Here is a 100,982-nt window from a genome sequence, read left to right as displayed (position 1 = left end):
TTTGTATGCTGCAAGTTACATCAAGGTATCTTACCTATACCTTGTTTAGCACTTTCTTTATGAGTCTTTTGTTTTTTTTTTCTTGTAATCCATGTCTTTGAATCTATGTCCGCTTTTTTCAATTCTTTGGATTAAGGACCCTTCCTGTAATTCACAGCAAATGAGCAAACTGCTATGCCTACATGGAACCCCACTGAAGGTAATAGGGCTCCCTGTGGACACAGCAATCTGCGCACTCACTGTCAATGGCAGGATCAAGGCCCAATTTAATATTAATACTTTGCACTTAAATAGCACCTTTTAGCTAACCCAGTGTGATTGTGGGTGGGGCAGAGAGATGAATGTGTCAATGCCTAAACACACAGCATATTGGGAAGTTCTTTCTGATTTGTGGGGGAGGGCGAGAGGGACAGATGTTGACTGATCTTCTTTTGATTTTTTTTTAATATTTGCAAGAGAATTGTACACTGTTTGGTCCCATTTCATTAAGTGAAAATGAGGACAGACCTAGGTAAGTGGTATTTATTTAGTGACTACTGCAACATAATTATCTTGAAGGAAGGCAGAAGTCTTTTTTTGTATTCATCCAAAACCATCACTCCAGACGTTTCCTATTTTTGCTTCCACCAGCCCTCCTATCCCTGTTTCCCTAAACTCTAGGATCAAGCTGGCGCCACAATGAGGGGTAATAGCCAGAGTTTCTCTGAGGCATCCTTCCTGTGCAGACCAGGTGCAGGCAAAATGCTTCAAGCAGCACTAGGTGTACTGAGCTGTATAGTGCTCTATAGGCCTGCTCCTGAAAGCTGCAGCATGATCTCCTGTGTTTGCTGCCAAATGCTTGAGGGATGGGGGAGGCCAGGCCACACCTCGTCGTGGCTATGAACTATCACAGCCTAGCCCATTCTCATTTGTGGATCTGCTTAAAAAAAGGAGTCTCCTTGTTCACCCCCAGCTGTGGCCCCATATGGATGAAGCCAGTTTTGTTGGTAGACTGAGGATCTGATTCTCATATATAGTAGTCCTCTTTGCGCTGCTCTGGCAGAGTAAAGGAGTCTTAAAGAGGGCACAAATGCAAGGAGACCTTAGTGTATATGAGAATCAGGCCCTGTGTCTATAATCTGTCCTGAGGGTGATTTCATTGGTAACGCTATATATGGCCTGGTATGAATGGCTGTGCTTCAGCCTCCAAAGTAAAGAGAAATGGTTCTGTCTCAAACTGGGAATCCCATTCTAATTCAAATGGGAAGTATCTTGAGGGCACTGAACGTATTTGGTGCTTCAAGTTTCAGTGTTTGTCAGAAATAACGAATGAAATAAAAATTGCAAAAGTTTATTTATTACAAAGTAAACATGTTTTTGCTCCATTTTCAGGTTACACTGAAAGGTAGAACCTATGAGAGGTCAGTGCCACAGCCTGAGGCAACTGGTTTATGCAGAATGATAGGGGTAGGAATTGCCACCAGTTTCAGCTTTGTGGCTAACCGGACATCCTAAGGGCTTTATGAGGTTCAGCTAATCACTGTTTGTCTGGAGTTTTCAAATACTGTAATGTCCCATGCCCTGCCTTATGCCTTGGAACAAGTTCCATAATGTTGAACAGTGTCATTGACCTGCCTCATGAAGTCAGGAGAACTGAGACCGCTTATGTCAGCATTTATACCTGTGAAAAGTGAGTGTAAAACACAGCCATGCCAATGTGGTAGTATTTTGCACTCACAAATGTAAGTGGCTACACAAGAGACAAAGCAGTGGAGGATTGGGTCATGTTCATAAAATGAGATTAATTTTTTTTTTTAAGTTCCTAGGTGTTGCTTTATTCCCACTCCTCATTCCAGGCATTCATATAGAACAGCTTCACGTTGCAGTTTCCACACTACAAAGTCTCAATTGCTTCATGAGGCCTCTGAAAGTTGAAGTGAATGTGTGAAATTAGTAAGGCAAATTCATCATTCATATAACTCTGTTGACTTCACTGAAGTTATACCAGGGTTAAATTAGGTCCTGTGTTTTTTTCAGGGGATGCAGGGCAATCTTTTCGCTTGTTGTATATGTTATTCTGAATGGATGTAAACTAATAGCATAGTAATTTTACAAATAACCTAAACTCCCCGCACTCCCCCCTGCCCACCTACAAAGAATGTAGAAAAGAGTGGCCCCATTTCATATGACAACAATAGTCTAAGTATGAATACAGGTGTCTTTAGTGACATAAAGACCCTGTAACTTTGCAGGAACCACACATTGCTGATGCACATGGCTCAAAAGTAATTATCAAGTAACCTATACTCTTTAGAGAACGTAATCCTGCAGTACAGTTACAGAGCACAGTAGTTCCTATGTAATCACAAAAACAACGAGGAGTCTGGTGGCACCTTAAAGACTAACGGATTTATTTGGGCATAAGCTTTCGTGAGTAAAAAACCCATTTCTTCAGATGCATGGAGTGAAAATTACAGATGCAGGCATAAATATACTGACACACGAAGAGATTCCCTTCTCTTCATGTGTCTGTATATTTGTGCCTGCATCTGTAATTTACACTCCATGCATCTGAAGACGTGGGTTTTTTACCCATGAAAGCTTATGCCCAAATAAATCTGTTCGTCTTTAAGGTGCCACCGGACTCCTCATTGTTTTTGTGGATACAGACTAACATGGCTACCCCTCTTGATACTTGATATGTAATCATAGTGCCACTATCTAGTGACTTTTGTAGAAACTACTTACTGAGTGCAGAAGGGGGAAATTCCATCTGTCTTTTCCCCATCTTGTTCACAACACTTTCTTTTGAACTCTAACCAAATTCCAGTGTAAGCCATATATATATGGCTAATAGTTAAGGGCAGTTAAATGATATTTTAACTTATCCTGCTGACATTTATCACATTAAAGTTGGTATATTGATGGTTTGTGTGAGATCAGAATTGGCTGACTGCTGAAAAAAGAAAAGAAGCATAAAAACAAACTAGAAAGCTTGATAATGGACCCTCTCCTTCTGAAAGAGCCATGTTGAATATCTCTTGGCCATTCTGTTGCACTCCATCCTTTTTCTGAAAAAGGGGTCAATGTTTGGCAGCTTAATCAGTCTGAATGGGTGCATGATGATGACGACTTGTTTGCCTGAAAGATTGACTGTTCCCCTGAAACAGCTTTTTCCGGATTTCCCTCTTAAAGGGCTCATCATTTTCTACCTGGAGAAATGGCCCTGCACTTGCTTTCCTAACAGCAATCTCCCAGTGACCAGATAGATTGTTACAAAACATACATTCCTTATGGGTGCCTGAATTAAGGATTTACTGCCCACCTCACCTACTTTAAGGTGGTAATCTAGAACTAAATCAATCTATCTACTTTTTCCTCTCCATGGTCCTCTTCTGTTTTTGTTTTTAAATTATCCATGGGAACAGCAGTCAAAAGCCAAATTGCAGAGAGCCACATTCTGCTCTTATTTAATCCAAATTTACAGCAACGTAACTTCACCGAGTTACTCAGGCTTCACGCTTGCGTAAACGAGAGGAAAGTTTGTCCCTAACGTAAATCTATCAACTGGAATTGGCTGGTCGTAACTTAGTTCTGATCCTTTGGGGCAGGCAAGCAAGTGCTAGGTCTTGACAGGTGACTGTGTGCTAAATAATGGCTAGAAGACGGGTACAAACTAAAAAGTTACCTTTTGTTTTATTGTGCTAAAATGGCATTGTATGAATTAAAACATTTCTCATCTTACTCCCCTAGGAGATTGTATACTTGGGGACATAGCCTGGAGTAGTTATACTTATTCTGCACTAGCTCCCTGTGTATATTCTCTTATTCTGCACTGAAGAGTGCCTTTGAGCAGTTTAGCTTAAAAGGCATTCAGTGCAGAATGAGAGCATCCACACAGAGAGCTATTGTGGAGTAGCTGTTGTGCTCCAAATTCACAACCTAGCTTATTTTGCAATAGTTTCCCTGTGTAGACAAGCCCTAAGCTTTCTCTATATATTGCCCTAAGGTAATATATATGTATCCTCTCCAGTAGCCTAAGAGCACAGGCTTCCCTAAGGCACCTTTTTCTATTATTCGTTACTCACTCCCAGGGCTAATGGTTTGTTACAGGATTCACAGTTGTCAGGTGGTTTTGGTTAAAGCTGATAATGTGAAAAAAAGCAGAAGAGAAAGCAATCACCTCTCTCTCTCCTACTTTGTTGATGCTGGTGAACTAAACATCATTTATCAGTAGAGGGGATTTAAATTTAATTAAATAGCTTTTAACAGTTTTTATTGCAAAAGAAGATTAGTTTGATTAAAATAACAGGACCAGGACACTTGGATGGAGATACATACATATGTGGCCAAACTGTGACTGTGTAAATGACCGTGAGAAAGGACTAGCCCTGCTGGTAAGTGTGGTGTTTCTGCAAACTCTTTCCAGTGCAAGCTGGGAGCAGGTGTTTCTGTTCATTTTTGGATTGGCAAGAGGAAAGACTTAACATCTGAAGTACTTTCAGTGGGAACAAGTATCTCTGTTTTCTCGGACACTGAAATGGTTATGTTTAGGTGTCAGATTAATGGGAAGAGTTTGATGTAAGGCATGTCTTCAACATATTATTTTCTGGACAAGTTCATTTGGAAAAGGGGCTTCTGTAACTTCTACTGACCAGATAACTCTATTTTTATAATTATTACATATCTTCAGTGTACATTAAAGACCAGAAATTCAGAGGCATTATGCAAACTGAGAGCACCTTTTTTTAAATAGCAACATGAGTTCAGTATGTTCAGTTAAAATATAAATAGGAATTTCTACAGGCAAATGTTCCCCTCATCAAATATCTATGGCACCAACAGCCACTTGGCAGCTGTTTCTCCTAAGTATCAACTGACAATTAAAAAGACAAAGTATTTTTAGAATCAATTTAAAAATTGCTTTCCTTCCAACATACAGTTTATAATAACCCCTGAAACTGGAATTTTTTCTTCCTCATGAGTGAGCACTATTTTGTTTTCAAAGAGTGCTAACTATATTTTGGTTACTTTTTTATTATTGAAGGGAAAAGATACAAGCAGTATTACCTGGATTTTACAAAGCAAAGAATAATAATAAAGAATTCTGAGCCTATCAACCTTCACAGTATTTCTTCTTTTCACGCTGTGATGGTATTGCCACATCTGGCAAGCACTGTGTATAAGTTTCAGCTTCCCATAGGTCAGTTCAACAAACAATAGCTAAAGGACATAGGGAGTGGGTCCCATCCATTTTAGTGCAACGTTTGTCTCCTTTTAACATGCATCCTGTGAAGAATCTTGAAGAATCAGGGAAGGACCAGGTTCAGTTTGAAGCAGACAATATAATAATACTTCTTTAACAGTTTTCATCAAGAGTTGGTCTCAAAGTGTCTTACAAAAATGAGCAAGTATTTATCTGCATTTTTAGTAGTTAGAAAAACCTCATAGACAAAGAAGTGAAGTGATTTGCCCAAGACCACACACTGTCAGTAACAGATTAGAACACAAATCTTTCTACTCCTATTCCTCTGCTCTGATCACTAAACTGCGGTGTAGATGCAAGTACACATCTCTGCAAAATGCTCTGGTATTCTCTGTGAGCAGTACCGCCTGAATTTTGCACAGATTTCCTACTGCACTTTAAAACTGTGCTCTGCTGCCACCATGACAAGTGACTGTAATGCTATTTCAGAAAGCCAGCGGCCTGGCAGCATCCCAGAGACCCAGTGACTACCCAGAGAAAATAACTCAAATTGTTATTTCTGACCTACTGTTGTCCTTTAATCTTATTTAGCCAAACACTTACTGAGAGCTGTGATTCTCCTTTCTCTATCCCCCGTTCCCCCTTTTGGAGAACTGGCTTGTCCTAAATCGATCTTCCTTTGACTGGAGACGGTTGGGAGGAAAGAGTGTAGAAGTAAGATCAATTTATGCCAAATTGTTCCAGTGTTTGTTTTGATGTCAAATGGTTTAAAGGCCCCTTAATTAATTAGCTGTCTACACTCAGGTTTTCTGGTAATACTTCCCACTCTTTCTACCACGAGTCCAGCATTGTCGGTGGTAACTTGGGCAGGAGTGCTAGTGTTTTAAGCACCATGTTGTCTAATGCGGCTCAGAGCAGGTCTACATCACACAGGTGGCCAGCAGCTGCCAACACCCTATCTGCACTTGCACTCCTGCAGTTCCTAACACCTGTGACAGCTGAGCCTGTTGTAGCAATGGCTGGAAATTTTAGCAAAAATGTCCTGTGGCAGACAAGGCCATGGTGTCACAGAACCTTCTTCTATTCATGGTGATGACAGTTACTTTAAGTGTGCAACTTGTAAAGCAACATATTACTTGTTTATTTGCAGATAACCACATTTTCCATTGATAGAGTAAATATAATAGAACAGTTATCATTTGCAATGCACTGTATCTGTAAATGGGTGGCCTTCTTCAGTGGCTAAATGTTCGTGTGTACACACAACTATTCTGCATAAGAGAAGTTTAGGTATTTCCCCATCCCTCACTACATTGTCCTATTTTCTCAGTCTCAATACAGACTCCAACTTTGTCATGCCATTCTCTTGCATAGCCCACAAACATGGGGATGACTAAAATGGTAATGTACAGTACCCATTTCCCCACACGCAGTGAGAAGGAATGCCAATATGGATTTCACCACAGGAAAGTAATCAAAGATGCTCTTGATTTCCATAACGTAATAATTTTATTTATACTCGGTCCAGAATTTTCTGCTGTGTACAATCGGCTACAAGCTGTACATTACCTGGTTATAGTCCCAGTGGAAACTCCCACTACTGTTTTGTAAGGGAAAAAGGAAATCCAGAGCAGAAATGTATAATAAACATGATCAGGAACATCTTGCAATTGTAAATAAGATCTTATTCTGTTTATTTTGGCATCTTTTTACAAATGTGTTGCTTTCAGGTGTAAATATCCCAAACCATGATCTTGTTCAAAGTTCTGAGATTTTTATTGTTAAATGTAACACTTTGTTTAATGGTTGTAATAATTATTTGTATAGATATGAACATTAAAGTATTTTATTAAAAAAATTAAAATGACTGTTTGTGTACTGTGTTCTTTTTGGATGATGTTTAGAGTGTATCAAGCTTCTAGAAAAACCAAAGTTGTAAATTAATTTTTCTTAAACAATATTTTAAAAAAAATAAACATTTGAAGCTCAGGAAATTCCAGAGGAGATTTTTAGAGACACTCTCACTTGTAAAAACAACGAGGAGTCCGGTGGCACCTTAAATACTAAGATTTATTTGGGCATAAGCTTTCGTGGGTAAAAACCCTGCTTCTTCAGACGCATAGACTCACTTGTAGCAAACCCATGGATTTTCTCAACTGTTCTTCAGTGAGAAAGCACCAAAATGAGACACTACATTTCTCATCTGCTCTTCCACTTCTGTTCGGTTTCCTGGCAGTAGCAGTAGCCATACCTTTGTGACTGAGGTTTCAAGGCCCTCCAACAATAGTGTGCAATGAGATGGAGCAGCTTTTGCTTGCTACTGCTGCAAACACAGCTGCTGAAGTTGTGGAGAAAATCTGCCTGCTACAAGCACCTTTCACACAAAGGACCTCAGTTGATTGGAGATAAAATATATTTGATAGACGTTTGGTTCCTAAATTTATCTGAGCTGGATTGGAATGTTGGCAGCAAACAGAGCTTTCCATTCTGATTGTAGAATCCTGCCCACAAAATCCTCATTGAATCGTACAAATCAGAGATGGAAAAGATCAATGGATATCCTTGTTTATTTCCCACCCTTAGGGTCAGGGTGGGATTGTTTCCTAGGATGTGTATGCTTGTGCTTTGATTAATTTAGTTTTAAGTGTCCCAAGCAATGGGGCTTCTCTCTTACCCTAGGAGATTATTCCCTTCCTCTCCTTCGTATATCTCACTCTCAGGAAGTTTTCCTTAATATTCAGCCTTGATAATTAAGTTTTCTTTGATTATTACATCCCTTTCTAGTTACATAAACTCTTCTCTCCTGCTGGTAACTGCTCCCTCTGTTCCATTGGTTGGTGTACATAGTCTTTTCTCTGAGTTCTGCTGGATGATCTGATTGCTTTTTCTACATATGGATAATGTAAGTTTCGTTTCAAAGTCCAGCCTGTATCCTGTAGAGCTTTATTGCACTTCTCAGGTGGCTCACATCAGTCTGCCCTAGCACTCCTTGACTGAGGTTCTACCATGCAATGCCTGGTTACATCTTAATGTTTAATGCACAAACTCCAAACAAATTATAAACTCAGAAGAACAGAGGCCCCGCAAGAAGTAGGGGAATTAAAGTACCCCCTACACCCACTAGGTAGTAGCTTCTCTCAACTGCTTTCTGTTTGTACTTTAAGTCTATGTGTAAATTCAACAGAGAGAAAATAAAGGACTGCGGATAGTTTAAAAGAGGGGAGGATGACAAAAGGGAAACACCTATTGGGTAGATTACCTAGGATGGGCGTGACAAGGGAGATTTAGGCTAGGTGTCCTGCTGTCTAGTGGACTTCACATCTCTAAGTTAGGTGCCCAGCTTTGCCCAATAATGCAGGGACCGCTATAGATGCCCAAGAACGGGAGCTACAAAAGCCAGCAAGCTGAATGGGAGCTGGTAGGAAGAAGTGAGTTAGGTGCCTAAACCATGTCAGCCCTTTCTTGCACCCCAAAAAAAAAAAAAAAAAAAAGCGCCAAGGGGATGGTGGGGCTGTGCCACCCTTTGCCCCAGGCAGTGGAGCACTCACCCAGGAGGTGGAAAACCTCGGGTCCAATAGTCTGTCTAATTTGGAGCAGGGAATTGAACCTTCCCTGCGTCTGTCCTAACCAGTGGCTTCTGGGGTGGGGCTTTCAAGCACTGCTGTTGAAACAGTTCCACAATGTATGCAAGAGTTAGTCATGGATGCAGAGAAGGGTCCTGGAATGTGGGGCTCTAAGGAGCATGTCCTACACCCCACTGGACTACGGCATAATAGTCTCCAGCCCAATGGTGGCCTTTGTGTGGGGTGGGCATGCTCTGAACACATGTACTAGTGTTGGCCCAGGAGATTAGGTGGGGCAGGGCTAGTGTGTGAAGCCCACTGAGTGAGTAGCTGAGCAGTTTAGCCTCATCAGGACTTGGGCATCTTTGCACAAGTGCACCAGCAGCCATTTAGGTGCCATGGGGCCATCCCCAGCAGTGTATGTGCCTAGGGCCATTAGGCATCTCCAGATTTAGGCATTAGCTGAGCAGATGTTTTGAATAGCTAAATGTTGTACCTTAGCAACTAGGCACCTAAATCCCTTTGTGAAGCTAGCCCCTCAGTTGTCCATGGGTGCCAGTATACGATGGTTCTTTATTGGACATTTACAATATTAGTGCTCAGCTTGATTTAAAAACCACAAATATTGCCATGTCTGTCCCTTCCCTTAGGAGACTAGTCCATCCCCCTGCTACCGCCGGTGGGTGAGTGGCTTTTCCTCATATTCATGCCCTTCCTTCGAGCTAGCTCTCTCCCACACTCTGCTGTGTAATTCCTCTTCCTCCATTGTGGTTATACCCTTCACATTTGCACAGTAGGCTCATGTGCCCCTTTATTTGTCATTTAGCCAAACTAAATGGGTAGTGCTTTTAATGTTTCGGTCTGTGTCAGTCCCTCCAGCTGTTGCTCTGAAACCCACTGTCCCCCTTCTCCAAGTTGGCACTAGCTGTCTGGTAACAGGGTGCCCAGCAGGGAATGCAATTGGCCCCATGTGCTTGTGCCAGAGCCACAGAATATAAATATATATTTATACACACAAGAGCAAGGCTACCCATTCTCTAAGCACAGGCTGTGACTGCAAGGGTGAGATGACAGCCCTACAATAGCTGGAATGGGGGAAGCAGGGTGATGGGAGCGAGGAAAAGGACAACAGTCCTAATCTTCCTCATCCTAGCAGTTGTTTTGAAGTTACACTCAGTGTAGGGCTTATGCTTAGCTGAGCTGGATCAGTATGACCTGAGCCCAGTGAGCCTCAAAAGGAAGCTGCTCTCTGCCATCAGAAAGAACTGCTCTCTCCCCCTGTGCTCTCAGCAGCTGGCTGTTCACCTCGAGGGTGGAGCTAGACTATGAGAAGTTGACAGCAGGACCACCAAGTGTCCCCATGCATCCAGCTCTGTCATGCCTCCCAGCACTCACAGAGGTATTGGCCGCTGTGTAGTTGTAGCCACGTTGCACCCAGGATATTAGAGGGACAAGGAGGGTGAGGTAATAGCTTTTATTGGACCAACTTCTGGTGGTGAGTTCCTTATTACATCAAAGTAGAGGGGTGTTCAGATACTGCTTAAGGTAGCACCATAGAGACATAGGCAGGGCTACATCTAATGCTGTTTGCATGAACTTTGTACATGTAAAAGCTCACCCTTAATATGGGATCTTACTGTAAAAAAAAAAAAAAAATTTAAATCCCTCTTAGGTACCTTCCTGAACCTGTTTCTCTCTCATTCATATTAGTCTCTTTGCAGCTTTGCACAGCAGATTCTGGACTGAGTCATTTATTCTAAACAAAGAACATATGGTGAGAGCTGTTGGGAGATTTTGTAACAGATGTGGATTATTCACAGTCCAACAGTGCCAGCAGTGAAATAAACTGACTGGCGAACAGTTGAGGGGTTGCAGTTTCCTTTCCCACAGTTTCTCCAAAACATTAGGCCAACCTTTTCAAAAGGGGTCACTGATTTTGGGTACCTGACTTGAGAAACCTTCAACCCAAGTTTCTACTCTTAAATACGCCCACTGCCAGCAGTGTGGTTGTACAGGTATGGGTAAGGGCAGAATTGGGTCTGCACAACTTTTATCGGTTCTAATGCAGAAGACAAGAAGAACCCAGCTTGAAGTCAGAGGCCTGGAAATTCCTTTATTTGTAGTCTTAACAAATTTCAAGCAATCAATAGGACATCTTCCAGGAGCGAGACACTTTTCAGAGCACAGCTTCACCGTAGACTTTTTCCCCAAAGTAAATGCTAGTGGCCCAGGGCCTCTGTGTAATAGTTACCATAGAATCAAACATCCACACACACGCTGCTTTTTGACAATTCAACAATATTCCAATAGCAACTTTTTAAAAAAGTTACAGGAGGCCTCAGGTAATCGATACTATTTTTAAATTCAAAATTAGCAACATTTCACACCTTGTTCTTGTTTTTAATGATGTAGCAATTCTGGCAACAGTGAAAATGCAGAAGCCATTAACAAAAATCCAAAATCTATTTTGTGGCTGCAGCAGGGCTGAGGGGAAACAGCGTTTGGTTCAGAATTTTATCACACGGACATTTCGCTCCTGCGGTGGGAGCCTTCTTTGCTAGCTTTCAGTCCACAGCAAAGGATTGGTTGTAAATTCAGAAGCCCTGAAAGACCAAGGTTCATAAGTAGCTTCTTCGCTATGGGCCTGACCCTGCTGAAGCTACTGAAGTCAATAGCAAAATCGCCACTAGTATGCACAGGACAGTGCCCTGATGCATGACTGCACTACGCTGTAATTCCACAGCTCCCTTTTCTAAACACCCACTCAGGGAGTGGACAGCAAAGGGAGGGCTCTAATGAAGAGTTGCTGTGTTAGGGTCACGGGATGTCATTTCAGATGCAAGAGGGGAGCTACCATTGAACTGATCTCCAGACAAGACCCAACCACGAACTTTTCCTCCACCGAAAAGCACAGGGAGGGAGGCCAAGGAGGAGCAAACATATCGGCATCTGGGGCTGCCAGGACATGGGTAGTAGGAGCCCACCACTGTCGAGCACCATCTCCTAGGACTGTTGCTTTTTCAGGTGGAACAATTCATTCAGCCCATTGCTTTTCACCGGCCTGAGGTTCTTCCAGCTGCAGGATGAAGTAGCTCAAGTTTAAGGCTGGGGCTACAGATTTGAGCCTGGTCTTTGTTTGCTACCTGTAGCCTCAGCAGGCACTCCTCAGGCTGGCACAAGGTGAGAGCTAACACCTTCCCAGTGCTGGTTGCAGGGGCCCGTGGATGTGGTCAGATGTGGAGAGTGCTGACAGTAGTGGCCCGTGGAATGCAGGGAATGTTTATTACAGCAACCTCCTATTTGCTGGTGTGGGATCTATCTGCTCTTCCCTCTCCACCTGGCTGGGGTGTCGGTGCTGTTTGTACAACAACAGGTTCATTCTCCCCAGACAATGCTGGCTGCCGGTTCTGCTCCTTCCACTGAGCAGAATGAAGAACACCATCCCCACCCCACCTCCTGTCACTCAGAACACAGGGATCTTGTCTCTGCGCACAGAATCCAAGTCATCATCCAGCGTTAACAGAACCTAAAACGAGAGGGAGAGATCAGCACACAGCTCCTGCGCGCGACATAGCTTTAACTGCCAGCTGCTTGGCATGAGATGGGAGAGCTCAGTCCACTTCCTAGCCGTGACACAGGTGCCCCCCGCACAAAAAACCCATCTGAATGGGCACTGGCTGGCCCCTCGTCAGGTGCCTCAGCAAAGAGGCTGGGGCCAAAATGGGCTGTGGAGACTGAACTCTCCTCTCCCCTTGAGAGAGATGATCCCCAGAGCAACGCGGCGTGGTGGGAGCTTGTTGTGCTTCTCCCCAGCCTGCACTTGCTCTGTGGCTGCTGACTAGAGGGCTTCTCTGCTCAGGACAGAGCCCAACACCTTTCACCAGCACTAAAGTCGTAGGAAAGCAAATGCCACCAGGGCAGCACTAGGCACCGCACAGCTGGGTAGGAAACAAAACTGGCTGCACCTCCTGACTATGCGCTTCAGGAGGGGCAGGGGAGAGGCAGCAGGGGGACAAGGGCTCAACCTCACCTCTCCACTGCCTCTCTCCCTCCCCCAGCCCAAGGACAGTTTGTTCTCCCACCCCCAGGGGCACCCCCTTGGCATTACACAGCAAGGTCAGAAAGGGCAGCAAGCTTAGTCCAGTTGGCTAATACAACTTACCTGCCACTTTTAGTTAGGGAATCCCAGGAGTGGCTAAAGCTCCATACTAGGGGCTTCACTGGGGGTCCAGTGGGGTCCCCAGCAGGGCGCTAGTGTGACAGCTGAGAAAGAGGGAGTCTCAGATGGGGTGGGGGGAGAGAAGAGAGGAACAAGGGCAATGTCCCCCCGCCCCATTATGGCTGCATCAGCCACAATCCTCAAGGAGACTCCAGGCAAGGAAGTAATTAAAAGAATGGAAGGGGGTGGAGTGGTGGAAAATGAGCCAACCCAATCACAGCAGGAGACACAGCTGTTGAACTCAGAGTTGGAGCATCCCCTTGCAGGGGCAGTCTCAGGAGCAGAGCAGGTGGAAAGGCAAGTCAAGGATGGGGTTGATGCTCCCCAGAAGCAGGCTGTATGAATAGGGGTCAGGACGTAGCACAACACCACCAGGTGCCAGGGGGCTGCCAGCACGGCCAAGGCTACATATGTGCCCCAGCTAGAGTGAAACAGAAGAAAGATGGGGAGTGGTGGAGGAATAGAGTGAGGGATGAAGAACAACAGCAGGAGAGAGAGGTGGAAGGAGAATGAGCAGGAGATGGAGTGAGAGAGAAGCTCACCAAGAAGGAGAAGAACAAGGCAGCTGCTGAGAGGAAGTGCCAGACGTCATGGTCATCAAAGAAGCCCAGCAGGATGCATGGGCGATTCTTCTCTCGGGATTCCGCCGGGGTCTCCTAGGGAGAGAGAGCAGAGGGCTGAGGAGGAGCAGGCTCCCATATCTTCTCTCTCACACAGAGTGGGGACAGACACTTGGATGGCACGTTACTGGCATCGCCCATCCGAACATTTCACAAAACTCCCCCAGCTTAACCCTTCGGTACCATGTGGGATGTCAGACCAAAGAGCTGCACCGGGGAGAAGCATCTGTTTAGTAAGAGCGAGTGGGCAGAGAACGTGAAGGGGAGAGAGTGAAGCGGTAGCATGAGGAGACAGAGAGGGGCTAGAACACTGGACTTGGAGTCTGGAGACATGGGTTCTTCTCCCAGATTCATAGCTTCCAAGGGCAGAAGGCACCGTGGTGACCATCTAGTCTGACCCCTGGTATAAAACAGGCCATAGACCTTCCCCAGTAATTCTGGTCAAGTTACAACTTATCTTCCAGAGATAGAGAAGCCACCGAACCCCAGGTAACTTGTTCCAATGGTAGTGACCCTCACTGTTAAAAATGTGCACCCAAGATCTAGTCTCAATTTCTCCACTTCAGCTTTCAGACACCCAGCTGTGCCACTGACCTGCCCCGTGACCTTCAGCCTCTGTTTCCCCTCCCACTCAGTCTCCCTTCTTTATACAGTACAAGCTGTTTTATCCGGCACTTCACCAACCAGAAAGCTCTATAAACCGGCATTTCTGATCTTCATTGAAAGTCCGGTTTATAGTCTGGTTGGCATGGGGCTGGCAGGCGGCTGAGGCGGGGGAGGGGGTGCGGAGCACAGGCTCTGGGAGGGAGTTTGGGTGTGGAATGAGGCTTGGGGCACAGGACGCCGGATCCAGGGGCCACTCACCTCAGGCAGCTCCCCGGCAAGCGGTGACCTGTCCCGGCTGCTCCTAAGTGGAGGTGCAGCAGGCAGCTCTGCACGCTGCCTCCACCAGCAGGCTCTGCCCCTGCTGTGGCTCCTGGCCAATGGGAGCTGCAGAGCCAGCGCTTGGGGCAGGGGCAGCGTGCAGAGCCGCAGCCAGGACAGGTTGCCACTTGCGGGGAGTCGCCTGAGGTGATAGTCCCCTGGATCCAGCACCCCGAGCCACCTCCCGTGCCCCAATCCCCTGCCCTGAGCCCCCTCCCACACCCAAGCTCCTTCCCTCTTAGTTAACCAGCATTTTCCCACTTACCGGCACTCCCCATTCCCCCAACATGCTGGATAAAACAGCTTTTACTGTATTGTGAGCACTTTAAAGCAAGGATGGTTTCTTAAACTGTTTGTGTACAGTGCCTAGCTCAATGGAGCCCTGATCTCAATGGAGCCCTGGGGCCACTAGGTGCTAGTGGAATACAAACAAAAACAACAAAACTAGAACTTGATAGTTTCATCTCAGTGATACTCATGAATAAAATCCATCCCCACTCTCTGCCCTCCTGTGGCTGCTATAAACAAAACTGCAAACAAATTCAAACCTCTGCCTACCTCAGACTGCCCAAGCCTTCTAACACCAGACATGCCCTTGGAATTAACCAAAACGATGACCTACTTGGGGGCAGAACCTGATCTGAAAACACGCCCCCATCTATCGACATTTGCTCATTCTTGCAACAAATCTCTACAGACTCAACTCCTGGATTCCAGACACCTTTAGCTTATAGGTGCACAAAAAGTCTAACAGTGACTATGATTCCCCACCTATCAATCTTTATCCCTTGACCCTGTCACCACTGAAAACGGCAGTTCAAACTTTCTATTTCAACGAGATCTTCCATGTGCAGGCAACACCATCACGGTCTCAATACTGGGAGCACTACAGCGGCACAGGGATCCGGGTCTATGAGATTTTTAACATTATGCAGGTAAGAGATATATACAATGACTTACAAGCATTCAGAGAAATTTCTGCCCTCTGTGGTTACCAACCCAAAAAAGGCGTCCTGCTCCATAGTGCAGCTCTCTACTATCCTTTTTTCTAAGCTACTTGACCTACTAAAGAAAGTATCCATCTCTAGCCCCTCATGGCAAACTGAACCTAACAAACTTTGGAGAAACAAGCTGGGTAAGATAATATCTTACTGGACCAACTTCTGTTGGTGAGAGAGAAGCTCTTGAGTCACACACAGGTCTTCTTCAGGTCTGGGAATAGGGTTGCCAATTTTGGACTATTCCTGGAGGTTTCATCACAAGACATAATCTATAACGAAACATTCATCTTTAATTCCTGGAGACTCCCAGACAATCCTGGAGGGTTGACCACTCTATGACTGGGGAAGAAACTCTCAGAGTCACAGCTAAATGCAAGGTGGAACAGATTGTTTAGCAAAAGTAGTTAGCACATATTGTAAGAGACCATTCCAGACAACCTGGTCTGCTAGCACCTCTGCACTTGGAGGACAAAAAAGGGGGGTTAGTGGGTTACAGATTGTTGTAATAAGCTGTAAATCCAGAGTCTCTGTTCAGTCCCTGATTTTTGCTGTCTAGCAGAGGAATGAATTTAAGCTCCCAGGCACGTCTTTTGAAAACATTTTAGTAAAAGACAAAAACACCGTCACCTGTGGGTGAACACTTTTCACAGAGCGATCACTCCATATCTCACCTCTCAGTCCTCATCCTCATCCTCAAGGAAACCTGCACAACACAAAAGACGAGCCTGGGAGCTTAAATTCATACCTCTGCTAGACACTAAAAATCATGGGCTTTGTCTCCACTACCACTTTTGTCAGCAAAACTTCGGTCAGTCAGGTGTGAAAAAAACCACTCCCCTGACCAACATAAGTTACACTGACAAAAGCACTGGTGTGGACAGCGCTATGTCTGTGGGAAACACTCACCCACCAACACAGCTACCGCCGCTTATTGGGGGTGGTTAAATTATGCTGGCTGGAGGAGAGCTCTCTCCCATTGGCATAGAGCGGCTACCCAGGAGACCTTACAGCGGGGCAGCTGCAGTGGTACAGCGGTGCTGCTGTAAGGTCCTGAGTGTAGACACAGCCATAGTCTTAATAATGACACTCGACTGATGGGTCATTGCAACAATCTGTAACCCACTAATCCCTCCTTTTGTCCTATGTCTACAGGGTTGTTAACGGGCCACTTCACCTTGAATGGTCCCTTAGTTTAGCAGAAGACATTTGTGCACTTTCTATCTGCTCAATCTTGCATTTAGCTGTGACACACTGAGTACCTTTCCCAGACCTGAAGAAGAGCTCTGTGTAAGCTGAAAAGCTTGTCTCTCTCACCAATGGAAGTTGGTCCAATACAAGAAGTTATCTCGCGCATCTGGTCTCACTAATATCCTGGGACTGACACGGCTACATCACCACTGCATACAAGCTAACTTCTTTATCAGCTGCTCTGTGCTTCCTCCACACCAAAATCTTAAATAAATATTCTGTATGAACACTGGTGTTCAGGGATAAAGAATTCTGCATGGTAAGCATTCAGTGCATAGGAGAATCTAGAAAGACACTAGAAAGACAAAAACCCTCCCCCATTATACAAACAGAAGCAGGAGAAAAGAAATTACCCTCCAAATAAACAGCCACCTGGAGTAATTCTAGATCTGTGAGCTTCTACAAGAGCTCATGTTACAGACCTACCAAGGTATAGCTATATTTTCTTTCTCCACCAACAGCCAGTACTCTTTCTGGATCACTTTCACACCACCCTCTCAATTCACGTTAATGTAATAAGGAACACACGGGATCAACAGTGTGGTACGTGATGCCCTTGGCTATTCCTGCGCTAGTGCAGTTATTTTTGGCTCATGTCTGTAATAGTCCCCATCCTTCCAATACATTGAAGGAGTTTGCCCTTTCTTTGCCATGTACGGTTATTAACGATCCAGATGCCTTTTTCTAAAACATTTTTTTGCAGGATAAAAAAGGGATATTCAGAAGTATGGACTGCGGAAGGAAAAGGGAGCAGAAATGATGGAGGAAGAGAGGGAGGGAGAGAGATGGGGCTCAAGACAGATAAATGTGTGACCTTTACCTCCCAGCTGCTGAGGTTTTGGAAGAAGAAGTAAAGGGCTGCAGCCCAAACCGCGGCCGTGGCCACAATGCAGAACAGTGGGATGGGCAGGAGCTTCTCAGAGCTGCGGAGCTGCAACGATCAAAAGGAACAAGGCCTCAAAAATCAGCCCAGGGAGGCAACAATGTCCTTTCCAAGAACCATCCAGCTGTACCCACAATCACAGCAAAGGGCACAGTCCCGGCACACCCCTGAAAACAGGAGGGTGTAGTCAGTAGCACAGGGCATCCATTATTCTCAATTTTGGATCAGAAAATCATCTGCCTCTTCAACTTTCTGAAAGCTCTGGCTTCATTTATTGCCCCTTTTAGGAGAATCTAAGGCCCGATCTGCACTCTGCAAAGAGACATAACAAGCAGCGTCTGGCAGGCTTGCAATGCTACACAAAGCCCTGCATCCTCTTGCCGACGCCAGCCCAGGAGTTTTACAAGCTCGGTTTGAGACACCCAAGATGGGCTGTCTGCGACGGCTCCTCGGCAGGGCAATCACAAGTGTTGCAGCTATAACAGCTCAACCTATCCTCCGAATACATCCCTAAGTGCAGGGCACCCTGTGTGGAAAGTACCCAGAAACCCCTGCTCCCAGCAACAGTGCTACCTAGGGGATAGGTGCTCTGGAGTCCCAGAATGCACTGGTGCCCTCATAGTGTAAAGTGGACTGATGTATGGCTGCCCCACATGGTTTCTGTAAAATAGCTGATCATGTGTCGCTGATGGGCTTCCCCCAAGCCCCTAACACCAAGGCCCCCCATGCTGCAGAATTAGCAAGTCCCCAGCGGGAGTGGACACTGCAGAGGAGCAGCTAGGGGTGCAGACATTGGGCAGCCAGCTCCCCTTCACACTGCACTGCAGGAGTAGTGGAGACACAAGGAACTGCTGCACGAAAGGCCTTCGTTCCCCCAACGGGAAGGCAGAGGAAATAAGGGCTGATAAGGGCAAGCTGCCTCCTTTACCTTCATGATGATGTAAAAGGCCAGATACAGCAGTAGGTTACAGATAAAGATCCCCAGCATGTAGGAGGCAAAGTCCCTTGGCCGATACACCAGTCCAAAGACAGCACTGAGAGAAGGGAGGGACAGAGACAGACACATTAACCAACTTCTTCACCCATACTGGGGAGGGAGACTCCAGAATGTGTCAATCACACACTGTTCCTGCTATCACAGGACACTTGACGGACACCAGTTTGGCCTCACAGCCCTCTGGGGTGGCAGGTAAATACTCTATGTCCTATTTTACAAATGAGAAACTAAGGCGGGGTGGGGGAAAGTGATTTGCCACAGGGAGCCAGTGGAAGAGCTAAGAACAGAACCCAGGAGTCCTAGCCCGCCCTCTCCCCACCCCCACGCAGCCAACTCATATATCACACTCCTGCCCTCACTTCTGTGGTTTCCGATCTTATTTGACACTATTTTGTCTTTTCTACTCAGTATTCAGAACCTGTGAGTGGGCGGGTGAGAGGCTGAGAGGAAATAACTAGAGCGCCCCCTGCTGCCCCTCTTATTGGCTTGCAGGATCTCCTTTCTCCCAGGCCCTACTGGGCAGCAGGGGATATCTGACAGTTGGATCCACTTCAGAGTGAGCTTGAAATCTCTAGTCAGTTTTAAATGAAGGCGTTCAAGTAGTTTCAGGGCCTACACCTGACCCAGAGCCCCTGCCAACTTCTTGTCTTTTGCAGTCACATCTCCCTGTGGCATGCTGCTGTTTGGAAGATCCAATCCACACAAACAACAGAGCACACAGACTATCTGTTAAAATTACACTGGACGTTGACTAGGAGCATAAGCTAGGAGCTGCATTCCAGCTGAGAAGTTTACATTCTGACAGCCTATATTCCTCCCTTGTTTTTCAGTTGAATTTGGGATTCTTCGCTCCCTTTCCTGGGTGGTTGTGCTGTGGTTGTGGACTGTTAAGCAGCCAGAGGTGGCTTCATTTCAGCAATAAAAGGCCAGATTTTTAGCCATGTGTTCGTCTCTTCTGAACCACTCCAGGGGCACAACATTCCTGGAAAGCTGCCTTAAAGCAGCAGCACCCTCCATATAGTGAAATCCACAGCTATGGCAAAGCTACACCAGCTGTTCCTGCCCTACCCCTGGTGCAGGGGAGTGGCTGGAACAAAATGCGTTTTGGTGATCCTGGCTGTTGGAGGAAATTAAGACAGGATAGAAAATGAAGAATTCTGCTGGTGGTGGATTTAAGGAGGCACAATACAATTACCCAAACTAGGTTTTAACAAGGAATTTTCTTGGGGAAAGGCACCAAGGAAACTTTAACAAGAGGCCAGGATTTTGATTTTACATCTCATCCAAGAACTGGCCCCTCTAGCAACGTGGTCTAACAGCATGGCAGGGCACTGGACAAGTCCTGACTCAGGGTGCATCTACACAGCACAAGCAGTTCAGGGGCTAGCAAGCTTGAATCCAGTTAGCATGGGTGACAACAGCAGTGACAACTGCACAGTGAGGTCTAGCGAGCCGAGTACGTACCCTGGGCCTTGTATTACCTACGCTGAACCCTGTGCTGCACCGTCTCCACTGCTGTTCTTAGCCACACTCGCTGGATTCAAGCTCGCTTGGGTAGGCTACCCCATGAACAGCGGGCCCTACCAGAGGGGACGGACAAGTGCCACCTACAAAACCACCAACACTGCACTCTGCAACAGCTCCGTTTTGCTGGAGGTCTCCCACGTACATATTGAGCAGGCCTGACCCATTTTAGCTTCTCAGCTCTAACAGGATCATGCCCCTGGTTTCAGCTCTGTAAAGCCTGGAACTCACCTCCACTTTAGGGTTGCTGAAATCCAGCAGAAGGATCTGAAAGACTCCCACACAAAGACCACTACATTTCTACCCCCATTCCAGCCACCTACAACAATCAATGCTGAAACATGCGCACACCCCACTACTACTTACAAGGACCAGTTGACCAGGTTTCCAACAATAAGCAGCACCATTCTGTCCTGGGGAGAAGGCACAATAATCACAGCTGATGAATGTTCAGTCTTCACCAATGCTATACAAAACGTGGCGAGGAGTGCAGGCAGAGAAGTTTGTTACGGCAGTTCAAGAGACTCTCACAGATTTAAAATTTGCCTCTCACAAATGCATGAATGCGTGAGTGTCAGATCCTTTTTTTTTGGTGAACATTTGTGCTAGGAAAACAAATCGCTCCAATTTTATGGATTTTAAAGGGATATTGTGGAGTGGAAATCTAATCTGTTCCAAAAAAGGAGTTCCAAGATGTTTCCGGTAATGCACCAGCCCCTGAATCTCCTGGTCAGTTTTTGTGATTTTACAAATAGTATTTTTCCTATTTCTTAATAATAAATAATAATAATAATCTCACACACAGAAAGGAACTGACTACACAAGGGAAACAGGGAAAACGATTAAGCACAAAGCGCTGTCAAACACATAAGAGAATTCCCCCTTCTCCCCAACCTTTTCAGTTCCAGTGAGCTCAGGTAGTTCTTGTAACTAACTATAGCAATTATAACGGGTGAAAAACTTTGCAGGCTTTTTAAGGGGAAGATGCCCCTTTGAGCCTAGACCTGCTGTCATCACATTCAACTTGTTCTGGTGTTGTAGGTCTGAATTTTTCTTCCTAATTAACAGTGTTTTCTTAAGATCCCCGTGGTCGTACACTGCTTGGGAAATTCAGTCTGTCATGTCCCAGGAGAAGTAAAAGAAGCCTCTTTTAAAAAAGAAACAGACGGGGTGTGTGGAGCCTAGCTGCTTGAAAATTCAGTCACCCAGGACAGCCAGGAACGGCTCGGCCCATAAGGCACACGAGGCGCCAGGCTGGAGTCAGTGCTGAACAGCCTCTGACAAGAAGTGAGTTTAAGGGACTTGGGTAACAACCACATCTTGGTTTTGTCTGCAAAACCCCGTCAGCCCCAGGGCGAAGCAGAAACAACAGCAGCTGTAGGTCTGCAGCTAAAGCAACAACCAGGGTAAGGCTGTAGGACAGCAACTGTTGGGAATGCAGTGCTGACCTCCCTATGCTAACAGCTTCTGAATCATCGATGTTTTTAAAAATATCCCCCTTCCTTGACCAATTCACCTCAAACTCCCCACAAAAGCATCCTGCGGCCTAAGACAAAGAGCGTGGAATTCCAGACCAAGGACAGAAGCTTTATTTTGTTGGAGAGGGTTTTCAAAAAAAAAGATTTCTTTGTCCACTCATTTGAAGAGCCACATGTGCTGCCTACACACGCTCTGCACAGCTTTAACCACTCCCTAGCCGGCAACTGAGTAACTGCCAAGGATGGGCTGGGGCTTGGGAAACCACCTACCATGTACATTGGCCGGCTGCACTGCTGGATACAGTCCGTGTACAGCACCATCGCCACCCGGCGGAAAATCCCAAAGTCTGCTGGAGATAAGAGGACAGGAAAGCCAATGTATCCAGCCGAGTAGCCCTGACAGGGCAGTGAGGCAGTATCGCTACCCAGGGAGCAGGGTGACACTAACTGAGGAGGGCATGCAAGTGGGGAGCCAAACCCACCAAGCCGGATTGCTTTGCCTTCCCTTTGGGAAGCAAATCATAAGTGCAGCAGCTCGTGATTCACAGTGCAGGGGGGTGTCAATGTGACAAGGGGACACTGGAATACAGACAGCTGTCAGCTGAATGGCATTTGGCCATGCAGAGTTTCAACACCCACCTATCACCCATTGGCATTGTCCGAGAGTCCCCCTAACATGTACCTGGCATATTCTGTGGCTGATCCTCAGAGGGAGGCAGGAGCATGTGCTGAGGCATGGGGAAAGGCCAAGCAGTCTCCACACTTCCCTTCTCTAAGGAATTTTCACCTAGGGAGATATTCATCCGGTCCCACCCACAGAGAAAACAGCTGCAGGGTGTTGAAGGGGCTGGAATCCTCCCCTCAGGCTGGAGGACAGCTCCTCCTCCAGCCCCTGAAACTACTGCACTGCCCCGACTGGAGGGTTTGTGGCGGACAGTTCCACATTCTCATAGGCCCATCCCCTTCAGAGACACGTGTGGAACTGCTGGAGTCCAGAGCACCAAGATTGGAGCCCTGCTGCATGCCTGCTCCGACCGCAGGCCCCTGTTCCACTGCAGAAAGATGTGGTTCTGCTGCCGTGTGCACTTCCTGCCACTGATTTCACCCACTCACACTCTGCCACTGATTTCACTCCTAAAGAACCCACACAGCAGGCTAAAGGAACATATGTTCCCCGTCCATTTGCTCCATTGCTGCTCACTCAATCCAAACAGGGAAGAAAGGGAGCTGCTGGTTACCTGTGTCAGGGACATCTGAGACCAAGGGCAGCAGAAGAAAAAGGAGAAAGAGGTTTGTGAGTGGAGCGCAACAGCTGTGTGGGGCCTGCACATCTAGGTAGGAGAGCAGATGCCTCTCTGAGTGCTGGGTGGTTTGACCGCTACAGGAATACTGTAGTGCACCCAGGTACAGCACCACCTTTGGGCGCCACATAACAGAGAGAAACACTCTGGGCAGAGAGTCCCTGTGACAGCATGCTTAGGAGCCCTGTAGCTGGAGTGCCACAAAGTGGGTCACTGTGCTGGGCTCTCCCAGTGCCAGGCAGCAGAGGTGTCAGAACAGGAAGACAGCGTTCGAAGAGTGGCATACCCCCGGGCCTGGCGCACAGGCGCTAGCAGGAAGACTGACTTTGCAGAGGTGGCATAGGCTGCCGGGGTTAATAATTCTTGTGCCCCAATTCAGGGTGGGGAGCGAGAGGCACGTGAGCGCCAGGGGCAAAAAGCCCATTTCTCCTCAGCCACCAGGCTTACCTATTTTGAAGCGGCCCATGTAGTAGATCTGGGTGCTGAGAGCCAGCGAGGCCACGACGTGGATGACTGAGAAGATGACCCAAAACCACACATCATTCTTTCCGAACACCTGGGAGCAAAACAGAAAAAATGGTGGGTTCTCAGGCTCTGCCGCCCATCGTTCAGCCCCCAAAGCCTCCCCCAGCTATCAGAAACACTTGCCAAACACAGACTCTGCGAAAGGGTAGGGCCAAAACGTTCAACCTCAGGTCAGATTCCTAAATCCGTATTTAGGTACCTAAATAAATGTGAGCTGGTTCTCCAGAGGTGCTGAGCACCCACAAGCCCAACCTGAATAAAAGGGAGCTGCACCCACCTTATAGTAGCTCCATCTAGGTTGCATTTCCCTAGTTTGTTTATGAGAAGGTCATGCGAGGCAGTATCAAAAGCCTCACTAAAGTGAAGCTATACCAGGTCTACTGCTTCCCCCCTATCCACAAGGCTTGTTACCCTGTCAAAGAAAGCTATCCGGTTGGTCTGACACGGTTTGTTCTTGACAAATCCATGCCCGACTGTTACTTATCACCTCATTATCTTCTAGGTGTTTGCAAACTGATTGCTTAATTATTTACTCTATTGTCTTTCCGGGTATAGAAGTTAAGCTGACTGCTCCGTAATTCCCCAGGTTGTCCTTATTTCCCTTTTTATAGATTGGCAAAGGGAAAATATAGTGCCAATTGTCTGGAATCTCTCCTGTCTTCCATGACTTCTCAAAGATAAAATGAGAGCCAAGGCCCTGCGGTATTGGTCACGCTCACCCAGGGGCCATCAGACTTTGCAGGCTGGGAGCTACCCAATGCTACCCTATGCTCCCCGCCCCCTGTACTTTTTCTCCATTGGGTCAGTGCTTTTCCTTCCTGGAGAGCAGGGTGGGTAGGAGAGAGCCATACCACTCCAAGGACAGCCAGGCAAATGACCACGGCAAAGGAGGCGTAAGCAGAGTAAGCACTGGCGTTGATGTCAGGGTGGCGGGTCTGGTACAGCTTGAGCATGCAGAGTCCTGCAATCATGTACATGAAGGAGGTGTCTGTGAAAGGAAGAGAACAGAGAGAATGAAGACAGGGTTTTTCCCTACTCACTGCCCAGGGGACTGGGATGGCTTTTCAGAGTGTGTCTGTAAATCAGGGCTGAGCCCACGGGCCAGACCCTTGGCTGGTAGGTATAGCTCCCTAGACATATGCCAATTTGCTCCGGCCATTCTCCAATTTGCACTGTGAGCTCCCTGAGTGCTGTGAAGCAATGCAGAATGAGACTTAAGTGCTTGGAATATGCCAGCACAACACAGGGCCACATGGGATTATTGCTGGGAACAGGTGAGCTGACCTACAAGGAGACAGTTTCCAGCCTGATGGGGCTGAGGTCCACATGTTAGATACATGGGCCATTGAATCTTCTCGGGGGGGAATCAGGAGCTGTCAGGGCCTCAGAGGCAAACAATTTAGGCCTTGTCTACGCTACCTTTGAACGCTGAGTGCCAGAATTGAGGGGAATCATGGTTCTTGCCAGCAGAGTGCTAACACAGTCACCTGGACAGTGTATCATCAACTGGAGTACAAAAAACACAACGTTCACTAACTGGTCCCTGCACACCCAACATGTGGGCAAGCTCCGAAGAGGTCTGCAGGCCTAGCATCCCGGGGGATGCCGAAGTTCCACTTGGCTGATCTGCTTCAAACCTGAACGAGTGAAATCTGAGCCCTCCTTCCCCATAAGTTTCTCTGTTGGCTGGAGTTCTCCACTTACCAAACTGGAAATTAGAGTAGTTGGGGCAGACATGGTAACAAGCACTGAGAACCCCTTCCATCATCAAAGCAATGCCCATGGCATAGAAAAGACCAAAGTGTTTGGGGATTCCATACTCCTGGAAGAGGAGGAGGGAAGAGAACACAAGGGACACAGTGTCATATCCTCACTAGTGAGAGCTTACACTCCTATGGAGCTCAAACTACAGTTTACACACACTCACATTCCAATGAAGGGTAGCCACCTTTGGGGTGTCTATGGCACACAACAGCACACTGCCATGCTACTTAGCAGTCTAAGAACCAGCTAGATGGAACTGTAGGGAGGGTTGACGGGGCAGAATGCAGCTGACCACGGGGGAATCTGTCAGTATACTGACACTGAAAAACCCCAGCCCAGATTCCCCACTCCCCTGCCCCTTGTGCGGTGATTTACATCCGGGCAAAGGGAGCACACCACGGATGTAAGGCACTATCACATCAGAAAAGTAGCATTTTACACCCGTTTTCCACAGATGTAAATGAGAACACCGGTGCACAGCAGCGGGGAATTGAGCCCCCTAGCCCTTCTGAGAAGAGATCTTTGCCAGGACCCGGTTTAGGTCTCCATTGAAAGTCCAGGAACACGGATCCCTACCATACCGGGGTACTTGTTTAGAACTGAATTGGGGGAACAGCGCCACCTACTGAAGCAGCACTGCCATTGCTGCCAGGACTTGCAGTCTGTAATGTCACCCATGCACATACTGGACAGACACAACCCCTCTTTGTTGTGAGATCTGATCAGACCAGAGCTGAGACCAGTGCTTAATTTGTAAGGAAAGAGGTGCTGGGCCTCAAGCTAATTTTTTTTTTTTTTTACATTCATAACTGAAGCAGCAAGCTCAGAGGTGCCAGGGCTGTGAACCGCAAAATCATGGAGCAGGTCCCCAAGGAATCCATTTTGAAGCCCTTGGAGGAGAGGAAAGTGATCAGGAACAGTCAACATGGATTCACCAAGGGCAAGTCATGCATGACCGACCTGACTGCCTTCTATGAGGAGATAACTGGCTCTGTGGATGAGGGGAAAGCGGTGGATGTGATATATCTTGACTTTAGCAAAGCTTTTGATACGGTCTCCCACAGTATTCTTGCCAGCAAGTTAAAGAAGCATGGGCTGGATGAATGGACTATAAGGTGGATAGGAAGCTGCCTATTTTGTCGGGCTCAACGGGTAGTGATCAACAGCTCAATGTCTAGTTGACAGCTGGTATCAAGCAGAGTGCCCCAGGGATCGGTCCTGGGGCCATTTTTGTTCAACATATTCATTAATGATCTGGATGACGGGATGATTTGCACCCTCAGCAAGTTCGCAGATGACACTAAGCTTGGGAGAGAAGTAGATACGCTGGAGGGTAGGGATAGGGTCCAGAGTGACCTAGACAAATTGGCCAAAAGAAATCTGATGAGGTTCAACAAGATCAAGTGCAGAGTCCTGCACTTAGGAAGGAAGAATCCCATGCACCGCTACAGGCTGGGGACTGACTGGCTAAGCAGAAGTTCTGCAGAAAAGGACCTGGGGATTACAGTGGATGAGAAGCTGGATATGAGTCAGCAGTGTGCCCTTGTTGCCAAGAAGGCCAACAGCATATTGGGCTGTATTAGTAGGAGCATTGCCAGGAGATCGAGGGAAGTGATTATTCCTCTCTATTTGGCACTGGTGAGGCCACACCTGGAGTATTGCATCCAATTTTGGTCCCCCCACTACAGAAGGGATGTGGACAAATTGGAGAGAGACCAGCAGAGGGCAACAAAAATTATTAGGGGGCTGGGCACATGACTTACGAGGAAAGACTGAGGGAAGTGGGGATATTTAGTCTGCAGAAGAGAAGAGGGAGGAGGGATTTGATAGCAGCCTTCAACTACCTGAAGGGGGGTTCCAAAGAGGATGGAGCTCGGCTGTTCTCAGTGGTGGTAGATAACAGAACAAGGAGCAATGGTCTCAAGTTGCAGTGGGGGAGGTCTAGGTTGATATTAGGAAACACTATTTCATTAGGAGGGTGATGAAGCACTGGAATGGGTTACCTAGGGAGATGGTGGATTCTCCATCCTTACAGGTTTCAGAGTAACAGCCGTGTTAGTCTGTATTCGAAAAAGAAAACGAGTACTTGTGGCACCTTAGAGACTAACCAATTTATTTGAGCATAAGCTTTCGTGAGCTACAGCTCACTTCATCGGATGCATGAAGTGAGCTGAAGCTCACGAAAGCTTATGCTCAAATAAATTGGTTAGTCTCTAAGGTGCCACAAGTACTCCTTTTCTTTCTCCATCCTTAGAGGTTTTTAAGGCCCGGCTTGACAAAGCCCTGGCTGGGATGATTTAGTTGGTGTTGGTCCTGCTTTGAGCATGGGGTTGGACTAGATGACTTCCTGAGGTTTCTTCCAACCCTAATATTCTATTATTCTGTGCCAAGCCTAGAGTTCCTGGGGCTCAGCCTGGGCACAAATTAAGCACTGGCTGGAAGACTAAAGGTTCCTAGATCTATGGTTAAAATAAGCTTCCTGTTCAGTGCAGCTCAAGCAGAGCCAGCCAAGTTCCTGTGGAATAAAATGGACTTGTCTCCACCTCCTTACAAAGGAGCGGAGAGGTTCGAGTCTCACCCTGTGGCTTTGTGCTCTTCTCGGGGGATGTTCTGGACTTCTAAAAAAATTTAAAAATACCCTGTGATAAACAGGAGAGGTTCTCTATCCAAAGCTGATTGCTCAGAACTCCTCAGTCCGTTTGGCAGAGCCGAGAGCAGGCTCTCATTCATGCTGCATTAATGCTCCATGGAGTGACGTGTTTCACACCTGGACGCCATGCGGTGATGGCCACATTACAAATCCAAAGCTAGGTCTTTGTCCGGGGACTATCTCTCAAGCACCCCTCCTCTCACTGCCCCCAGGGCGCTAACTAGAACAGATTCCTGCCCAACGACTCTACCCCTTTCCTTCCCTGGGGCTCACTGTCCTCCGTCCGTGCAGACCCAGCGAGGATTCCAGTCACAGGGCTCTCTCCGCTTGCTGCAGAGGCTGAGCAGGGGCACATTCCGTACCAGCGTGTAGATGTCTTTGGCTTCCAGTGAATGGCGGTGGAGAATGTCTCTGCGAAACACGATCAGCAGGAAGAGGAAGCCCAGCAGCACGTGGCCCACGTTGCTCAGGACATTGTTGAAAGCGCTGCGGGGAAGAGGAGTCCCCCCGAGAGAGAGTTAAGGGATTTGTGGGGCGAGAATACATATTTTTAAACATCCCAGAGGACATCTTCCCACACCGAAGGTGATCCACCCTGGCAGTAAATCCATTGATATTAATGCCAGAAACGCCCATTTGTGATCCCCTGGTCTGCTCCCCTGCACGACGCAGGCCACAGAACATCATCCAAATTAAACTAAGCTAAGGGTAAAGGTTTGGTTCTGCAGGGCAAAGGCTCCCACCCCACAGCAGTCAAAGGATTCAGCAGAGCTCTACAAACGGGTTGATTTTACATACTGAATATGCAGCAACACCCAGGTACAGTAGATTCAGCCTGGCTCAGTGCTGGACTCCTAACCCTCAGAGCACTTCTGCACTGCTATTTGAAATGGATCATTTCTCTGGATGAAAGGTTTGACCTGGACTCCTTCGTACAGTCGCTGTTCACATGCGTGTATGTGAAAAGGTCTGAAAAATGAACTTAGCTGCGATTTGGTGGGTTTGCCTTGGTGCCCCACCCTACATTTTCCCTGGGTCTATCTCTCAGACAACTCAGTGGAAAGCCACCCCAGCAACTGCACAGAGGGGCTCCAGTCCCATCCCTGAACGTACGGTGACCTCACACTGACTTTATAAGCTTGGCAGGTACAAAATCTTGCCTTCCCTGATCCCCTCTGAAGAGATATTAAAGAATGGCAACGCCCTTCCAGCATGCACCACCAAGAGGATGAATCTTAAGTCCAAATGAGCCAGCCGGTGAATGGATACAAAGGGTTCACTCACCTCAGAACCCCCAGAGGATGAGCACAGAGGAAGTTATAGTAGCAGATATCCTGGTTACCAGTGACGTTCACCACCTGCAGAGTGGAAGGGGAACTGGTGTTAGAGCTGGGGTGAAGTGCAGTGTGCACAAGCTGAGGAGGAGGGCAAAGTGAACCTGATCAGCATAGAATTAGCATTTCACAGCAGCATCCAACCACCACTGGCTGCAACCTAGCCTAGTGTTGTGGCCAGAAAACTGCTGTCACAATCCACTCTCAGTTAACAGACACATGTCATGGACTGAGTGTCCCTGTCACATTGAAGCCTTGAGATAGAATTCAAGGCACTTACAACACACACACACAGGCCTGGCTCTTGAAAACCCCTCTTGTCCTGCCGGACGTGTGTCTTCTTTTAAAAAAACACAGCATGAATTTTAAAGAGCCAGGGCTGTAACACAGACGTGTCTGCACCTTTCTGACCACAGGAGGGAGCTGCCCAAGGGTTTCCATCCCTTACTAGCTCAGCTTCAGCTGCCAGCCCATGCATCAGACAGGGCCTCAGGGGCCGTCTGCTGAATCCACGCTTCCAGTCTATAGCATTTACTTTCCTTTATTGTTTTTAATTTGCCTGGTTTACGTGCTCTGGGCCATATGGCAGGTAAGTTTGGACACAGGTACGGCTGTGTTCTGGATCCAGACAACAGTGTCTCAAAAATATACTTGGGGGAGCAAACCAGGACTGCTTTGCCCAATCACTGGAACAAAGAAATGGATCAGCCTCAAGACCAAGGCTCACACATGCACAAGAGATGGAGCTTTCTCAATGACTGGCCAACGAAGGTGGAACTGGCTCCTGGAAGATGTCAGGATGGTGACAATGAACCTCAGTGCAAAACACACTTTTCTCACCAATTCCACAATACCACAGAGAGAGAGAGAGAATGAGAATGGGCAGCAGGTATAATAGGCCAGAGGAGGCTAAGTCTCCCCTAAACCAAGCCCTGGCCCCACCCACACTCCACCAAGCCAGCGGGAGCTCAGCTCCGGCTGGAGGCCAGCAGGCAGCTGGGGCCAGCAGGTGACGCAGTGCTGGGGCTGGCTGGCGGCTCCTCTTGCCACCAGGAGGGAGGGGCGGGGCTGGGCAGGGCGGCGGCTTGGGGCTCCAGCAGATGGGGTGTAGGGGCGGGACTGTGGGGCTAGACTCCTCAAAGGGGAGGCTCACGTGCTGCCCATGAGAGAGAGCGCGCGAGAGAGAAAGAGCGTGCGCGCATGAGCACACGAGAACACAGAGGAACAGGGAGAGAGAGACACAGATCTGTGTGGGCACTTCATAGCATTGGGAGGCACTCAAATGTCGTGGTGAGGGCCAGCTAAGAAAATACAGTGCCTAAGTAAGGACTGATACAAAACAGGATTTGGCCCATAACAGGGATCCCCATGCCCCTCAAAACCAACCAACCAACCAACCAACCAGAGGCTCATGTTGGTGGGCCTGGAAGACTGGCTGAGTTCACCATTTGCAATGCTGACACCTGAATGTGGCATTTCAGGTGCCCCGCCAGGAGATGAATGTTCTGCCAGGAGCTCGTAGTGCATTTGAACTGGCTAGATGCAGGAAGCACCATGGGGGTCGCAAATGACAGCAGTTAGAAGCATTCAGCCCATACTCCAGACTGTGCTTGATTCTGGGGTTACTTGCATTGCCAAACCTCAGAGAGCATTAGGGGAAGAACAGCAGAGGGCCAAGCCCAGGGCAACGCCAGGGAGCACTCACCGTTTGGTATGTGATGACCAGCTGGATCACAGGCAGTGCATAGAACACAGCGATTGTGGTAATGTTCCTGCAGAGGGGGAGAGCGCGGCAGTTACCACAGTAACGCAGCCATCCACGTGCACGAAAACAGAGTCTGGGCTCTACTTATGGGTTTGCCACCCAGTTTCCCCAGCCACTCACTGTCTCTTTCCCTTTTAGGGACGTGTGGTATCTGGTGGGGAGAGCAGTGGACTGGGAGTCAGAACTCCTGGGTTCTTTCCCCAGATCTACCCCTGGCTTGCTGTGTACCCCCCATATGTAAAATGGGGATAACAATACACCTACCTCCCAGAGGAGCAGGAGGAATAACAGAGATTCCCGGGTGCAAGGCAATGGAGAGAGCCAAAGCTGTCACACTTGTATTTTCCACAGAGGCATGTAGGCAAGTGGTTGCTCTGTACCCCTTTAAAGCATTCAGGATGAAGATCCACAGTGCTCACTGAGATAGTGCCTGACCTCATGGTCCATATTCTCCCAGGGCTCTTAACCAGCCCCTTCCCCCAACCCTGCAGCTGTTCCTGGAGCTAAGGCATAACTCACCGACAGAAAGAAGTGTTTCATACCACCCCTCTCAACATCAAAGTGTGCACCACAGCCAAGAGTCACACTGTCCTCTCACCAAGCCAGCTCCTCTACTGCTGTTCAACTAATCCCCAGCCAACAGCCCTTTAAAATATATATCCATTTCAGGTCTTAGGGGCGGGCATAAATGGCCACTGGCAGAAGGTTAGGCATGTGGAGCTGCAGGGTCTGGGCCACAGTCACTTATTCCCCCAGCAAATACTTATGCTAGTAGGTGAAATTTGGTGTGATGCAATGAAGCAAAGATGAACGGTCCCATACGCAGCATGAATGTGTTCAGCAGTCCATGCATACAAATGGTCACAAGCCCTTGTGTTCACTCCTACATACATGTGCACATGCCCACGCGCACCACACTCTCCAAATGTGTATATATACATCCGAGCGACCAGTACTATAGCTGGAAGCTTAGAGTGGTTCCTAAAAAGTATGTGTGTGCCTCTAAGTGGGCCCCCAAATGAGGGATCCGGGAACTCAATTTGAGGGCCCACATCTGAAGACTGGGCCCAGATTTAGGGACCGTAGCTCATCTGTCTGTCCTCTACTTACCAGAAATAAATTTTGTACTTTTTGCTGACAATTCTCCGATCCTTCCTGGACAAGTCTGACAGATAGAGGAACATCTGCAATATAACACAATACAGGGGAGAGAAAAGGAGAATTCATGAAGGAGAAGGAAACCTTTAGAAAGCTTGAATGCATTTTGATGATCCAAGTGGATGGGTAAAGCTTGTCCTTTCCCTACAGTAACTCTTGCAATTCTCTGTGGAAGAAAGCCCAGAAGAGCCCCAAATAAAAGTCCAAAAGTTCTCTCTGGAATGAAGATGACAAAACAAAGAACTTTAAAAATTGTTATTAGTAGAATTACTTTCCAGTAAGACACCATTCAAACCAAGTTCTGTATGGAGACAGATCATGGGTCAATTTGTCCCTGCTGTAATAATGGATGTACTCACAGAGTTGCCCCAGAGATTAATTTGACCAATCGTAAATACTGGGGACAAGAAGAGAAGGCAGCTTCTAAGAGATGGTACACAGGTTCTTGATCCAAGATATCAGTCACTTGGTTCCTTGTCTTTTCTGCATCCCCTGCTGGTGTTCCCCATCCCCATTCTCTAGGGCTATGGCTCTCCTAAGGTCTCAGTATCCACCACCAGCTGCTTGCTTTCTTCCACCATCACTTCAGCCCCTTCATTTGTTTTCCAACCTTCTAGGTTGCACCATCCTCCACCAAAGCAGCATCTCTCCAATTTCCTAAACAATGCTGTTCATTTTAGCCTTTAATAGCACTGGTTTCCTATCAGTGCTCTGGGAAAACTTTCTGGGCATTGGAGGATTATTAAATACATTAATCAGATGAAGGCCATTAATCTGCCCTCGAAAGAGCAGAGTTAAAAGGAGAGATGGTGACCAGCAATAATAGCTGGAATCACAGAGCTGACCCCACCACACAGTGCTTAGCACAAGGACGCAGCACCAGGCATACCTTGGTGCGGATGACATTCTTATCGCTTTCAATTTCGGGCATGGTGTCAAAATCGCTCTCCTCCTCCACAGAGCTGTCTGTGTCGGAACCATGTGGGGGCCCACGCTCCGGGGACGATAACTGCCGGCCGCCACTGGAGCTTGACTCATCTGGAAATGAGGAAGGAAGGGTTCATGGTAAAGGGTAAATCCCTCTGTACAAAGAAACAAGGGAGCATTCACCATACCAGGAGCTTCTGATGGCGGAACGCAGCATACACAAACCAAGGAATAGGTTGGTAGATGGTTGTTGCCCTATCTGGGAATTCCCACAAAAATCTGATCTAGGATACAGGAATACTCAGCACTTCACACTCATAGTCCACCCCTCTGCTCTTCCTAGCATTTTCTCCACTCTCTCTCTCTTAGATTTCCATAATGTTTACTACCTCTAACTAGCCGGGCTCCTGTGAGATCATGAATGTGAGATGTACTAGCCAGTAAAGGCTGCAGCATTCTGTCTGGTGTTAGCAGCGGCCTCTGAGTACTGCCCTGCAGATAGAGTTTGTATGTCAAGCTTTTCTAAAAGAAGTTTTAAAACAAAAGAGAGAAGAAAATGAAATCCTCCAACGAGGAGAGAGAGTCAGACCCCGGCCCCCATGTGTTTCTTGAAGCAGATGGGAACATGAATGGTCCCATGAACAGCATCACCAGCTTGGGGACCAGCTGGACTTGCCTGTATCTTGTGTTGTGTTTGCCCAGGTTGTGTACCAGCTCTTTGCCCATGTAGGCTCAGGGCAGCAATGTGGATCAAGCATACAGATTGTGGTGGTTGAAGAGGCAGGGGAGAGTGATGTCAGCTCGCTCATTTGTTTGAGAGTCTTAAGGGGCCCTTCTAAATTTTCCAGATATTCTTAAAGACGGAAAAAAAACCTGCTTGAGCAGGGAGTCTTTCATGATGGATCTGGAGTTAGATCTGGGTCAGAATATATCCCAGAAGAAAGCCCTGACTCTACTCCACTTCCCAAACCCTCATGTTATTCCCTGCACCGGATAAGCACCTGGTTCTGACTTTCTTTCCCACCAGATATCACACACCTGCCGGCTGGAATCTGGGTACCATTTTCAGGGCTAGAGTGTGTTCTTAGTGCAGGAATGAACCAGGGTAGCAATCACATTAAGCACCCGGAGCAGGAATTAAAAATTCCACACTGCTGCTTGAAAAACAGAGCCACTCTCTTCCCCAACATCGGTTCAAAACCCTCAGGCTTCTAGGTCCCCTGGACCTGATCTACACCACCATGCAGGAGACCCAGGCCCCTGTGTCTTGATCCCAGAGCTGCAGAGCCTGGGCGTTCTCGGAGAGGGCAGCATTGCATTTGGTGAGCACTCTCCCCTCCAGGGCAACATGGGCAGGCTCAGCAGGAAGGAACTCACAGCCCAGCCCCTTGTGGCCTTGATGGTGCCAAAAATACAGGGAAAACAACCCTTGGGGAAGAGGAGCTACCTAAAGCCATGGACTGCCCCACCATCACCCCCCGCAGCCCACTCATTGCTCTGTGCACCTCCCCTTCCCCACAAGCAGTGGGGTTATGTGGCCCCAGTCTCTGGATTTTCAGGCAGCCAGTGGGACAGAGACTCCTCTGCAGACAATAAGACATCTTGGGGCCATGGCAGAGGTGGAGGCCTTCTACCAGACTGGCTCCTTCCCCCAGAAGCAGCTGTCCAGGCAGCCCAGATGCCAGGAGGTGCCAGATGCTCAGGTTCCCAAGCGTTCCGTACCGATAGCTCCGTAGCTGCTTCCCTCGGGGGTGCCAGTCGTGATGGGATGCGAGGTAGCCACAGTCCCGGATCCTGCAACGGATACAAACAAAGAGCCTTTGATCTGCTCAGACCCCATTTTAAAAAGAGAGAGAGACTTGGTAGAGGAGGCTTCCCAGTGTGAAGAGGAGCCCCAAACCCACCCTACATCCCTGTCCTGTTTACCTTAAAGCACAGGCCTCCTTCCCTGCCCACAGGACACATGACAAACCATAGCCCCCTTCTATCCCCCTGCCCTCCGCAGAGGGGGCATCATAAACCACAAACCCCTGCCCTTCATTCCACTCAGCCCCAGTCAGAAGTGCGGCAAAGCCCAGGCCCCTCCCCTGTTCCCTCCATATTCCAGCATTGCCAACTCCTGCAATTTTTGTACGAGTCTTATGAGATTTGGGGTGTTCTTAGTGGCAATCATGAATTTCTGCCTTCAGTCTCACAATGTTTTGCCCTCACCTAAAATGGCAGCTAATTCCCATGACTATCACTGGAAAAGCCACACATGCCCTCAGCCCTCCACGTTCTTTTAGCCCCGTTAGGTGAAAGCAAGGCTGCTCCCACCAAAGATGGTAATGGTCTCCCATCATTAGCACTGGGACAGCTTCCTAAGACTCAGAATCCACCCACACACACTGAGTTGAGGCAGGAGGAGCTGCCCTTCAAATAACAGCCTCATCTGACTTTGCTCTCCAGGTCTTCCTGAAACACATTATCAAAGCTGTCCAGCAAGCAAAAGGAGGGATGACCCAAGACTGCCAGTATTAGCAAGAGACAGAGGAAAACTTAAGCAAGAAAATCTGTGAGGCTTTAAATCATGAAGGAAGGAGCAGTGACAAGTACAAGCCTAGATTGTGAACTTTTTTCACCCCTCACTCATCTCTTTTGGATAATGTGTTGAGGGCAACACATTATGCAGCTGAAATGACCCAGTGAAGCCACACAGGGGCTGCAGCACCAATTTACACACAGCAAAGTCAAACTGAACGAGTCCAGTCAGTCAGTCACACCCATTCTTTGGACAACCAGTGTGCAAAGCTGATACATTTTATCCTAATGCAGAGTCACCGGGTTCTCTCCAGATACCTTTGCTAGATTTACAGGCACACGGCCTGTCTTCAGGTTGATAGGGGCGGCAAGGGGCTATTGCGCCTTGTACTGGCAAGTCTAGGTGCTGGATGTCTTCTTGAAAGCCTAGCTAGGTTTTTCTATCATAGTATATGAGGGCCTGAAACATGTCCTACAGTCATAGAGTTTAAGGCCAGGAGGAAGCATGACCACCAGATAATGTAGTGTGACCTGTATGCCACAGGCCACCGACACCACCCAGCTCCCACCCACTAAACCCAACACCTGAAATGAGACCAAAGTACCACAGAAGACTAGACTACTATGGGCCACAGGCAGAGAATAGGAGGGACTGAGGTGCACCATCACCTGAGGTGCCTGCAATGGCAGGGAAATGATCAAATAAGATATACCCAGACAACCTGGCAAGTGACCCACCCACACAGTGCAGGGGAAGGCAAAAATGTCCCTGCCAATCTGACCTGGGGGGAAATTCCATCCCGACCCCACCTAGGGGACCAGTTAGACTCTGAGCATGTGAGCAAGAAGCAGCCAGCCCAGCCCCTGAGAGAGATAGAATGCTTGGTGCCACCTCAGGGCATTGACCCATCTCCAGTCGTGGCCATCCCTAAGGCTTCAGCGGAAGAAGACTAAAAAAGCATGCTCACTTCTGGCTACTTGTTTCCATGATTTCTAACAGTGGCGGACAGAGAGAGCCAGGTCCTCCCAGGCTCTACACCATCAAAAGCTCTCCCTTTGCCTGAACCCAGTTCATTACTCTCCACTGACACACTAACTTTTGTCCATTAAGCTGTGTCTGGGAGCTGGCACTTTGCCATTTTCTCCTTTATTTTCTTATTGCTAAGGGAACATTGTCCAGCTTGGATGAATTTCTGGAATGGTCCATGCAGTGCAGACAGTATGTGCAAGACAGAATACTGCACGGTGTACATCTGTGCAGGGGTGCGTATGCATAGGCACAAGAAACCCTTCCGCTCCATGACACTTGACTGGTGCGACAAGTTATTGTAATAGCATGATTGCCAGAGTGTTAAACAGGCTGCTACAGTATTTGTCACAGGTAGGTAGGATTCGGTCCAGGATATGGCCAGGCACTGCATTTGGGGGTTGATCCCCTGTCCAGGGGCGGCGAGTTATATACACTCGGGGTGCCTGGGCTCCAGGAATATTCAGGGCCCGGGGGCCCAGCTCCACAAATGTTTGGGGCCGGGTCTCTCCCCCAGCCCCACCTGCCACCCCCCCTGCACCTCCCCTGAGCGTCCCCCGGCCCCCACTTGCTGCCCCCGCTCACCTCCCCACCCCTGCTCTGCCGGCTCCCCGCATCAACTGCTGCTGCAGGGTCCTAATGACCCCCATTCACTAATGGCAGGGCAGGCTGACCTTACCCTGCCCTTCTGCCCTAGCCCTAAGCCTCTCCAATGCCCCAAACCCCTCATCCCCCCACACCCTAATTCTCTGTCCTAGCTCTGAGCCCCCTCCCACACCCCAAACCTCTCATCCTCAGCCCCACAGCCCTCACCCCTGCACCCCCTCCCAGAGCCTGCACCCCCTCCTGCCCCCAAACTCCCTCCCAGAGCCTGAACCCCTCACCCCCTCCTACACCCCCACCCCAGCCCAGAGCCTGCACTACTCACCGCCTCCTGCACCCTCACCCCCTGCCCCAGCCCAGAGCCTGCACCCAAACTCCCTCCCAGAGCCTGAACCCTGTACCCCTCCTGCACCCTAATCCCCAGCCCAGGGCCTGCACCCCAGACCTCCTCCCCCCACCCAAACTCCCTCCGAGAGCCTTAGGCAGGTGGGGGGGTGGGTTCTGGGCACCACCAAATTTTCTACAAACCTGCCACCCCTGCCCCTGTCCATTCCTGATCTGCCACCTAGTGAGATATCTGTGCTTTCTCCACAGATGGGAACAGTTTGTCTTCATCGCTTTTTGAGCAGACATCTTTTGCGGCTCCTGATTGCTTGAGGAAGTATCTTTCTTGCACTCCCTCTTATCTGGGGCACTGAGACAGAGGCACTTTCCACTCCAGCCTCTCCTCAGTCACACGGGGTCACTCCTCTCTAAGTTTAGACTGTGTTTTGAGCTTCCCACTTTCCATGTCTAGTTGATGAAAACTGATACTGAGTGTACAAGGCAGCGAGTCTTTGTGAGAGTGGGATAGAGTGGGGCACCTCCAGGCAGGAGAGAGATAAGCAGACAGCGCTGCTGTAAATTCACCCACCTATTTCAGCCCCACTTCCTGGAGACGATGTGAGTCAGTTCTGGAGATGCCAGTTTGCTCTTTGGGGAAGTGTTTGCTTTGTTGGGTGTGGTGCACTTTGTGACAGGATAGAGCAACTGGTTCCTCCAGCTCTCTTCTCCCTCAACAAAGTCTGAGAGGGAGGAGGGGCCCAAGGATAAAGCCCAGCTCAGAAGGAAGGCAATGTAGAACACAAGGGAAAGGGGAACAAGGACACAGACAGTGTAGCAGGATATTCAAGAGATGGGGAGGAGAGAGGGGTGACAGGAGAGACAAGTAGTGTGAACAGGGACACATGGCATTCTCAGGAGGGGAGATGGATGGGCAAGGGCTATTCCAGAGGGAGGGAGAGAAAGAGGAGTAGGTGTATTCTGAATTGCAAGAGACAGGAGCAGGCAAAAGAGAATCATGGGAAATTCCAAGGGGTGGAGGCAACTGAGAGCAGGTCAGGAGGGGCTGGGTATTCTGAATGACAGGGGGCCAGAGTGGGGAACTGGATATTACAAGGGGAGCTGAGTGGGGTCAGGGCATTCCAGACGGAGGGAGGGAGGGGTAGGAATACTTAACATTTATTTAGCATTTTAAAGTGTTCACAGCCCTGAGAGGCACAAGGGAACCTAGATGGGGAAATGCACAGAGGGCTGAAGCGACTTGCCTGAAGCCGCGCAGTGAGTCAGTTGAAGAGCCAGGCTGAGAACTTGGGACCTCCAGCCTCCCACTCCTGTGTTCATTCCTCTAGACTATGCTGCAGAGGGGAGCAACATGGGGGAAAGGGGAGCAGAAAAGGGGTGTGGGGAGGCTGAGCAGGGGTAGGGGAGTGGCAATGGTAGAGGGGCAGGTAGTGCTGGGCATTTGAGGTGAGGTGAAGTGGAGTAACAGGAGGGGCAAGTCATCCAGGGTGGAGGAGAAAACCTATGGATGAGAGAACAGAGAAAGGCAGTTCCCATAATAGGGGGGAGAGAGAGAGCGCACGAGCGCACACGCGCACCAAATGGCTGAGGGCATGTCTGATCGCAGTCTTTTATCCAGCTGATCCTCTCTCCCAGGGAGCCCAGTCTCAAACCTCCACCTTTAGGCTAAGGGCAGCTTCTGTAGCCCATGGTCTTGCTGGAAACATCCGGAGCAGCATTGGTCTTTCCTCTCCTGTACAAAGGTGGTTGTGCATCAGATGCTCTGAGCATCTCCGTCCTCTGGAACAGATAATCGGTCTCCAGAAATCTGGCTCCAGCACAGGGAGCACAAGGAAATATTGCCCCAGGCTTCACCTTCTTGGAAGATGCCCCTTTACCCTGCTGAGGTCCTGGCTTCTTGTGCTCAGAAAAAGTTCCCTTCTGCAACCATCTGGATATCCCCTCCCAGGCCCTAGAAAGATTCCATTCTGCCTCCCTGAATTCCACCTGGATATGGGCACTTTTATTCTCGACTCCTGGTTCTAGTGACTTATAATGAGTCCCCCCATATGTTCTACCATATTGCAGCAGAAGCTACCCCCGCCACAGAACTGAGCTTTAGAACCCAAGTTCTCATTTACCACATTATATTTCCCGCCCTCATGGTTGTGAAGAGAAAACCTTCCAAACAGGACCAGAGTTAAAACGATGCCGCATGCAGTCAGCCATCAGCCTGAACTGTTAGCTCTGAGAAGTGAATTGCCCCCATTCATCTAAACTAAATAATTAACTCAAATCCCTAATAATGCCAATTTACATTGTTGCTTACTATTTCATTCTAGTATAAAAACTTCCAGTTACATGACTGTGCTTAGCCAGTGGTAAATATTAGAGCAGGGGAAAGTGGGGTAGCTGGTTGCTGGGGTGGGAAGCTAGGTATTCAAGCTCCTCCCACTGTCAAAATGTAATTCTTTCCCCTCCTAGGGGTGCAGATGAATGGAAGAAGATGCATTCTCCCCTATGACTAATGCTTCAACTTCCTCCTAGGCACTAAACATTCAGACATAGCCTCCCATACCTCTCCAGGAACCAGAAACCCCAACTGCCCCCTATGCTAGAGCGACCAGACCTCCTAATATTAGGGGCTTTGTCTTATATACACAACTATACCCCCCCCCATAAAAAGGGTACCGATTTTGCACACCTGCTACCTGGTCACCCTACCCTACCCTACACTCACCTGCCAAAACCACCATCTTCCCCTAATGACCTCTACGATGCAATCATGCTTTGACAACATATAAATCTGGAGCATGTTGAAATGTGGGTGCCATGTAAAGTAAACAAGACGTAATAGACGTGCTAACTGAATGAGTCATTTGCTCCTTGAGCTCTATAAACCTGACCTTTTAAAAAAAATTTGACCCAAAGTTTAGATTGGGCAGGGCACATTTCAGTCCAAAAGAAACATTCCTGAGGCTAGTATGAGCAACTGAATACACTTGTTTAGAAAGGAACAGGTGACTCAGCCAGGGAGTTATGAACGTTAATCTGCATTTTGTGCATTTTAATAATCCAAATCTGTAACACACAAATCAATAGAGAACCTGCTGACTCTAGCTTCCTTTGCTTAAAATGGGTCCGCCTCACAAGACCATCAAACAGCACTAAGTGCCCCACCCCTCCCCCGGCATCAGCCCCAGGGACGGAATGCCCTTTGTGTGTCTCATGAGAAATCAACTTCCCTTGAACTGGTTCATCCAGAGCACGGTTATATAGCTCAATAGGAGAACTCCAGCACTAAAACGCACAATTAAAAAAAAGATCCTGGGGTGAGTGGACAAGGAGAGGTTTGAAATGCACTGAAGGTAGCAGGGAAAAGCTTCTCTTTTGCATGGGCAGAGGGCGTCGCGGCATCCTCTACCCCTTGACACTGTAGCATAGTTTGTGAGAGGCTTACCATCCTCAGGACTATGTCGCCCAGCTGACGTCTTCCTCTGAATCCTGAAAACAAGCACAGACGGTACTCCTGAAAACTCAACAAACCCTCCAGATTTCTGCCACTAGGCCAGTCTTTGCAGTATCATCTCAAAAGCAAGACCGCAGCACTGCATAATGCTTTGGAAAACAAATAACTGTTCAGGGCTGGGGAATGCAAACCCCAGGCTCCTGCTATCTAGATCTCCACTTCCAGCAATGCCTAATCAGACAGATCTAATCAAGAAAAGGCTTCACTTTCCTCTGACGCATCAGCTACTGACCACAGTCAGAGGCATGACCAGTGATGCGATCTAATATGGCACACCCTACCCTCGGTCCTGTGTACTGGGAAAACCCACCTATCTGCTTTCCACAGCCCAGCTTCCCACACTCTGGAACCCACATGGCTTGCGAGGGATCTGAATCAGTGTAGTACACAGGAGGTAGGGTTCATGGAAGTTACTGGACAGGATCCAGAGAGCTCATCCTGTTTTCTGGCAGTGGCCAGCATCTGGAACTTGAGAGGAAGGTATAACCAACCCCAATGCACCTGGCCAATTGTGCAATGTTTGGCATGGGGCGGGGAGAAAGATTCCTCCTTGCTGAGCCCTTATGTCCTGGAACAGAAGAAATGCTTCGCTTGAATCACTACCCAAGCCGGCAGCTTGTGTAACTGCTGACACACCAGGGTTCCTTGTCCAGCACCACTTTACAATCATGCCCCGTGCTGCTGGGGCAACTGGCACAAGGAGTCTCACTGCTGGGAGCTCTTGTAGGGTAGCAACACCCTCCTGGCTGCCTCACTCGCCCCTGAGGGCTGCAGGGGCTGGCAGGGATGAGAGTACATGCCAGCCACTCCAAAGAGATGTAGCCCACAGCTTCTGATCCCACTGCCAGCAAGCAGCAGAAAAAGGGGAGGAAAAAGCCATCGTTGGGTTGGCTGAGGAGGGCTGCAGGAAGCTTCGGCCTTTCTCCAACCTGCAGCAGGAGGAAGCATCTGGTGCCATCTCAAAGGCAGGGCCTCTCCCCTCAGTGCAGGGCAGGAGCTCAGGGGAGTGGGGAATCAAGGCATTGCTGAGCTGTGAGAGGGCTTGGCCTGGCAATTTAACGGGTTCCTTGCCTCTCTGGTGCCCTGGAGGCCTCTGCTCTGTCCTGGTTATGTCGCGTTTCTTCTTTGCCCCACAAGAGAGTGCAGGCAGAGTAAGTACCAACCCACACACATGCAGCAGATGCCTGGTGTCTCTCTAGTGCCCTGGCACTTGCTTTCCTCTCTGCGGGCTGGGGCACAGGGTGCCAAACGCCCCCCCATTCCTCCCTCACAGAAGGGCCCACTGGGTGGCCAGGAACTCCCTTAGCCTGCTGGGCTCGGATGCCTGGCTCACTGCAGGGTGGGGCATTTCAGCCGAGAAAGAAAAAGCCACAGGCATAGCCTGAACGTAGTCATTGTCCAACTGCTTCACCCACCTGACGTAGTGCACAAAGGCGACAATCAGAGAGCCCAGGTAGAAGGAGAGGAAGCTCAGGAAGCTGAAGAGCATGGCTTGCACGTAGTCAGACTCTAGGGAAGGAGGAACGGGAGGATGGTCAGCTTATGGGAAAACAGTCCCCTCGCAGCTAGCATCCCTGCCCTGCTCACTACAGCACCTCCTGCTGGTAGAGACTGTGACTGAAATAGCTGGGGGGGGGTCTCCCAGTGCCGCAGACTGCATGAACTCCAGTCATTGCAAGTGCCACCATCCCCCTCCTAGACGGCATTTCTTCCCTGCCGGAAAAGGCTGGTGCTGGAACAGTCCCTCAGCAGATACCCCTATACCAGTCCTTGCTGTGCCTCCTGCTGGGACTGAATTAGCTGGGAGCTTCCACACAGAGTGCCCCGTACTATTCCCTACCACACCTCCTGGTAAGAGAAGCCCAGAGTGGAGCACCTTGGAGCTCCCCAGCAATACTGGACCATACCTCAGAGAGACATTAACCTTTAATAGAGGGTACAATGGTCACTTGAAGGCTCTTCGTTCGTTGTAGGTTCCAGGTGTGGTTGCCCTTTCCTGTAAGAAGCAAGGTGCACTGGATCAGAAACACATTATTTAACACTGCTGGGACTCGTTCACCTGAGAAGTAGCCCGGACCCAGCACTGTTCTTGGATGTACCCATTTCCATTTGCATGAGGCTAGAATCCTGGCACAACCGTATGGTGAACAGCCACATGTCACCATTTGTGGTGAAGCCACAGGCATGGCTGGGAAAGTCTTCCCACGGCTCTTGCTCGATCCTACATCTTGACGCTAGAAACCTGTGATGCTTCAGGTGGCTGAGCCCAAAGTGTATTTCATCACCCCCACCCCGTAAACTATGGGATTTCGCTCTCAGTCTGCGATCGGTCCACAAAGCTGCCTGTGGAACGCACGAGGAGACGTTGACACCCGTGGAGAGGCAATCAAGGGGGCTCCCTTGTTAAAGATCTCACGCTGCAAGACTTGTGCTGAATCCTTAGACAAACTTCTCCTGCCTTCCTCCAGAACGGTTGTGCAGAATGCTGGGGGGGAGGGCTGTTACAGTTGTGGGTGTGTAAATGTGTCAAATGCTTCATAATGGACAGAGCTGTGCAAACCAGAAAATACTGCAGGGAGTCGCACACCATGCTCCAGGTGGGAGAAAGCCTGGTGAACCTGAGCAGCCCATTGATGACAGTCGCACTTCTCTCACTGGGAGGAATTTTCACAGTACTTTGAGGATAAAACAAAACAAAACAAAAAACCACCTCTCCTGTTCTGGGCTGAGCTGTCAATCTCAATGGAGGCAAACGCTTCTCCACTCGAGTTTTAGCCAGTGTCATCCACTCAAGGGCTGGTTTCTGAGGCTCTCTGGACCGCCACCTGGGTGTTAGACGTATGTCTTTTCTGACTGGGGAAGCTGTAGAGGCGCTATCGGTAGATATTACTGATTTCCTAAGGGGAATTTTATTACAAACCTGGACTGCTCTTAAAGGGCTAGGTAGCAGCTGCAGCAAAGATCATATTCTCCCACCAGTGCCAGCTACCTTAGTACACAGATCTGTGCCTCAATACTAGACTGTTGCAGCACAATCTACATCTGACAACTTTCGGCAAGACCATTTGGAATCTGAAGCAAGTGCAGATTTCCATTGAATCTTGCTGAGAGCACATTACCCCAGTGCTCCATAATCTGCACTGGGAGGTTGCTTTCCAGCTGGTCCACCAGAGCCTGCACTTGTTAACCTGCCAGGCGCATTACAAAGCTCATGGGGTGGTTGTTGGGTGTTGTTTTCTTCCAGGCATTTGGGGCAGAGATGGGTTGATGGGTGCATGGAATTGGGGATTCGATGCAGAGGTTACACACACTATGGCTGGTTGGCTTTATGCCAGTTTAATAGGTGTCCTGTGGATCTGAAATATTGCACAGGGCTTAGAGCCACGGACAGGAGCTAAGAAAATGAACATAAACCTTCTTCAGGCTACAAGGGGAAGGTAGGAGTGCAACATATTTAAAATACATCTCCCCCTGCCAGGCCTGTCATCACTCCAATCAGCCACACTCTGCGCCATACACACAGAGTGTATGTCATCTCTCTGTCATATGGTCACCTTGTCCTTCCTCCTCCATGGAACACCTCCTTTCCCTCCCCTCTCCTGCTCCCACAAGGCCTGCCTCTTCTTCTCACCTACATCTTGTCAAATCCATGGCTTACCTCTATTTCCTCCTTCTCCTCTCTGGCAACACCACCTCCTCTCCCTCCCCCACCCTCACTCTTGATTACTTCAACTTTGACATAGAGATCCCTTCCAACCATTAGTCTCCTGGCCTTCATTTGATCTTTGATCCTGGGCTAACTGGCCCTCTGCCCAACAAGTCCTCTCCCTGCATCGTGTCTTCACTAAGCTCCCAGTGTGATTTCTCAGTCATTAAAATATCCTCTCTCTGGCCACCCCATCATTTCACTGAACATTGCAAGCCCCTCTCTCCCATTTCACCACCCATCCTGTTAATTCCCAACCCCAGCTCACATGCAACACCTGGTTCTTCTCTTCCTGTTCCTGGACCATTGAATACCTCTGGAGAAGGACCATGTGGACCATCTCCTCAAGTAAGGAAGATGGCTGTATTGGAGGAGGAGGGGATGAAGTTTTAACCAGCTCTGCTTGATTATCAAGCTGACACTTACTTCTGGATGGCTCACTCATTCAGACCATGGCAGCCCCCTCTTGCTCACAGAATTAACTTTCCAGTTAATTCTCCCTCTCAAAGCTCTGCACAATCCCACCATGGCCTATAACTTGTCTCCTTTTGCATTAGTCTCCCTCACACCTTCTCCTCTCCAGGGTTTTGAGACTGATGTCATTGGTATTCATTTCCTTCTCCACACTCATCTCTGTGCCTTTTTCCACACTCACCCTGTGCATGGAGTTACCACTCTCCTGTCCTGCCAGCCACTATCCTCTCATTATTCAAATCCCCGTAAAAGCCCACTTCTTCCGAGATGCCTGTAAAAAGTGCACTTATCATAACTACTGGGTAAAAGCAAGACCTAAATGTTTCCCCTCTAGTTTCCCAGTGCATTCTATTTCCTCTACTTTTCTCTTCTTCTTGGGGCACACACTGTCCTTAGTTTTGGATCTGCTACAGAGCCGAGCACACTGTTGGCATTGGCCTGCATGGGATGACTATTAGTTCATATGCATAGTATCTCTCGAAGGGCTTGCACATGCATTGACAGAGCAATGTAATTTTGGGGGGCAGGGAAGGTTCTATCACCAGCTGAAAAAAATATTTAGGGGTTTTTTTTTAAATTTCTACTTTCTTCCATGTCTACAGTGGATCAGCTTAGTAATTACCAATCACAGGAACCACTTCCTTGCTTCCAAACTGTCATCTCAACTCTTGGGGCTGGCCTGATCCTGTGTACAGATACAGCTCCTGGATCCACCCCACAAGATTTGCAAGAAGCTCTGGGTCTGCAAAGATGCATTCTACCCAGACTCCTCCTTTGGGATCTCCCATTTCCCTTTGTTTCAATGACCCTTCCTTGCAGTGGCTCCCTTTGACGTACAGCATTGCCATTCCACAGGAGGGCCACAAACAGTAACATAAGGTGTTCACCCTTCCCCACCCCTGTGGTGCACTGTGCCAGTCCCCTAGTTCATCTTACCCTTGATAGAGGAAGGCACAGAGCCCCCGCAGGCATAGTCCTCTGGCTTTATGACAAACACAACAAAGAACTGCTCGCCTGGGAAGTCCTTCTTCTGCACAGAAACAAACAAGAGAGAACCTTGTGAAAAGCGAGGGAGGACAGGGCTGCAGAGGAGGAGTCTCCTCTCCCATGCCAGTTAAAGAACTCAATGTAGTTAAATGCCTGGTCTAGATTAGAAAACTTGCACTGATCTAACTACGTCAATTAAAAGAAAAAAAAGGTGATCTACTTACACTAGTCAGTGGTTTACAACTTTTTTTCATTTGCAGGCCCCCAAAAATTTGGAGTGAAGGTGCAGATCCCTTTGGAAAGCTTAGACATAGTCTGCAGATCTCTAAGGATCCACAGACCACAGGTTGAAAATCGCTGCACTAGAGCAAACCCCTAATAAAGACACACGCTGGTTTGAGCCTCACTTGCATGTAAACTTCACTTAAATCAGTTTAGCTTCAGTGAAGCTCAAACCAGGATAAGTGTGCCTATATTAGGGGTCTGCACTAGTGTAAGTTGATCCATTTTAAATCAATTTAGTACACCGGTGTAACTTTTTGAATATAGATCTTGCCATACACTTAGCACTTTACATTTTCAAAGTCCTGTTCTAGCACCCATTAGGAGAAGCAGAGCCAAGATTAAAACACAAGAGTCCTGGTTTCCAGACCTGTGCTCAGCTCAGTCCACATTGCCTCTCTAAGCAACTGTTCAACCAGTCACAAGCAATAACATGCCACAAAGGGTACAACTATACATACCAGGTATGTTCACCTGGAGTATGAGAGTTACACTGGACTAAGGCCTGGTCTACACTACAGAGTTAGGTCGACGTAAGGCTGCTTACGTCACCTTAGTTATGTCAGTGTAAACACAACAGCTTTGTTCCCACCAATGTAAGTGCCCTACTACACCGACATAACTCCAACTCCCTGAGAGCCATAGGGCTTATGCTGATGTAGTTAGGGCAAAACAGTGTCTGCATAAAGACTGCTGGTTACTTAGATTGGCTGTTGGCTGTCATTCCTCCCAGCTCCATGCAGTTCCCTGCCTGGAGCCTGGCTGCCCCCTCCAGCTCTCCACTCCCCACTGAGAGCCCAGGGTGGGGCAGCCGGGCTCCTGGCAGGGAGCAGGGCATCAGAAGGGCCAGCCCAGCCAGGTTCCCAGCAATGAGCTGAGAGAGGAGCTGAGAGCCCAGGTACTCAGCTCCCCACACGGCCCTTCTTAAGTCGGTGGAAGCATTCCTGGGGAGGACGTGCACCACTGACAGAAGAAAGGTAGCGTGGACATGACCCACCACAGTAATTAATGCCGTGGCTGTAAGTCAACCTAATATAGGTCAACTTAAGATTGTAGTGTGCCATTACACCAGGATACTGGCACGCCTCCCATGAGTTATAAAGCAGGAAATTGAAGTGGTGAGTCAGGTGGGAGCACACAGGGACACTAGAATGAGAAGTACGTTGTAAACCAGAGAGCCGGTTAGCGTTCCTTTAAGCCTTCAGGGCAAGATTTTTCAACACTGGGGGCCTAAAGTTAGGCTGCCAGGTCTATATTAAGGCATGTAAATCACTGGCCCAACTTTCAAGCGTACTGAGCACTTGCAGACCAGTTTATTTGACTGGAAGCTGCAGGTGCTCTCCACTCTTGAAAGCCAGGCCACTGATTCAAATGCCTAAACACCAAACCTAGCAGCCTGTGATGGCTGATCATCAGGAAGGAGCTAATGAGAGCCTGTGGGATCAGTCAGCCCCACCCCGTTGCACATGTGCAAAGTGTCAAGCCTGGAGAGAAAAGAGGAAAAAATACTGCTCAACGGTGGCTAACTGGGAGAGAGACTGGGCCTCTTGAGCGAGCCCTGTGAAAGAAAGCCTGGCTGGGGCCAGAGCCTATCCAGATTACATTGATTCAAAAGGCCAGAGGGGACCATTGTGATATGACTGCCTTGAAGCTGCCTGGAAAGCAGGATCAGCTGGGACAGGGCCTAACTAGAGATTCCGAAGGAGCAGAGCCCCTTTGGGACAGATAGGCCTCGTACAGTAGCTTTGTTGTTTCTCATAACTAGTCTGGATCCCCTTTGTTTTGGGACCAGCAGAAGAGTCAGCTGGGGAAAAGACTAAAGTAGGCTTGCCAATTTTCCAATTGCAGAAAACTGAACACGCCTGCTCCACCCCCTCTGGAGGCCCCGCCCCTTCTCTGATGCCAAGCCCCGCTCGCTCCATCTCCCCTCTCTCCACTGCTCACTCTCCCCCACTCTCACTCATTTTCCCCAGGCTGAGTGAGGGCACTGGGGTGGGGCCAGAAATTAGGGGTTCGGAGTGTGGGAATGGGCTCTGGGCTGGAGAATAAGGTGTGGGAGGCAGTATGGGCTCTGAGCTTTGGGTATGGGCTCTAGGGTGGGGCCAGAAATGAGAGGTTCAGGAAGTGAGGGGGCTCTGGGCTGTGGCAGGGGTTTGGGTGTGAGTGTAGGGGGGATGAGAGCTCCAGCTGGGGGTGTGGGCTCTGGTTTGGGGTTGAGAGCTTCAGAGTGCAGGAGGGGGTGCGGGCTCTGGGAGGGAGTTTGGGTGGAGTTTGGGTGCATGAGGAGACTCAGGGCTGGGACAGAGGGTTGGGGTGTGGGAAGGGACATGGGGTGCAGGCTCCGAGAGGGAGCTCAGGGCTGAGGCAGAGGGTAGGGGTGCAGGAGGGGGTGCAGGCTCTGGGAGGGAGTTAGGGTGTGGGAGGGGGTTCTAACCTGGGGCAGGGGTTGGGGTGCAGGAGAGGACTCAGGGTGCGGGCTCTGGGTGGCAGTTACTTCAGGCAGTTCCCAAAAATGTCTGGCATTTCTCTCCAGCTCCTAGGTGGAGGGGCAGCCAGGAAGCTCTACGTACTGCCCCCGTCCTCAGGCACTGCCTCCGCAGCACTCATTGGCAGCAGCTCCTGGCCAATGAGAGCTGCAGAGCTGGTGCTCAGGGCAGGGGCAGTGCGCAGGGGCCCCATAGCCACACCTCCACCTAGGAGCCAGAGGGAAATGCCAACTACTTCAGGGAACCACATGGACCCAGGGCAGACAGGGAGCCTGCCTTAGCCCTACTGCGCTGCTGACCGGACTTTAAATGGCCCAGTCAGCAGTGACCAGAGCCTCCAGGATCCATTTTTGACTGGGCATTCCGGTTGAAAACCGGATGCCTGACAACTCTACTGTGAGGAAGGACTAGATGCCAGTCACAGTAGGAAGCAGCCCAGGGATACAGAAGAGGGTCTGAACAAACAGATCTCCTCTGCTTCATACAGGGTCCCTGGGCTGCAGCTCAGTGCAAAGGGCAGATCTGGGTTTCCCTACCTGCCCACCTAGGGTAAAGTGTGAAGACCCTGGAGACAGTGGCTGGCAGGCTCAAAAGCCTGAAGTTAGGACACATACCAGAAATTCAGCCCTTCTGTTGAGATTACCCATAAAAATAGGTCCCCTTTTTTGCAAAGCAGCATGTGACTGGCTCAAGCACATAAAATGTATTCTAGGAGTCAGTCATTTCTTAGAGAAATAAGAAGGAAATCTAGAACTTGGGAGACTTCCTTGTTCCTAAACCAGCTTTCCCACTGACCTGCTGTGTGGCTTGAGGCAAGTCACCATCTCTCTCTGAAACTGGCTCTCCATTTGTATTAAGATGTGGGCCATGCTATCCAAAAGCACAGGAACCCCTGATCTTGAGCACCAGTATCCCACAGATAAAAAGATTAAGCAGAGAGGAGGCACACAGGGTCACTGGAAATTAGCACTGACAAAATCAACATCTCACCTGTACAGTGATGGCAGCTTGCTTTGTCATGGACTGGTAAACACCATTAAACTCCACATTGTGGTCCAGATCATACACAGGACACTAAAACAAGCATAAGTAATAAAAAAAAATGGAAAAATCCAACTGCATTTTCTGAGCCAGGAGGAGCATAAACTGGCTTTCCTCGATAGGCCTGATGTGGAAAAAACTCCCATAAACCTAATAAAAATACACTCCTTTGGGCTTTCAAGTTGGCTTTGTCATCTTCCCCTCACCTCCCCACCAGGGCTTCATGAAGAGCACTGAAGGAGACCAGCCTGGAGTCCCACAGGCAGCAACCTCAGCGGCATACAGGGGCTAGCGAAGCTGTGCTGAGAATACCAGCCATGGCCAGGGCTCAAGTGGTCTCTCTCAGCAAGGACCCAGCTTCAAACAGCCAGGTCATTTACTCTGAATCTCTCAGTTGAAGGCCCCGATAAAGCAGAGGGGAGAAGACATTTGTTATAGCAATCTAAGCTGCTCTACTATGAGTCTAGGCCTGGTCCTCATTTTCCTGTTATCCCCAACCTCCTCACGACAGACCCTCTAGCTCCATGTTTCCCCTTTCTGTACCTGCCATGTGGAGTGACAGTCACACGTTTGCCCGCATTGTCGCCCTCTCAGTCATGTCATTTGAAAGGCCACTCATGAGCAGGGCTGCAGGCCAGGATTGTTGTTTCCACTTCACCACCTCCTCCCAGCTATTAGAGGCTGCTCTCAGGGTTTCAAGACTGCTTCCTTCACCTCTCCCTCCCCTATTCACTGCTCCCTCACTCTGAGTGTGCCTCTCCATCCTGCATAGCAGGGCAGGAAGGGAGAAGAAATAGGTGGCCCATACTGCTGCTTCCTGGCTCTGAGCAACAGCAAATTCCACCTGCAGGAGGCAGTCATGGCATGAATGGGAGAGGACCAGAGGGTATGAACTAGAATTCAGGAAAGATTGAGGGGGGAGATTGGGCCAGAGGAAAAGGGGAGGACAAAGGGTCAGGTAATAGAGAGAGAGGGGGAACAGTGACCAAAGAAGGTTGGGAGAGGGAGAGGGATGGCGAGAGAAAATGGGGGGAAAGAAGACACCTCATGTCATCTCTCTGTGCCTCCATTTACCCATCTGTAAAATGAAGAGAGAATGGTACTGTCCCACTTCCCAGGTAAGGAAAAGCACCTTCAGATCTTGGGATGGGAGCGTAATCATTAACTTGCTCACTACCCTCACTAACACTGGTAAAAATATCACCTGAGGAGCTACTTAGAACTCAGCAGCTAGTCCTTTCCCATTCCTTCCACAGGCCCTTCACCTCCCTTCAAGCTCCTCCTGTATTGTTACTCTGCAGTACAGGCCCCTGAGGCTTCATATCTCTACTGGTTGAAATACATCACACATGGTGATAGAGGTAGGATACCAATGCCCAGAGCCTACACTCTAGATTATCTGCCATTGAAGGCTGAGAGCCCCCTCTCTAGACTTACCACAATATCCTGGACGGAGACAACAGAACAGGGATAGACTGTTTCAGATACCACCTTGATGATGATGGAATCCACATCTGGAGGGAACTTGTACAGAAAATACTGCAGAAAAAACAGGATCAGTGCTCCCATTTGTGCATTACAGTTCAGGAGTCCCTCTGCCACTGGCTCCAGAACATCCCCAAAAGAACAGAACAGCCCCCTGTATCTAGGCTGAGAAATCAGGCATGGAAAGCTTCTGCAGTCCAACTAGTCACCTGGAGTTCAAGTGTTTGAAAGGCCTTTGTATTCCTCTCAATGGCTGGCCAAAGATACAGACTGCACCAGCCCCTCTACGCACAGAGTTTAACCCCAGATACCTCCATGGCACCAGAGTTTCAGCAGTTTCAGTTTCAACTCCTGCTCATCATAATACTCCAACATAATACAATAATGTTTTTAAAAAGGTGGGATTTTATAGTAAAGTGTTTTCAATGGCAACAATTGCCTCCAGCAGTTTCTGTACAATTTAGAATGCCATTACATAGGCAGGGGAGGGGCGGAAGCCTGTAGGCTATAATTGTGATTGCCTAACATTTTCCTCTGGTTCTGACTTAGCCACAAAAAACCAAAAAGTCAGTGATTGCTACTTTCCTCTGGCTGATTTTTGAAGTTTCAGGGAGATTGGGTTCGCCATTTCTGAGAATGATGTTAGGGTAGCTTTGCCAATGCTAACAATTTTTTCCTAATTTCTTTGAAGAACTGTAGTGCCCCCATGCTTTGGAGCTGGGATTCGAAATTTGGCTAAGGGATAGCCCTGGAGTCACAGAAGTATCTTTTTCTATCCCCATGAAAAGTCATCCAGATTTGGCCAGAGGATAAGCCTGTGAAAATTGCCAATTGCACAGGCTAAGTGCAGGGTGTTAGAGACTGGCTACTAAAATCTCCAAACATTCCAGCTGCACTGAGCATGTTTCCAGCTTTGCATTGCTTCTTGCATGACTCCAGGCAGTACACAGGCAAAGCACCAACTGCAAGATACCCTTTGCTTTTGGCTGTGGGTTTAAGTCATGCTGGCCTGTGATCCAGCAGACTATAAATTCTAATCTCAGCTCTTCCACGGATGTGTGTTAATAATTAAGTTCATTTCACAGCCCTTATATGTGAGCAAGCCCTCATACTCCTATCTTTGGAGACAGGCAAGAATCATTTCCCTCACAAAGCAGTTTTCCTGCTTCCAATTTTGAGCACAAAGCAGAACTGAACCAGAATTTTTCCAAGTTTTCCAGTTTCTGTATCCATTTTACAGACAAGAAGGGCTTACCGTGAAATGAAAATATGTCTGTGTTACAGCTGTAAATCCTAGCAAATGCCACTTGGAAAATCAGCTGAACCTGTTCCTTCAGATCTATGCAGAGTCCCTTCGTTCTGGCCAAAAACCACAAGAATCTGCAGCTACCTGCCAACAGAGCCTGAGAACCAGTTACACAGACACCCCACCTTCAGCAGGGGTGGAAAACTTTATACTCCTCTGAATGTAAAAGGGGTGGAACAGCCCCTTGGGTAATTCCCCAAGTACGGAATTAACATAGGACCAACATAGGAAGTCTCATAGCATCCTCCTGAGCAGTTCCCAGCACAGAGCTGTATGGAGTTCCTGTGTGATGCTCAGGAACTGCTTCCTATGAAGCCAGTTAGGACTTTGGTGAAGTCTCCTCCCTGTGAGCAGACTGTTTTTAGGGTATAAAGCTCACACAGCTTCCACCTTCCTATGTCTGACCTCAGAGCATTTAGCATCCTTTGCCCCTTTGTGCACTTCCCACAGTGAGTCCACCCAGGCAGGGTCCTGGGGAAGCCAGAGGGTCCGGCACACCAACTTCGCAGTCAGACATGACTCTTAGCCAGCCAGTAAAACAGAGGTTTATTAGATGACAGGAACACGGTCTAAAACAGAGCTTGTAGGTACAGAGAACAGGACTCCTCAGCCGGGTTCATTTTGGGGAGCAGTGAGCCAGACAACCACATCTGCACTTCACTTCTTGTCCCCAGACAGCTTCCAACTGACTTACTCTTCAGCCCCTCCTCTTCTGGGCTTTGTCCCTTTCCCGGGCCAGGAGGTCACCTGATTCCTTTGTTCTCCAACCCCTTTAGCTATCACCTTGCAGGGGGGAAGGGCCCAGGCCATCAGTTGCCAGGAGACAGAGTGTCGGCCATTTAGGTACACTGGCCCTTTGCTCTGCAACAAGTACACCCCCTTATCCCACCACTTAGAGGCTTAAGAAATGCATCGGGGAAACTGAGGCACCCCTACAAGTATTCAGAGGAAATATTAAGAACAGTCCCACTTCATCACAAGAGCATGCTAAAATGGGTCACTTTTTGTTGAGTGATTATCTACAAGAGCTTCCAAAATTTTCAGGAGGAAAAACTGTCTCGTAGTTCCCACTGTTCCTTTTATAGTTGCTCACCTCCTGGCTGACTGCTGCTGCATTTGATCTAAGTAAACACCTTTTAACAGCTCTTTTCCTCTGGTTGTACGAATGAGCAATGGACTTTACAACCAAGAAAAAAATAGTGAAAACAGTTAAAGGGGAAACCATTTTAATGGGAATGTAACTGAAGCGTTTCTTAACATCAGATATGAAACTTATTTACTCTAGTTGCCCTGTAATTTCTCATAGAGATTAGTTATGGCTCGTCAGACCCACACCACTCAGACACTCAGTTCAGAGCATAAGAGCAGCTATATGGGGTCAGACCAAAGGTCCATCCAGCCCAGGATCCTGTCTACCGACAGTGGCCAATGCCAGGTGCCCCAGAGGGAGTGAACCTAACAGGTAATGATCTAGTGATCTCTCTCCTGCCATCCATCTCCACCCTCTGACAAACAGAGGCTAAGGACACCATTCCTTACCCATCCTGGCTAACAGCCAGTAATGGACATAACCTCCATGAATTTATCCAGTTCTCTTTTAAACCCTGTTATAGTCCTAGCCTTGTTCTTTGAAACAATTAAAACAGTAACCTTTTCCTTATCTGCACACCTTAGTTGCATAATAAAACACCTCTCTCACTTGCAATTTTATTAAATTCCTTTCTCAGCACTTGGGAAATGGGCAGAAATTGAGCACTAAGGTCACTGAGAGCTTTTTGTTATAGTTGTATTTCCTTTTCTTGTTTGGGGTTATTCTTGCATTGCTCTAGATTGTAAAAAGAGTCTAGGTCAATTCATTCAATACTTACTTGATTTGATTTATAAAAATGGTGGTGTGCCAATTAAAAGGCACCCATCCTGTGTTGTATAAGAACATAAGAGTGGCCATACAGGGTCAGACCAATGGTGCATCTAGCCCAGTATCCTGTCTTCTGATCAGAGCCGTCGCTAGGGGACGGCGAATCGGGGTGACCACTCCGGGCCCCACGGGCTGGCACAATTGTCCAGCACTAGGTGGCAGGTGAACCTGAGTGAGTGTGTTGGGGGGGGGGGGGGAGCAAACTGGTCTGTTTGGGGAGGCACTGACTCCTCCAGGCTCCCCTACCTGCCCCGAGCACGGTTGGTCCCGGAAGTGACATCACTTCTGCCCCGGGACCCACACCCCCTAGGGACGGCCCTGCTTCTAACAATGGCCAATACCAGATGCTTCAGAGGGAATGAACAGAACAGGGCAATTGTCCAGTGATCCATCCCTTGTCGTCCAGTCCCAGTATCTGGCAGTCAAAGGTTTAGGGACACCCAGAGCATGGTTTTATCCCTGACCATCTTGTCTAATAGTCTTTGATGGATCACCTATCCTCCATAAAAACATCTAATTCTTTTTTAAACCCAGTTTTGGCCTTCACAATATCTCCTGGCATCGAGTTCCACAGGTTGACTGTGCATTGTGTGAAGAAATACTTCTTTATGTTTGTTTTAAACCTGCTGCCTATTAATTTCATCAGGTGCCCCCTAGTTCCTGTGTTATGTGAAGGGGTAAACAACACTTCCTTATTCACTTTCTCCACAGAAAGTGGAGAAACTTTCATGATTTTATACATCTCTATCATATCCCCCCAGTCGTCTCTATTCTAAGATGAACAATCCCAGTTTTTAAAAAGGTTTCAGAGGAACAGCCGTGTTAGTCTGTATTCGCAAAAAGAAAAGGAGTACTTGTGGCACCTTAGAGACTAACCAATTTATTTGAGCATGAGCTTTCGTGAGCCACAGCTCACTTCATCAGATGTGTACCGTGGAAACTGCAGCAGACTTTATATACACACAGAGAATATGAAACAATACCTCCTCCCACCCCACTGTCCTGCTGGTAATAGCTTATCTAAAGTGATCAACAGGTGGGCCATTTCCAGCACAAATCCAGGTTTTCTCACCCTCCACCCCCCCACACAAATTCACTCTCCTGCTGGTGCTAGCCCATCCAAAGTGACAACTCTTTACATAATCAAGTCACTTTGGATGGGCTAGCACCAGCAGGAGAGTGAATTTGTGTGGGGGGGTGGAGGGTGAGAAAACCTGGATTTGTGCTGGAAATGGCCCACCTGTTGATCACTTTAGATAAGCTATTACCAGCAGGACAGTGGGGTGGGAGGAGGTATTGTTTCATATTCTCTGTGTGTATATAAAGTCTGCTGCAGTTTCCACGGTACACATCTGATGAAGTGAGCTGTGGCTCACGAAAGCTCATGCTCAAATAAATTGGTTAGTCTCTAAGGTGCCACAAGTACTCCTTTTAGTTTTTAAAAAAGCTTTCTTCATATAGAAGCTGCTCCATACCTTTATTCATTTTTGTTGCCCTTCTCTGTACCTTTTCTATTTTTAATATATCTTTTTTGAGTTGGGGTGAACAGAACTGCATGCAATATTCAAGGTGTGGGCATACCATGGAATTATATAGTGCTGTATAATATTTTCTGTCTTATTATCTCTCTTTCTTAACAGCTCCTAACATTGTTCGCTTTTTTGACTGCCGATGCATATTGAACAGATGTTTTTGAGAACTATTCACAATGACTCCAAGATTTTTCTTGAGTGGTAACAGCTAATTTAGACCATATCATTTTGTATGTATAGCTGGGATTATGTTTAAATACTTTGCATTTATCAAATTTGAATTTCGTCTGCCATTTGTTGCCCAGTCACCCAATTTTTAGAGATCCCTTTGTAAAGCTTTGCAATCTACTTTGAACTTAACTATCTTGATTAATTTTGTATGGTCTCCAAACTTTGCCACCTCACTACTTGCCCCTTTTTCAGATAATTTATGAATATGTTGAACAACTCTGGTCCCAGTACAGATCCTTGAGGAACTCCACTATTTACCTCTCTCCACTGTGAAGACTGACCATTTATTCCTACCCTTTGTTTCCTATCTTTTAACCAGTTACAGAAGGATTTTACCCTTATCCCATGACTGCCTACTTTGCTTAAGAGCCTTTGATGAGGCACCTGGTCAAAGGCTTTCTGAAAGTCCAGGTACACTATATCCACTGGTTTCAGAGTAGCAGCCGTGTTAGTCTGTATCCACAAAAAGAACAGGAGTACTTGTGGCACCTGAGAGACTAACAAATTTTTGTTAGTCTCTCAGGTGCCACAAGTACTTCTGTTATATCCACTGGATCTCCCTTGTCTACACGTTTGTTGGCCCCCTCAAAGAATTCCAGTAGATTGGTAAGGCATGATTTCCCTTTACTAAAACTGTGTTGACTCTTCCCCAACAAATCGTGTTCACATAGGAGTCTGATCATTCTGTTCTTTACTATAGTTTCAACCAGTTTGCTTGGTACTGGAGTTAGACTTACGGCCTATAATTGCCATATTTGCCTTTGCATCCTTTTTTAAAAATCAGGATCACATTTGCTATCTGCAAATCATCTAGTGCAGAAGCAGATTTAAGCCATAGGGTACATACCACAGTTAGTCGTTCTAAAATTTCATATCAGAGTTCCTTCAGAACTCTGGGGTGAACCCCAACTTGTCCTGGTGACTTATTACTGTTTATCAGTGTGTTCCAAAACCTCTTCTACGGACTCTTCAATCTGGGACAGTTCCTCAGATTTGTCAACTAAAAATAATAACTCCTCTCCAGTAAAGACCGATGCAAAGAATTCATTTAGCTTCTCCACTATGGCTTTGTCTTCTTTGAGCGCTTCTTTAGCATCTTGATTGTCCAGTGGCCCCACTGATTGTTTGGCAGGCTTCCTGCTTCTGATATACTCAAACTTTTTTGCTGTTAATTTTTGTGTCTCTTGCTAGTTGCTCTTCTTTTTTGATGATTCTTTTTTGGCCTGCCTAATTATACTTTTACACTTGACTTGCTAGAGTTTATGCTCCTTTCTATTTTTCTCAGTAGCATTTGACTTCCAATGGTTAAAGGATGCATTTTTGCCCCCAACTGCCTCTTTTATTCTGTTGTTTAGCCATAGTGGCATATTTGGGGGTGTCCTCTTGCTGTATTTTTTTTAGTTGGAGTATACATATAGTGTGAGCCTATATTAGGGTGTTTTTTTAAAATGGTGTTCTGGGCATCCTGACCCTAAAGTAAAATTAACAATCTTGTATGTTATCCACTGTGACAAATGGACTGCAGTTCCATCAAAGATGGCTCAGGGCCTGATCCTAAGCCCTCTAAATTCAATGAAAAGATTCCTATGGAATTTATTGGGCTTTGTACAAGTGCCTAAGAAACTAACAGCACCATCTCCGTGTTCCTAATGGTAAATAAAAATTATATGAAAGTGTCCATAGAATAATATAAGAAGCCTGATGGCAAAAAATGGATCAATGGGGATTCCTGGAAAGAGAAGACTACTTTGACTTAATAGGAGCTACTAAACATGGCAGAAAGATAAGAAGAGGGGAATATTATAATGCGTGGCTATAAATAATAGAAAAAGGACAGACGAGGCCCAAAAGGCAGGAAAATATCACTGTATCTAAAAAAAATCCATAGTACCTAATGAGAGAGTTTCTGAGTAGAAAGAACCATATAATAGTGCCTGCCAGGATACAAACCCAAGTCATCTAAATGCAGATGTACCAGTAAGGCTATAATAGGAGCCTGCTGGTTAGGAAGAGGGTATTTGACACAGTCTTGACTGTGATGAGTGAACAGATTCCAGGATGCTGCGGTTTGGAAAGAACAGTTATCTGCAGCCAGTGGACCGATTTTCCACACCAGGGATCTGTTGGCAAGCATCTGCAGATTGGATCTTAGATTAATTGGCACTACTTCCAGGGGGTGGACTTCCCCACTCATCTTCAAAGAGAAACCCTCTGAATCCCCACATCCATAGAGGTGGCTGGTTTTCATGGCTAAAGAGAGCTGCTACAATGATCCTCAGTGCTGTGAATTAGAAAAATCTGCTTGTGCTGGCATAGGCAGCAATGGAAAACCCCAAATGGCTGCTGGCCTGGACATTCCAGATGTCAGAGGGCTGGACTGAACCAAGAGTCTGTACCTATCAGTGAGTCATGATTTCATCAATCAGAACATCACCTTCCGGCTGCAGCTGAGGTAATAGTACTTAAAGTGTTGAGGGTTGCAGCTCTGGGAAGGGATAGCTCAGTGGTTTGAGCTTTGGCCTGCTAAACCCAAGATTGTGAGTTCAATCCTTGAGGGTGCCATTTAGGGATCTGGGGCAAAAACTGGGGATTGGTCCTGCTTTGAGCAGGGGGTTGGACTAGATGACCTCCTGAGGTCCCTTGCAACCCTGATATTCTGTGATTCTATGATAAATAGTGAGCCGGGATGCTCGGGGGGAGGGGCACATTTTTAGTACCACTGGAGGGGAGGGAGGAGGCACAGACCCCTTTGTTTAGTTGCTTTCCCTGGGGAAGAGCAGCCAATCCGGGCTGCTGCAGGAAGCAGGCAGAGCTCGCCCCTGTCCCCTCAAAAACCAACATCATTCCTCACAGGAGGGAGAAAGGAGCAGGCTCCACTCCTTGTGAGCAATGGGGACAGGATGGTTCCCCTGCTCCTCCCTCTTCCTCCTGGTAACACTCAGCTTGGGAAGTGGAAGAGGGGATCCTGCTGCAGCTCACCCTCCTCTCCCAGGCCTGGCGGGGAAGAAAGAGCCCCAGGAGCTGCAGGGGGAGCAGAGACAATGGTGGGGAGGAGCAGAGACAATGGTGGGGAGGAGCAAAATTGATTGCTAGGCAGGGCTATGGGCAGACAGACACCCCTCCCCTCCCCATCACTTTTTTTTCAGACCACTCAAGCGCTGGTAGCGGTTTGAAGTCTGATGCATCCTTTGCCGCTTTGTCTGCACTAGAGAACTGACTGCATCTCAGCAAATTGTAGTAGAGTGACTGAACCAATGTAAGTTGCAACAGTGCAGAAGTCCATACTGGGCACTCTGTTCCAGCAGCACACAGCGCCATGAATCCACATCCAGTGCAGGTTGCCGGGCCTGTGGAGTGTTGCATTCATCCCACAGCAAGGTATGATGTCTGTTTGCACCAGTTCACATTTCTGGTTTGTTCAATTGCTTGAGCTGAATATCTTGTGTGAGGGTTGGCACCTGCTCCAGGAGGGGCAGAGATTATGCAGTGCTACCCCTTCACTCTACCCTACAGATGCCACAGCAATGGACTAGGTTGCATCCTGAGAGGGAAGTGGGTTTGATCCTATAGCTCTTTGCCATCTCTAACTGCTAGGATCACACTGGAACTCATTTGTGTGTGAAAAGACGCATGCAGCTGATGTCACGTAGGGCTCCTGCTTACCTGAGGCTGAGAAGGGCTGGCAGTGAAGTTAAAGGCTTTATCTGTCCTAAAAAAGATAGAAATAAATAGAGTGAAGACTTTCTAACGCTCACAGCATAAATACTCCAACACACACACAGCATCTTCAGAGAACTGCACTTCAAAGCTGCATTCATGAAGCACAGGGAGACTTTAAGGCTGCGAGCTAAGCGTTAGTGAGGGACTTACACTTCTATGTTTGTAGGAACGGTTCTTTTCAAACTAGTCCTACTTGCTTTAAGCACTGGGAGAGAGAGTCAGGCCCTTCCTGCTGGGACAGGGTAGTAGCACGGAGCTGATCTGGAACTGGAATATCTGTTCCAAGGGAAAGTCCAATATTAAAAAAAAAATCCAAATCATAATAAAAAGCTGAAATTTCACAAAGTTCCTGCAAAATGAATGGTTCAATTAAAAAAAAATCTATATTTTTTCATACTTTATTTTGAATTATTTATTTTATATTATACTATGATTTATAAAATACATTTAGAAACAGGCAGTTTGAAATGGAAAAATCAAAGTGTTCCATTCCAGTAAGGTTAACTCTGATTAACATGCTTTGATTCAGTTTTTTTTCCCCAAAACAAAAAAGGTTGTTGAAAACATATTCCTGCTGAATATTTCAAATGTGACAAATTGGCATTGTCCAATGGAAAAAGCAATGCCAAAAAACATTTCAACCAGCTCTAGTGGTGCATGGAGAAAGTGATCAGCAGGATGGGGAGTGGAGGGGATCTCAATGCTGCTTGATCAGGAGATGCTGCTGCACAGCTATGGTGTTGGTCCTCCCTAGTTACAGAATAAGGTCTCAAAGGAGTTTGCTGCACTAACTGCCTCATAGAATCAGAGAAGATTAGGGTTGGAAGAGACCTCAGGAGAGTCAGCTAGTCCCACCCCCTGCTCAAGGCAGGACCAACACCAACTATATCATCCCAGCCAGAGCTTTGTCAAGCCAGGCCTTAAAAACCTCTAAGGATGGAGATTCCACCACCTCCCGAGGTAACCCATTCCAGTGCTTCACCACCCTCCTAGTGAAATAGTGTTTCCTAATATCCAACCTAGACCTCCCCCTCTGCAACTTGAGACCACGGCTCCTTGTTCTGTCATCTGCCACCCCTGAGACCAGCCGAGCTCCATCCTCTTTGGAACCCCCCTTCAGGTAGTTGAAGGCTGCTATCAAATCCCCCCTCACTCTTCTCTCCTGCAGACTAAATAACCCCAGTTCCCTCATATTGGCATGGGGAGGATCACATTTAAGTACGTGGTGTGAGGTGTGAGTCATCCCTGAAGGAGAGCCTGATTAAGCCACATGCAGTGATGAGTCATTTTATGCTAGGCCCCAGCCAATCTACAAACCAGGAGCTGGTTTATCTCTGAGAGCAGGTATAGAAGACTCACAGGAGAAGCAGCACCTCAGTCTGCCCAACATAATTTTGTGGCTTGAAGTCTCCCCTGCCTGATTGTGATGATAAACTCCACAGGCCTTAGCCTGCTCTGACTCCAGCCTTGTTCCCAGCCCTGCTCCTGCTTTGTTCCAGACTTGCTCTTGACTCCAGCTCAGACCTCTGGCTCCGGTTCTTGGCTCAGCTGCCACTGCACTGACCACTAGACCTGACTACCACTGTTCCAGCCACTAGGCATGGCTCTCTACATCTTGGTTTCTAACAGTTTAAGCAGCCTGACCTGTCAGGCCAGTGGCCAGGATGGATTGCTTATGCCTGCAGGTGTTCCCAACAGTCAAAATTAAATCTCCAGACATGCCCTCCAGAACCAAGTGGCCAGCTACAATGGGAAAATGTCTTCCTGCACTCACAGATCCCAGTGGTGCCAGGTCCCTCCACACCATTAGCTGTGACAGCCTACAGTCTAGATTCTAAGATCCTTCTACCAAAGAGATTTGGTGGGAACCATTAGAAGTTTTGGGGGTTTCTCAATCAATGTCACTGCTGTTCCTGCTGCGCTCAGATATGTACCCCTAACAGTCCCAGCAGGCTCCTCCCCATTTGGCCTTGCATCTCCCTCCCCCTGCATCAGCCCATCTGACAGCAGTAGTGCTGAAAATAATCCTAATCTAAATTGTGCCCCCCTCTGCAGACATACACATGCAAGGGCCAAGAAATGGCCACAGATTGCATATGTGGGATTGGGGACTTCCCCCCTAACCGCAGCCTACGGAAGAAAGCAGGATAGCTAGTCCACAAACCCCTCAGATCTCAGAGCTCCATCGGGGCACAGGGCCATCTGCATAGAAGTCCTCTGGCTCTATGCCCCCTCTCTGCCAGCACAGGTTCATCGGAGCTGCTCTGCCGGGGATTCCCTCATGGAGCAGAGCCCCTGCCGGTAACTTTCCATTGGAACCATAATACCACCTCTGGCTGTCCCAGCAAGTGTCAGAGAAAGATATGCTTCCTTCCCATTGCCTATCCCATTTCCACTCAAATCCCCCCACACCTCCAGGAATCATGCTCAGGAAGGTGCAGGGAACCCTGCTACCAAAGCAACTGATCCTTTCCCACCCCACACACATTGGAAGGAGCTCCCCTCTGAGCACTGATCCCAAGGATATGTCCTGACTCCCTATGTCTTGTGAGAAATAAATGAGCGGGCTCCTGATAGAGTGCTCAGCTAGAGCACCCAGCCAGTCAGCACCTATTGCACAATGACAAACTCCAAGCTCAGTTTAAACTAAAGAAAAAATAGTGCAGAAGGTCACACAGTCAGACTGGGGATGGATTTTGGTAGAGGACAGGAGAATGTTTTGCTCAGGTTTCCACAGAAGTAAGCAGACCTCATGCTTCAGGGCCCCAGGTCATCAGTCAGGAAGGAATCCCCTACCCACACAACAGTGCATAGCTATTGAGGCGCATTATGGGCAGATTTCACCTTAGTCTGAATCAGGTGTTGGCTACCCCTAGGATGTGAAGAGAGCATAATTGAAGACACTATGCTTGTATCTACCTAGATGTGAGTGGGAGCAGTTTCCACCCTGTACGAACACACACACACTCCAATCCCACTTGCATATGTTCATAATCCTGCTTACATGAGTTGGAAGCTCTTGAGCCTCGTGACCAGCAGCTCATACTCAATATCAAACAACGCCATGGAAGCCACGTCTACAAATATGATCTGCTCAGAAGGTCCCATCTCAGGCGTGGGTTCCGAAGGGCAGAGTGTGCGGCTCACTTCCTGGTAGTTGTAGGTCCTCTGGTAACTACAGCAGCCAAAAGGGAAAAAAGCCAACAGCCACCAAATAAAATGGAACAGAAAATCACCCTCCTTCTATTCTAGCAGATTTCAGAGTAGCAGCCGTGTTAGTCTGTATTTGCAAAAAGAAAAGGAGTACTTGTGGCACCTTAGAGACTAACCAATTTATTTGAGCATTAGCTTTCGTGAATGCATCCGATGAAATGAGCTGTAGCTCACGAAAGCTTATGCTCAAATAAATTGGTTAGTCTCTAAGGTGCCACAAGTCCTCCTTTTCTTTTTATTCTAGCAGAGAGTTATTTAGACAGACCCTGGATGACCAGCAGTGGCTTCAGAACCTCAGGCTTTGCAAGGCCACTTCCCTGGAACTCCACTGAGTTTTCCCTGACGCGGCAGTGCCTTAGAGCCTGCCTCAGCAAGGAGAATTGAATGGGGATTAGCATTTGGAAGCTTAACCCCAGATTGCTACCAGTCAGTTGGAAACTAGTTTAGTGGTGGAGGCGCACCTGCCTACCCATTGTGTGCTGCAGCATCATGTGGTTGAGGTGTGCTGGAGATCTCTGGTTAGGAACAATTACAGTCCCTGAGTCGTGCAAATGCTAGTGATGGGATGCATGTACCAGTTATAGGCCCCTCCTCTCACAGTTTATCAACTGGATGCTCTGCAGGACTTGGTGGATCACAGAGGCAGGTTCACCAACCATTGCAGAAATGTTCCCTCCTGCAACTGTAGTGACTTATTCTGGGTGTCCCAGCCTACCATCTGCTCCCCTGGCTCATGAAGCCAGATACCGGAAAATCTTGACAAGAGCCAAGAATTATTTAACTACACCCCTCCAACTAGCTGTAAAACAGGTGTGGTGTGTGAATCTCACAGACTGAAATGCCTGAGGACATAGCTTGATGCTTTTGAGAAGCGTCTCCCCTGTATTTCTCAGCATGTCCTATTTTGCACAGCATTCAAGGGATGAGGGGGAGAAGAGTGTGTGCTGGTGAATAAGAAGAGGAAGTGTAGAGGCTGTCTGCCAACTGTGAGTAGCCCATAGCATGGCCAGTTGGCAGTGCTGCCAACCGGAGAGCCAGGGGCCAGGATGCTCTGCACATACACTTTGGAAACCGGGCACTGCTAAATTGAATCAATCTGTTCAATTTACCTTGCTAATGGGAAATGTCAATCATTTTGACCAAGAGAAATTCACAAGTTGGATGCCAGCAATTGTGAGACCATGGGAAACTAAAACAAGCCACCGCACCAAGTATTCCCAGATTTACAGTAAAATGGTGAGATTTAGCAACTGGGAAAGGAGGGCCTGTTACAAACTGCAAAGAGAATCTCTGTCACTTACAGGCCTCGAAAAATCAGAGGGACTTGCCATGACAGGACCCCCTTCTGCTGGCGAACTACAAACAGGATGGGATACTGCAGGTCCTCCGAGTCACTCTTCACATACACCCGCACTGCATCCACCTGGGGGGAGACAGTTGGAAAGGCAAGTGTTAGTGGAAACTATACAACATGGTGGTGGTGGGGAAGAACACTTAAGAACACTTTCACAGCAGATTTGACAAACACAAAGAAGGTACTAATGTGAGATTTCTAAAAATAGCTACAGCACTCGACCCGAGGTTGAAGAACCTGAAGTGCCATCAGATGTGGGAGTGGGCCGGTACGGGTAGGCACGGTGTACCGAAGAAGTGGCTGCCGGTACCGGCTCGTAGGCAGCCAACGTTAAAGTGGTACCACAGCGGCACTTTAACGTCACTGCCCCTTTTGCTCCCCATCGGCGGCCCTGCCGCCGCCAATGGGGGGCAAAAGGTGCAGGTGCTCCAGGGCCCAGCGATTTAAAAGGGCCCAGGGCTCCCAGCCACCACGGCAGCGGCTGGAGCCCAGGGCCCTTTAAATCGCCACCGGAGCCCCGGGTGGCGTGGGCCGGGCATCGCGGAAGGGCTGGCTGGGGGAGGCTGACCCCCCAGCCCCGCCCCTTCTGTCCGAGATCCTGCTCCTTCCGGGGGCCCAGAGCCGGCCCCTGTACCGGTAAGTCTTTTATGTTACTTTCACCCCTGAATGCTGTCCAAAATCTGAGAGGGACGGGGTGTGGAGCATGCTTTTAGAAGTCTTAAAAGAGCAACACTCAGATACTACAGAAACTCAAACCACCAAAAAAGAAAATCAGCCTTCTGCTGGTGACATCTGACTCAGATGACAAAAATGAACATGCGTCGATCTGCTCTGCTTTGGCTTGTTATCAAGCAGAACCCATCGTCAGCCTTGGATGCATGTCCTCTGGAATGGTGGTTGAAGCATGAAGGGACATATGAATCTTTAGCGCATCTGGCACGTAAATATCTTGCAACGGCGGCTACCACAGTGCCATGTGAACACCTGTTCTCACTTTCAGATGACATTGTAAACAAGAAGTGGGCAGCATTATCTCCTGCAAATTGTAACCAAACTTGTTTGTCTGAGTGATTGGCTGAAGTAGTACTGAGTGGACTTGCAGGCTCCAAAGTTTTACATTGTTTTATTTTTGAATGCAGTAATTTTTGTACATAATTCTACGTTTGTAAGTTCAACTTTCATGATAAAGAGATTGCACTACAGTACTTGTATTAGGTGAATTGAAAAATACGATTTCTTTTATTTTTTTACAGTACAAGTATTTGTAATAAAAAATAAATATAAAGTGAGCACTGTACACTTGGTATTCTGTGTTGTAATTGAAATCAATATATTTGAAAATGTAGAAAACATCCAAAATATTTAAATAAATGGTATTCTATTATTGTTTATCAGCACGATTAATCATGCAATTAATTTTTTTCATTGCTTGACAGCCCTAATATGAATTATACCCAGGTAAGTAGCAAACTATCTGAAAATTGTTTGCAGATTGTAGTTTTCCAATAAATTGATTTGTTTTGTTTTTATAGAAGGTTATGCTGAATTACCTAATATTGGTACTAAAATTAGTAGCAGAAAGTTTTTAATGAAACCAGTAAAAAATGAATTGTATATTATAAATATTGAGATTTATATATCTATACAACAACAAATATTCTTTATTATATATTTGCCAAAAAACTGTGTTATTTTACCAGGATATTTCTGTGAAAGTTAGTGCTATTTTGTCTATGTTCTCACAGGAAAAGAAGAGAGGATATATAATTTTTTTTTACATCATGAGTAAGGAAAATTATCCATCTTTTCATAAATGAAAAAATGTTTGATTAATTTTGTTAGGGAAATACAAAAAGTTTATCCAGACTATATATAAAGTATATTTACAAATGTTTATTCCAATTTAATTTTTGCTATGAAACAATGAATTGTTGGGATTTTTCTTTTGCCATACTATAAAAATACAATGTCTGATGCATAGGATATGTGATTTATAAGTCTATGTAAGATTTTTTACATAGCATACTACCTAGAATAAAATATTATCTTACGTGCTCCAAACCCGCCGAGCAGAAAATCCCAGCCATTTTTCTAAGCAAACATCTCTCTTTGCATTCAATTCTTTGTCCTCTGTCTCCCGCAGGCCCACTCATTAATCTTGAGTAAACACCTCGGACACACAGAGTGACAAGCAGCTATATGCACGAAGAGAAAGAAATAATTTACCAGAAAAAGAAAGACTGGTAATCTCTAGACAGGCATTGAGAAAGTGAGAAAAACTAGCCTATATTCAAGCAAATATATTGAATATTATAGGCTTTCATAGCCTATAAACCATATATGCACATAGTTTGAAATAACTTGCTCAGCAAGTACTCAGAATATTTTGATATACATGCATTTCTTCATTTCTTTCAAACCCCTCTATTTATCCTTTCGTCAGCACTCTCTAATATTTACTGTGAAGGTTCTTGAAACTGACGGAGGGAAGCCAACACAAATTTATCCTCCTCAAGATCCACTCGACCCAACTCCATCAGATGATCACCTGAAAAGTCAATCATGTGATGTATAGATAGCGCATGAAGCAGAAAGCGCCGTATGTACAGATCAAAAGAAGAAAGAACACACTAACGTACGAGTCTCAGCTTGGCAGAATTGCTGCACGACACTGGCATCTCCGACCTCACATTTTCCCCCAATTTTATCAGCGGTGAGATTATTTATTTATTTAAATAAGTTATGAAGGCACGGTCAGAATTTTACCAGTAGCTGGCCACCAAAATGCTGCCTTAGGAGACTGATAGCAGACTTACTCATGGAAATACTAATTTTACAAGTGCAGTTATCGTTTATCTCACCCCTGGCCTCCTGCCTGTCAATAATGAACAATTAGTGAAGGGTTAGGGTAGGATAAGGGTATTGGTGTAGCCAGATGTGTATATTTTTGTCATATTTGAATGAAAATATCTATATACTGAAAGAGAGAGAGAGAGAGAATCTTCTTTTTCCCATATCTCCTTTATTTATCAACCGATTTTGATAAAACTTGAAATGAAGTCAGTTTTTTCTTTTTTAGAGACCCCTCATATTGCGAGGCCCTAAACTGTAGCTTAGTTAGTTTATACCTTAATCCAGCAGTGCATACAGCTACGTGCCAGGCCAACTCAGCTGAGCCTCTCACGGGGCTCTGGGGAGGTCAGTTTTCAGATTGCAAAGCCAAGCACAAAGGTTTGGTCTAAATGTAACAAGATGCGGTGTGGGTAAGGGTTGATTCTATATGGAGGGACTGGAATTCTATTGCTGGCTCTACCACTGATGACCTTGTGAAACCTCTGTTGTCCTTATTTGCCACATAGGTATAAGGGGTGATTGATACTTGCTTCTCCTCGGTCAAAGGGTATTTTTTTCAAAAGAAGGTGTCAGCATAGCCTACAGCTTGAATGAGTGGTGTGTGTTCCCCTGTCATGGCTGGACAATGTAGGAGGATGAGCGACTACTGTTGCTGACAAGTAAAAGAAATGACTACTTTAGCTCCAGGGGCTGAGGTGAGTGCTGTAGTATGGAAGGCACTGGATTCAAACCTTGCTTCAAGAAGCAACCAAGCAGCATTTTGCCTGGCCCCACTGTATTCTGGCTCATGTTTGCTAGAAACCCGGTGCAAAGTTCTTTCGAGAAGCTGCATGGAATGCTGACACAAGTTAGTGGCTTCCTTTTGCAAGTCATCAGGAATGTTAGGCAATAGTGATCGAAGCTTTTGAAATAACAATTAAATATGTACCAAGCACGGCCTGTTCCTACATGGCTGAATCCTAAGGGATTTTCACCTGGACCACAACAGGCCCCTCAGCCACACTTCATCTTTCTATCCCTAAGAGCTAGACCTGTAAAAGTGCCACCCCGCCCCATAATGGCAATAGCATGCCCAATAGCAGGGCACTGAAGGACATGGAGACTGAGATAACGGCCTGCACTGTAGCAAAAGTCTTTACAGATCATGCCCAAAACAAAGGTTTACAACTGCATGTAAATGGCGGTGTGCAAGTTAAAGCGCAATTATACTTGAGAAGACTGTTGGTGCATTTATTCTTGCTTAATGACTCCAAGCTCATGTGGGTTCAGTTTACATCAACACACTTTCTCACAGCCTGTGATCTAGAAGTCAAGCTAGGCACCTTCCGCCATATCCCTCATCACTGGTAATAAAGATTCTACAGGACTGTCAACCCCTCAGCCTTCAAAATCATAAGTCAATCCTCAAAAAGTCATGAGATTTTAAATAATGATAAATGCTGGACCCTTTTTCTTTGCCTTCTGCTTTCAGAGACTTTGAGGGACTTTCCAGTCACATTTTCAAGCTGGTATCTGCGGCTATGAAGGCTAGAAACAAACCTTCATTTTTTTAAAAATTAAAGCATGTAACTATGCTTTATCTATCCCATATTACCTCAACTCTAGGACCTGAGGCTTTAAAGGAAAAACACCAAATAATGAGAGACTGGCAATGAAATGGTGACAGATGGCAACACTGCCAGAGCCATAAGCTGAGAGTTTGATATACGAGGCAGAGTAGACTTGAGCTCCTTTCCTTGTAGTTGAATTGACTCTGCAAGGCTACACCATGGATATTGATCAACCCCCTGCCTAAGAAGCTGCCTTTTGTTTGTGTGGGTTTGCTATACATTTATAGTGGACAGCAGGTGAGGCAGGGAGTAAGGAAGACAGCGTGAGTACAATCAAGGAACGTTGAAACTAAGAAGTAGGATATGCAGTTGTCATTCAGGGTCTGAATCTCATTGTTGCTGCTATAGCAACACATATGGCCAGGCCACTCCTTATTTATAGAGCAAACATGCTGCCAGTCTCTTTGCAACAGGAAGTTACCACCAAGATCCTACACCAAAGCAAAAAAGGGAAAGCTGCTTCATCTGGCTGCTGGGTCCTGATCTACAGCAAATCGGTTATCCCAGGTGACCCAGAAAACAGTGCTGTTCAGAATCCATTTTCCTCCCCCCAGTGGCCCATCTCCAGCATGCAAATTCAATTAACTCTGAGCAGCAAGGTAACAAGTCATAAAAGAAGGGAAACTGCAGTCTGCTGTGAGCGTGGGGCCCTGGCAGCCTGCAGGAGACAAGCTGCTCTAGAGAGGCTAGGTATTCCCACGCCAGATGCCAGTTTCCTCATGTTGCCATGGCAACAAGAACTATTTTATTATGTTACAGACAAGACAGGAGAGTGATAGAAACTCATCCATTTAAGTCTTCTACCTTAACGATGATACAAAGGGGTCAAGAAGCTTTAGAAAAACCCTCTTTTGGGGCATTTTTAGGTATTGCATGTGTGTGCACGTGTACACACACACACTTCGTTTGAGGGGGCATACATCAGGGTTGGCGCATGACCCAGTACACCCAAGGATACAGACTGGGACTGCTTTGGGGACCCACCATAGCAGCTTCTGCAGAATGTATGTTGTCATTAAAAATAAAAGGAATCCAGTTTGTAGCACTGCTGGCAACAAAAAATTCCCAATGTAACTCCAAAGGCTGCCTGCCCAAATCCACAGGGAGAGAGACACACACACACGGCAATGATAACTAATTTGCCACTGATCTTAATGGAGAAAATGTGTATCTTCTCTGAGAGCACGGGTGGGGTTTGTGATTTGTGTAGACGGAGCTTGACTCATTGCCACTCCCCTCTAGTCAGGCATCCCAAACACACCAGTCCTCCCCATCCAATGCTGGGTCATACGTATCCAAGATAGGCCGAGATCTAGGGAGTTATGTCATGTCAGAAATCAGCAACCATGCATGCATGCAACGTGCAAACCAAGTCAAGTCCAGAAATAATCAGCCTTCTACCCTATTGCTACTCCTACGTGGCTCTACCACATTTTTCCCCAGTGCTAGCGATCTCAGCCGAGAGGCTAAAGGATAGAAGGGATAGTGTTGCTGAGCTCTCTTTATATGCATGGATGTGGTCCCTACAGGTCATGCACATTGGCGAGGAAGCGTGTGTATTTGCATAGGAAAGCTTGCTGTTACTCCTGCCTGTGCAACTGAATAGAGACACTCAAATGAATAAAATAAGAATGGAATAGAATTAATCTCATAGTATCTTTTGTCATTTGACAAATCACTGTACCCTTACCGGCTCCACACCTGTACCCGACATAGAATGAATTCTGTAAACATTCTCAGCTCAGCCAAAGGGCACGCAAAATGGGGCAGAGGAAAGAGAAGTAAGCCTAGAACAGGGTGAAGGAGAGAAAAGAGAGGGTGATTATACACAGAAAATTTACATCTGACATTTCCTGTACGTGCTGCACCTAAACAAAAGGCTGGAAGATTTTTGAAATCCTAGTCTCAAATTCTCTCTTCTTCTCTCTCTAGATCCATCTGTGACAGGTTTCCCCCGGTGTGCCACTTGGAACTGGGGTACCACTGAGCCCCCTGACCCACCAGCCTGGGCTCCCTCTCACACTGTACTGCTGTGACAAGCTACAAAGCCCTCGAACCTGCACTTTAACCAGCCTTCATACAGGTAGGGCCACACCCACCTGCAGTTACATGCAGGCTCTCTGACCAGCCCCTACATAGGATGGCTACAGCCAAGGCAACTCCCAGCTCCCCATGCATGCATCCCCTCTGAAGTATAAACCCAAAATTATACTGTCGTGTACTGCACAGAGAACTGTATGACATAAACCCATAAAGTTCACCCCCCTCTTCCATGTGGAGAGGAATATGCAACAGCCTTTGCCCCTGAGCTATGATTCCCATACACATCACTCCAACTTACTGGTTTAGATAAAGCAAAAACAACTTTATTAACTACAAAAGATAGATTTTAAGTGATAGCAAACAGATCAAAGCAGATTACCTAGCAAATAAACAAACAAACAAAAAAACCCACAAACTAAGCATAATATACTAAATAAATTGGATATGCATTAGCAGATTCTCACCCTAAGAGAGGATACAAACTGGCTGCGGATTCTTAAGGGGCAAGCTACACTTGCTTTACAGCTTGGAATCCCCAGGTGTTTCATTCACAGACTAGAAATGCTGTTAGCTTGGGTCTAGCACTTCCCCCAGTTCAATCTTTGTTCCTCAGGTGTTTCCAGGAGTCTTCTTGTATGGGGAGTGAAGAACCACAGATGATGTCACTCCCTGCCTTATACAGCTTTTGCATATGGCAGGAACACTTTGTTTCAAAGCTTTGGTTCCCAGACACCGCTGTAGAAAAATACTAACATTCCAAGATGGAGTCTAGAGTTCTGTGGTCTGATCACAGATCCTTGTCAAGTCATAGCAGCCATCACTCACAGGCTGTCTGTAGTATTCTCAGGAAGGCTCCCCATGTGGGAGATAATCTTCTCTTAAGGCCTATTGTTTTTCCCTAATGGCCCATTGCCCTGAATAGGTCCTTCCCCACCCACTATCTAGTTTGAAAGTATCTTGTCTAGTGGGTGTTCCCCCAGTATAACTACATTTGAAATACAGATGCAGAGTCAATATTCATAACTTCAGATGCAAAAATGATACATGCATACGAACAGGATTATCCTATTCAGCAAGTCATGACTTTGCCAATGACACCTCACATGACTGATCTTGCATAAAATGCATCATAATTATGGTATAACCATATCAGAATATCACTATGGAAAATATGGGGTGCAGTGTCACACCATCTACACTAGAGAACCAAACCATTGCAAGGTTAAATGTTCAAGCTAAGTGATTCCAGCACCCTTTGTTCCGCAAATGAGGTGTTACCTATCAGCTCTGTGCTCTTGGGGAACCAAGGCCCAGAACCCAGCCTGTCTGACTCATGAAAGACCTTCCCCCCACCCCCAAGCCTCTGCTTGAGCCAAAGCCAATCAGAAGAAGGACTTACAGAAACCAATGAAAAGGCAGTGGGAGACACACCTGAACCCCTGGGACAAGGGTGACAGGACTAAGGAAACTCCCCTAGCCTCATCTGCATCAAAGGTGGGACAGGGAGGCCTCTCTATTAGCACACAGAATGGAGAACAGAGATTCCAAGGCAAGAACCGCACTGAACTCTGGGACCAGAAAAGCAGGGAAGCACTGCATGATGGGGAATCACTGCTCCAGATGTTAATGAACCCACACCTGCACACACCCAGCTCAGTAGTTATCAGACCAACTCTAGTAATAAATCCTTTATTGGTATCCAAAATACTGAAGCTACCTAATTGCATTGTGAGCTCCCTTGAAGGAACACTGCCCATAGCCAGGAATAATCAGTTCCTATTGTCTAGTCTGAACAAAACTTTGGTATACTCTCTTGAGCCATCAGTTTACCCATAAACAAATCTAGTGTTCTCCCTGGAAGCCTTGTTCTTTCCCTACAAAAACTCCTACCCACGCTCAAGTAAGTGTTCTGATGCCTGGATCCAAATCTGCATGAGTTCCATTGGGACTTCATCTTCTCCTGACTGATCATGCTGGGGGCTCTGTCTGTCTCCAGCACTCTGAACCCTGAGCTACCACCAACACCTGGGAACCCTGATCCATTCAAGCTTCACAGAGTGGTGAGAACCCAGCTCTTTCTGTAGGTGTAGCCTTCTGACCCTGACTTATGTGATCAGTTATAGCTTTCTAAATCTGACTTTAAAAATCAAATTTAAGTTAAATTTAATATTATAACTGTTTTTTTTGTTTGGCTCTCCTTGTATGGTTATTACTTGGCAATAAATAACTTTCATGGTTACGCGGTTGCTTCTCAATCTCTCTCTCTCTCTCTCTCCCTCCCCCCCTGCCATGGGTGTTTTTGGCTTCCCCATTCTCTGTGCAGCTAAAGCTAAAGATCCCTGCAGCACCCAAAAATCCTGTAGGGTTTGCTCATCAAGTGCGTTACTACCAGAAGAATTGTAATGTGAAAGTGGGGATAGGGATGTGCTGAACCTGGGGCATATGAGGGTGGCAGCTTGGAAGTGCTGCTCGACCCAGACTGTTGAGTCCAGGGACATATAAGGGGTCAGCTTGGGAGTGCTGATTAATAGAGCACATCTGGAGGTGTGTGTGCGTGTGCGTGTGCGTGTGCGTGAGAGAGAGAGAGAGAGTGAAAGAGCGATTCTGGGGCTGGACGAACCCAGCCTGGGGGAACTTAGGTCCTGCAGGCTACCTCCATTGGGAGGGAACTTGCTGAAGGGAGAAGTAGAGCTCCGTATGAGAACACAAGTGACACAAGTAGTACATTGATAGAATTACAGAAGAGTAACCCTAATAAATGAGCATACCCCAAAGTAACAGGCAAATCTGGTAACAGAGGGCACACGGGAACCATTAACCAACACAATTAATGGAAACTGATGAAGACTGGACACACACACAGCACCTTCTCCAACCTTTGGTGTGTCAGTCCAGGCACAGCTCCCGGGAACAGGTGCACTGGATGTGCATATTACTGGCCAATCCACTCTTGCACTAGTATAACCTATGATAGGTAAATGCTATTTATCAAGGAATAACAAACGCCTTCCTGCAATTAGTTTCCATGTGATTTCTGGATTCGAGGACAAATTCATTTTGGTTAATCCGAATTCAGATAATTTGTGTACATATACATTATATGTATAAAAGCCTAGATAGTTGCATCCTACAAATTAAATACTGTATTTCTCTTTTAAAAAAAAAAATCAAGAATTGCATAATTCAGCTCTCCAAAGATGGACATTGCCAAAAGTTGCCTGTGACTATAACCCTACCTCCTTATGTGCACACATTACCATTCAGTCAAATTACATGATCACAATATATTTTTCCACTGATTTTCTAATTAATATTGTAATAATGAAAACAATGGTGCATTGTCTTCCAAATCTCGAAGACAGCTGAACATCTGAAAATTCCCTTGACTTCAAGTGAAGTTGCACATAGATCATAGAATAGTAGAAGATTAGGGTTGGAAAAGGCCTCAGGAGGTCATCTAGTCCAACCCCCTGCTCAAAGCAGGACCAATCCCCAACTAAACCATCCCAGCCAGGGCTTTGTCAAGCTGGGCCTTAAAAACCTCTAAGGATGGAGAGTCCGCCACCTCCCTAGGTAACCCATTCCAGGGCTTCATCACCCTCCTAGTGAAATAGTGTTTCCTAATATCCAACCTGGACCTCCCCCACTGCAACCTGAGACGATTGCTCCTTGTTCGGTCATCTGCCACCACTGAGAACAGCTGAGCTCCATCCACTTTAGAACCCCCCTTCAGGTAGTTGAAGACTGCTATCAAATCCCCCTCACCCTTCTCTTCTGCAGACTAAATAAGACCAGTTCCCTCAGCCTCTCCTCCTAAGTCATGTGCCCCAGCCCCCTAATCATTTTCGTTGCCCTCCGCTGGACTCTCTCCAATTTTTCCACATCCCTTCTGCAGTGGAGGGCCCAAAACTGGACACAATACTCCAGATGTGGCCTCACCAGTGCCAAATAGAAGGGAATAACCACTTCCCTCGATCTGCTGGCCATGCTCCCACCAATGCAGCCCAATATGCTGTTAGCCTTCTTGGCAACAAGGGCAAACTCTTGACTCATATCCAGCTTCTTGTCCACTATAATCCCCAGGTCCTTTTCTGCGGAACTGCCGCTTAGCCAGTCAGTCCCCAGCCTGTAGCAGTGCATGGGATTCTTCCGTCCTAAGTGCAGGACTCTGCACTTGATCTTGTGGAACCTCATCAGATTTCTTTTGGCCCAATCCTCCAATTTGTCTAGGTCACTCTGGATCCTATCCCTACCCTCCAGCATATCTACCTCTCCCCACAGCTTAGTGTCATGCGCAAACTTACTGAGGGTGCAATCTATCCCATCATCCAGATCATTAATGAAGATGTTGAACAAAACTGGCCCCAGGACCGACCCCTGGAGCACTCCGCTTGATACCAGCTGCCAACGAGACATCGAGCCATTGATCACTACCCATTGAGCCCGATGATCTAGCCAGCTTTCTAGCCACCTTATAGTCCATTCATCCTATCCATACCTTTTTAACTTGCTGGCAAGAATAACGTGGGAGACCGTATCAAAAGCTTTGCTAACATCAAGGAATACCACGTCCACCATTTACCCCATATCCACAGAGCCAGTTATCTCATCATAGAAGGCAATCAGGTTGGTCAGGCATAACTTGCCCTTGGTGAATCCATGTTGGACTGTTCCTGATCATCTTCCTCTCCTCCAAGTGCTTCAAAATGGATTCCTTAAGGACCTGCTCCATGATTTTTTCAGGGATTGAGGTGAGGCTGACCAGTCTGTAGTTCCACAGATTCTCCTTCTTCCCTTTTTAAAAGTTGGGCACTATATTTGCCTTTTTCCAATCGTCCAGGATTTCCCCCCATCGCTACGAATTTTCAAAGATAATGGCCAATGGCTCTGCAATCACATCAGCCAACTCCCTCAGCACCCTCAGATGCATTAGACCCATCCCCATGGACTTGTGCATGTCCAGCTTTTCTAAATAGTCGTTAATCTGTTCTTTCACAACTTCGGGCTGCTCACCTCCTTTCCATACTGTGCTGCCCAGTGCAGCAGTCTGGGAGCTGACCTTGTCTGTGAAGATTGAGGCAAAAAAAACATTGAGTACTTTTTCCACATCATCTGTCACTAGGTTGCCGCCCCCATTCAATAAGGGTCCCACACTTTCCCTGACCTTCTTGTTGCTAACATACCTGTAGAAACCCTTCTTGTTACCCTTCACATCTCTTGCTAGCTGCAACTCCATTTGTGCTTTGGCCTATATCTCTGCATGCTCGAGCAACATTTTTGTACTCCTCCCGAGTCATCTGTCCAAGTTTCCACTTCTTGCAAGCTTCCTTTTTGTGTTTAAGCTCACCAAAGATTTCTCTGTTAAGGCAAGCTAGTCACCTACCATATTTGCTATTCTTTCTGCACAAAGGGATGGTTTGTTCCTGCACCCTCAATAAAGCTTCTTTAAAATACAGCCAGCTCTCCTGGACTCCTTTCCCCCTCATATTAGCCTCCCAGGGAATCCTGCCCATCAGTTCCCTGAGGGAGTCAAAGTCTACTTTTCTGAAGTCCAGGGTCCATATCCTGCTGCTCTCCTTTCTTCCTTTTGTCAGGATCCTGAACTCGACCATCTCATGGTCACTGCTGTCCAGGTTGCCACCCACTTCTACTTCCCCTTCCAATTCTTCCCTCTTTGTGAGCAGCAGGTCAAGAGGAGCACGACCCTTAGTTGGTTCCTCCACCACTTGCACCAGGAAGTTGGCCCCAGCACTCTCCAAAAACTTCCTGGATTGTCTGTACATTGCTGTATTGCTCTCCCAGCAGATGTCAGGATGATTGAAGTCCCCCATGAGAAACAGGGCCTGTGATCTGGAAACTTCTTTTAGTTGTCCTAAGAAAGCCTCATCTACCTCATCCTCCTGGTCTGGTGGTCTCTAGCAGACGCCCACCACAACATCACCCTTGTTGCTCTTGCCTCTCAACTTAACCCAAACATGCTCAGCACATATTATATAAATCTAGTTCTGTAATACTTAATTTGCTAAATTTTCTCAACACCTCAGGTACTGTGGGACAGATTCTCTTGGTGCAATCTTTGTGCCACTCAGCACAAAGAGGGCCAGATCCTTGGTCATAAATGGGCATTGGAGAATACCTGCTGGCAGCTGCCCCACTCTATCCCAGTGTAAGGGACAGGCTGTGGGTGAATGGGGGCATAGCATGACAAAGCTCTCTCTCTACTGGCATCTTATATCAGCTACATGGCAACTTAACACCCAGGCCAGGCCAGCACACAATCAGGGAGCTATAACAAGCTCCCTTCTGGCCCTCCTCTGTGCACTCTAAGGACTTGGATGCAGGGGAGAAATAAGCCATGTATATTTAGGAGGATGTCGCTCATGGGCGGTGGATGAACCCTGGGCTCAGGGAGGCTAGACCCCAGCCGGGACCACCCCTTCTGCTCAAGGCCCTGCCCCTCCCGCTGGAGCCCAGAGTCCATTTCTCCCCCCCTCCCGGCCACCTGAGCCCCCCAGTCCCGGAATGCTGGGCAGAGGAGCTGGCGGCGGGCCCCGCCCCCCAGGCCCGGAGCACTGTGAGGTTGGGCAGGGTACACTCCCCCCCACCCCTCCCAAGCCGGGCGGGCAGCACAGCCTCCCTCCCCCAGCCCCAGAGCACAGGCCAGCCCCCATTAGCCTGGAGCCCCAGCCACGTCGGGGAAAAGCCTCCCGCAGCACAGCACGGGAAGCAGAAACGGGCCTGGGGGCACAGCCTCCCCCTGCCTTTGATACCCACCGCCCATGATGTCACTTCTTTAATAGCCAGATGCCCCTTTGAACAGTGGATTTGGTATACTAGTATTTCAGAAACTGCTTCTCAGAGAAATAACTCAGCTACAGAATTTTTTTAGATGTAGTAGTGGAACTATATGTTTTTCAGGTGCTTTATCCACAAAATGTCTTAAGAGCGCAAATGCCATGTATTCCCGATACTGGATATGATTTCTTTAAAATATGATCACATTATTTTACCCCCGTGACTGAAAATTTTAGGGAAATATTTTTTACTTGTATGCAGCTGATTTGAAGGTTATCCATATACTTCTAGTTAGATAAATATAACTAAATTGAAAACTGAAGTGTTCAATAAGTTGACCAAAAAAACGGTGCCGGTGGGTTTCCACGTGCGAATAACGTAATACAATTAAGTAGCAATTATACATGCACAGAAAGATGCAATACTGTCTCTGGTGTTTCATTCATGTAATTTAATTCTAACCCCCCTATAAATATCAACATTTTTTCCACTTTAAATACACCGCACTTCATCGTCTGCCGTAAGCTGCAGGACTAGAGCATAAAACATATTTTTCACATTAAAGTTACTTTCTCGGACTGAGTGGCATACAGAGTATGAACACAATAAGACAAGATTCTATACATGTGCCTCTTTATTAAAGAGTGCATTATCTGAGAAGTAAATACATGGTCGTAGAATTAAATGCCATGTCATATCATATCATAACAGACACATGCACAACAGGGTAGATTTAAGACTAGACATCCACTCTTGCCTGTGCTGGGAACACTTACAAGATGTTTGCAGCACCAATGACATGACCTTTCTATATTTTATCGCATATGCTCTGAGGAGTCCTTTGAATTTCTAACAATCTGAGAAGGGGATCCTTGTGATAGATGGAAGAGACCCATCTCGTCAGAGTCTGTCTCCCTACCAGAGGAGCCTATCAAACCCAATAGAGGATGTATGGATGATACCACACCCATCTTTCAGCTCTGACTGTAGGCACTCACACATGATGACCCCGTCAGCATTTATACATCATGCCTATCAGTACAGTTCAGCAGCTGGGGTTGGAATATATATATATATATATATATATATATATATATATATATATATGCAGTGTTGTTCACTGCTAGGCTGGCAGGGATATAATAAATCCAATGACAGAGGCAGAGTTCTGCTACATCCTTGAGAGACTAACTATTGGCTTTGAAATGACAGCTGCCTTCAAATGAAGTAGTCAGTCATTTTCAGCTATTAATGGGATTTAATTGATCTTAGTGATCTCTCCCCCGCGCCCCCGCACTTTCCCCTGGATATTGTTCACATGACACAGTGAAGTTGGCTTGATGGATTTCCTTTCACATAGCTCTGGCTGAAACACCTACTGGAAATGGAGCAGTTGTAATATTACCAAAATACTAATCTAGGAGTACAATTGCAATATTAGGGCCTATAATCTGAGTGTACAGCTAATGGTATCACTAATTAAGGAAGAGCCAGGTTTACCTAGATCAAACCTGACACACATTTTGCCAAAGTGTTACTGTAATTTGAATGACTTCTCTGATTTTCTTCTCCTTCTTTTGTTCCAAATAAACGTAAATCTTATTCATTTAAGCGGCATGTTTGCATTAAGTTGCATTTTGGGAGAGCTAACAAGAAGTGCTAGTTAATTTAAAAATATAAGTGGTCTCAATGCATCATAACTGTGAAGAAGCCACACAACTCAGAGTTAGACACATACTCCCACATTCAATATATTCTTGTAGGTTTGCAAATTCATCTTGCTTGCAAATAAGAAACCAGATTCACTGTCTTGCATAATGACAGGTTTCAGAGTAGCAGCCGTGTTAGTCTGTATTCGCAAAAAGAAGAGGAGTACTTGTATAAATTTGTTAGTCTCTAAGGTGCCACAAGTACTCCCTTTCTTTTTGCAGATTCACTGTGGGTTCCTGGCAAAAGAGCCTGGTGCAGGTGACTTCAGTGACCCTGTGACTTGAATTCCTCCCCCAACCCTTCTGATCTGATTAGTCTCTAGGTCTTGGGTTTTTTGAGCCTTAAAATAGTGTTGAACTGATGGAGTCATGACTGCAACATGGGTGGTCAGATCTAGTGGTCAGAGCGGGAGTCGGGCTAAGTCAGGTTCCAGGAAGTCAGAGTCTGAGATGGACCAGTGGACAGACCGAGAATCAGGTGTCCCAAGGCAGGCAGAGTCTGGTTACCAGGAGATCAGGGTCAGGGCAGATTAGCAATTGAATAGTGAAGACAAGGACAAAACAGGGTCAGGTGCTGGAGTCTAGGGTCTGGAGCAAACATGGGCAGGCAGTCTGTGTTGTTGCTCAGACAGCTCCCTTCACGGCTTCTGGGTTGAAGCAGTGGTACTGGCCCATCAGTGAGCTATGAGGGGCCACCATTCAGGTTCTGCTGGGCAGTACTTTCTGCCAAGTCCAGCCTTGCAGGGTCCTCCCATGGAAGCCCAGCCTAAGCCTCCAATGGCAATGCAGAGGCCTGAGCAGCCCAGAACCACCATGGTCATAGCTTCTAGCCCTGCAGGTTCTAGCAGATGGAAGGTGCTAGTGATTGACAGCTGTAGAGACTGAAGGCTTCACAGATCCAGCCGCTGCTCACTCCTCTTTCCTTGATTTGTAGCACTGTTATACCTTTCAGGTCACTTTGATGTTCTCAGCTCATTCTCATCCCAGAACCTTCCCTCCTCCCCCTCATTCCTAAAGGGTGTGCAACCAGGTACAAAGCATGATTGTGGTTAGGCATCTTTAAGCCCCTTAGTTTTCAGTTTAAACTGATTTTTACCAAAAAATTCCCAGGTTTTACAAAAAGTTTTTTTTTTCTTCTGATTTTCACCCCACTTTTGTATCATTCAAATATATAAAAATAACTTGTTTTATTAGGAAAGTACAATACATTGCATGAGATCTATGTATTACGATAATACATTAGTCTATGTGTATATGCAAAGCTGCCTGTTGATTAGTCTAGAAGATACACACCATAAACGACTTGTGCATGCACTTCAGAGCTTGTGTGCATGATTGCTTAATGTACGGATGAGTCTCACACCCACCATGTACACATTTCAAGCTGTTAGCAGATAACAGTCTAAAGATCTGACACACTAAAATGGAAAGAAAACAAAAATCTTTATCAGAATATGCTTCAGAACACAAGGAAATATTTGAAAAATATTTAAAAAATAATAAATAAAAAAACCAACACACCACAGGAGAAAAAGGATGAAGTTGAGTGTATGCACTGCAAATGAAAGCTCACGAAAGCTCATGCTCAGGTAATTGGTTAGTCTCTAAGGTGCCACAAGTACTCCTTTTCTTTTTGCGAATACAGACTAACACGGCTGTTACTCTGAAAACTGCAAATGATGTGGCCCAATTATTAAATGTAAATATTTATAGACTAGTAGTTCAAGGTCTACAACAGTAAACGGTTTATTCAAATGAAAAGTTTTATCTGGGATTAGAGATGTATTGTTTTCTTAAACTCAGAGGTGGCATTGTGTTTTGAGTTCTGTTTTAGTTCTGCATTGATGAACGGAATTCAAAGCTTTTATCTACCGAATATTTTTCCATCGACTTTCCATCCACCAAAATAAACCCTGATATTTACCCAGAAAAATTATTAATAGTTTTTTGCACTGATTTTCAACTATTTTTGTTGTTGTGGAAATAAACACTGATAAATTCCCAGGAAAAATGAAATAAAATAAAAACTGAAAATGAAAGTCCCTAGCCATCTTTCACAGTTTACTCTACAAACACATTGCAAACAGCTGTCATTCTCATTCCTCGTCTACACTTGAAACTGCCCCAGTTGGTGCACTGAAATTGGCGCAGGTGCACTGTGCAAGCCCCTAGGGTAGCCGAGGAAGCTTTTGTGATTTGTACTAGTGGAACTTAGCCCAGTTTTAGCAAATTGTGCACAAGAACGTGTGAGAGCTCCCGTGGCAAACAGAGAGAGCTTGTTACAAACAGAAAACGATACACTTGTGGAGTAGGGCCGAGAGGGGGCAAACTGCGATGATAACAGACACCCTGATGCAACCAAAATTATGGAGTTACTAGAGCCATTCTGTAATACATTTAACCTCTTGGAAGGGCAGTCCACCATTACATGGGAGGAGAAGGAGCATTGTTTTTACTGCACTGTACATTTTCCCACCCCGCCCCCACAGCAACACAGGGTTATTACAGAGTTTTGTATCTGCCACACTGTACCCTGGGAGGAAGCTGCAGTGTGTAAAGGCCTCAGGACACATACACTGCAGTACAGCTGACCAGAAAGCAACCCCTAATTAATCTTTTAATACTTTCCCAGATAAGTTGTGTAGGCCTCATAAATAGATTAATTTTTTCATCCAAGAGCTTTTACTACAACACCATTCACTAGACTGTTACTCTCACACCTTTCCTTTCCTGCTCCCCGTGACTGTTACTGAATAGGATAAGATTTTTTACTGTTTTACATTTGATGTCCTAGCCACAGAAACTTAATCGAAACCATGCCTGCAGATGTGGAAATGCAGTGTCTTAGCCCTGGTCTACACTAGGATTTTAGGTCGAATTTAGCAGTGTTAAATCGATGTAAACCTGCACCCGTCCACACGATGAAGCCCTTTATTTCGACTTAAAGGGCTCTTAAAATCGATTTCCTTACTCCACCCCTGACAAGTGGATTAGCGCAGTTCGACGATATTGGCCTCTGGGAGTTATCCCAGAGTGCTCCATTGTGACCGCTCTGGACAGCACTCTCAACTCAGATGCACTGGCCAGGTAGACTGGAAAAGAATCGCGAACTTTTGAATCTCATTTCCTGTTTGGCCAGCGTGGCAAGCTGCAGGTGACCATGCAGAGCTCATCAGCAGAGGTGACCATGATGAAGTCCCAGAATCGCAAAAGAACTCCAGCATGTCCCGAACGGGAGGTACAGGATCTGATCACTGTATGGGGAGAGGAATCCGTGCTATCAGAACTCCGTTCCAGTTTTCGAAATGCCAAAACCTTTATCAAAATCTCCCAGGGCATGAAGGACAGAGGCCATAACAGGGACCCGAAGCAGTGCCGCGTGAAACTTAAGGAGCTGAGACAAGCCTACCAGAAAACCAGAGAGGCAAACGGCCGCTCCAGGTCAAAGCCCCAAACATGCCGCTTCTATGATGAGCTGCATGCCATTTTAGGGGGTTCAGCCACCACTACCCCAGCCCTGTTGTTTGACTCCTTCAATGGAGATGGAGGCAACACAGAAGCAGGTTTTGGGGACGAAGATGATGATGATGATGAGGTTGTAGATAGCTCACAGCAAGCAAGCGGAGAAACCGGTTTTCCCAACAGCCAGGAACTGTTTCTTACCCTGGACCTGGAGCCAGTACCCCCCAAACCCACCCAAGGATGCTTCCTGGACCCGGCAGGCGGAGAAGGGACCTTTTAAAATACTATACATGGTTTAAAAGCAAGCACGTGAAAGGATTACTTTGCCCTGGCATTCGCGGCTCTCCTGGATGTACTCCCAAAGCCTTTGCAAAAGGTTTCTGGGGAGGGCAGCCTTATTGCGTCCTTCATGGTAGGACACTTTACCACTCCAGGCCAGTAACACGTACTCGGGAATCATAGTACAACAAAGCATTGCAGTGTATGTTTGCTGGCGTTCAAACAACATCCGTTCTTTATCTCTCTGTGTTATCCTCAGGAGAGTGAGATATCATTCATGGTCACCTGGTTGAAATAAAGTGCTTTTCTTCAGGGGACACTCAGAGGAGCCCGTTCCTGCTGGGCTGTTTGCCTGTGGCTAAACAGAAATGTTCCCTGCTGTTAGCCACAGGGAGGGGGGAGGGTTGAGGGGGTAGCCACGCGGTGGGGGGAGGCAAAATGCGACCTTGTAACGAAAGCACATGTGCTATGTATGTAATGTTAACAGCAAGGTTTACCCTGAAAGACTGTAGCCACTGTTTTATAAAATGTGTCTTTTTAAATACCGCTGTCCCTTTTTTTTCCTCCACCAGCTGCATGTGTTTCAATGATCACAGGATCTTCTCCTTCCCAGAGGCTAGTGAAGATTAGAAAGAAAAAAAAAAAATGCACTCGTGATGAAATGTTCTTTGAGCTCATGCTGTCCTCCCACACTGACAGAGCACAGACGAATGCGTGGAGGCAAATAATGTCAGAGTGCAGGAAAGCACAAAATGACTGGAAGGAGAGGTGGCGGGCTGAAGACAGGGCTGAAGCTCAAATGTAGCGGCAGCATGATGAGAGGAGGCAGGATTCAATGCTGAGGCTGCTGGAGGATCGAACCAGTATGCTCCAGTGTATGGTTGAGCTGCAGCAAAGGCAGCTGGAGCACAGACTGCCACTACAGCCCCTGTGTAACCAACCGCCCTCCTCCCCAAGTTCCATAGCCTCCACACCCAGATGCCCAAGAACACGGTGGGGGGGCCACCGGCCAACCAGCCACTCCGCCACAGAGGATTGCCCAAAAAAAAGAAGGCTGGCATTCAATACATTTTAAAGTTGTAAACTTTTAAAGTGCTGTGTGGCATTTTCCTTCCCTCCTCCACCACCCTTCCTGGGCTACCTTGGTAGTCATCCCCCTATTTGTGTGATGAATGAATAAAGAATGCATGAATGTGAAGCAACAATGACTTTATTGCCTCTGCAAGCAATGATTAAAGGGAGGAGGGGAGGGTGATTAGCTTGCAGGGAAGTAGAGTGAACCAAGGGGCGGGGGGTTTCATCAAGGAGAAACAAAGAGAACTTTCACACCGTAGCCTGGCCAGTCATGAAACTTGTTTTCAAAGCTTCTCTGATGCATACCGCGCCCTCCTGTGCTCTTCTAACTGCCCTGGTGTCTGGCTGCGCGTAACCAACAGCCAAGCGATTTGCCTCAACCTCCCACCCCGCCATAAACGTCTCCCCCCTACTCTCACAGATATTGTGGAGCACACAGCAAGCAGTAATAACAGTTTTCAGAGGAACAGCCGTGTTAGTCTGTATTCGCAAAAAGAAAAGGAGTACTTGTGGCACCTTAGAGACTAACCAATTTATTTGAGCATGAGCTTGTAATAACAGTGGGAATATTGGTTTCGCTGAGGTCTAAGCGAGTCAGTAAACTGCGCCAGCGTGCCTTTAAACGTCGAAATGCACATTCTACCACCATTCTGCACTTGCTCAGCCTGTAGTTGAACAGCTCCTGACTACTGTCCAGGCTGCCTGTGTACGGCTTCATAAGCCATGGCATTAAGGGGTAGGCTGGGTCCCCAAGGATACATATAGGCATTTCAACGTCCCCAACAGTTATTTTCTGGTCTGGGAATAAAGTCCCTTCCTGCAGCTTTTGAAACAGACCAGAGTTCCTGAAGATGCGAGCGTCACGTACCTTTCCCAGCCATCCCACGTTGATGTTGGTGAAACGTCCTTTGTGATCCACCAGGGCTTGCAGCACTATTGAAAAATACCCCTTGCGGTTTATGTACTCGCCGGCTTGGTGCTCCGGTGCCAAGATAGGGATAAGGGTTCCGTCTATGGCCCCACCACAGTTAGGGAATCCCATTGCAGCAAAGCCATCCACTATGACCTGCACATTTCCCAGGGTCACTACCCTTGATATCAGCAAATCTTTGATTGCGTGGGCTACTTGCATCACAGCAGCCCCAACAGTAGATTTGCCCACTCCAAACTGATTCCCAGCTGACCGGTAGCTGTCTGGCGTTGCAAGCTTCCACAGGGCTATCACCACTCGCTTCTCAACTGTGAGGGCTGCTCTCATCTTGGTATTCATGCGCTTCAGGGCAGGGGAAAGCAAGTCACAAAGTTCCATGAAAGTGCCCTTACGCATGCGAAAGTTTCGCAGCCTCTGGGAATCATCCCAGACCTGCAACACTATGCGGTCCCACCAGTCTGTGCTTGTTTCCTGAGCCCAGAATCAGCGTTCCACAGCATGAACCTGCCCCATTAGCACCATGATGCATGCATTGGCAGGGCCCATGCTTTCAGAGAAATCTGTGTCCATGTCCTGATCACTCACGTGTCCGCACTGTCGTCGCCTCCTTGCCCGGTATCGCTCTGCCAGGTTCTGGTGCTGCATATACTGCTGGATAATGCGTGTGGTGTTTAATGTGCTCCTAATTGCCAAAGTGAGCTGAGCGGCCTCCATGCTTGCCTTGGTATGGCGTCTGCACAGAAAAAAGGCGCGGAACGATTGTCTGCCGTTGCTCTGATGGAGGGAGGGGCTTCTGACGACACGGCTTACAGGGTTGGCCTCAGGGAGCTGAAATCAACAAAGGGGGTGGCTTTACATCAAGGAGTATTTCAGGCAGGACTTCACGGAGGGTTCCAATAAGAAATGGTGCACCTAAGTTATTGTTCTTATTGGAACAAGGAGGTTAGTCTGGCCTCTGATTGATACATGGCTAGATTTACCTCGCTGCACCTTCTCTGTGAGTGACTGCAGTGTGACCTAGAGGAATGAGTCCCCTAGACGGGGGAGAGGGGGGAAGCAAATGAGTACAAAACAAATCTGGTCTATTTCTTGTTTTGATCCACTCCATCTATCTTTTACGTCTTTGGCTGGCAGCAGACGGTGCAGAAGGACTGCATGCCATCACATCTCATGGCTGCTCGGCAGAAGATGGTGCAATACGACTGCTATCCATCCTCATCTCTTGCCTGCCTGGCAGAAGATGGTACAGTACGACTGCTAGCAATCCGTATCGCCTGCCTCCTCACCATAAGACGGTTCAATAGGACTGACTGCAGGACTAAAGAGAATGACCTGGTCAAGTCAATCCAAATTTAGTCCCTGCGCCCATGTCTGCCCAGGCGCTCCCGGCCGACGTGGCCAGGAGCACCTCGGACACGACGAGGATGGCTACCAGTCGTACTGCACCGTCTGCTGCCAGAAGGCAATGGGTTGCTGCTACTGTGTAGCAATGCAGTACCGCGTCTGCCAGCACCCAGGAGACATAGGGTGACTGTTACCTGAGCGGGCTCCACGCTTGCCGTGGTATGGCGTCTGCACAGGTAACTCAGGAAAAAAGGCGCGAAACGATTGTCTGCCCTTGCTTTCACGGAGGGAGGGAGGGAAGGGGGGCCTGACGATATGTACCCAGAACCACCCGCAACAATGTTTTAGCCCCATCAGGCATTGGGATCTCAACGCAGAATTCCAATGGGCAGCGGAGACTGTGGGAACTGTGGGATAGCTATCCACAGTGCAACGCTCCGGAAGTCAACGCTTGTCTCGGTACTGTGGAAGCACTCCGCCGAGTTAATGCACTTAATGCACTTAGAGCATTTTCTGTGGGGACACACACACTCGAATATATAAAACTGATTTCTAAAAAACCGACTTCTATAAATTCGACCTAATTCCGTAGTGTAGACATACCCTGAGCTTCTCGTACGTAAGGCTAAAATGTTACCGAACAAAGTATATTTTACTGTAGCCCAGCGAACTCCTCCAGGTTCACTGCCTGCTCTCTCCCTTCTCACTGGCTCACTTGGGGTAATCTCTAGAACAGATTGTGAAAACACACTCTGCTACAGCTCACTTCCTCCTGGATGCCCATATTGCCCCCTCTACAGTCCATAAAAAAAATGGAGCTGCTATCCTCATCACTCTGGCTCTCCTCTTTGAATAGCTCCCTGCTTTCCACCAGAGTTCAAGCTTCAAAGCCCTGTACAGCTCTAATCCTTCCCGATTATCCACTCATCTCCTGTTACAACGACCTCACACCTCTGCTCCTCCACCTGATGCCAACCTCAACCGCCCATTTCTCCCCACAGATTACTCAGCACTGTCCTCCATGCTGTTACTTGCCTATGGCAACTCCTCCCTGAATCAATCAATCTGTAAGGCCACTACCCTTTCCTCCTATAAATCTCTCCTCAAGATTGCTGAGCTGCCTATAAGACAACCACCAGTATCCAACACTGGATCAAATACAACATGAGTTCTGGGATGGAGTAAAGATGGGACCAGCCCTAGCGTACCAATTACCTTTGCCCAGTACTGTCCATCTGTGAGCTCTTCTGTATGGCACTATACCTTAAAACTAGCCAGAATATGGTGGCCCACTTGGTAAGGGGAATCTCTCGCCACAAGCACGTTAAGCCAGTGCTCCGTGCTCTGTGGGTTTCTGGGTTTAGTTTAAAGACTAAAGAGCATTGGGTTTTGCCCTTTAAAGCCATAAATGCCTTAGGATCTACCTATCTGGGAGACCTCCTCTCTCCCCATGCCACAGCACCACACTCAAGATCAGCGGCCATTGAGCTGAAGCTTGACTGGCATACATAAACTGGGCTGTTGCCAGGGCATTTTCTGTGAGGGTCCCATGGCTTTGGAATTTTCCACATACATGCACAGGAATCTGAAACAGACCAAATCCAGTGATCTTCAGGGCATGCTGCAAAATTTAACCCCTTCCCCCGATATTCCAAAATGAAGATGTAGGGGGAGGTAATTGTAGAGTTGGGAAACCGTTGCAGGACGCTGAAGCTTTGGAATTGCCTTATTTGCTGGTGCTGGGTTATATTGCATTGTGTTGTTGTACTTCACGTATATTTAGGCATTATTTTTGTTGTATTTTTAAATAATGCCAAAGTCACTAGAGTGTCTGACTGTGTGGTGTTTTTTCGTGTTTGCTCCTTAAAAAAAAGCCGTCTTTATTTGGAGTGATCCAGTCAGGATAACATAGCTTTTTTATCCTCACCACCACCCTCATTCTCCTTTCTTCCTGTTCATTACATCTTATTTCAGAGCTTTTAAAAAAAAATGCGTTGTAATCTTGTGATGCGCTTTGGCACAGGGAGTGTCTGTCCAGGTGTTCGTACAGCACCTAGCACAATAGGAGCCTGATTCTGACTGGGGCCTTTGGGTGCTGCAGTAATACTGTAAAAAGACCTATGAATAGCTAGTAATAGGACATACAGGAAATGCTTACTAATGGTAATATTATCATCTATTGTCTGCATTTTCCACTGCTCGCATCTCTCTAGGTCACTGGGTGGACTGCTTCTGTCCTTTTGAGTTTGTGACCCCTCCAGTTTTGATGCCCTGCACAAATCTGATTACAAGAGCCCTTCCTTCAAAGAAAGGCCTGAAGCAGGTGCATACAGTGCTTGGTTTTACAAGCTTACTTGGCCAAAGACACCTCAGGAAGTTCCAAGAGGCACCCAGACCAGGCTATTACTAACAGGAACTGTTGCTGCCTGAAGATAGATGCTTCACAATTTTGGCAGTTGCAGCTTCATGAGTCACCTGGAACTGCTCTGCAGACATCGTTGGTCCTTGGCCTCAGGTTGAGAGCACTAATCTGCTGTATAAAGTATGTAGGATATACAGATAGCCAATTTCTTCGGAATCCTTTGTAATGAGGATTCCAAGTATTATCTCCATATTACAGGTGCGGACACCGAGGCACACAGAAGGGAAGGGACACACTGAGGGAGGCAGTAACTGAGGCTGAGGTCAGAACATCTCCTGTCTGATCCTAGAAATACTGGAGTAAGAGGAGAGCTGTAGATACACCAAGATGTAAAGTCTGTATTTCTACCTGCACATTGCTTTTGTTCTTTTTACGTTTTATTCTACACTTTAGGTCGAGCCCTACTGGTGCAATACAGGACTGCCCAGATGCCATCCTGAGCGCTCCATCCAGAACCATGGCTTGCTGGCATCCTGTTTAAAATCCAGCTGTCCTGAACCTGCCTCACACATCATTAGCGTGAACACTCACGCATTCCCAGAATACCAGCTTTTCTGGAAAGAACGTGGAACCACTTCTGCTGCATGACTGGACATGCCCGATGCGTATAAGGTCACACCATACAGAGAATGCCAATTTGCAGAGCATGCCGCTCCAGCCCCACAGGCGTGACCTCACATACCTAGTGTGTGCGAGGCTATGCCGGCAGGAGTGGAGGGGCGCACTCTTCAAATTGGCATCCCCCTGGCCAATGCCAGACAAACCCACGACTGAGTGTGTCCCAGTACCAGACGGGGACAAACCACCCCAAAAAAGGGACCATCTGGGTCAAAACCAGACAAATGGCCTGCCCACGCACGGTCATCTCCCTTCCTGACAAGGCTTTGGCTGCAAACACAGACCTCAAGCAATCTTGCTTGTGCAAGTCAGTAAATTATTAATCCTCATGTCATTATCTAAAATCAGGAGCACTAACCTCACCCGCAAAGCACAGACCTCTCCCAGGCTACACCCTTAGTTAACCTGTGCTTCTTGTATTATCCACCTGCAGCGCAAGGCCCAGGAAGTGCCGAGCTTCCCCACAGCCCTCACATCCCCAAACTGGAGAATGCCACAGTGGGGATGGCAGCGCTGCAGTTGCGGCAGCCTTCCCCCAGGGGCAATGTTATCAGTTCTAGTTAGAGTCACACTCTGGGTCTGCTGAGCTGGGGGGACAGCATCAGGGGGGCAAAGCCGGCTTCCCTCTGTTGGGGAGCAAAGGGCACCCCAGTGGGGTTCCCCTAATCATGCAGGGAGGATTTGGGGTACCCATGTATGGGGTGCACACTTCCTGGGTGGCAGAGGGCTCAACACTAGGGTCTCCCAGAGGAAAGCCCACTATATGGCGCCTCCTGTCCGTCATAGGGGGTAGGTATTGGAGCTGCAGTGGCTACTGTAATTACTCTGCCGGAAGGTGGAGGAAAGAGGAAATGTCTCCCCTTCTTCCCTCCCCCAGCAGGCTGGGGAAAAAGAAAGTTTTGGCCTTAGTGCAGAATCGCTGATGCAGTCCCCTGCAGATGCTAGGGACACTTGTGAAGGGAAAAGGGGTAGAGAGAGGTCTCACGCTTCTCCCTCAGTGCTTGGTCCTGGGCCTGACAAACTGAGGGCACGAAGTCAAAGCACTGGGCAGGGAACATCTCTAACGTGCAGGCACACAAGCTGTTACGAAGTTCGACAGGCAAGAGACAGGGCTGCAGAAGGGGCAGAATCATGCCAATTTGGAGGTGGCCAAGAGCGACTGGCCCAGTAGGCTTTAAAGCACCTTCTGAAACCAGAGAATTCAATTGAATCTCCGCTGAGCTGGGGGACGGTGGCAGTGAATGAACTGACTGTCAGTTGCTCCTCCTCCCCCTACCAATTGTTTTGAATGACAAATCTGAGTGGGAAGTCATTGAAGGAAAATAAATTTGGAGCTCCAAGATGATGCAACTTCTGCCTCCCTACCTTCTCTGTAAATTGTTGTTTCCTATTGCTAATCCTCATAAACTCTTAGGGTGAAGGGCCAGTCCAGGGTCCACATAAAGGGACGTAAGTATTGTTATGCTGAGCATTGCAATGCCCAACTTTTAGGCCCCTAAAAAAAAATAATAATAATAAACACACAAAAAAACAACCCATCACTGAAACAATGCAATTCATACAGCCTATGCTAGTCACCTCCACTCCTGGACAATGAATGGAGAGAGATAGGCACCATAGAATGCGATTTGCCAAAGCCAGCATGCTAGGCAGGGAGCTGCCTAAGTTAGCCAATGGGAGATTCTGATGAGAGGGATGTATCCTGAGCTCCGTCCCACTCATGGAGTCTGGTCTGCAGGGAAGTGCCTATCTTTGTTTGGGAGTCACAACCAGGAACCTCTCTCCTGGCGTCAGGCAGCTTAAGTCATTTCTTGTGAGAATGAGTTAGGCACCTGCCTCACTCCACACAAAGTTGGGGGGAGTTGGTGGTCACTTCATTACTTTTAGCCCTGTGGTTAGAGCACTTACCTGGGAGGTGGGAGACCTAGGTTCATTTCCCCCCTCTGCTTGATGGGGTAAACAGGTTTGAACCAGCATTTCCCCCGCTGCAGGTGCCTGCTCTGACCACTGAGCTATAGGATAGTCTGGTGTAGGGCTCCTTCAATCTCTCCTGTTTAAGTAGTTACACACAACGGAACAGCTTCAAGAGTCAGAGGGCCAAAGAGAGAGCATGAGAAGGGCTCTGTACTCCAGTGGTTAGGGCACCCACCTGGGTGGTGGGAGACCCAGGAGCTATTCCCCCTGTTCCGGTGACCTGCACCACCAGGAGCCAGATTTGGAATGAAACCTGAGCCAGTAGCTAGCCTCTGAGCACTTTGTCAAAAACTTGCTGACAGGATGAGTAGTACGGTCGCTGAGATTTGGCCTCTGTTCATAGCCACAAGGGCAGGGAGAGGGAAAGTGTCATCCACTAACCCTATTAGAGCCAGCTCTGTGTTGTGGCTGGGCTGGATCTTTATTAGGAAGGTGCCAGGATATGAGCAGACTGTTGTAAAGTGGAGGTGTTCAGAATCCAATGGATTTGCCCAGGAAAGGGAAGCTGGAGACAGGGCAACAGTTTGCAAGATCATTAGCACAGTTTTGGTTTCTCAACCATCCTTGGATTATCACACTCTTTTGGGGGTCCAGCAGGTAAGTTGTCTGCTCCAGGAGAAGTGCTCATGATTTTGGTCAGTAGGGGGTGATACTGTTCTTTGCTGGATTTTGCTAGCCATTACGTCCAGTGGCCTGAGGCACATATGATGGCCCAGATGTCTCACAGAGCTTCTATTTTATGCACTTGTGCAATTGGTCCAACCTCTGTCAAGGAGGGTGAAGTTCTGATTTCTGTTCTAGCTTGGCATCCCTCATGCCCAGAGACTGTCCTGTGCAGAGTTAATCTTTGCAAGGAAGTAGCTCTGCACAGAGAAGACAGTTGGCTGTCCAATACGATTAATGCAGTTGGGGTGACTGGCAGAGTTGATGGGGATGAAGAAGGTAGCTCTCTTGGATTCCTCCATAACTGTGGCATATTTCTTTCCACACAAAGTCCCTGGGTTGGTGTTGTATAGGAGCAGGGTAGGTTCTCTCACCAGCTGCCTTCTCTGTTTTGCCAGCAGAGTAAAATTAACTAGGACTTAGTAAAATTAACTGCTGCTCCATATTTACCCTCTTCCAAGCCCTGAGGTCCCCAGTAAGGTCATCATTTAGATGTTTACTTACCTAATTGCCTGCTTGAGTTTTGCGGGGCACACAACTGGCTTTGTTATTTGTGCCAGAATGCACTTGTGTAATAATGTAAACATTAAAAAAACCAATTAACAGTTCCCCATTAAACAAACAGCTATGCAGGTAGCAAGGTTAGCAATTTCAGATTGCTGCTGGGGAGACCACAATGAAGGACTTCCAGCTGTTTGAATAATGCAGTTGCTAGCAAAGCTACATGGGAAAACTCAGATGAGGTAGTTGGCCTTCCAGCCATCTAATAATTTTAGGGCAGGGACCATGTTCCCCTTTGTGTGCCGTATTGTGGCAGTGTAAGAAATGTTTCACTTTTTTTAAAATATTTTCTAATTTAAAAAGAAGTATGTGCAGAAATTTTTTAGTCCCACCAAACAGACATTTCACCCATTGGTTCCTCCAGTGCCATCGTGGCTTCCTGTGCTTTACTTCTGCCAATCAGTTACAGCCATTATCTCAGCTTTCCTCTGGCTCTGTGCTGCTTTCCCTCTGTTAGGAAGAATAGCCCTCAAGTCAAACTGAATGAAGTATTTGGGCCCTTCTGCAGCCAAGTCCATGAGAAAGCAAGCAAAGGGGTAGAAGAGAGTGGCTTGCTCCACTCAGTCCCCCTCCAGAGAAGCCAAACAATGCAGAGTAGCCTAGTGAACAGGCACAGAGCACCTCCTGTTGCTGGCTCCAGTGCTTCCAGACCCTGCAGCTTGCTGGCTTTCTGCCTTTTCCTCAGAGCCACGACTAGTTTTGTGATAGACAGTGCAGCCAGTGTAGTTCAGACAAGGAGAGTGTTGCATGAGAGCCATATGTTAATATCACTATGTGGTGCACATTCCTAAATTACCATCAGAAAGACTGAGAGAAACAATATAAGGTCATTTTATATATAGGCTTGATCCTGCAGGGTGACGCATGTGGGCTAGAAGTTTATGTTCCAGAGGAGCCCAAATGAATGGAAATCTATTACAATTGTGGACATTATACAACCTGATAGATACAAATAATACTGTTATTCCCATTTTACACACAGGGCCGCTGAGTCACAGGAAGGCCGTGACTTACCTAAGGTCTCACAGCCAATCTCGTGCAGACCCAGGAACAGAACCATCTTCCCTGGTGCTACAGCCACTAGACTTTGCATGCATGTATGAGACAGATGTCGGTCTTACACATGCCATCTCCTCCTCTAACCATGTGTGTCTATGCCCAGCATGGGAAGGGAGCGACTAGAGGCAGTCAATGTCTCTTGAGGTCAGTCAGGCCCAAGTCCTTTCTAGAAACCAGAGAGGTGTTGGGAGAACCAGCTAGGTACAACAGTTCTGCTCCCAGCCTGCCATCCAGCAAGAGCTTAAGAGAAGTCTAAGCCCATCTCCCCCACTGACTGTATGCCAGGCATGCTGGCAGGCATTATGCAACCCAGCAGCCACAGAAATGGGCATGGCTGACTGGAGTCTACACAAAGCCTGCTAGGCAGGCTGCCGACAGCAATTCCGAGCCCCAGGGCGGGTGCTGCACCTGCGCTGCTGGGCACCCAGTGATCTACCGCCGGCTGCGTGGCTGGGCACGCTTTTCCAGCATGGCCAAGGCTCCCACATGCCCGCCCAGCTACCTTCACCACCACCGGTACCACCCCGCGCGTGCCTAGGAGTCCTGCGGCCCGTCTGGGCAATTTAAAAGGGGCCGGGGCTCCCGGCTGCTGCGGGCCCTTTTAAATCGCCCAGGCCCCTGGGTAATTGTCCCCTTCCCCAGTCAGCGGGCCTGCTGCTAGGGCATATGGTGACCCACAGGTCTTGTCATTATTACTTTGGCTCTCTGAATGTTTGTCTCCTGCTTTGTATATCTGCCCTCAGAACAGTGAGGGGAAGAGGAGTTACCCAGAGGTAGGAGGCCAGATGAAGCCAGTTAGAATCACATTTTCCCTCTGCAGCCCTTCCAGGAGTAAAATGCTCCTGCACTCAACACAGACTTGCCATAACTAGGATTAATCATCCACGCAGAAGACTTGTGGGCCCCCATCAATTTCCATCTCAAGGCATGAAGAGCTTCTGGCTAGTCCGCCAGAACACAAAATTAATCCGAATGGATGGGGAAACTCCGGAGGAACACCAGAGGCATGGCACGAGGTTAGCCAAGTTTAGCTGACTCACCACCGAGAGGCACTTTGGGGACTGGGGAGATTGTTGAAGGGGAATGAATATTAAGTCACACTACTAGAAGGTAAACTCTGCTGTATCATTTTTTAGTACTGTATAAATCCTGATAGCTGCTCAGACTCTCGAGGTTCACTGAGCCAAAGCTTATAATGGCTAAAGGATCCTGAGAGGTTCCGTTACACTGCAGCTGTTGACCAGGTACAAAAGGAATCTGCCCGCCTGCGTAGAGTCTCAATTTAAAGTAAAGCCTCCCTCCAACCAGCAACCAAAGAAAAAGTGAGACCACAAATACCCTAGGACAGACCTACCTTTCTGAATCAATTATGGGACAAAATGCAGACATATGTACACCCAGCTGTGCTCAAGAGCCCCCATATGATTGACCCTAGTGTGGCCTCTGCTGCTGGTTTATATCCCCACCTTCTGGGGGAAAACACATGCCGGATGCCAATTGCCTCTAATAAGCCAGAGTTTCTTGGAGGATACTGACAAGGCTAATTGATGCCAGCAGTTGTGGGGCTTCTAGCTGAATAAACCCAAGCTCACTAGAGGCTGTGCTGGGTCCATTCTGGGTTCTCCTCACATTAGAAGCCTTTTAGCACAATAACATTTTCAAAACGATTTTCCTCCCTGTTCCCACCAGGAGTTGGCAATGTGCCCCCGCCCACCCACCCCCGGCAGGTGTGTCATGGGCTATATTTGAAGAATTTATTCATTTAAAAAAAATAATTAAAAATGAAGCTTGACTTTAGTTACTCAAGTATCCAGACTTCTCCACCTTATTGAATGTCAGGTGTTCACTGCAGGTTTAACTTCAGTGCAAAAGTCTTTGTGCTGAAGTCTGATGGGGCACGGAGACAGGGGGTTTTGAAACACAGACAGCTGCAATGGAGCCTGGAACTTGCTGTCTCTCTCTCTCTCGTTGCAGGAGCTCTGAATTCTTGCAATGGCATGAAAGTAGAGGGTGGGCTTGGGATGTACCAGACAGACTTTGTTAAACATCTGGGAGTTAACATAGGCTGCTTGCCTACCCTCATCACCATTCCTGCCTATGGGCCTATTTTTAAAAGTTGTAAAGGCATTCAGCTCTCTATAACATATTAGAAATTAATTCAGTAAAATGAACTAACTAAAATCACTAAATCTGTGTTCTCTACTAACAGACCTCTCGCTCTACAGAGTTTACTTGGCTAGCTATGCACTTATATGGCCATCATCATAGTACCAAATCACCTTGGGAAGCATAGTTCATATCACCAATTAGCAAAAGACACTGCAATAACGCTTATTGCTTATACATCCTCTCAACCTCCTCAATCCAGTGCTTCCATGAACCAGGAGAGCAAAACTTGGTTAGATCACTAACATCAACAAAACACTGAAATAGCCCTGTAGCCTTAATGGTGGATATATTTTACATAACACTTTGGAGGGGGAGGTGGAGAAGGAAGGGAAATCCATAAAGTGCTGGATTACTTTATATTCCAGAGTTCAATTTATTTTAAAAATCCCATTTTTTCTTGTTAGCATCCATTAACACCTTTTTCATTTTATTAGAGAGCATTAGAAATATAGCTTACAAAAAATATTCCTTAATCCCTTGTTCTGTATAACTGAAGACAGAACAAGTCTGTCCATATTGGTATGCTTTAGGACAGAGGTTCTCAAACTGTGGTCCGTGGACCACTGGTCAGAGGCGCCGACTCCGTGGGTGCTCCGGGGCTGGAGCACACACAGGGAAAATTGGTGAGTGCTCTGCACCCACCGGCAGCTCCCCTCCCCAGCTCGCCTCCGTCTCCTCCCCTGAGTGTGCCGCATGCCCGCTTTTTCCCCCTAGCTCCCAGCTGTTTCACACAGCAAGAGCTGGGAGGGGAGGGGGAACGCGGCACACTCAGAGGAGGCGGCGGGGCTGGGGATTTGGGGAGGGGTCCAATAGGGGCAGGGAGGGAGTGGAGACTTTGGGGAAGGGTTTGGAATAGGGGCAGGGTAGGGTGGAGTCAGAGCGGGGCCAGCGTGAGCACCCACCGGCGCCATGAGAAGTTGGCGCCTATGCCACCAGTGGTCCACGAGCTCCATTCAGGTGGTCTGCGGATAGTTCCCTCTAAGGTGCGTGCCTGGGCAGTCGCACATGATAGAATGAAGGGCCACCCACCTAATTAGTGGAGCCGGGCAGACATGGCTCCACTAATTAGGTGCCTGGACCCTGGAGAAGACACACATCTAAGGTGAGGTGGTGGCCTTGGGGGGCATAGGGAGTGGGTGAGAAGAGGGGGTTGGGGAGAACGTGGGATGTGCAGGGCTGCGGCAGCCAGGGAAAGAGGCGACTTTCCACAGCTCCAGGGCTGCAGCTGCCGGGGAGAGATGGCCCTGCTTCCCAGCCTCACCTCTGTGGCGGGGGAGAGACCCCCCCCTCCTTCCCAGCCCCAGCTTGGGGGCTGCTGTGGCGGGGGAGAGAGAGCACATCCATCACATTAGAAAGGTAAGACTACTGATTAAAATATGAGTTATGTGCTTTTATTTGTAGAACAAAAATAATTAAGGGTGTTTTTAAATATAGCCCTTTTATCCAAAGTGCTTTACAATAGTTAGCTAAGGGTACAAACAACATTTGGAAAGCTCATTAAGTGGTCTGCTGAGCCCCTCAGCCATTTTCAAGTGGTCTGCAAAAAAAAAAAAAAAAAAAAAAGTTTGAGAACCATTGTTTGAGGTCAGTGGTTTTCAACCATTTTTCATTTGCTGACCCCTTAAAAATTTCAAATGGAGAGGCAGGCCCTTTGGAAATCTTACAAAGTCTGCAGACTTCAGGGGTCCATGGACCACAGGTGGAAAACCACTGCTTTAGGATGTAAAGGTACTATATTAATTTATGAAATAATTCAGGACTGTGATGATGGGGAAAGACTTTTAGTGTTTAAATCTTATAGAGAAGGGTGCTGCAGAAAAACACTAGGCTAGAACATAAGTTTCTTCCCACCACCACCAAAATTAAGCACACCTCTATCAGTCAACCTTTTCCCCCCGACTGTGAATCATCTAAATTACTTGCAATAGAGACCCTTACATCTCAACTAATGATGTGTGGTCCCAGGTCTCGGAAGAGAATGCTGATCTTACTTAGACATTAAAGTGTGAAAAATGATACTTACAAAAAGGTTTGTGAGCATAGATGTTTTGCCCATGTACTAGTTACTGAACTCCACTATGGCCTTTAAACATTGACCACAGGAAGTTGGGAACAGTTAGACAAAACCGGTGTGTTGCCTAGATAATTGCGTTGGTACAGCGCTATCCTCTCAGCTGATGTGACCTTCTTAGGATAGCATCGATCTATGCAATTGAAGGCTGCCACTTCCTTCCTCCTGCCCGGATAAATGGGTGTGATTGCTTCCCTTTTATTTTGCGAAATTCAGGGCTGAGGGGGAGCCTGGAAAAGGCTCAAAGCTGCAGGTGGCGACTGGGGATAGATCGTTACATCACAATAACGTAATCCCCAGCCAAAGAGGGAGGCGGCATGTGCAAAGAGCAGCGGAATGGTGGGGGACGCATCCATTTCTTGCACGGCTGGGAAGCTAATGCAGCGCGGGGTGTGTGGGGGGGGGGGGGGGGGTCAGAGACCTTGCATGTCCCGCATGCCCGGGGAGGGAAAGCACAGCACCCCGCACTGTGCTGGGGAACAGCACTCCCTGCGTGGCTGGGCACAGGGAAGGGTAGCCACATCCAGGCAAGGGCTCGGGAGAGGAGCGGGAGGGTGCGGTGACCTCCCACCCTAGCAATAAGTCTTCAGGAAGCCTTGCAGCTGGGCGGGCTCGGGAGGCGCCCGGAGCGACGGCCAGCCGCGGAGGCTGGGCAGCCCTTACCTGGCCCGGCTTGCTGGTGTAATTGAAGGCGTAGATCTCCTCGCGGTTGATGGTCACCGTCCCTGCGTAGACCCGGTCGAAATCCGCCGCTTTGGTGGGGGGGGGGCGGCCGCTCCTTCCACCAGCCCCGGCCTGCAGCTCTTGCGGCAGCACCCCCAGGAGCCAGGGCAAGCCGCAGAGCAAGGCGAGGCCGCTCATGGTCCCCGCGCCGCGGCTGGCCCCGGACTGCAAAGTGCCCTTCGAAGCCGCCCGGAGCCCGAGGCTGGCTACGGCTCCGCGCGGGGCTCCCCGGGCGCCCGGCTGCTGCCCTCGCCCGCCGCGGGTGACACACGGAGGAAACCTTGAGAGCGGGGCCGGGCTGGTTTCCCTGCCCTCGCCTTCATTTCCTCCCCTGGAGGGGCTGCGGCTCGCTCCTGCCCCTGCGCCCGCGCAGCTCCCGCGCCGCTCTCCTGGAGACTTGGGAGAGAGCCAGCAAGGTGCCGGCTTACAAAAGCCCAGTCCTGCGTGGGCAGCCGGGAAGCCGGCCCCGGCGGGGGGAGCTGCAGTCAGACTCTGCCCCCGGGCAGGGAGGGGGAGCCGAAGCAATTGGCCTCGCCGCAATCGTTTCTATGACTGGTCCCCCCCTCCCCGGCTCGTAGCCCAGTGGTTTCTAAATGGGATCGTCTTGGGCTGGAAACAGCGCTGGGCGCCGGGGGGCCGTGTTTAACCCCCATCTCTAGCTGGTTTAAAACCGACAGCCGCTCTCCTGCAGGAATCCTGGCTCTGTATTGCCTCGACCAGCTGAGACGGGGGGAGCAAGCTCAAGTCGAGTAAAACAAATCCAGGACAAAATTGTGAAGAGCAGGTGCCTTGTCGGAGGCAGGAAACCGTCAATAACAAGACCTGCCTTCATATCGTAACCGCATAGTTCCCATCTGTCACACAGACAGCCCCAGTTATTTTACGGGTTAAGAGGTTTTAGGAAATGTATGGACACGTTCAAAGGAGCCTCTTTGGAAACCGCAAAAAGAAAAGGAGGACTTGTGGCACCTTAGAGACTAACCAATTTATCTGAGCATGAGCTTTCCTGAGCTACAGCTCACTTCATCGGATGCATTCTTAAATGCTGCTCTTCCAGCTCTGCTGACTGTTTTGATTTACCCGGATTGGAAATCAATTATTCAATGCAATGTGGTTTCCCCATGCTGCGAGACAGACGGCTAAGTGTCCGCTCCTGCAGCACTCAATTGCTTCAGACCTACCGCCATTCTGATCAAGCGCCGTTCTAATTAGTGCTCAGGGCTACCTTACTCTTTAAAGAGAAACCTGGTTTCGTGACCCTACAGACCAGTAACGTGTCAGTCTATTTGAAAGGCAGCAGAGGTCTAGTCTAACATTTTTTACAGGTCAGGAACATTTCATGGGTATATGCTTCTGCCGAGGAGAAAGATCTAAGATATATTAGCGCCTCTTGGTGAATCTAAATGATTTTTATTCTGATCTTTAAAAGAAGATACAATTTGAGCTCAGCCTCACCCACAGGTGATTTAGAAAGAGTGCCTACATCAGAGTCACCAAGAGCCGTCATAAAAACAAACAAACAAACGACCTGGAGGGAAAATACAAAATGATTTTACCTACATTTTAAATATTCACTCAAAAACAGGATTTGGAGCAACCTATCATATAAATTATAATCATAACTAGTACTTCTCTAGCCATCATGTTAATTTAGAAATCAGGTTTTTTTGTAAATTAAAGGAAAAGTTATTCTCACTGTTAAAAATTTGCACCTGATTTCCAGTTTGAATTTGTCTAGCTTCACTTCCAGCCATTGGATCTTCTTATACCTTTGTCTGCTAGATTGAAAAGCCCTCTATTATCACATTTGTGTTGCCTGTG

At 47.6% G+C, this 100,982-nt stretch overlaps 1 protein-coding gene and 1 long non-coding RNA gene across 9 annotated transcripts; one reads left to right on the top strand and one right to left on the bottom strand.

Annotated features, from left to right (window-relative positions):
* Positions 1-10,835: 10,835 nt before the first annotated feature.
* Positions 10,836-100,144, bottom strand: SIDT1 (SID1 transmembrane family member 1). Of its 8 annotated transcripts, none has more exons than XM_048819426.2 (27): positions 99,102-99,217; positions 85,495-86,385; positions 64,749-64,870; positions 63,239-63,409; positions 60,178-60,223; positions 51,480-51,581; positions 49,992-50,075; positions 46,183-46,276; positions 42,991-43,062; positions 42,482-42,575; positions 40,998-41,041; positions 34,789-34,860; positions 33,029-33,177; positions 32,092-32,165; positions 30,922-30,988; positions 29,167-29,240; positions 28,245-28,368; positions 25,173-25,290; positions 24,320-24,456; positions 23,391-23,499; positions 22,881-22,895; positions 21,913-21,992; positions 20,531-20,577; positions 18,572-18,677; positions 17,581-17,691; positions 13,510-13,623; positions 10,836-12,274 (listed from the first exon to the last, which is right to left on the bottom strand). In XM_048819426.2, exons 2-27 carry the CDS (start codon positions 85,951-85,953, stop codon positions 12,212-12,214), a joined length of 2,748 nt encoding a protein of 915 aa, XP_048675383.1. In that variant the 5' UTR covers positions 85,954-86,385; positions 99,102-99,217; the 3' UTR covers positions 10,836-12,211. The 8 variants fall into 8 exon arrangements, with proteins under 8 accessions (XP_048675383.1, XP_048675392.1, XP_048675421.1 ...); XM_048819435.2 differs by having other exon boundaries at positions 21,913-21,989; XM_048819464.2 differs by lacking the exon at positions 85,495-86,385 and having other exon boundaries at positions 99,102-100,144.
* On the top strand, positions 18,151-19,577 carry LOC142069031 (uncharacterized). Its single transcript, XR_012664897.1, has 2 exons — positions 18,151-18,832; positions 19,471-19,577. It is a non-coding gene; the product is annotated as an uncharacterized LOC142069031 (long non-coding RNA).
* Positions 100,145-100,982: the final 838 nt, after the last annotated feature.

The sequence above is a fragment of the Caretta caretta genome, chromosome 1 (genome assembly GCF_965140235.1).
Source record: "Caretta caretta isolate rCarCar2 chromosome 1, rCarCar1.hap1, whole genome shotgun sequence".
Classification (NCBI taxonomy): domain Eukaryota; kingdom Metazoa; phylum Chordata; order Testudines; family Cheloniidae; genus Caretta; species Caretta caretta.
This window is presented reverse-complemented; position numbering and strand designations above follow the sequence as displayed.

Excerpts from the sequence above, each read along its gene's own strand:
- SIDT1 (XM_048819426.2), bottom strand. The coding sequence starts at position 85,953 with ATGCGTAAGGGCACTTTCATGGAACTTTGTGACTTGCTTTCCCCTGCC. Across the intron at positions 30,989-32,091 it reads AAGTACAAAATTTATTTCTG|GAACATTACCACAATCGCTG; the intron begins GTAAGTAGAGGA and ends CCCCCTCTGCAG. Across the intron at positions 12,275-13,509 it reads CCTTGTTCTTCTCCTTCTTG|GTTCTGTTAACGCTGGATGA; the intron begins GTGAGCTTCTCT and ends CTCTCGTTTTAG.